We start from the raw sequence: 144,179 nt of genomic DNA on the forward strand, positions 1-144,179 counted from the left end.
CTTCCAGCACAAGCACGGTCTTACCGCGTCAGAACGTACGGGAAGCTGTCCGTACGCCCCGATGCGGAGTTTTTACGCTCAATTCCACACTTTTTTACTGAGTACACACAGCGATCACATGACCCACTTAGGCAATTAGCCAACCTCCTGAAAAAGGGATTGTTATCAATTTCAATCAATTAAATGCTCATCTATACTTGCGCGAGCACGTGCTGTGTATGTGAAAAATTAAAAAGTGGCAATTAGTGGTAATTACTATTAAGCCTTATCAAGCTATAAATGCAAATGTTAGAAGTACAGATAATTGTACAGGCAAACAGCTCCTTAGTGGCCTTTACAAAACACAGCCTGTAACATGGCAGGTATGCTGTGACATTTGGGCCATTGTAAGCATCACAAGCATTAATTCTCCCCAATAACATATTTTATGACCATTACAGGGTGTCAAACAGGAAGTAGCACTCATATATTGTATGCCATGTTTAACTCATGATCAGGCTGGTGACCTTAGTGGATTAAATAATGTCAGGTAAGCAATCATGTCCCGCACAAGCACGGTCTTACCGCGTCAGAACGTACGGGAAGCTGTCCGTACGCCCCGATGCGGAGTATTTACGCTCAATCCCACACTTTTTTACTGAGTACACACAGCGATCACATGACCCACTTAGGCAATTAGCCAACCTCCTGAAAAAGGGATTGTTATCAATTTCAATCAATTAAATGCTCATCTATACTGACCCACATTCCTACTACATTCATGACACACATTAACCCTTACAGCATGTGACCCTAACATACATCTAGATACACTATGTACATTTTGCTTATTTTAAAGTTTTTAAACAAGTTACACATATACTTTAGCATGTTAGAAAAAAACACTGACAACTTTGAACTTTAAATAACGATTTATTACAAAATAACTGTCCATAAACAAATAATTAAAATTCCCCATCAATGATGCGGCCCATTTCCTCCATCATTTGCCTCATCAGCCCTCTCAGTCTAAGGAGGGCCCCACGGCGACCCTCCTCTGCTTGGGCAGGCTCATCTGTGGAGGAAATTCAAATTCAAAAATGACTAATGATATTCATGCATACATTTAACATAGTCAAACCGACTTTTTAAACATGCATTGTGACAGGTGTGTGTGTGTATATATATATATATATATTTATATATATATATATATATATATACACACATATATAACTATATATATGAGACATACACCTATACATACATGCATACATACTACATGGAAAGCCTGATTTTGGCCCTCTACCCTTTACTCTGACGAACACCTCACAGTCATACTGCTCCTTCTCAATCCAAACCCACCCATGACTAAGCTCTGAGAAGCATGTCACGCGCTGCACCAATCACAATTCGGCAAACAAAGTTCAGTGTCTCTTATATGATGGAGCCTGGCAGGGGAGTTACACAACTCTCAGGAATGCTCAGTACATTTGTGCAATCAAGCATGGCTTGCCTGCTGATGGTCTGCTCCAGAAATCATTGTCAAAATGCCAGTTAGGGTAAGCTGCAGCACTAACCCACTCACATGCTCAAAAGCATTACTAAGACCAAATACACACACAATTATGGTGCAAAACATACATGCAGACCGCAGGGGGTGGTTAGCTAGAGGAGGGCCCAGGGGCACTGACCACTTGTTACTCCAGTCTATGCCACGCCTGTCCATACTCCATTTATGCCATACTGAATCTAGTTTACAAAGATCATTCACCAGTAAACTCTACTCACCTATATGAGGCTACAGATTGTATGCAAGCAGCAGGGACATGAAACACTTACATTAGCAAGTCATCCCTTTCTTCCAGGATACACATTAACTACACAGGTTCAGTGGCACTTAAAATCGATATGAAAGACATCCTCACAACCTGTGTCATTAATATGTGTCCTGGCTTAAAGGGATGGGTTGCCCACCCTATCTAACCCCAAAGTGTGTCTGTTGCTATCCCGTTTGTTTTGTCATTTTATAGTATTGTAAAAATCAATTGAATCACCAGTGCTACATAGCAAATAGTACATGCCAAACGGATAAATTCATCCTTATGTATACATACCAATTCCGGCCGCCTGGACGACCTCACCGGCCTCCACCTCCTCCTCAGGGGCCTCCAATGCTCCATCCTCGGCCTCGATGACGTCCTCCTCGGGTGGCAGTGCCCCCACAGCCCACCCCTCGTCATCCTCAATTTCTTGGGCCCCCTCCTCCGGCCTCCCTTCCTGCGGCTGGTCCTCCAGGGCCACCGCTGCCTCCTCCTCCTCCATTTCCTAGGCCCCCTCCTCCGGGCTCCCTTCCTGCGGCAGGTCCTCGAGGGCCACCTCTGCCTCCTCCCAGGCCTGTCTTGCGCGAGCACGTGCTGTGTATGTGAAAAATAAAAAAGTGGCAATTAGTGGTAATTACTATTAAGCCTTATCAAGCTATAAATGCAAAGGTTAGAAGTACAGATAATTGTACAGGCAAACAGCTCCTTAGTGGCCTTTACAAAACACAGCCTGTAACATGGCAGGTATGCTGTGACATTTGGGCCATTGTAAGCATCACAAGCATTAATCCTCCCCAATAACATATTTTATGACCATTACAGGGTGTCAAACAGGAAGTAGCACTCATATATTGTATGCCATGTTTAACTCATGATCAGGCTGGTGACCTTAGTGGATTAAATAATGTCAGGTAAGCAATCATGTCCAAATCCCCATTTACTGTTGAAATACTCACATCTAGCAATGCTGGCCCTTATTTCTTGCAGCCTCTCTGGCTCCCTGCGCCTGAGGTCGGACCACCGCCGCTCCAGCTGAGCGATGGTCCGCCGCACCTGTGTGCGTATATACGGCGGCGGGCCACCGCATAGGCATTGCGTTTCTGCCTGTTGGTTATAAAGGGGCCCGCCCGCCCCAGCCTGGTCTCCATAACGGAGACCAGAGTTCTCAGCTCCGCGGGTGATAATGGGGCTGCTCTCCCATAGGCCGCCATCTTAGCAATGGCACAAATCAAACAATCATGTGCTGTCATTGGTTGATCAGAGTGATATTTGGTATTAACTTTATTGTTCATTTTTACACTAACAGCGTGTATGCGCCAGAACAGACGGCTAACCCATTGCATCGCACACCCATCCTAAACAGACAGTGTAAAATAAGATGGAAACACATTATATATAATCTATACCATCCACCAAACATGGGTAGAAGCACCAGGTGAAATAGTCTGCATCACTAGACACTTACACCTAACTCCACAAGGTTCTAAACAGCTATTTTATAATGAAAGCTATGCAGCAGAAAGATAGCAAATAGTGGCAGACCTTTTACTAAAATTAGGCCATGCTGCCATGTGTACACTTACCTTCTACTGGCCCCTACTACAGAGGTGGAATGAAAAGTAGCTAGCATCCAGCCTGAATTTGGAGTGCTTTCACATGTGATTTGGATGCTAGCACTGATTACTTGTGGCTAAGTGGTGGACTGGATTGACATATGGAATGGGTAGTGTCAGTTGTACTACATACCAAACAAGTGCACAGTACAGATGTACATTCAAATATACAGTTCATGTGTGACCTCTGTTTTATTTTGTAATTGGTGTTGGAATCTGCATTTAGCTACTAAATCTGACTTACTCAGTTTGCCTGTTTTTTAAGAAATATTTTTCCACACCAAGGGGCGTCCCGTATGCGCCGCACGGTTGACGCTGGCGTACGGAACGCGGCCGTATGGAACGCAGGTTGCAGCTGATTAACGCCAATTACAGAAATAGTATTTAAAGTTGTCCTAGAAAGGCAAACAGTTGTTGCAAACATGGCTGGCTCAGAGTCAGAGGAAGAACAGGTGGTGCAGAATCTCTTGTCCCGCATGGAAGCCAACACCACCTATGTCCCCCTCAACCCAGAGCAGCCAGATGGCCCATCAACATCAGGCCAATCAGCAGCTGGCCCATCCTCAGCATCAGCAGAATCATTGGGAACACAGCAGGTGGCTTCCCAACAGAGTAGCCAGCCCAGCACTTCAAGTACACCAACCGGTGGCCGTGCCCGTGGCCGTGCCCGTGGCTGCAGTCGGGCAACAGAGGAACCAACCACAAGAAACATGGCATATGAACCGCAGGAGCTTGACATCCTGGTGACCCGGGCACGTGATTTAATAGAGTGCCCAGCGGTAAAGTTGACACACACAAGGAGATGGAAGATCTGGGAGGAGATAACGGCGGAGATTAATGCAGTGGCTCCACAAGTTCGTGAGGCGGAGCACGTTAAGAAGAGGCAAGTACATGTGTGTTACATTTGAGCAGTACAAGTCCAGTAATGTTTACATTCAATATTAGATGGAGTTGGTCAATGGGTGTTCACGTTGCTTGGAGGCACAGACATGTTGGCCATGACATTGAATTGATAGTTATTGGAGGGTGACTGTTGTTGTATCTTCTAAGGGTTGGTTTTAAAAATGAATATAATGTAAGTTTGGTGTCAGTAGGCACATGTTGTATTATGTTTCAGATTGCAATGGGTGCTACAGCAAACATGAGGAGTTAAATGTATTAATATGTACACTTTGATTGCAGGTGGCACGACTTCAAAGGCAACCTCAAGAAGAAATTGACCGAGCGGTGGCAACACAGCCACACCTCTGGGGCTGGCCCCATGCCTGGCAAGCTGAAGCTCGCCCCCCTGGAAGAGATGGCCCAGTGCTGCATTGCAGTGGAGGAGGTCCGGGGGGTGAGCACCATAGACAGCGAGTCCCCAGCGGAAGTGATGGCTTCTACGCTTGAAGGTAATTATTTGCCAGGCCATAAGTCAATGTTTTGAATTTGGCATGGAATGTGTGGTAATTGGTAATTTCTCGTTCAACAGCATCCCCACCGCTTGGTCCAGATTCTCTTGAGGAGGTTGTGGAGTCTGTGCCACCTGGCCCCAGTAGCAGGCCCGTGCAGCAGCCGCCGGGATTGTCCACGTGGGGCCGTGTGCTAGACAGTATTGTGTAGCAGGGAGACTCGGCATTCGAGCGGGTGCGTAGGGCCGAGGAGGTGCTGCAGGGTTTGACCACCAGCCAGCAGAGTATTGCTGCGAGCCTGCAGGCTATGAGTGCCAGCCAGCAAGCTATGAGTGACAGCCAGCAAGCTATTGCTGCTAGCCTGCAGGTGCTGGCTGATCAAGCCCTGTGGCAAAATGAACTCCTCCTCCGCCATAATGAACTTATGGTGGAGCTAGTTACCACCAATAGGGTCCTAATGTCACCCGCTTCGGGTGCTTTACCAACATCATCACTCCCTGCTGCCAGAGGGGGAAGAAGATCCACCCCCTCCCCAGCATGTGCTCCACGTGACCCACCATCTGACTGTGGCCGTGGGCGAGGCCGAAGAGCTGCTGCACGTGGCAAGGAGCCTGCCAGGGGCAAACGTGCCCGCAAATGAACTTGTGTCCCCATTAATCTCCACCGTTATGTCTTCCCAAATCATCCATTGAGCTGTGTGTGTCAGCATCCTGTGTCAAAATCCGTGCCGAGGGTCACCACATTTGCCCGCGGTTCAAATGTCATGTTTGGTTCCCCTGTTGCCCTGTTCGGGCTAGCATTACTGTGTGCTGTACTTGAAGTGTTGGTGCTGTACTTTTGTTGTGAAGCCACCTGATGTGTTCCTAATGATTCTGCTGTGGCTATTTATTATATATTATTTACTTTTAGTCCTGTTATGGTACCATTTATTTTGTGATGGTTTCGAAATTATTTTCTAAGTTTCTTTAATAAATGTTAAGCTGGGTACACATATGTACAATTTCCTTTTTCTTGCGACCGTTCGATCGACCGAATACACGTTCGGCCGTCCAAAACATACGACCGTTCTGCGCGTACACATATGTACAATTTTACTTGCGACGTCCAATGTACTCCCGTCCAAACAATCGCAAGAAGAAGTATATGAGAGACCCTGTAACCCTTTGCCTGCTGTTTTAACTAATGTGTATATAATGTATATATGTTGAGCAGTGGCTCAACACTTTAGACGCATCCCTTTAAGACATTAATCAATGTTGAAGTTTTAATAGAGTGGGCTGGAAGCTCTTTTCAGGGCACCAGCTTCACACTATTAAAACTTCAACATTGATTAATGTCTTAAAGGGATGCGTCTAAAGTGTTGGGCAGTGAGGCATTATACACACATTAGTTAAAACAGCAGGCAAAGGGTTACAGGGTCTCTCATAATGCAGCATACCACCGTGCTTTGTCAAACTGTCAAGCATATCGATCGAAGGTGCGTACACACTTCACTTTTGTTCCGATATGGAGCCGTCCTGTCGGATGAAATATTAAGCAGCAAAGAACCTTCGACCGACCGACCGTGGACGGCCAAGAGCGTTTTTGGCCGTTTATCGGTCGCACAGCAGCAATTGGGACAGCGTACACACCTATACAATCGAACGACCGTTTGCCCCCAGATTGGAAGAACGGCCCGACGATTGTATATATGTGTACCCAGCTTTATTTTGGCCCCACAAATGTCTGTATTAATTGATACACGCAGAAGTGACATGTGTATTAGTATTATTAATATTAAGTTGTGTTGATTATTTGCTGTGTAAAAGTGTGTGACAAGTGCAGCATGTAATGTTCCCTTTAAGCTGCAATGCTTCCAATTGTAGCAGTGAGAAGCGTGTCATTAACAAGTAATGAGTAAAGTAGGTGATTGTATTGGGTTCAGCTGACATTGGTTGTGTTGCGTCCGTCCTGATTAGGCATTCCGATTGCCTAGCGCATGACCGAGTGGTGTCCGCAAAGCAATACTAGCCTTTTGGATACCGCACATTTCTACCCTTTTTGTTCGCGTGCATTCGGCGTGCTGTCCGAATGCACGCCTACCCAAATATGTGTACTCCCCCGTGTCCGCCCATGTTTCCGCCCAGTTTAGCCCACTTTGAAACTACGCCCCTGTGTCATTCCGCATGACGCCCATAACACACCCATATTGGCCGAATGATTGCGGTGCACATTTCTGTACGGTATTAGTGAGAACAAGTACGGAGACCATACGTGGCACATGCGCATTGCGTTCCCCACGCATGCGCAGACGGCTAAAAAACGCGATCCGAAAGAATTCGGGAAAGTACGCACCGATCAGAATAAGGGCCACGCTGACTAGAACTGCCTACGCTGACTTGCTGAACACACTACGTTACTTCTGACTGACTACGCTGACTAGCTGAACACACTACGTTACTTCTGACTGACTACGCTGACTACTACACTGACAACTACACTGAGTAGCTGGTCGCGCGGAACACACTACGCTACTTCTAACTGACTACGGAACACACTACGCTACTTCTGACTGACTACGTTGATCGCGCTGGTCGCAGGAACACAAGGCCGATTCTAAAAAGGGACGATACGCTAAGTACGTAACTGCCGCCGTGAAACTAAACAAGTACCAAAAAAATATTTCCTATAAAAGGTAAACATTACAAGGAATAAAAATTTTGCTTGGTTATTTTTACATGCATTTCGACACTTTTACTTGGTACTCAAATGGTTAATAGATCCCATTCACAATTGCAGGACTTTCTTCGGGCAGCACCCATTCTATGGAATGCCCTTCCATGCACAAGACTCTCATCTAGCCTCCAAACTTTCAAGCGTTCCCTGAAAACTCTTCAGGCAAGCTTATCATATTTGGAACCCCCACATAACTTCCAGTAGCATTCATATCTAATTGCATCCCATCAGGACTGTCTTGCAATCTGGTGGGACTGCCACGCTATGGAATCCTATCATTACGTGTCCCTCCTATTATCCTTATAGATTGTAAGCTTGTGAACAGGGCCCTCCTACTTCAATGTTGGTTTGGAACTACCCAGTTTGTTTAATCTTTTGCACTATATAAGAAACTAAATAAATAAAATGATTTGTCCTGATAAATTTTCTCTCCATATACGAAGAAGGGGAAGTCAAGTGTGCAGTAGCAATGTATGACTGGTCAGTAGCACTGACTGTGCGGACACCTGCAGCTATCATTGCCCCATTGACAGCCATTGTAGTGCCAGCCTCGGCCACTTTCATACATATACTCCCTGAATGGTTCGTGCTCCTTGACTACAGAAGTGTAAATGTATGAAAGCCTAGTGCTTATTCATGCGAGTCTTCCCTCGCCTGCCGGCTCCAGCGAGGGATCTCCCTGCTTTCAAGAGCTCTGAAGGTACTTATGTATTATCTGGGCTCCCATGTTAAATGCACACCATTTTTTCATACCCCTACTATCCAACTACGCATGGAGTTGATTTTATATAGTGTGGAGAGCGCAGCGAGCCACCGTGCCCGAAGAGTGGCGAGCACAGCGAGCCCCGCGAGGGGACGCGGTCTCATAAGAAAAATGGAAGCCCAGATATTACATAAGTACCGATCTGAAGAAAACAGGAATTTGTGGATGTGCACTAATTGAACCCCTTGCGTGTCAGGTGATCTAACGATTTAGAGCTGCAGTGATGATGTGGGTACCAATCCACATATGACAATGGGACAAGAAAGAAGAAAAAGATCACTGCGCTAAAATAGTAAACAATTTAATGATGCATTTATAAAATAAAATATTAAAAAGACAATTGGGCCAGATTCTCTAAGCTTCAAAAGTGATAAAATAGAGAGTGATAAACAGCCAGCCAATCAGCTCCTACCTGTCATGTCACAGACTGTGTTTGAAAAATGTCAGGCAGGAGCTTATTGGCAAGCTTTTTATCACTCTCTATTTTATCACTTTTGAAGCTTAGAGAATCTGGCCCAAAAACATATTAACATACAATCAACATGAATGACATGATCTTGCAAAAAAAAGGATATTCCAGATGTTTATAGAGAAAATGCCCACAGATGTCAGTAATGGCAACGATATTAGTACTAATATTAGTACACAAGCAGCTATGATCCAGAGATGTAAAGCTAGATTGTACTTATACAAGATGCAGTTCATGCAGAGGCTTTAGATTGTTATTGAGCAAGCAGCAGAGACAAAAATTAGGGCGAGATGTACTAAGCTTGAAAAGTGGTAAAATTGAGAGTGATAAACAGCCAGCCAATCAGCTCCTACCTGTCATGTCACAGACTGTGTTTGAAAACGGTCAGACAGGAGCTGATTGGTTGGTTGTTTATCACTCTCCATTTTCTCACTTTTTGAAGCTTAGTACTTCTCGGCCTGAATCTGTTAAATATAGCCTATTTAGCCTAAATACAGCCGGAGCGTGGGACGGCTGTAGCAGGACAATTTGTAAGACATATTTTTACATATTTATTTATTTATTAACAGTTTCCTATATAGCGCAGCATATTCCCTTGCGCTTTACAAAGGGGACAGTGATACAACAAAACAGGGTATTTACAGACATATGGCCCCTGAAGGATTTTTTTCCCCATACAACCGGCCCTTGGCACAAAAAAAGGTTCCCCACCCCTGCTCTGCATGAACTGCATCTTGTATAAGTACAATCTAGCTTCACCTCTCTGGATCATAGCTGCTTTATTACTTATATTAGTACTAATATCATTGCCATTACTGACATCTGTGGGCATTTTCTCTTTAAACATCTGGAATATCCTTAAATAAGATCTTGTTGTCATTCGTGTTGATTGTATGTTAAAATATGTTATGGTCTTTTTAATATTTTATGTGTATAAATGTATCATTAAATGAAGTTTACTATTTTAGCGCTAAGCCCAGTGATCTTTTTTCTTTTTTCAAGAGATCTCCCTCATACAGGGTTATTTTGTTCACTCTTTTTGACAAATTCCTTCTTAGATGGACAAAACCATGTGCACTGCAGGGGGAATTAGATTTGGGTGAGTTATTTTGTTTCTGTGCAGGAAAAATACTGACTGCTTTTTTTTTACACTGCAATATAGATCTCACTTTGAAGTAAAACCCCACCCAAATCTAACTATCTGCACACGTAACATCTGCCCCACCTGCAGTGCACATGGTTTTGTCCATCTAAGAAGGAATTTGTCAGAAAGAGTGAACCAAAATAACACACAACAGTCTGGAGCCACTATTGCGGCTGTCAATGGGGCAATGACAATCGCAGCTGTCAAAAATCGATAGCTGCAGTTGTCGGAAGAGGGGGAGAATCTGTATCTGCACATAACGCTGATACCACTCCGTCCCAATTGGTAATCACTAATCCCAAGGCTCCAGGTTTTAAAGAAGACCAAGGCACTGCATAAATGGTTAAATCAAATTGAATTTGAAGTCACTTAAAACCTGGACCATTCGGGTACCTTACTTTGTGAATCTCTGCCCTAAAATATTACAAGAGTCAGCATCTTTAAGCTTCTCTTAGAAGACATGCAGATATTTTATATTTAGGATTATTTCTTTTGTGTAGTCAGGAATTAGCCAATTCATAGCCTTAAGTGTTCATTTTATAATATCTGTGAAAGAAGCTTTACCAATAAGAAATATAAATACACACAATAGTGTCTAAATGCCTTTGAACATTTTTTATTTTCATTTAATACAAATTCCAGTTCTAGGATATTTCTGTACAACAGTAAATAGATAATTCTTCTCCATTTACGTACAAAAGGAAAAAAAATGGCAGTAATTAACTGGTTCTGTCATCTTCCCATTTACCAGCAGACATTCAAACCGATTGCATAGAGTTTAGAAAGGCCATTTTAAAACACAAAAAAGAAAGTAAAACATTTTTATGGAATCCCAGCACCAAGCCACCTGTTACAGCACAACTTCAAGCAGTACAAAATATTAACATTTGAAAAAAGTTGCACAATTCTAAAAATAACCAAACACCTAAATTCCAATATCCCCATAATGCTTTGGTTCTGCAGATACAAAGGGCGGGATGTGCCCCACCGCAGCGATGCTAGCGCATATGTACTAACATATGCGACTAGCATCGCAATGCGGTGACAGAGACCCCCTGGGATACCTGTGATGTGATCACCTTAGTACTTCCCGCCCAAAATGAGAAAAAGTAAGAGACATGAAAAAAAAAAGGGAGGGAAAAAAGTTGCTGATCATCGTAACTCACTCAGCCCGCTGAGCTGGCCCCTTCACATCACCACAGCACTTTTATGCACAAAAAAAAAAGTTTAATAGCAGGTTTATAAAGGACACTTATACACTTAGAACATACTAAAGGCTCCAGCAGTGTTATACGCTCTAGAACCTCCACAAAATGAGTCTCATGATCTGCCTTATTGCAAACACCCTCTGTCCCCCATACCTGGGGCTGGGCAGCCTGGTCACTCAGTAGCAGAGATTTGTATTGAGGCGGAAACTAGGATTGTCTTCACCAGAGATAAGGCAGTACTTTTGCACCGCTTCCCTATGAACATATGGGTATCACATGCAGCACCCAGTGCATGCCACCCTACCCCCCCTAGTTGTGGCCATGATTGTATCAGTGGTCCCTAACTGATAACATTGGTTCTTTCCCACACACTGCTATTTAAGGCAACAAAAGGTTACTTTAGCCAGAACAACTTAAACCAATAGACTAGATGCTGATAGTTCATAAGAATAAAAAGAAAAAAGCTATGTTATATGCAGGGCCTGCATTTTATTTTGTGAAAATTAGGATGGGCTGGGCAATTCATAATGACAGTGATAAGCTGGCCATACACTAGAATGATTCAGGCTCAAGTGCACATCGTGAAGTATTTTGGAGCCGCGGAACGAGAGGTCACTCAACTGGTTATACGTGCTACATGTCTGATCAGTCGGGGTGGCCTGCAGTTGTAAGCAGATTGTATGTGTTTTATAGCCCATACTATCATTCGTTCGATTGATCGTACGACCTGCATCGTATGCAGGTCGTTCTAATGAATGGCCAGCTATTGTCATTAAATGTAGTCAATAGACAATTAAAATGCTTACATATATTGCAGGACAAGAGACTTAAAAGACAGCTCAACTTTTACTTAAAGATGGTATTTTGTGATCTAAACCAATATTCAAAAGTCTATGTTAAATTTACTAAAGCCTCTAAAAATTAAGAGGTAACTTTACTCAAAGCAACCAGATTCGGTCTAGCACTTTCTAGAATGTGATAGAGAAATTATAGACAGTATCTGATTGGTTGCTATGGGCAAAACCACCTCCTAATTTTTAGAAGCTTTAGTAAATGTACCACTTTGTCTCAGTGATGTCACCAACTGCTAGTAATTTTGGAAGGCTAACTGCTGGCTTGCCCACATTAAAAGGACAGTTGTCATGAGTCAAACCCACTACTTGTGTGGAGATTCTTCTAAGCAATGTTGGCTACATCGTCAAAATCACTCAGAAGGTTTGCCTGAATCGCCCCATGTGTACACAGAGGGGGATAGCAATGCTCGGCCCTGCAGCTTCGCTATCGCTCGGCCAAATAGACACTGCAAGAATATTTTGACTAGACACTGCAGTGTCTATTCGGCTGTACACACGGGCTGCTGCTGGGGATGGCCACCGGCTCATGTCCAGCAGCGACATAGTGATTTTGACTAAACAAAATCACTTAGGCAAATCGCCCAGCCTCCAGCCCGTGCGTACCCCTGTTGAGACTTGTTAACTGGATTAAAATCAGGATGGAACATGTTCCTTAAGGCAGACATTCTCAGACCCACAATGCACTGACAAGTTCACCAAAGTCAGGCTATGAAGAATATTATCACGCACACACCACACAAAATACAGAACTTCAAAAACTGGATGGAACAAAACAAACATCTGAGTCTTGAATAGATTGCATTGCATGCCGGCTGACTTGTGTAGATTCTATAGCATAAATTATATGAAGGGTTGGTGGAAACCAGTAACGGTTTATTTTTCACTAGAAATAAAATAACTGCACATAAACCCCCATTTCAAGTGCTTGCTAGATTGCGGTTTTATAGATAGAAAGGACAGGTCTGTAAATTGCTGGAACATTTATTCTCTATATAAAAAACCACATGTGGTTTATATAAGGAATATGTTTATTAGTACTAGCAGCCTAAATGAAAGATTAGAGTATGCCACTATGATGAATAAAGTGTAGCATTCAAATTAATAAAACGCCAGCAACAGCAAAATGGGAAAATCAGGATCATCAGATTTTATAGCCACACTGGTTAATCAGCTTCAATAAAGGGAAACTAAGATTATTTTTACTTGCTATGTAGTTACAAAACCAGTTTGTACAGTGCAACATGTTCACATTTACATCAAATACTAAAGCAACATCATTATTCACATACACACAAACAATGTAACCTGTGGTCTGCTCGCCATCCTGAGACTGGCAGTCAGTGATACATAGACATGTGAGTGGGTGTCCCTACCTCAATGGGACTACATTATTATATACACACACAGAAAATATATTTTTATTTAGAGAGAAACTGTTTTTCTTCAGAAAATTCATGTACATTAAAATTTGGGGAAATATACAATATGTTAAAAGATCCAGTGTTTTTAAAGCTTTGCATATTCTACTATTTACAATATCTTACAGGTTGCAGGCATTGTACTTCCAACTTCCACAAGGACCAGACCTCACATATTTACAATTATCATGTACAGCTCATACATTGCAGCCATAATGCAGCCAGACCCCTGTAGAGATGCTGGTATACAAGCTCCTTAACATACACATTAACAATGACTGTTCTATGCTGCTACACACACACCGGCATGGACACCAGGATTTTGTTCACTGGCTATTTTAATACTCTATTATAGATTGTCTGATTGGAGAACCGAAAATTGAGATCATTGTCCTGGTACAAATCAGGGTTTCACTTCAAAATGATGTGATATCCAACACCATTCTCTGCTGTAAAATAAAACATTGAACACTTGTTAGAATTTAGACTCAACAGTACAGTATATGCATTATAAAGGAACTACAACCTAATTCAGCCATATTTACTCTGGGGTTTTTAAGTACCAACCTTTCAGTGTGCTGATCACAAAACAGGATTCATCCTGGAAGTTCTGGACCATCTGTGGAGAAATAACAAATAGGACCAGGGGTCGATTTACTAAAGCTTCTAAAACTGGGGATTTTGTCCATAGCAACCAATAAGATTGTAGCTATCATTTCACGCCTAGAGATCGGCATACAGTATGTACAGCAACTTGTTAGTCCAACAACTCTGTAGTATTTTGTTAGGCTTCTCAGTAACAAAGCTGCAGCTTCATTTTGTACAAACATTTAAATACAGTACTCCTGGGGAATATTCAGTTATTTCATTACAGAGTTGTACCTCGTAAAACTCAATTTGGAAATCAGTGTGTTTAACACAATTTATTGTTTTTCTATTTTTTGCATACTTTACATTTGGAGAAGCCAATATGATGTATGCACTATAAATATGCATCAGTTTCTTGAAATGCGTTAAATTTGGGACCTGGATGAGGACATTTTAATACATTGGCCTTTTGTCAATGTCGTGCAATTGACTGTCTGCCTGGACCAGGGATGGGTAACCTTCGACACTCCAGCTGTTAAACTACACATCCCAGCATGCCATGCGACAGCTTTAGCATTGCCAAATAGCAAAATTGGGCATGCTGGGATGTGTAGTCTGACAGATGGAGGGATGAAGGTTCCCCATTCCTGTCCTAGACACTAATCCATAACGTCAATGCAGCATCAGCTAAAATTGGTTTAATAATCTGTTTACTGCACAACTGATATTTTACATTTATACTTTAAAAATTATTAATTTTCTGAAGCACTACTAACCAGAACTACTTATTGCAACATACAGGGGGAGAATCTCTAAAACAGAAATGCGGTAAAAACTCGTTTTTACTGCATTTTGATATACAGCAAAACCCGCACGGCGGGTTTTCGCTGCGGGTACCCCATAGAAGCCTATGGGCTTCTTAACGTGACCCACGGCGCCTGCACCGACCACCGCCAACCCCCCTTACCTGTGTCCTCCCAGCACAGCGCTGTGCTGCCCAGACCTGTGACCTCCTCCTCCCTGCACTGAAAATCATCTTCCGGGTGCAGGGAGGAGGAGAGCCAGCCCCCCCTGCAGCAGCAGCAAAATTAGCTGGGTAAGGGAGGGAGGGGGGAGCCGCCAGGACCCATAAGGCATCGCCGGCTCCCCGCAAAAGACAGCTCTTAATGCAAGAGCTGTCTTTTGCCATAATTATCGCATATTTTAGAGCATATGCGATAATTATGTTAGCGGTAGCCGGCAATGTGCAATGGTAAGGGGGCGCGGATGTTAGAGCATCCCCCCCATAATCTTTATTTTTGGTGATCACTGTTTTATAATTTAGGACTTCCCCAAATAATGCACACATTAAATAATATACCATATATACTCGAGTGAGGGTCTCACTTGAGTCAATAAGTTTTCCCAGTTTTTTTGTTGTAAAATTAGGTGCCTCGGCTTATATTCGGGTCGACTTATACTTGAGTATATACGGTATATGGTAGGTTACTTGGCTCCTACATGTGGTAGGGAATATTGATTGTAAGCTCCACTGAGGCAATGACGGATGTTAATGTTCAAATATTGGGCAGGATGTATTAACATACATTGCCGTCCCCTCACCATGCCTCCGCCACGTACTAACATATGCGGCTAGCATTGCGGTGCGGTGACGGAGGCCCCCTGCGATACCTGTGGTGTGGTTTGCGGGGGGTCTCCATCACCTCCGCGGTTATGCGGCGTCCCCGGCATCTCCTCCTCCCCCCTGCAGCTGGAAGGACATCCCCGGCTGGCTGTGATATGCTGCTGGGGGAGGAGGAGCAGCACGGAGGACGGGGAGGGAGGGTAGGGAGGCTGCGGACGGCAAAAGCCCATAGGCTTCTATAGGGTATATCCACCTTCGGTGACGCGGCGGCCGGGTTTTAGTACAGATGAAAATGCCATAAAACGGGAGGTTTACCGCATTTTCGGCTTAGTACATCACGCCAATTATCTGTAAAGTGTTGCAGAATATGTGTACGCTATATAAATAACTGGTAAAAACAAATAAGAGATATCCTGGGCAGGATGTCTTAGTACATCCTCAATGCAGCACATCCTTCCACTCAATGAGTACATTCCATCATAAATAACATCAGTGTGTACCAGGAAATTCATCCATCCTGATGAGAGTGAGAACATAGAACCAACACAAAAGAAAAAAAGGGCCCAACTCATGTAGAGTTAAGCTCTTTATGTAGTAAATTGTTTGAAGAAGCACTGGGGATTTAAGCAGTGACTGGGGTACACACCTCTGTGCTAACAACCACATGGATCCCTGTTGGTCCTTGTCTGTAAAGCTGATGGATTTGCTGAGGAGATATTGCATACAAGTTAGCAATCTTCTCAATTAACTCCAATGAGGTGAGTTCCTCCAGGAAGAGTGCATGGTACACTGCAAAAAGAAAGAGAATGCTTACTGATGCCCCCTAAATAAATTATACATTTAAAATGTTACAGCATACAAGACTTTCTGCTACGGCTCCCTCCATTAATACATAATTATGGTCAACACTGCATTTGTTTTATTGGGCAGCATTTTCAACAACCTAAATCAATATTTCTCATCCTATTCGCTTGTAAAAGTGTTTTAGGATATTACATTTAACAAAATGTGCTTTAACATCTCTTGATAAATCCGTGATGTCTCATACCACAGCTTCTATCCTAACTCCACAGCAAATAGCAATGCCATTGATAAACAATGAATTACATATAACAATTTCTGCACAACCAACCTATCAGTGGCCCTGACACCCCAAGATACTAAACATCCTGTCAGCAATCAAAGCTTCTTTGGGTAAAGCACCTCAACATATAAGCGCTGATAAAGGTTGGATCTCAAGTCTTGATAACTGAAGTGGTAAAGCATATGCAGTTTTTCTGGCTCTGTTAAGATTTTATGGCCTCCATAATGTGGAAAACACACTTATAATGGAACGTACAGTCAAATACTCAGAATACTTAACAAACCATTACTTTATTACTCAATTTGTCCTTTGTTGAAGGTCTGCTATAGATGTGCAGAGTGAGAAAAAACCTGTTCAACAGGAAATACAGAAGGTAAGATAAGGTCTGTGGAACTTGGTTGTGAAGTTGGAGGAACCAGTTTCACTACCCCCATAAGAGAGACAGAAAATCCTACTCAGCTTTATAGGTTCCAAGTATACAGGGAAGCAGGACACTGCCTAGCAACAGATTATTTTACCTACATATAAAACTTAAACACTTTTAATAGCCCTGATTAATTGCCGCCCACATGAGGAAAAATTAGAAGCTCATTAGTTGTAGTCAGAATTGTTTGCCTCACTAAACGAAAATGAAGAGACATCTGATTAGTACAAGTGAACACTTATAGCACAGTAAAGAGATGCAAAGTAATAATTAAAAGGTCTTTATACAGTAATTGCAGAAGATGCAGAAATGTAACCTGTATTCGCAAATAGATCCTAGTTCCCATAATCTTCCTCTAATCCAGCCTGCTCCCTCAAATTCCTAGTAAGATATGTTTGGCACTAGACTGTAACACCGTCACCTACCACACACAGCAGTCTCATTGCGCTCTTGTTCATGTCGCAGGACAGATCTGTTTTGTTCTGATTCATGACAGACATATATGGTCAACCTGGGTCTGACGGTTCTGTAACAAATGTAAAATGAAATACAATTTTTTTTTTTATAAGAAATATGAAACGTGCTTCCTACCGCTGAAGGCGATCTGTACCTACCTTCCTTTCACTGCGTTAAAGAGCCGGATTCCATCCGCAGGGCCACAGATTTGGATAAAATCCTCTTTGGACATCTTTAATAAGTCAGCGCCTATAAAAATAATTGTTATTTTTTAACCATTCAGCAATTTAATCCACAGATATTCAAGCTCATGAGAACTTTACATTGTGGTCCATTGTGATTTGAAATGTATTTATATAAATGTGTGGTTTAGTAATCATTTTGTTCCACCCACCACAGTATCGATCATTAAATCCATGATGGCTTCCTGGCCAGATGCCAGGAATGTCCTTCCAAATACACTCCTACCGCTAAGAGATTAATAAACACCACTTATATATATTCCATTACTAGAAAAAATGTTTAGGATAGAAAAACATTGTACCTATGAAGATAATTTTGTATGTAACATTCACCGCTAATCTCCCGTCACAACCTGTTTCTTTAATACCTCTTTTACTTCACGGTTGTCATTCCCAGGACATTGTTTATAATTAATTGCAGAAGCAGTAACCCACTGAACCACAGAACAAGAGTCAATGGTAGTCAACACAAAAGACCACCTGACTGAGCCTCAAGTGTTCCCCATCCAGATTCAAAAAGTAATAAAAAAAATCCCCTTTTCACATTCACCTAGGTGATTGAACATCCCATGGACCAGTTTGAAAAAGGTGTGGGTTGTGAGTGCAGGTGCAAAAATAATTCCAGCCACCCTCCTTCACCCCAACCCTAGTTCATAATATGCAACATTGCACTGGGTGACAGGGAGAGGCAGAGGCTGACAGTGAGAGGCAGAGGGCAGGATGCTCTAACATCCACGCCCCGCCGCACATCGCCGGGTGCCACTAACATAATTATCGCATATGCTCTAACATATGTGATAATTATGGCAAAGGACAGCTCTTGTGTTACGAGCTGTCGTTTTGCGGTGAGCCAGCGCGTCCCGGCGGCTTCCTCCTCCCTCCCTTACCTGGCCAGCTTATACTGACTGTGCTGCTGCGGCGGGCTCTCCCCCTCCCTGCACCCAGAAGAGGGGGGGTCCGTTCCGGGCAGTGCTGGACTGCGTTACGAAGCCCATAGGCCAGCTTTTGCATATCAAAATGCGGTAAGAACCCTGATAATGGGGAATTTACCGCATTTTTCCTTTAGAGAATCTCCCCCAGAGCCCCTTAGTCCCCCAGTGCTCTGCACCTGCTGCACCAATGGTAGTGGGCATGTACACGCTAGAAAGACATATTGGTGTAAATTTACTAAGATGGGAGTTCTATTTCAGATGGAATGTTCTGATGGGCAACCAATCAGAATCTGCTTATTTATTTAACACCCTCTAGAATATAATAGAGAAAATGTCCCCCATTGCCTCCTTGGCTAACACTTTGATTGTAGAACAGATTTAATTTAACTTTTTTCATACCACACTTCTAAATTTATACTTATAACCACTGCAAAGTGTTAGCCTGTATGGATAGATAAATAAATAAATAAATAAATAATCTACACAATAGAGGTTAGTCCAAATTATAACGAGAACATAGCATCACTACTGGAATAAATAGAGAAGTGTTAGGGCCGGAAGTGATCTTGCCCTTTCTCAGATACAGATTTAATAGATTGTGCAAATTTGGTAAATGGTTTTCTAGATCTAAAACACATTACATACCTGAGAAACTAGACAGAAGTCTGCTATACTGGGGAAACCGGTTGCGCTGTAGCCATTGCTGGACATCCTGTATGGTTGCCGAAGGCACAAGATGCTGTTTAAAAGCAAATCCCAAATCAAAAAAGGAGCCAATCAAGTAATAGTAGGCTTTCTAAATATAGGGTATAGGGTTTAGGAAAATAAATGTTTACCTTTCCTTTGCCATCAGGATTCCAAGCCTCGGTATGGAATCCAGAAATAGTCTTCTGAAAAAAAAAAAAATATTATTGCTGCTGTCACATTGCAAAACCTGCTTAGACGCTGTATTTAACCTCTTCAGTGGTGGGGGTTTTTTTTTGGAAGGAGTGCTCCCTTAAAAAAAACAAAAAAACACTGCCTCCCTGGGTCCAGGCAGAACTGCTGAACTGTCAATCAGCCGCTGCCCGGACCTGCGCCTCGGCACCCTGTCCCCGGCAGCCGTCTTGTCATAAGCTGGTGCCGGGGACTTCAATAGAAAAGCCGGAGGGGAGGGGGAGGAGGAGGCGCGGCAGAGGGGAGGGAGCCGGGCAGCAATGAAGCTGCCTGAGTTCGGTGATTGAACTCAGCAGCGCTGCCCGGGCTTGTCAGACTGGGCACTGAGGAAGAGCCCGGAAAATTCTCGGGATTGCCACTGAATGGGTTAATGCACGTTAAACCCCTTTCACATTGCATGTTGTAAACAGTATATTACAGTTTAATTACCATTTTTGCACCTTTTACATTGAACCAGTTTCACCCATAGAAAAGAGAAAACAGGTGTGGTGTTTAATGCACCCCCCGCCACCCCCGCGGGACCCAGCGAAGTGCATATTTAATGAGCGGGTCCGTGCCCCCTTCATATGTAATGAGCGGGTAACAAAAATGCACCAGGTTCTGGGCTAAAATGTTAACTTGGTCACTGAAGATGGAGCTTCATCACTTTACTGCCAGAGAAACTAAAATTGTAGAGAAGTTTTTTGTGCCAAAGTTCATGCATTTCATGCATACTAACCTCGGTTCTAATGGGAGGAGGTTCCACCTGAGGGGTTGGAGAACAGTTGCTAAACAGACAAGAAATGTAACAATTATAAACATGCAAGGAACAAAGCGTAAAACAAAAATGAGACAAAGACTGACATTGCTTCTGTCCACTAGATTAGTGCTGAATCTCAACAGAATTTCTAGAATATTCCAGGTGGCACTATTAATAAGCACTAAGCCTCACATCTACTAAATACTGTGGACAATTATAGTTAGACACCAAGCCTCGTGTCAATTTAATGGTGAATCATATTATTTGTGGAGTAAGTTTTATTGCTGTATTGTATTTTATGTATATGATGTTTTTGTGTGGATTCCTATCTGCTTTTTTTAAATTTCATCAGCTTAGCCTGTCATATAGATTTCTTTTGAGTTTTTATTGGAAGTTTCTACAATTACTTCCTTAATATGAGCAGCATCAACCTAAAAGGACTTTCTGCAAATTTGTCTCCGCTAGGTTAAAATCGGAATAATTGGATTCAGTATGAAATACCGACGGTCAAAATAACGACAGCTATTGACCAACGGTCAAAATCCCGACAAGGTCAAAATACCGACAAATAGAATGTAGACAGGTGAAAAAGTTAACATGACTTTCGGTTGACAGGTCTTTTGGGTCTTTTCACTGTTTTTTGACCCGTATGTCGACACAGTTGGAAGTCAACCGTAGCCCCTCGCATCGCTTGCTTAGCTCGCAATGCTTTGGGCACTGTGCCAAGCTGTGCTCGGCACACTATTTTATTCTCCGATCAAACGCCCTAGTGGATTGTAGGACATGAAATACCGCCTGTCGGCACATGTCGGGTCAAAAAACCCATGTCGACCTCGCGACCTGTCATCCGAAAGTCATGTCGACTTTTTCACCTGTCTACATTCTATATGTCGGTATTTTGACCTTGTCGGGGTTTTAAATGTCGGTATTTTGACCTTGTCTGGGTTTTAAATGTCGGTATTTTGACCTTTGTAGGGGTTTTAAATGTCGGTATTTTGACCTTGTCGGAATTTTAAACGTCTGTATTTTGACCTTGTGTTAATTGTGTTACTTGTCCGTACCCGGATGTTTCCAGGGACTGTAAAGGTAAAATGCAGCGGCCCAGCTTTATCATGGCAGATCCATCTCCAGTTTCTTTGCTGCCACTGAGTTCCTGGCTACTCGGCAACGGCACATCATTCGATGGTTGCCTATATATGAGCAGATTTTCGCAAGGCTGCAATGCTAGTCACAGCCTTGCACATGGGCAGGATTTCACTCTGGTGGGGCGGTGCCTAAATGATTGCAGGGCTCTGCTTTTTAACAGCCTGTGACTGTCTGAATCAGGCCCATGGCTCATCCTATTTACACATGAAGTAATATTTGATAGATTTGACCTGCATAAAAAAATTGCAAGGCCCAAAAGACACTGTTGCATGACCATATGGCCAGCAGTTCTAGAATAATCTTAAGCCTGAGACCGCCTATTGAAGAAGCATAGTCTCAATAACACAGTGCTACCCTAAATTGACACTTACCCATCTCCAATGGTGAAACTGTTTGGGGAGCTGTTGTAACCAGGAGAAGAAGAGTTGTTTGACTGATAAGGCAAATCTGGCCATGGAGAACACTAGGAGTTAAAGAGCTTTACATTAAGATAAAGAATGGCAAAAACTTACAAATATAAAGTAACCAGATAGACATCAAACATACTGTACATAAGGGGGTATCCAATTAGCCCAGATGCATTAAAAATCATGATAGACGGTCAGTATTATTATCCTTTATTAAAATGGCACCACAAGGGATCCACAGCACCCAGTTCCAGAGTACATAAACAAATGAGCAGAAACAGTGACTTACATTTGAATACAATAGAGGACATGTACAAGGCATACAGTATAACCATAGCTGAATCAGCAGAGGACATTGGACACATATCACTGTATTCGATTAGAAGCTGTTTTTACCATCCAAAAATAACCCTACGATGGCACAAAAACAAATGGGATCAGGATAAGTTCCCAAACCTATGTGTTATCGTGGCTCCAGTGGCACTTATCTGGGATTATGCTTTCTGTGCCTGATCCAAGCAAAGGATAATAATACCCGATATGTGGCACTATCAGGGGATAAGGGCACCTCTGGCGAGCCATTAGCAGCGGTACAGTACCATGTCTAATGTGATATCCCTGCAACTTTTAAACGATACAGGCTGGGATTGAAAAATTACAGATAGGAGCTGATTGGCTGATTGTTTATCACTCTCCATTTTATCATTTTTGAAGATTAAAACATCTGGCCCCCTAGGAGTGGATAGCATTTGACATGTCCATTGTGACCTGGTGCGTGTTAATGATGCTGCTGCATTTTTATGAATTTTGGGTTTATATAGCAAAATAATGAGAGAGAGAGAGAGAGAGAGAGAGAGAGAGAGAGAGAGAGAGAGAGAGAGAGAGAGAGAGAACAATAAACTATGTCCTATTCATAAGTATAATTTAGTGCTGCTCACCTCTGTCAGGATAGTGGTATCGTAGGATGCCTGGTATTTTTCTCTCTCCTGAGCAGTTCTCTTCTCAATCTTTTCACGATCAGTCTTCTGTTTTCTGTCAGCTCCTTTCGGCTGCAGATCCACAAGACAAATTAAAATCTTAATGTGTGTGCACAGTATGGTGGCAATAGTAACATGACAACAGGAGAAGAATTTCAGCATGAAATTAGGGATGATGAAGAGGAACGTCTGAAATTGGATGAATTTCCAATTTTTTAGCAACCTAAAGAATCAAGTAATCCAATAATGATATTTTTACAGTCATGAAAACAACAGAGTGGTATTACTGGCTTATAAATGTATTTGTTTTAAACTTCACCTCAAAGAGGGCCAGATGTATCAAGCTTCACAGTGATAAAGTGGAGAGTGATAAACAACCAGCTCTTAACTGACATTTTTCAAAACCAGCCTATAATATGGCAGGTAGGAGCTAATTGGCTGGCTGTTTATCACTCTCCACTTTATCACTTTGTGAAGCTTGATACATCTGGCCCACATATTGCTAACAATTCATGTTATGTAACAAGCACTGTGGATTAGTGCCTGCTGAAGAATGTTTATAATGCTTCACTTTATATAGGAAGATTGAATGCTCTGGCCACTGTGGCACAATGGGAATGGGACAGGAGAAAATGACAAAATTAACTTTGTTATGGACAGGGAGACAGTTCACAAAATATCTTTAAACTCCAGAAGACCAATAGAGGGCACCTCACAATTTGCAAATCAAGGGAAGGAACATTGGGGCAGATGTATTAAGCCTTAACAAGAGATAAATGCAAGGGTGAAAAGGAGAGATAAACGTCCAGCCAATCAGCTCCTTACTGACTTTTTTCAAACACAGCCTGTAACATGGCAGTTAGCAGGTGATTGGCTGGACGTTTATCTCTCTTTGGGCCAGATGTATCATGCTTCAAAAGTGATAAAGTGCAGAGTGATAAACACCCAGCCAATCAGCTCCTACCTGTCATTTTTCAAGCCCAGCCTGTATTATGGCAGTTAGCAGGTGATTGGCTGGCCGTTTATCTCTCCTTATCACTGTTGAATTTATCTCTTGTTAAAGCTTAATAAATCTGCCCCATTGTGTTATTTTGAGAAAACCTTGCTGACATAAATTTAGCACAATGGGCAGTATTCAATGAGAAAAGTTCTCCGTGTTTTGTGGAGAATTTGTGCTTTGTTCGCCTTGGACGGAGCATTTTGCTCTCCAAAAGCGAGCAACCCTATTCAATGTGAAATATTCTCCGTCTTTTTAAGTGATTTTCTCCGTCTCTCTCCGTGTAGCAATTCTCCATCTTTTGATGGAGAGCTGGAATGTGAACTTTTGAACGTAAAGGTTTTTTTTTTAAATTTTGGTGTAAAAAAATCAGTTTTTTTTTCCTGTGAAGGGGCATGTTATTTTTATTCATGTGCTTATAGCACATAAATATATATTTAATTTTTAAAAAAATATTTTTTTACATTTTTTTTTTTTTTTTTTTACACAGTGCAGCCAGCAGGGGGCCCGAGCGCTCGAGCCGCTCATTAGATATTCATATATTCACTGCACCCGAACGTAACTATGCACGAACGGTGCAGTGAATACTGGGTCCCCCGCTGGCTATAGGGGGGTGCAGCCTGGGTCCTGGAGAGCCCCCCTCCCCTCCACAGTCCTCTGGAGCAGCCAGGGAGACTTTAATCTCTCTGGCTGCTTCCGGCTCCCTGAAAGCTCCCTGCTCCCTGCAGGGGTTAAGACTCGCCGCGAGTGGCGGCGAGTCTTAACCACATTGAATAGAGGGAGCAGGAGTGGCAGCGAGCCCTCCGGAACACGGAGAGTGCATGGAGAGCGAAATAAAACGCTCTCCATGCACGGAGAACTTTTTCATTGAATACTGCCCTCTGACAGTAATTAAGATTCATATTAGTCCAATAAAAGGAGAGTTTGAGCATTGAGTTTAATGGGGAATGTCAGCTTGCTTTTTTCTATTTACAAAAGTTTTTCCACTTTGTATCTTGTGCGCTGTAAAATATACAGAAGGAAATTTAATAGGATGAGATCAGAAAGTGAGAGATTTGGTAAGAAATCTCCAGTTTTTTAAAGTGGCAATCATTTACACTGCAAAACCAGTTTGCTTTTGAAGTGTAAATGATTGCCCCTTTAAATAACTGGAGATTTCTTACCAAATCTCTCCTATTACATTTTCACCCAATGTATTTTTCTTTGTTGTAGCTTGCTTTTTATTCTCCCCTAAATAATGATATAATGGAGTTGAGATATTGTTTAAGCAGTGTTTCCTTAAACGGCGGTCACAAGTTTCTGTAAGACAAACAGGTACCTTGAACACCTTGATCTGGCAGCTAGCAGAATGTAAATGGTCGGTGTATTCTCCATTCTCATTTTGCTTAAATGTGTCAATCTGAATCCGAAATGGCACGCCCTTCTCTCCTCCATGCTTTCTTGGAGTGAACTCTGTGCTGATACAATGCACCTTTTGATAAAAGAGACACATCGTTATATGATGCACTGACATACAGGAGCCTTTATTTGGCTACAAAAAATTTAATTTTACCACAAGTGTAACGATCTAATGAGGGGTAATGTGAGCCATTTTACACATATTTGCATATAAAACTATCCAAAGGCTAAGTAAATGTTCAGTAAAGAAATATCATGCAACCATGAGAGAATCAGCTGCTGGACCTCATGCAGCTATTGGCTGGATAATGGTCTACCAACCTAAAGCTCCTGCATCACTCTTGAACCCTATAATGGCTTCACAGCACATAGAGGGGATATCTGGAGAGAATGGAACTACGTGACCTCGCCACACTTTCTAATGGGAAAATGGGGCACTTTTTCTGCCAGGAGGCTTATAGGGATCAATACCTGAATAAATGCAGAAGATCGTTTGGTGGGATCCCACAGAAACTCTACAGTGTTTAGCTGTGTTGGACTAGCTCTGGGATCCAATATACCAACCGACAATGGGATATCTGTTAAAGTAAATATTGGAAGATGTCAATATAGATTTAAACTCAGAAGGTTGAGGAATGTTTCATGTCTAGGAAAGACAGAAGGGTTCAAAGAGGAAATACAGAAAGAAGATCAAAGGCATTCTACTGAAAGTTTATCTCTACAAACTTACAAGAACAGTTAAAGGGTGATAGGGTGATATTAACACATAATATGCAGCTGTTGCACAAAAACACAGACGGCACTCCTCAGCTGGAGATTTCAACTGTGGTGTGTACAAGTGTACCAACCTCAGCCTTACACTAACCTATGTCCAGAATGCGATCCCCAGGCCGGCTCCATCTCCAGCCTTCTAGCTGTTGATGTTCTGTATACTGCAAGCGCCGGTCATGGAAAACAACTCTGATGATACTCTAAAGCAAGGAATGAATGGGAGGTGAAGGGAAATGCATTAAGAATTGTTTCACAGAAAACTTATCCCAAACGTGACCCACCAGTGTTGTTCGGTTGATTATATACCTTAATATATTTAGTATTCAGCTCTTGGTACTCTCCCAGTTTTCGGTTGTCAAGCAGTCGAATTTCATAAGGTTGTCCTGAAATGAATGAAGACCCGGTTCAACCTTGCTTGTAATACAGTTTTATTAACCGATTAACAGTTTTATATCCAATGGATTTACAAGGTTGTATTCCCTGAAATGCATTAAACGCTATTAGTAAACAGAGAACTTAAAATATTTATAAAAAAATTAAATAAGAAAGTTGTGAGATGTACTTTTTTTATATCACCATGCATCTTGGTCAGACACCGAGCACGCACAATCAACATGCATCTTGGTCAGTCACCCACCATGCACAATCACCATGCATCTTGGCCAGACACCCAGTGCGCACAATCAACATGCATCTTGGTCAGTCACCCACCACGCACAATCACCATGCATCTTGGCCAGACACCCAGTGCGCACAATCACCATGCATTTTGGTCAGACACCCAGCACACACAATTACCATGCATCTTGGTCAGACACCCAGTGCGCACAATCACCATGCATCTTGGTCAGACACCCAGCACACACAACTTTCTCACTGCAATGAAACCATGACACACAAGTAAAACAAACATAAGCACAGACAACTCCACAAGAATTGGACCACTTGGAGCTAGTAAAGACATCACTTCCACCTCTGGTCTCATGCACAACACAGCACACCTCTACGTGTTATACATAGATCAAACGACCTACAAGAATCTTTCATCAAAAAATAAATCATCCCATTCCACACGAAAGTGGAAACCTATTGTCATTACATGCTGACTTGTTAAACAATTTACAGCTTTAAATTTACCGTAAAAAGCAATCTGCATTTGCCCCCCAAAAAGTCAAACATGTTCAAGACTTTTCAACATCAGTCCCTGTATAAGTTCAGTAGGGTGGTGAATCTAACAAGGGGGAAGTAAAGCACTAATAAGTGCCATATAAATAAAGATACTGGGTGAAATTTAATAGGATGAGAGATTCAGAAAGTGAGAGATTTGGTAAGAAATCTCCAGGGTTTTTTAAGCGGCAATCATTTACACAGCAAAACCAGTTTGCTTTTTAAGTGCAAATGATTGCAGCTTTAAAAAAACTGGAGATTTCTTACCAAATCTCTGACTTTCTGATTCCCTCATCCTATTACATTTACCCCATAATAGAAACTTCTGCACATTCTTGGGATACATGGGCAACCAAGTGTCCACACTCCCTTCACCCCCCCTCCCCCCAACCTCTCCCCAAATTGGGGCAGTGTGTGTCTCAGTGAGTTTCACACAGTAAGAAACAGCCTGAGGAGCAGAGTGTCCTAGGTAACTGGTTATTCCACCCATGAATGACAAAGCGGTTGGATATGAAATGCTCAATGCCTAGTAATTAAGATGGTACTAAGCAATTACTTTGTTTCTAGATCAGCAGCCAAATACTATGCCAACTTTTGTAATGAAATTATGGGAAAAGCAGATGGTAAAAGGATAATGTTAGTACCTGCATGGTAAAACCTCACCTGTGGACGAGCTTCTACAGGTAAGCATGATGTCACAGAACAAGCTATGTGATAAAAGGTTAACTGGAAAAACCTGACACTTGCATTTTACTCAATCTTGATAAAATAATGCCTAGCGCAGATCATATGTACATTCTTTAAGGGTCTGTATAGCAGTCCATTAGAGAGCTCATTGACATTACCACAAACATCCCTAGACTACAGCCAGAGCAATATTAGATTGATAAATCACTCTCATGCACTCAGTAAACTATTCATCGCTCACGTACATACACAAACATCGTTACATGACTGAATTCTATTCCCTCCTAGGGTACAGCTCTTTATAAATAGGGTCCCACGAAACATGAGCCAGACATGACAAACTGTACCCCAATATATTGCATGGTTAAGGCACTGGCTACTTGGCTAATGGGATTTGTAAAGTTTTCTTTCCACCAAAGCCCCTTAAAAAGAGACCAAGTAAGAGATTTAGAATACTACAAATGTAGGCCATTCTAAATTAAAAACCTATTTAGTAGCAGTCATACTAATACATACTTATTCATAATACGTCAGACAAACCAAAACCACACAGCCAGATGCTTGCGTGATTACTCAATCATGACCACATACAGAAAAACACAAGAAAAAAAAAAAAAAAAATAGTAAATGTATTTTTGGACAGAGGTCAAATTGCTTTGGATCCCTAAACAGTTGGACGAGCAGTTCTACAACCAAGGACATTCCTCCTGCGTACGCCCCAAAGCAAAAGGTAGAGGAGAAATGTGAAATAGATACCTGTGAGAAGGGAGTAATTTTAGCATCACCTCCATATGGTGTAACATCAGGATTTTCTCTACCCACCCACCTACAAAAGGTAGTAGGATGAAGGTTTCTGAGCATCACCCAAGCAGGCCAATTCTTTCAAGTATAAGCCTTTTCTCCACAGGAAAACAGGTGAAAGAAAACAGGTCAGAACTGGGAAAACAAAACACTCCCTCAGATTTGCAAACATAACTACACAAAAATCATAGAGAAGAGTGTGGACGATGGAAATGAGTCCTGCGGAGAGAGGGTGGAATGAGATCATATATTGCACTGGATCCCCAGCGATGACTGAATATAAGCACTCCAGCCCTAGTGGGTGCAAAGACACTCACCTAGAAGAGCGCATACACTGGTTTCTTCAGGATCAAAGACTATTCTGTGCAATGTAGTGATAGTTAACAATTCTTGTGCAAATAAATACTGATGAAAAAGATCAATAAACCACAAAGCTGTCCATAGACCAGTAGGTAAAAAAGTTTCACCCACACGTTATTAAATTTAATACAGTAAATCAAAATAATAACTGAGATCTCTGAAGAAACAGCACTGCTCTATTAAGCTTGTGTACCAGCTTAGTCATCCATTGTACATCCTACTGATCAAAAGTCTTTCTGGCTCTTATGGAACTAAAATCCCAGGATGCTTCAGCTTACTCCACAACTACCAGAGAGCTGCAGAACGGCTTCTTCTGGTATAGACAGTCATTGCTGGGGATAGAGGCACTGCAACGTTGAATATGGATCACAATCAGGTCTATACATTCAGTTATGATGGAACAGGATATGAACAAACGGCAAGGAGAGGGAAACACCCATTACAATCTGTACATTGCATGCCTCTGTACAGAATAATATATATATATATATATATATATATATATATATATATATATATATATATATATATATATATATATATATATATATATATATATATATAGTAAATGGAGGGTCAGGCACTCCAAACAACGTGAGGAGCTTCAGCTGGTGCCAGCATAGAAAATAAGTATAGAGCCGGTAGATGTGGCACTCGTAGCTTATGAAATCAAATGACAGGAGCCAATATGATAACAACGTTTCAAATTTTAGTAATTTTTCATCAGGTTATGATAACCTGATGAAAAATTACTAAAATTTGAAATATATATATAGAGCCACATCTACCGGCTCTATATATATATATATATATATATATATATATATATATATATATATATATATATATATATATATATATATATATATATATATATATATATATATGAAGGAGCTGTTGATGGCACTCGGAGGGTTTTTCAAATGGAACACGGGACACATATAGTGTACACTATATGTGTCCCGTGTTCCATTTGAAAAACCCTCCGAGTGCCATCAACAGCTCCTTCGTACATATCGTGTGCTTGCACATGCAGAGAGGCACCAGAGGTACTACCAACTGATGCAACCAGGAGTGGCAACTCCAATATCCTGATAGATAGATATATATATATATATATATATTTACATATGTATATGCCTCACCAATTAATGCATTCCTGTTCCACCATGCAGGAAACGCTGCAACAATGTAATCAGTTACTCTATAATTTATACCATCAATAAAGCTCAACCTAACAAGATAGCGCACAGAGTGTGGCTCAGCGTCCCTGAAGCATTTATATCTACCAACATTCTAAATAAAAACATTTATTCTGTAGTCCCTAAAAAGCTTTCCAGCAAGTACATAAGAGGCCAATCGCTAATGCATCCATAATGTAAGATGTTATTGTGTTTTACAAAGTGAGCTACAGTATACTGGAAAAAGCACTAAAAATAAGCTGGTTTCACAGGAATGCTCTGTGCTACCCATTAGAAATAAACTGCAAATGTTTACAACCTGTCAACCTTCCCCAAGACAGTGACCAAGTTAGAGAACACAACTCCATTAATATAGAAAACTCCTTGGTTGGTACAGCTCTTATTCTCCACCCACCCAGTTTCTTCTTTCTCCTGACTTTAATATGGATAACGGGGTCTATCTCCCATTATCTGACGTCACAGAGGATCAAAATATAATACTTTTAGGTTACTTTATGCTATTTTGCAGAATGGAAGTTTACGTATTTTTTTGCTTTTAAATAAACATAATGAGAAGAAAAAAATAAAACCTCAGTGTGATCAACCGCTGAATATGATTGACATCCCCTTGCACATAACCATAACATTGTGCACTGTTACCTGCACATAGTTGGCCATATACATTTAGGTACATACAGTAGTACAGACTGTGTGCATTAAAAGCTATCAAACTTGTGAATTTACTACGTTTCAATGAATCAAACTTAATTAGCGGACTATTATGATGACAGCATGAGGTATGTTTTCAACATGTGTTGATATAGTTTATTGGCAGAGGGACGTCTGGGTATAAAATATAAATTCTTTATCCCCCAGATTATGATTGAGGGGCGCAGACTGGGCTGGTTTTGATGGACAAGCGCAGGTTTTTAACTCAATTGCATCAAGGTAAATAAATAAATAAACATACTTTGTAAAGATATTAAGGGGCATATTCAATTATCCCATTTACTGGAATGACTAAATGTAGCTCAACATGTCCAGATGCAGGTTCTTCTCATAACAATTTGTGTGATAATGGTCCATAGGATTTAACCTCATGTTTCTGTCACAGACATCCTTATTTTAAAAGTTAAAAACTTGAGGACTTTGGGCCTAATTGATACAGAATTGCTTGGTTGCGAATTAGCAAGCGGGGTGATTATAGATAGACTGCACATGCGTACATCCCTAAGTACGCAAGCGCAAGGCTATCCTGCAATGAAGTCCTGCTACTTTTTAGATTGCTGCCAATATGCAAAGTGAGTAATTGGCAGTTTTCTGGGAGTGTCAGGCATGCCCCGGCATTTGAGGGAAAGGCGTGTAACATCAGCTCCCTGATCAGCCTGTGTCTATCGTCCTGGCCTACACACAGAGAACACACTGGAATTATGAGCGTCTTCTGAATGAATTTTTAGATCTAATCACCGATCTAGCTAATTTTCGCAAGCCGTGCTAAACAATTTGCAGGCTTGCACAGGGCAGGATATCAATCTGGTGGAGCCGCGTATACCTGATCGCACGCCTTGGCAAGTAAACTGTCTTGCGATCAGTTCTGAATTAGGTCCTTCTGTTCAGAACCCATGGGACACTCCCATATGATTAATTAGGCACTTACAATTTGTACATTTATGTATCACTGTACACTTGTTTCCCGTAGGCAACAACACAAGCACTCTCATGATCCTCCTTTAATTTAATAAACCCAATATTGACCCGGGCATGGGACTTCCTTATAATATTTGAAATTACTTAACTAGAATTTACTAGAATAGCTAATTAATTAGAATAACTGAGGAGTGATTCGATGCGATCCTTAAGCCATGTACACTTGGTGCGATTTGGTCTGGCGATTTTGACTAGTCAAAATCACCTAGAAGGTTAGCCAGAATTGCCCCATGTGTGCACTGCAGGCGATAGCGTTGTGTGGCCCCATGGCATCACTATGGCCCAAACAAATAGATTGTGCAGGCAGGGCAATTTGACTGTAAGCAGCTGGCGATGACAGTCATCTATCTCTACTTAATTACATCTTGATATTGACAAAGCCATATTGCTTTGTGAAAATCGCCCAGCCCAAGCCTGTGTGTGCACTCCTTTAGTTTGATGTGATAACATCTAGATGTTCCTTTTAAGGTATATGGACATTACTTTAAGTGTTTCATTTAATGACTCAAAGGACCATCCACAACTTTGGGAATTAAGTATAGTAACAGATGATATAAGTGCAAACTGTAAGGCATGGAAAATAAAAATTAGATCTTAGGTGGAATATAGGTTCTGCCAGTTCTGAGAAATGTATGACAAGATATTACTTTTCTGGGATGGAAAAAAAAAATAAAAAAAAAAACTTAACATAGACTGTAATTTGGGACAATTATACAATAAACTATTTGTGATTAGCATACAGTTTATATTTCCCCTTGCCAGGCACAAAAGAAAATGCTGTGCAATAAAAAGTCGATGTTAACCCATCAGCAAATTCAAAGAAAACTGGAAATAAAGGCGACTTCATCAAACGCACAATTTTGAAACGCACATTTGAATAGAGTATTCCTAGCATTTGGTAGCATCTTAATTATATTTTATGCTGGGGTAAATCTATACAATGGGAAAATTACCAACATTCATAAAAAAAAAAACCTACAATCTTTATATTAACAGCTGATAACCTATTTGGTTAAATGCAATATGGTCAGAGATGCCGGAGGACCCCGATTTCGTCAGAGGGTGGCCGTATTTTTAGAGTGGCAATCATTTACTAGGCATAACCATGTTGCACTTTGCCTTATACATTTTTGCTTTAAAAATGGCCAATGAAATTCCGGACCCTATTATATTTCCCCAATTATGTGCAGGGGATTTAATGGCAAAGATTGGAGTTCTATTGAAGATGGGATCGCATATTCAATAGAACTCCCATTTTAGTAAATTTACTACTTCAGCCCTCACAAGAAAGCTCAATGTGCAGTGACTAAAGTGGGATGGAGTTACCATGACCTGTTAATGGGAGTTGTTCTAGAAGAAGTGCCACTATGATTAGAAGCACATTACACACCCATCAGCCATAACATTAAAACCACTGACCAGTAAAATGATTAACAATTATCTCATTACAATGGCATCTATCAAAGGGTGGGGTATGTACAGCAAGTGAACACTCAGTTCTAGAAATTGATGTGCTTTAAGCAAGAAAAATTGGCAAACTAAGGATCTGAGCAACTTTGACCCAGTTGTGTAGCTATCAATAGGTGTCCATTATCGGGAGGGGCGGAGCTACGGCAGCGCGGGAGTGAGGGAGCGTGAGATGGGAGCTCCCTGGATAAGATCCTGAGTGCTATTATGTCCCCGCTACCTGGAGTGCGAATGGCGGCATGAGAAAAGGGAAAAAGCCGGTACCATATATGTCCCCCTGTGAGCGGCAGTGAGGCGGAAGTCCTGTCAGTCGGGCGCCGGGAGTTGAGCTGTGCTGCAGAGTGGTGACGTGCAGCTGTGACGTGGTGCGGCTGAGAGCGTGGTTAGCCCGCGGCTGGGAGACACGAGTCGGCGGCGTTCTCTCTCAGCGTGAACGCTGTGGACGCTGAGTGTGAGCAACGGATCGCAAAAGGGGACCTGGCTGCTGGTGGGCTGCAGGGTGCAGCGGTTGGACCGGAGTAATCTGTGGCCGGAGAAGGTTGTAGCTGGCGCTCGAGTGGTGGAGGAGAAAGGAGACTGTGGAGAGGTTACTACGGACTGTGTTACAGAGGGGTGTGAGACGGTGTTTCTCTGCAGCGACAAGGGCCACACTGAAGAAGCAGGTGGCAGGTAAAAAAGAACTAAATAAGCAAGTTCACTACAGCGTCTGGAAAGTAAGACTATTTTTTTTTATCCTTCTATTCAATCTGTCCTTAACAGATGGAAAGGGTTAAAGCAGGGTGGTAAATAGCTGCCCACAGGGACTACTGTGTGAGAGCTAAAGTGAGGGGTGAAAGCTCAAATCTACACAGTGATCCGAGGGTAAGGTGGTGGATCTCCCCCAATACCCTTCTGCTTTTTCCTCTCCCCGGCATAACTGTGTGCGGTACTACCCTCAAGTATAATATCAGCACATATTAAAAAAAAACCCTGTGCCTGAGATCTACGGGACTTGTATTAAATACAGGCTGTCTCTGCTGTGTTCAAATTAAGACAGATTTAAGACGGCCCATACAGACCTCGACGTGCTGTGTCGACAACCCCTCTATACACCCAGCAGAGTGGTCCTTACACTACTAACGAGCCCACTTAAGTAGAATGGGGAAGACTGGTAATGCAACTGCGGCCGCCAGGCTCGAAAAATATGCAAGATCAAATGCTAATTCCACCCCAACACCGTCCACAACACCCGTGTCGACTCCTACTAAACCCTCGGCACCCCAGAGTAATCCAGAAATCACACTACAACAAGTCCTCGAAGCAATAAAAGGAAGCGAGCAGCGCCTAACTGATAAAATCTCAGATATTCAACTTGAGGTCAGCTCCCTCAGATCCGATATCAAAAACCTGAAAGAGCAGGTGCAGGAGACGGAAAATAGGATCTCAAAATTAGAGGATGGTAACCATGCCATTTCCACAAAAGTTGACTCTTTAATTACTCAAATGCGAGAAATGAAGGGTAAACTTTCTGATATGGAGGGCCGGCTCCGGAGGAGCAATGTAAGATTTGTGGGGTTTCCTGAACATTCGGAGGGGACTGACCCAGTGGGGTTTATCGAGAAGTGGATATGTGATAAATTTGGCAGGGAATCGTTTTCTAAAAATCTGGCGGTGGAAAGAGCCCACAGGGTTCCTTCTAGGCCATTGCCACCGGGTGCCCCACCAAGAACTCTTATCATAAAGGTGCTTAATTTCCAGGATAGAGATAAGATACTTCGGCTAGCCCGGGAAAAAGGCCAGTTAGAGCACAACGGAGCCAAAATATCCGTGTTCCCTGATTTCCCTTTGGAAATACAAAAAGAAAGAGCCAAATTTACAGAAGTAAAAAGCAGGCTGCGCCAGAATGGCTTAAAATACTCAATGATATATCCCTTCAAACTGAGAGTCGTCGCAGATGGGGAAACAGTCTTCTTCCAGTCCGCACAAGAAGCGGCTAGATGGATTGATAAATGGAAGCCAGGATCACGCCAATTGGCGGTGGACTAAATTAATAATGAACTGACGTCCAGGGAGCTCACCGTGCTATGGTGGTCTCTAAGTTCAATAGCCCTTGGGGGAAAGGGACGTATGGGTTGGGTTCAGGTATACCACTTGGGGGGTGGTGTATGGGGTGGGGGGTGGGGGGGTTAATGTTGTTTGTATATATGTTAAGTACTATCCGACCAATCATAGATAGGAGCTACCTAATACTGGGCCTAATGGCTAGAATGTATAAGATCAACCAGGAATTCAGAAATGGTGAATAGAAAAGTTATTAATTTTCTAACTTGGAATGTGCGGGGATTAAACGAAAAAGTCAAAAGATCACTAGTGCTAAAACAGTGTCAAAAATATGAGACCGATGTTGTATGTCTACAAGAGACCCACTTGTGTGGGGAGAGGTTGGGGGCGCTGAGACGGCCATGGATTGGGTGGTCCTTTCATGCGCCCTTCACCTCCTCATCACGAGGGGTCTCTATCTTGATTAAAAAAACAGTGTCATTTGAATGCATAGAAGTTAAAACAGATGATAGTGGCAGATATGTGTTTATGGAATGTATGATAAACTCGATCAAGTTTTGTATTATGGCACTATACATCCCCCCACCATTTTCGTTTGAGGTGCTAAGAAAGGCAGTTGATTTCATGGTCTCTAGACCCGATTGTAATATTGTGTGTTTAGGGGATTTTAATAGCGTTATGTATCCAGATAAAGACAGATGGAATAGGACCGGAAATGTAACATCAGCTAGACAACGTCTGGCAGAATTTGTCTCAGAAATGGGTTGGCAAGATGTCTGGCGTGACCGCTACCCTAATAAACGGGAATTTTCTTGTTACTCTGCCACCTATAACTCCTTTTCTAGGATTGACATCATCTTTACTTCCAAAAATTTGCTGAATAATATTGCCTCCATAGAGTATAAACCAAGGGGGATCTCGGACCATTCCCCAGTGTCAATGCAACTGGAATGGGACCAAGTGAAGGGCAGTTCATATTGGAAACTCCAGCCAGCCTGGTTGTCACAAATGGGAGAATTGGATAATATTGCAAAAGAGTGTGAGGTCTTTTTTGACCAAAATCTTCTATCTGCTAAATCTATATCGGTTTGGGATGCCTTTAAATCTTATCTCAGAGGATCCTTTATTAAAAGGATATCTGAGATTAAAAAGGAGGTCCAAACAAGGGCGCTAATATTAGAAGAAAGTATGATTGAGAAAGAAAAGGAGTATTTAAGTAAAAAAATAGATAGTGCCAAGGATGAGTGGATTAGGGCTCAGAAGGAGTGGGTGGAGTATTTGCAAAAAATGACGCAATGTAGCCTCCTGAAAAGGTCACACCATATATACTCTAACTTAGACAAAGCAGGGAAATATATGGCATATCTGGTCAAGGTTGACAGGTCCCCGAACCAAGTGTCCAAAATTAGGAACGAGAATGGAGAGATTGTGACCAAGATTGGTGACATATCAGAAGTGTTTGTTAAGCACTTCAAAGAAGTATACAAATCAAAATTAACTCTCGGGGAAAACGAGATCGAATCCTATATCCAAAAGATAGATATTCCAAAACTAGGTTCCGATGCTACTGACAACTTAGACTTGCCCATTACAGTGGAAGAAGTAATACAAGCTGTTAGATCCATCTCACCGGGAAAGGCTCCAGGAACGGACGGCCTACCCTGTGAGGTGTATAAACAAATGATTGATACTTTGGCACCGCGCCTCCTTTATTTCTTCCAAAGAATGGAGGAAGAGGGAAGTTTCGCCAACTCGATGAAGGAAGCTGTAATTACAGTTATCCCAAAAGAAGGCAAAGACCCGATTGTAGTAGATTCATACCGCCCCATATCGCTGATAAATTCGGATGCCAAGATATTTGCCAAAATTCTAGCAAACAGGCTGGATAAGGTAATTGGGACCATCGTGCACCCGGACCAATCCGGATTTATGCGAGGGAAAGCTACCTCAATTAACCTGAGAAAGGTTTATACCTATCTCCAGACTAAGGAATTTATAGGGGAGGAAGCGGCGATCGTTTCACTAGATGCCAATAAGGCCTTTGATTCGGTCGAATGGCCTTACTTGTATGCAACCTTGAAAGCATTTGGGTTTGGGTCTAGGTTCATTAATTGGGTTGGCCTAATGTATCAGGACCCCACCGCGAGGGTTGGTGTCAGTGGGCACGTCTCAGAGCCATTTGTGTTATCACGGGGCACGAGACAGGGATGTCCCCTCTCGCCGATGCTATTTGCATTGGCGATAGAGCCATTGGCGTGCCTGCTGAGGACAATCCTCGCGGTGGGGGATGGGAGTAAGAACCACGGCAACTATAATATGGTGTCATTGTACGCCGATGATTTATTAGTGGGGGTAACAGATTGGGCTAGGGATCTCCCAAATATAATTAGTACAATTCAGAATTTTGGACAATATTCAGGCCTAACAATTAATTGGAATAAGTCACACTTGATGTTAACTGGGCACGACAGTGGGCGTGAGAATGAGATTAATATTCCAATCCCAGTTACCAATAAATTCAAATATCTTGGCATCTACCTATCAGTAGATTATAAAAACTATATTAGAGATAATCTAGACCCATTAATTAAAGAAATTCAAAGTAGATGCAGGTGTTGGCTTAGACTACCTCTGACTATATTAGGTCGAATAAATCTAATAAAAATGGTAATATTGCCAAAGCTCCTATACATTCTCTTGCAGTCTCCCATCTATATTAAAGATGATATATTTCGGAAGATTAATAGTATTTTGACGTCCTTTATCTGGCGTAATAAACGGCCAAGAATTAAATTAGATAATATGGTTCGGGATAGAGAACACGGGGGACTGGCTATGCCAAACTGTAAGTATTACTATTTGGCGGCCCAGTTATCACATCTATACCTGTGGATTAAAGAGAAGGAAGGGCTACAAGAATTAAATGATCTGGTAGAGGCAGTGGCACCGGGATCTACTCCTATACAAGTATTATTAAATAAGAATGTGGGGAATAAAGTCCCAGGCATTCTAATGCAGGCGTGTAAAATCTGGAAGCTAGTCAATAAGATCACAGGGGCAACGGGTGAGGACCCAGAAACATGCTTATTTTCAATTAAAGCATTGGAAGGCCTGAGGGTTGACCAAGGGAGTAAAATATGGAGACAGTACGGAATCTATAATCTTGGCCATATATACGAGAATTGTGTAATAAAAACCTTTTCACAGTTGCAGAGTGAATTTCAACTGCCTAAGAACATGTTCTATAGGTACCTGCAAATTAAAAGTGCCCTTGGTCAATATTTCAGGTCAGGTCGTATAGAAATTAGTGACTCACCGATTAAAAAGTGTATTAATAAAATGACTGCGGAGAAACGGGTATCAAAATGGTATAAATTCCTGATGGAAAATAGTTATGGGGATGCTCTTCCCGAATTAAGAGCAAAATGGGAAAAGGATTTCCATGAAGCCAATATCGATGATGAGGGATGGGGAAAAGCGTTATCTTCATCAGTGGGGGCTACTAATTCAATAAGAGTCCAACAGACACAAATAAATATCTTCTACCGGACATATATAACCCCGGTAATTTTGAGCAAGTTCTCAGAGGATAACTCTGATAAATGCCCAAAATGCGGGGAAGCAGGCTGTAATTTCCGCCATTTGATATGGCAATGTCCGCAGGTCATGAGTTTTTGGCAAAGAATCTCAGACACTTTGATAGAGATTGGTATACCTCGGTCCTCCATTCAGCCATTAAACTGTATTTTGGGTATTTGGCCAACCAACAAGATGCCATATGAATTTAGGCAACTTGCAGTTAACCTATGTGCTCTGGCGAAAATGACCATAGCGAGATCATGGATGGATAAGAAAGGGCCGGGTTACAAGGAATGGGTGAACTTGGTTGAGGCCACAGTTGAACATGAGAAGTATGTCCATGTGAGTAGAGGAACGGTGGAAAAATTCTATAAGATCTGGAGTGGTTGGTTAAATAGAAGAACTGGTATTGGGTAGCACTACTAAAGAATAAATGGATTCAGATATAAATATAATATTTTTTTTATTATTTAATAGAAATGTAATCTTTTGAAGATAGGGATGTGGATATTAGAGTAATGGAAGCAGGATATGTTGTGGTTATAATACACGGTGGTACAGAATTTCAAGGCCACTTACACAATGATAATTATATTTTCACATATTATTTTTTATTGAGTTTTTCCTTTTTAATCTAATTATTAATTTTATTATATTTATGCACTAAGCACTTTACCATTAATGAGTTTGAATATAAAATAGAATGAAAAGTGAAATAGTAAAAATTTAAGATATAAATCATAGAATATGGGTTCACGGATTAGTAATATTCACTAAAGAGTATAACAATACTGGGCAGTAATAACAAAAAATCACAGAATAAGTAATAGTATTAGATAGGAACACTTAATTGATAAAGAAAATCAAAGTATACTAACCACGTTGAAGTAAGATAATTTCTGGTCCAGTTGGGCAATGAATAAAATTGTATATATAGTACTGTATGGGGTCGCTCTGAGAGTTGGCAGTGGGTAGTGATGTTAGTAATGAGATTGAGTCGGATGGTAGTATAATTGTCTGTATTTTGTGCTTATATGTATGTATGTTTTGCTATTTTTTTTTTTTTTTTTTTTTTTTTTTTTTTTTTTTTTTCTGTTATGTATATGTATGTACCGAAAAAATTTATATAATAAAGAGTATATTTAAAAAAAAAAATAGGTGTCCATTATCAGAGGATCTCAAAACGTCAGCTCTTGTGGAGTGTTCCTGGTAGGCAGTGGTTACTACCTACTAAAAATGGGTCAAGGAAGGACAATCTGTGAACCAGCGAAAGGTCTGTGGGCGTCCAAAGCTCCTAAATGTGCATGGGGAGTAAAGGGTAGGAAGCCTGGTCTGATCCCACAGAAGAGCTACCGCAGTACAAATTGCTGAAAAATTGTTAATACTTGTCATGACAGAAAGTATCACACACACACACACAGAGTGCCCATGCTAACCCCTCTCCCCCGCCAAAAGCGCCTACAATGGACAAGCAAGTGGCAGAAATGAACCATGGAGCAAAGGAACAAGGTGACCTGGTCGGATAAATCATGTTTATTTTACATCCTGTGGCTGGCCAAATGCATGAACATCGTTTACCTAGGTAAAGTGATGTCACCAGGATGTAGAGATGTATCCTCCCTCATCCTGGGTATATAGGCATGCTCCCTCCCACATTCTAACCATTACATCATCTGTGCTCCCCAAATAACACTTACCTAAACATTGTTGCAGACCAAGTACACCCCTTAATAGCAGTATTCCATGAGAGCAGTGGTTTCTTTCAGCACAATAACGCACCAGCCACACTGAAAAATTGTTCAGGTATTGTTTGAGGCTATATAAGAGTTTAATTTCACCAGATGTTAATCTAATCGAGCATCTGTGGGAAGTGCTGAAAAAATAAATCTAAGCCATGGGCGCCCAAACGCACAAGTGATGGTGCATACACACTAGACAATATTTTAAACAATATGATGCATGTGATAAGCTGATCACAGTACGGATGGTGTAATGGTTAGCATTACTGCCTCACAGCGCTGAGGTCTTAGTTTCGATTCCCACCATGGTCCTAACTTGGGATTACTCCAGGTACTCTGGTTTCCTATCACAATCCAAAAATATACTGGTAGGTCCAAAAAAATTAACCCGAGAATGAGTGTGTGTGTGTGTGTGTGTGTGTGTGTGTGTGTGCGCGCGTGTAAGAGAATGTTTAAATGTTCTCTGTAAAGCAGAATATGTGTGCACTATATAAATAACGTAATATACAATATGCAATCCGTAGCAATGCAAATACAGGAGGAGGTGCATACCACCTCCTGCCTCAATCTGCGATCACAGATTAAGAAGCCAAGAAAACTACATCCCACGTCTGGTAATGCCATCCATCCCCTGACCTACACAATATGAAATTTAATGTTAAATGTTGACCGGTGTATATAGTGGCATAGTGGTTAACATCATATTGTATTATGTACAGGGTGGTGTAGCAGTGATAAACATTACATCACATTATATATATATATATTACTATGAATAGTGGGTACAGTGGTTAGCAGTATATTATACAGAATATGGTTGAACACAGGTTAGCAGTATATTATTTTAAGTGGCAAAATGGTTAGCAGTAGCTATGTATCTATATAGATGCAATTGAACAGCTGGCAATGGTGGTCTTCTAAAGAAATACATGATAACTCTTTCCTCAGGATAATTACTGTACCTGAGGAAAGAGTACTAGGTTGGACTGTATAGGGTAGTTATTGTGCATGACCATGAGTACCAAAGTGCCTCTTACTAATTTTCATCTACAGCAATCCAGCAAGGAAAGCATCAGTCCTATTTACTATCACTGTAAGAGGCGTGCCGTATATTTAGAAATATCCCTCTGTCTCTCTCTACAGATGTGTCCTCAAACACCAAGCCTCAATACGCCATGAGGCACGACAGAGTAGTGCAGAGTGGTGCAGAGTGGTGTAGTGTAGCAAAAAAATTGTCAATCTATGGCAAAGATGCAGAGCTGAGACTAACAACACAGGAATTAATTTAATATGTGTACAAAGTAGCAAATGTAGCAGAGCTTCGTATAAAAAAAGCCTTAGGAACTGTATCATAGCACTTCATATACAAATTTAGACTCATACACAGATTGTACAGTACTGTAATTGGTGCATATCAAATTAGTGAGTACAGTCTCGTCAAGCGGATATGCCACATCCCAAGGTTGAATTTTAGTGAAGAAGAAGCACATTTTAGCACAAATGACCCTTGGCGCATACAGTTGCATGGGACATGGCACTCAGAGATGGGCTGTTTGGCATGTGTGTTGAAAGAGTACTTGAGGAGACATCCATATCCACCTATAGACACGGTGGTTAACAGTATATTCTGCATAGAGTGAAAATGTGCCTCCCTATATGTAAAATTTATTGCAAAACCACCATGGTTTGCATTTAGATAGATAGGCACAGAAGCGAATAGTATTCTATATACATAGGGAGGCACAGTGGTTAGCATTATATGTATAAGTTGGCACAGTGGTTAACATTCGATTATAAGTATAAGAAAGACGGTACTCTTTACCTAGAACGGCGCCCGCGATTAGCATCGCGGGCGTCGCGGGTACATAAAAAACGGGTGCGACGCGATGCCCGCGATTTTCCCATAGGGATCAATGTTAAAAGTCAGATTGGACGCGATTTTACTGTTAAATGCCTCAATGCCCGCGATTTTTACATAGGAAACAATGTTAAATGGGCCACAGAGCCCTAATAGTCCCCTGAAGTCTTAAATGGCCCCCACAATTTTTAACGCCACCCCACGATCAACGTGAACCCGAAGCGTGGCGAGCGCAGCGAGCCCGCGAGGGGCGGCGGTACGCGTCCTCCGACCTTTTCATACCCCCACTATCCACGTCGGCGTGGAGTTGAGAATAGAATAGTGTGGCGAGCGCAGCGAGCCACCGAGCCCGAAGCGTGGCGAGCGCAGCGAGCCCCGCGAGGGGACGCGGATACCTTCACAGTTATACGCGTCCCCTCGCGGGCTTCACAGGTGTCCGTGGCGACGCGGACACCTGTGAAGCCCGCGAGGGGACGTGTTTACCTGTGAAGGTATCCGCGTCCGCTCGCCACGCTTCGGGCTCGGTGGCTCGCCACACTATTCTATTCTCAACTCCACGCCGACGTGGATAGTGGGGGTATGAAAAGGTCGGAGGACGCGTATCGCCGCCCCTCACGGGCTCGCTGCGCTCGCCACGCTTCGGGTTGACGTTGATCGTGGGGTGCCGTTAAAAATTGTGGGGGCCATTTCAGACTTCAGGGGGACTATTAGGGCTGTGGCCCATTTAACATTGTTTCCTATGGAAAAATCGCGGGCATTGAGGCATTGAACTAACTAAAATCGCGTCCAATCTGACTTTTAACATTGGTCCCTATGGGAAATCGCGGCCATCGCATCGCACCCGTTTTTTAGTGCATTCGATGGTCGCGATGGTCGCCGGTCTAGGTAAAGAGTACCAGAAAGACACAGTGGTTAACATACTACATACATAGGAAAGCACAGTGGTTAGCATTATGGGCAGGATGTATTCAAATACATTGCCGCACCACCGCAGCGATGCTAGCGCATATGTACTAACATATGCGACTAGCATCGCAATGCAGTGACAGTTGCCCCCCGTGATACTTGTGATGTGGCGTCTACGTCACATCCCTGGGCTTCAGCGGCTGTCCCCGGGGGCCTCCTTCTCTCCGCTGGAGCCGGAAGGACCTCCGGCTGTGACATGTTGCTAGGGGAAGGAGGAGTTTGACTGAAAAGGGGGTTTTACCGCATTTTTCCCTTAGTACATCCCGTCCTATGTATATGTAAAGACGCACAGTGGTTAGCAGTATGTATTATACGTAGAAACGCACAATGGTTAGCATTATGTTTTCTATACAGGGAGGCATAGCCATACACACATACTTACACTATGTGTATGGGTATATGCATATAGGTATATGATCTCCTACACTCCAAAAACTTATTAGTATACTAAATGGCTTCTGACCAAATTAACCCTATTGTGTGTATAGTTGTATTTCAGGGAAAAGTCTAAACTCCTCTGGGACAGGTACTAAATGTGAAGTGTTAAATCCGCTATGTAAAGTAGTGAGTAATGCAGTAGTACCCTTCTTCATTATGAATTAGGTCTCATGTTCTGTCAGGACAAATGTTGAATATCACCTAGACTTTCTCTATGACTGCACTAGCTGGGACCATGCTGGTTTCATACCTTGATTGAGATAAGTCAGAGTCTCCTCATGCAGTTTAACAGCAGGTGAAGTAGCTGTGCATAGCACATACTGGAATGGGGGCAGCTTGGCATCCGTGTCTGGAGAGAGATGTGGTTCTTCTTGCTTAAAGATCGGCAGTGCAAGGACGTCACTATAAAAAAAATAATTAAAGCGGTGAGTAAAAGTGTTATGTTCAGTGCATTAACCTTTAAGTGAAAGAAGACATATAATAAGAAAGTCATGCTCAAATGAAGAACTGAGGCTGCTCCTTAACAAGCAACATACTGGACATCCTCCCAGATAAGACTATGGGGGTTATTCGGACTCACTCGGAAAGGCACAATCACTCTCTAATGGACAAAACCATGCGCACTGCAGGTGGGGCTGATGTAACATGTGCAGAGAGAGTTATATTATTGTTTCTGTGCAGGGTAAATACTGGCTGCTTTATTTTTACACTGCAATATAGATATCAGTCTGAAATACACACCCCACCCAAATCTAACTCTCTCTGCACATGTTATATCAACCCCACCTGCAGTGCACATGGTTTTGTCCATTAGAGAGTGAATTGGAATAACCCCCTATGCCATAATGGTTATGAAATCATAGTTTAATTGCCATACTAGACACTTCACAATAGGAATATGAGGAAACTACTGCATAGGTAAAGGCCTACAAATAATGTAACCTGATTTGTGTTGCAGCCATTGTTACAGATACCAATGAACTTGTTTCGATAAATGACCCCAGTAAATTAACATTACCTGAATCATGAGCAGAAGACATTCTACTTTTAAATCAGATATGTAATTTCCCAGAACATATGTTTCTTGCAACAAGTTCAGAGAGGAATGATTCTTAAAGGCCCCCATCCACTAGGGCAAGGTATCGTATGTATCTCCCCGGCAGCTCTCGGGACAGGATTGCATACAATACTTTGTGGTACTTTTGCATACAATGTATCGTATGAGATCCAAGGAAGGTCTACGGGATGCAACAAATATTCATGGCAGCCCGTAGGATCTGCGATGCACGGCGAATGGGAATGCACCTCAAATGGCAATCGCAGGTAAATGACATGTGTCATGTGCCACAATGTCACTTTTTATGCAATACGTGGCAGCAATGTGTCAGAATCACATAAAAAGTGACCATATCGCACCAGTGGATGGGGTCCTTAAGAAAGAAAAAAAGCTTTATTGCTCTGCATGCAACCATGTATAACATTTATATTCAAGACAGATAAGGATCATGTATCATACAACAGAGAGCAATGAAGTGGAGACATTGTCCATAGCAACCAATCAGCTTCTGTCATTATACAATTAAAGTGCTGAAAAATCTGTCAGTAGATTACATTTTTTTTAAGTGAAACTGCAGTGAGGAAACAGGTCTAAAAACCATCCGACCGTGGGCGGGATTCTCTAATCTAAATATGCAGTAAAAACCCTGTTATCGGGGGTTTTACCGCATTTTCTTATGCAGCAAAACCTGCACAGCGGGTTTTCGCTGCGGGGAGTATCGCCAGCAAAAGCTGGCGATACCCCATAGAAGCCTATGGGCTTCTTAACACACCCACGCAGCCCCGAATGGACTCCCGACGCCCCCCTCCTCACCTGTGTCCAGGCAGCACAGCACTGTGCTGCCTGGACCTGTGACCTCCTCCCTGCACTGAAATTCCTCTTCCGGGTGCAGGGAGGAGGAGGAGAGCCCACCACAGCAGGAGCACAGTCAGTTCAAGTCGGGTAAGGGAGGGAAGGGGGAGCCGTCGGGACCCACTGGCTCACCGCAAAGGACAGCTCTTAACGCAAGAGCTGTCCTTTGCCATAATTATAGCATATGTTAGAGCTGGGGTAGCCAACTCCAATCCTCGAGAGCTACCAACAGTTATTGTTTCCCAGATCTCCTCACAGAATCACAAGTGAAGTAATTAACACCACCTGTGGATCTTTTAAAATGTGTTAGTGAGTAATGAGTGCACCTGTGCAGCAGCTAGGTTGTCTGGAAAATGTGCACTGTTGGTAGCTCTCGAGGACTGGAGTTGGCTATCCCTGTGTTAGAGCATATGCGATAATATCAGCGGTACCCGGTGATGTGCGGCGGATGTGGGGCACGGATGTTAGAGCATCCCGTCCCGTGTCCGCAATTGAATAGGAAAGTCCGGTTTTTTTTTCCGGCTGGAAAATGGACTGACTTGAATGCCCCCTAAGCTAGTTAAATTATATATAGGGGGAAATTTACTAAAATGGAAGTTCTTTCACATGGGATGTTGCTATGGGCAACCAATCCATATATACTTTTCATTTATTTAGCACCTTCTAGAAGATAATAGATATTATCTAATCGGTTTCCCATAGCAACATCCCATGTGAAATAAATCTCCCATCTTAGTAAATGTTCCCCATAGAAGCTTATTGTTTGATATAGACAACTTACCAAATTTGCTTTATAGGGTTTCATTGATGCACTTGAACTACTGCCTGCCAGAAAAGCCCTGATCCCCCATGTTTTAATCTTCTGTAAGACTATAAAGTATTTACAATGTATACATGTTGCCAACAATCCGAAAAATCTTTGGGAACGCTGAGCGGTGATGTGATATCATTCAGTAGCTGCAGTGGGAGCTGGACTTTTACTCAGCAGGACATCTCACAGAAAAAGGATTAATCTACTTTAATATGCAAGTCCTGTATTACAAAGCACATTCAGAAAATAAATCTCCTTGCTGGATCCCAATTTTCTCTCCTTTTTAATTCCCTACTTTAAAAAAACCTATGTTAACTCTTGAAGAACTGCCCAAGTAGCAGAAATCCGCATAATGCGTGCGAGTCCAGAAAATTGGGAAGATGGATGTTGCCTGGCCATGTGTAAATTAAACATGTTTAATAGAACGTGACTACCTCTGTCAGGAAAGATCTGGTTCAAACAAGAGCTGCAAAGGGAATATATTACCCAGCATGCAGCAGAGAATGCACTCCCTGACTTCGTGACAATACCTAATATATGATTTCATACATGCACTTGAATTTTTGTAAAGAAACTAAAAGCAATTCATTGGTGTCAGTTTATTATTACAGAGAAGCCCAGAGATTGAGCAACTTCAAATAATGAATAAAGTATTATATGCATCACTTAGCTACTTTATATACTGTTTATGGAGAAAACAATATATACATATACTAAAATAATGCAGTTTAGACAGTCTCAGCCCCAGATTCCCTTTTATAGTATCTCTGCTTTCCAAAGCAAAATATCCATTTCGTACTGAAATTCAAGGCAATAGAAAGAAGAAGCACCCACTACACATCAGTAATATGATGATATATAGCTGGTCATATTTCGAGCAACATTTACAAAACAAAATGTAAAGATTGCACAGGGTCTGTCTAATAGATATTAAAGTTTAAAAGTGTTCAAATACAGACACTGCATAGTACCTTTATTAGACATTATCACACTTCCCTCTAAGTTAGAAAACAGACATCATTTACCCTCAAAAATGGCAAGTGCAATAAATGAAAGGTCTATTACAGGATATGAGGGAAGCTACAGATGGAGCCGGCCTTGTCTTTGCAGGGGATGGCGGCAGAATCGCCAGCCGCCATCCCCCGCCAGCTGCCATCTGCTCTGCATCTCGTGCCCTTCCGACGGCGCTTCCCCCGGGTCCCTGCCGGCGGTCACCCGGGGTCCCCACCGCCTCCCCACTACCCACCACCCCCCCCGCAGCCTCCCCTAACCCTGTACGTCTCCCTGAAGCGGAGACGGACAGGGTTACCGTCGCCCCGCCCCCCCGGAAACTAAGACGCGCGTGCGTGTGAGACGCACGCGCGTCTCAGTCAGATGGAGCGCCTCGCTGCTGGCGGATCGCCAGCAGAGACAGTCTGGCGATTCACCAGCAAGAGGGAGCCCGGCTCCATCTGTACATGCAGAAGGCTAGATACAGGCAGAAATAAATCATCTACGGACACAGCGGGTGTTCAGGAACCACTTTCATCTATATAAAGAAAACGCATTACAAGCTAAGTAATGACCACTATCCCAGTGTAATTAGATTGTTCTGGGAGTTCCCATCACTTTTTGCACTTGTCACACTCAAATGCACTTGGTTTAGAAAAAAGCTGACGTTTCATGGATTTCGGCACACCATTTTAGGAGCTGGGTATCAGAAATAAAAGAGGCGAGTGCCATGCATTGCTGCTCACCACTTTAGGAAGTGGTGAGCAGAAATAAGGAGTGACTGTGGCACTCACACAAAAAATAAATTAATGTTAACAGCTCCCATCGGAGCAATTGAGTTTTTAAGGACACTCTGGTCTTTGTACTACTAAATCAAATTCATTCAAACAGGGTACAGAAATAATGACAATTCATTCCTTAGAACATTAGGCTACTAGAGTTCTTGGAAATGGTATTCTACTAAAAGGACACAGATACTCTTCTATACTCAATTGGAGGTAGCATATAATAGTGGGTTTATTTCTCTATGTTGCAGCGTTTTAAGGTTTCATGCCAACGTTATTCAAAGAAGAAAAACAATGTATAGCTTGTATCAATCACGTGTTCTTGTATTCTGAAATAAAAGTTATAAATAAACACCCCTGAAGATGAACAATTCTTGTATAGAGTTAGGATATCTTAAGCTCTCACTAGTTTACAGGAATCACACATCAGATGTCTCTAGGAATTAACTGGTCCATTAATATACTATACATAGTCTATGTACCCATCACGTGTTCTTATACACTGAAATTAAGATATAAATAAAACACTGAAGACGTAGAACATTTGTATACGATGACCACGCCTTAGTTATGAATCTCATTAGGATTGTACGTGCATACTGTAGATGCCTCTAGGACTATTATTGACATTCAACAGCCTATACACATTATTTTAACTTTATATACATGCTTATTCATTTATTTTTTTTCCCCAGTCTCAAATAACCCCGAGGTGCATGGAGGGATTCCATTGCTGTCTAGGCCAGTGGTACAGGTTAAGAATCCCATATCCGAATAGCCGTTATCCGAATTATTCCGAAAACCATACATTCCAGATAGTGAAAAAAAATGTTTTTATAAAAACTTACTGGGGACATCTGTAACAGCACTACTGAGGACATGATATGCAACTGCACTACTGAGGACATGATATGCAACTGCACTACTGAGGACATGATATGTAACTGCCACTTTATATGTACAAGACAATGATTGCTTGGCATTCAAATTCAATATCTGAGATAGTACACAAACTTTGTTTCATGGTTTGAAACCTTGTTTTTTGAACAAATAAAATATATTTGTGTGTATTTTATGCGCTTGATGTGTTTATACAGCATAACTGCAAGATTCTTTAAAATACATAATTGAAATATTAAAATATTCAGAAATACGGAATACTCCGTTATCCAAAATTCTCCTGGACCTGAGCATTTTGGATAAGGGATACTCAACCTGTATTTCTCTTACAGCCTGAAACAATGCTCCGCATATGGAGGCCGATTCAGACCCATTCGTTATGGGCAGAATTCGTCCACGTTCCTGATGTTCGAGGTTTCGGTATGAGTAAACCCAGGGCACAAAAAGCTTTGGTGAGTTTCACACTCACCAAGCTGTTTGCTCCAGGAGGGGTGGAATGGGGGCAAGCAGAGGAACGCCCAGTGTTTTATGGACATCCCCATAAAAATGCTGGACGTTCCCCTGCTGATGCAAGCGTGTCGATGCCTACTTGGGGTGGGCGATCCGCCCCAAATTTGGAGATCTGTGTCTAAATTAATAGTCAGTATAGGCTGACTTTACATTCTGAACGCCAGGAAAATCATTAGATGGTGAGGGACCATTGAATGATTTTTCAGCCGTGTGTCCGCATGCCAGGGGATGTGTTAGCGTACACATCCCCTTACATGCTATTTATTATTATTATTATCCTTTATTTATATGGCGCCACAATGGTTCCGCAGCGCCCAGTTACAGACTACACATAATCAAACAGGAAAAATAAAAAATAAAAACAGTAACTTACAGTTGAAGATAATACAGGGTAAAGGATTATAGGAACATCAGCGTATTGCTGCAACATAAGTATCCAGGTGGCAGCAAACAGCGTGCTTTGGTGCAGTTGAATACTGCTGAAGTAAGAAAGGATAAGCACATGAGGTAAGAGGTCCCTGCTCCTGTGAGCTTATATTCTAAAGAGGAGGGGCAGACAGACAGGGGTGACACCGGAGGGGTAGACAGTGCTAGCGGAGAGAGTTGCATGGAGGGGGCGGGCGGTGTTTACCGGTGCACTAGGCTGGGATTACACACAGCCTTGCAAACAGGTCTGAATCAGGCTCATGGTATGCACAAGTTTCAGCTATCCAACCAAATAACAAGTTTTTATCACTTGTACAAATCAGTTAGAGTTACAATGCTTCAATTTTTGGGATTCACAATCCCAGTGCTATTCACCAAGGTACTGGCACCGGATAAAACAAAAAACAAAAAAAAATAACTGCTTTTGTTGTTTATTTCTTTATGAGCAATATGAACTTTTTTGACATTGTAACATTTTATGCCATTATTCATCTGGATACCATCCGAAATATGAATCAAGGCTAAATCTGCAATTATGAGAACAAGCCATGAAATACAGATTTGGGGGCTGGGTCATAAACAGAATTCATTATGCATTTCCTTGGGTGTGGGTTGTTAGGTCTACAACAACTAGGTCGACACCTCTAGGTCGACAGGCAGCAAGGTCAACAGGACATTAGGTAGACACAAGCCTTAAGTCGACAGTCAAAAGGTCGACATGGGGTTTTTAACTGTTTTTTACCCGAATGTCGACATGGACACAGTTTGAAGTGCACTGCATCCCCTCGCAATGCTTCGGGCACAGTGCCTCGCTACGCTCGGCACACTATTCTATTCTCCCACCACGCCCTAGTGAATGGTAGGGCATAAAATACCAACTGTCGGCACGTCAGCTAAAAAAAAAACTGTGAAAAACCCCATGTCGACCTTTTGACGGTCGACCTCGCCCATGTCGACCTAATGATTGTGTCGACCCAATGACCTGTCAACCTACACGCACATCGACTTTGTTGCCTGTCGACCTAGTGGTGTCGACCCAATGCTTGTCGACCTAGTTGCGGTAGACCTAATGACCATATCCCATTTCCTCTACTCAAACACTGGATATACCTAGAACGTTTGTGACCTTAATGCATTTTACCAATTACTTCAAGAGCTCGCTCACATACACACTTATACCTATGCTATAGTCCTTTTACAGGTGCTACATAAATGCACTGCAAACACAGGATATTCGCTTGAAAAAGAGTGTACGGCATAACAACATTTTCTCTATTACATTTACATTATAATATGCCCTACTTGGGACTGCAATATTCTGTTGTACTGATTCGGAGCTCATGCATGGTTTTATTTTTTAACAGTTCGTTAAAAAAAAAAAAAGGAACAGGAGCAAAACTGATACTCTTCTTTTATTCAACAGTATGTGGTAGATTATGTAGTAGATAGGTATTTTGAACGGGATATGGTTGCTAGGTCAACATACATTTAGTTGACCATTAAAGGTCGACAGGGCTAAGGTTGACACAAACATTAGGGCAACATTGAAAGGTCGACAAAGCATGAAAGCTGATACTGTGTCCATGTCGACTTACGTCGACATAGACCTTCTGACTGTTGACCTTCCCATTATTGACCTAAAGCTTGTGTCAGCCTTTCGGTCCCTGTCGACCCATTGCAGGTGTCAACTTAAGCCCTGTTGACCTTTAGTGGTCGACCTTCATATTGCTGACCCTATTCCCTATGCCCATTTTGAACATGGCACAATCTGTGTATAATGTTCAGTTGGTGCTGTATATGAATATAAGCCATGGAATCCCTTGTAGTTAGTCTCGTGAATGAGGTTCTATAACCTTTGACATGAAAATGATGTAGTTTTCCAGCATCTACCATGAAAATAAACCCGGAACCCCCGTTTTATATTTTTACCTGTGTTTCAATTGGAAAGACTTTTTAAGTGCATCATTATTGAATAGAAGACATTGGGGGAGATTTACTAAGATGGTAGTTCTATTTCACATGTGATGTTGCTATTGGCAACCAATCAGAGTTTACGTCTTTTCTATTTAGCACATTGCTAAATAGAAGATAATAGAAGATATAGAAAATCTAATAGAAGATAATAGTACAGAAATTGAATGCAACAAACATACCCAACTGCATGTACAGATGGAGCGCCTCTCAGTCAGCGCTGGGAATCGCCAGATTCCTTGCGCTGACGAGAGCTGGCGGAGAGGCACTCCCATCTGACGGGGACATGCAAGCGTCTCACACGTACGTGCGTCCTCATCAACACGGTGGCGAGGATCACTTTCCCTGCCGGTCTCCGCTTCAGGGAGGTTTATGGTGGTTGGTGCGGGGAGATACAGGGGAGCGTCGGAGAACCGACTGGAGATGGTGGAGAGTTCAGACGGAATGGGGCGCACAACTGGCAGGGTCCTGGCAGTTGGCGATAGAATCGCCAGGACCCACAAGAATGTACAAATTTCACTCATTTTGTTTTTAAAAAAAATCGTTTTTAACACAAATGCATAATAAACTGAAAATGTTTGTAAACAAATGTAAGCTGCATTTAAACACCAGAAAAAAATAAAGTGCTAAGAATTGCAGTTGACATTCATTTTTTACTAAAAAGCTACTATGGCCTTATAATATATCTGACAGCATCAGTTCATAAAATAGAACTTTATTTTAATATAACTGCATTGTGCTCTTCAGCATACATTAACACTGGCATTTCATGCAAGTCCACATGTAGGGAGGTTATTAGACTGATCTTCTGTTATAGCAAGCACTAAATCTCAGGGACAGAAGAGGTAAGAGGAGGTCACCCAGCATTTTGGGTCATGCCAGATGAGGACACAGACATGGGTAGTACACAAAAACTTGGCATGTCTCATTAGTCACTCAGTTAGAAACTGGGTGGAGAACAGAAATAGATCTGGCAACGGGCACGGAAAAGTCAGGCTTGAGCTGCATCAGCCAATTTTTGTGCCAAAATTAAGGAAAAATCAGTAATACTGTGAGAAATCTGCCAGTAACACTATGAGGGGTATTTAATACTCTGACGGCGAGCTATGATGGCAAGAAGTGCTGATAGCTTGGCGTCAGAGTATTCAACTCTCTCCCCTTCACTGGTTCCTTTCAGCGAGGTGGAAACAGCGAGTGTGGACATTAAAACGTTAGAGCTCACCACAGAATGCAGTGGACTCACTGCATTTTCTCCCAAATGCAGAAAAACAGACAAAAACAATTGCTTTGAAAAAAATTGTTATACCAGATTCATTTAAAAAGTTTGTCTGACTGACCATTGTCTGATTTCCAGTGTTTCAAATTTTTGAATGTCATTTGCTCCCATCAGACAGATTGGACAGATAAATCTGTAGGTGCGTAACCAGACACAGGAGAAAATATCACCAGGTGTCCCAGCTATTAAGAACCCTAATCTATTGTAACATTGAGAAAGTAGAGACCACAGCCCTTATTCAGATCTGATTGCAGTACAAATTTGTTCTCAAATTGGGCAAAACCATGTGCACTGCAGTTGGGGCAGATGTAACATGTGCAGAGAGAGTTACATTTGGGTGGGGTGTGTTGAAACTGAAATCTAAATTGCAGTGTAAAACTAATGCAGTCAGTATTTACCCTGCACAGAAACAAAATAACTCACAAATCTAATGCTGCTTTCACATTGCCTAAACTTTTGAATACCGGGTCTCAAGCAGGTTTGCAGTGTGAAAGCAGGACAGACAGTAGCTATAAGACAGAGTAGTGCATATGTAATGAACAGCTCATTACATATGCACATATGTAATGAGAGGCTCATTACATATGCACTGCGCTCTCATAGCTACTGCCCGAGTCCTATATACTGGTTCAAAACCATACACACTGCATAAAAAACGTTTGCAAATACCGGTTATTTATCTGCTTTCACACTGCAGCTCTAACCGTTTAAAAAAGGCTAAAAAATTGGCAATATACCGATTAAGTGCTGCAGTGTGCAAGGGGTATTACTCTCTCTATACATCTGCCCCACCTGCAGTGCACATGGTTTTGACCATTTTGAGAACAAATTTGTACTGCGATGAGATCTGAATAAGTGTCCGTATTCACTCCTAATATACTAGGTCTGATTCTAGTGCCAGGAGTATTCCACAGATGGGGCCGGGCTCATCTTTGCAGGGGATGGCGATGGCGACGCCATCGCCATTCCCTGCTCCCGCGCCATCTGTGTGTCGGAAGGGGACGCGCCCGCACGAGGTGCGCGCGCGTCCCCTTCCGACGGTGCTGCCGTCCCCTTCCGACGGTCGCCCGGTGCCCACACCGGGCGCCCGCACCCCCCCACAGCCTCCTCGGGTCCCCCCAGCCCCCCTCGAGCGGGAGGCGGACAGTATTGCGTCCGCCTCGCCGGCCGGCCGCCCGGATACTGAGACGCGCGTGCGTGGGGGACGCACGCGCGTCTCAGTCAGATGGCGCGCCGTGTTGCTGGCGCATCGCCAGCAGCATGCTGCTGGCGATTCGCCAGCAAGCATAAGGCCGGCGCCGTCTGTATAAACTTATTGTTGCAAGACCAACTTGACAATGCCCAGGGCTCTAAATATGCAACATCTGCTCACATTAGATACATACTGAAGCAAATACATTAACATAGTCTTATTTATTATCACTGATGGAGTCAACAAATACAAGTTAAATAAGCAACCACATTGTTTTACTATCAAGAAACAAAGCTACATAACAATGCTGCATTCAGTATGCTGTATAGAGCATTATAAAGCAAGAAACTTGCTGCAAGATGTTCAGTGCCAGAATCATTCATATGTTACACATATACACAGCACACAAAATATTAACCATTCTCATTGTACAAAGCATGTCAATTCGAGTATATTACAGATTGGTTTTATTTTTGGCACTTCATATTAGATTATTATTAGATTCATATTAGACATTTTTTTTTATTTATGACCACCAAGTGACGGGTGATGGTTATATAGATATAGTTTGCTTATCTAGCACCAGCACATTCTGTTGTGCTTAACAATTGGGAAGATTATGGGGGAGATTCTCTAAACTAAAAATGCAGTAAAAACCCCGTTATCAGGGTTTTCACTGCATTTTGGGATGCTCTAAGCATCCCCCGCCGGGTTATCGCGACGGGGGCATCACCAGAAAAATCTGGCGATGCCCCATAGAAGCCTATGGGCTTCTAACGCGACCCACCGCCGCCCCGCACCGACCCCCCCCCGCACCGACCCCCCCCCTCACCGACCCCCCCCCTCACCTGTGTCCGGGCAGCACAGTGCTGTGCTGCCTGGACCTGTGACCTCCTCCTCCCTGCACTATGATCCTCTTCCGGGTGCAGGGAGGAGGAGAGCCCGGCACAGCAGCAGCGCCAGGTAAGGGAGGGAGGGGGGAGCCGCCGGGACCTGCTGACTATCACGGCAAAGGACAGCTCTTAACGCAAGAGCTGTCCTTTGCCATAATATCGCATGTTAGTCCATATGCGATAATTATGAATGCGATGGGCGGTGAAGGGGGGGCGGAGCTGCGGTGCGGATGTTAGAACATCCCCCCCTATATATTTTATACACACAGACACACACACCCTCCAAGGATAATTGCTAGTGCTCATTGCCCTGTCTAGAAACATATTTAGCAGTGGCACCAAAAATAACAGCCGAATATTATTTCAAGCATTTACAGTATGTACATTAAAATGTACAAAAAAGCCACAAACTAAATGTTGCGTCTGTTAAGCTGGTCATTCATCTACAGATTAATTGTCTGATCTGGCTGGTTGGAACAAATACCTGGCAACATCTGTATGACAGTTTGTCAGTTTTCCAGCATTTCCAAGCAAATGGTCAACAGTCTTTTGCTCTGATCCATTACCAGGTTTTTGTTCTAACCATCCAGACCTGACAATAAATCTGTAGATGTATGGCCAACTTTATACTTTCGTATAGGCTACATGATGGGAATTTATCAAAGGATGGCCAGGGGCAACATTGAGAGATATAACGCACTAACAAATTAGCATCTAACTGTACAGACCAGGTTTAAAAAAGGTCAGATGAGAGCTGATTGAGGAGTGCTTTATTTCTCTCTATCCATGCTTTATTAAACACCCCCTAAACCTTAAATACCTAAATCTCCAACCATTTTGGATGTTTCAAACATACAGGGTCCACTGCCTAAGGCAGGCATTCCCAACCACATTCTTAAAGGCACACCAACAGTGCAGGTTTTAGTGATATCCAGGTTTGAGCACAGGTGACTTAACCTGTGCTCAAACCTGGATATCACTAAAACCTGCACTGTTGGTGTGCCTTGAAGACCGTGGTTTGGAATGCCTGGTCTAAAGCCACCTGAAGTCATCTTACCATCAAATCTTCAGGTTTGAGACACAGAATTAGGACTGACACTGACAGCAAACTCACCTTACTCATTAACCCAAAGACAGTGGGAGCTGTATGACATACATGTGCTATTATCATTATAATAAGGTATACATCACAATTATTACAGATTGGATGCAATCACATTTGCAGTTAAATTTGCAAATTAGATCCTGAAGAATCTATAACAGAAATGCAAACTCACCTAAAAAACAGAAAACAAATCGGTAGAATTTGACTTTAAAAATAAAAGTAAAGTAACCTAAATAAGAGGTTTTCCATTTTTATATAAGCATTCTATTCATTGACCAATATTGAAGTAAGCTCACTTCTGAGGGCCAGGATGTCAACATAAAGTACGTTAACAACCTTTTAAAATGTACTCCGATCAGTACATATTTACTCCATAATTTTTATACTTTGTACCCATAAAGGCCCCGAAGGGGCAGGTCAGACATGATTTCCCTTGAACTCCAGGTCAGCTCCTTGTAGGGCTTCCATACGATTTGGCCCTTGATGGGCTATTTCTTACATCGCACACATGTGAAAGGACTCCCAAGGGAGTTCAAGGGAAATTAGATGCAATACATCGCAGCAGCTAAAAATCACGCGCAGTGTGCCCAATTATGATTTATCCTATGTTCTACACATATGTCCTCCGACTTCGATCCGATGTGTATCGGATCTGATCTGATGTCAAACACCTTCGATTTTGGCCACTTTTCATCTGATTTCTCTGGCCGTTTCCTCGGATAGGGATGTAAATTTAATTTGGCTACAGACTACTTATAAATGTAAACATTTCAAAAAATATAATTTGGATTAATTTTGTATCTGTTTTATGTTTATTAAAACATTTTATGTGATACCCCTTTCTCACTGCAGCTCTTAAACCGTAATTTGCCGTTTTTTTAGCCCTTTTAAACGGGTAGAGCTGCAGTGGGAAAGCGCCAGCGTTGCTTTACCCGTTTAACAAATACCGGTATTTGTTAAACGGGTAAAAAGCAGTGTTTTACCCGTTTAAGAGCCATTTTTTTGCCAGTGGGAAAGGGTCTTAAATGGTATTTAGTAATAATAATAAAGGTTAAGAATATAATTGGCTGATGACTGTACACACCACATCCTGTGGGGCAAGAAATAGGACAGCCCATGTTTACTATTGGTTTAAACGTGTACAATGTGAATGTGACAAAATCGGTATTTAAAAGACAATTTACCGTTTAAGAGCTGCAGAGGGAAAGGGTCTTTATGGCTCTTACTCGTTTAAAGACCCGTTTACAAATACCGGGTCATTACCCATTTAGGCAGTGGGAAAGCAGCATTATTTTGGATTAAAAAAGGTACAACTCTGCATACATTTATCATATTATATGTTTAGAATCTGATCAATTACATAAACCTTTCCACAAGAATAAGACTGGGGTTTTTTTTTTCATTGTTCCACCTAATTTGCACTGAAGTATTTGTAATGTCAAATCTGAATATAATAGTTTCACATTTAGGAAATGTGTCTGTCCCAGATCACCTACTAAAAAAAAAAAAAAACCTTAACAGCAAAGTCCCAGCTGCACTATCATGTTGCAGTTTGTTCCATAGAGTTGCCCTACTGATCTCACAGGAGAGTGCAGGCTCTGATTGTGGTGATAATCTGGTGTTGAACATATTTATTTAGCTAAGAATGAAGACCCTGACCTAAAATACCAGCCAGGACATCATTCACTTATCACTGACTAAGGTAAATAGCATGTAATGTTCTGTAAAACTGTTACATGTGCATGCAGGTGGCCAGGATGGTTGCAAAACATAAATTGCACAAATCCAGAGTATAAAAAGGAAAAAAATCTAAATAGCGTAAATAGGGACAAATAACGAAACAGGTCAACTGCAGGGATGGGCAACCTAATTTTCTTCCGGGTCACCATATGACCCCCTAAATTTCAAATGGGATCCACAGGCAGCTCTCTATGGGGCAGATGTATGACCGGGCGTTATGGGGGAGAAGCGGTATCAGCACACGTTATGTGCACTGATACCACTTCTCCCCATGTATGAAGGAGCCAGCATGCGATAAATGACAGGGGCGGTATGCGCCCCTGTCCATATCGGCACTGCTACCATTCCGCCCGATGCTGGTTTTGGCTTTGCCAGCAGCAGGCTGGCAAAGCCCTATCTAAACAGCAGGGACAGCGCTGTCCCTGCTGTTAGCTCTGGTCTGAGCTGGGAATCTTGCGTGAGCAGCGAGATCCCGCGCATGCCCAGTCGAGCCGGCCGGGGGACAGGAGACAGCGCATCAGTGTAAACTGATGCGCTATCTCCCGGAGGGGACATCGCCGGAGGGGGGAGTTAGCGCTCCCCCGCTTCGGCAGACAAGATGTTAATACATTATGTTGATGTCCCTTCCTGCTTCGCCTCGCTAATGAGGTGAAGCAGGAAGTATTATAGCGCACGATAAGCGCCGCTATAATACATCTGCCCCACTGTTTCAAATGGATACACAGGCAACCCTGTGACCTTCAAAGAGAATGCACAGATGGCTCTCTGACCTTCAATTGTTATGCACAGGCGGCACTCTGACCTTCAAATGGGATGCACAGGTGGACCCTCTGACCCTCAAATGGCATGCACAGACAGCCCTCTGACCTTCAAATGAGATGCACAGGCGGCTGTGTGACCTTAAAATGGGATGCACAGGCGGCCCTCTGACCCTCAAATGAGATGGACAGGTGGACCCTCTGACCCTCAAATGGCATGCAAAGACAGCCCTCTGACCTTCAAATGGGATGCACAGGCGGCTGTATGACCTTCAAATGGGATGCACAGGCAACCCTGTGACCCTCAAATGGGATGCACAGGCAACCCTGTGACCCTCAAATGGGATGCACAATAATCTCAACAGTAATTTAAAGAATACATTTGCATCACTGAAAGGAGACCCCTATCTACAATATCAGCAAGCCTCTTGAACAAGCAGCATTACCAGCTATAACAAACACGTCCCCTTTACATTGATGATTGGTAGACAATACCTAACCACAGCAGGCAGTAAGAGCATGTGATATTTATGTTGACAGAGCCTGGAATACACATGGACGTCTGCCACTAGACAAGTGTCAGTCTAGCAGAGAACAGAACATGCCCAATGTACTCACACACGTCTGCTTAACACACTGAAAAACGGAGCAAGCCGCTATACACGTGGGGAAGTGTTACTCGGAGTCTCGGACCAATACACAAAGCTGTCACCGAACTGCTTACGTAGTGCAGATGAGGATCTCACGTTACACAGCACCAATACAAGCCATGGATGGGGATCATTATTAACCCAGACGTGCTGCACCCTATTACAGTAATGAGGACTCCAGTAACACGCACAGTAAGTAAGTAAGTAAGTTTTATTTATATAGCGCACTTTCTCCAACAGGACTCAAGGCGCTTTACAGACAATAAAAATAACAATGCACATACTGCAATACAAAGGGTTATCAGTACAAGGAACAGGCAACAATGGCAGTACAAATGTACATCACACATACAGATATGCACAAGACGCATTCTAATAAGGGACACGGACATGGGGAACATATTTACCGAGCTGTGCAGTACCCAGGCAGCCATTCAGCGGCGCCACATGGTGATTGCACAGCCAGTAACAGTACTGATATATATAAACTAGATGTACTCTAATGAGGAGCACAGACATGGGGACCATATAATTACTGAGCTGTGCAGCACCCAGTCAGCCAATCAGCGGCGCCACATGGTGATTGCACAGCCAGCTAGGTAGCCAGTAACAGTACTGATATATATACTAGATGTACTCTAATGAGGGTCACAGACATGGGGAACATATCATTACTGAGCTGTGCAGCACCCAGGCAGCCAATCAGCGGCGCCACATGGTGATTGCACCAGCCAGTACTGTACATATAAAACACAAAAGAACAGTACAGGGTACACAAAACTAGTCATAACACAATTAAAGCACAATTCTTAGTACACAATACAGCTGAGATATAAGGAAGTGAATGAGAATAGATGCAGGTATAGATTGTAGATGAGTAAGAGAGCTGTAGTTGAAATACAAGAAGAGTGCAGTGAGAACAGGAGGGAGGAGGGCAGTGACCAGCAGATCACGGGTGACAATGTGGTCGGCCGACGATCGCACACCGATTGCGGCCAATGCGCTATGAATCTCCGCGATGACCAGAAGCCACGCGTGGCTGTGTACATGACGGGCACTCACCGCAGGTAGCCTCCGCTCGGGTGCTGGTTGTAGTGTTCAGGCTGGGTGTGCCAGAAGAGCATTTTCAGTGGGCACTGAATGGGCAACAGATCCGGGCACAGCAACAAACTCCAGAAAGCCCCCCTCCCCCCAGCACACGCTCCCCTCTGCTTAGCGATCTCTCTCCTGCTCGGCGCAATCAGCACAGTACATACCCCCAGCCGTCCCTCCTACAGCGCCCCTCTCATACCCACACCCGCTGCCTGGGACCCCCTGCAGTATGGAGCCTCCGGGTGTCCGATAGTCATACCCCTGATCTCAACTGCTTGTGCAGCCCACAGTGACCCACCCACTACACCCTAAACACCCACGGACACAGTGCGACGACTGCCTTATCTCCTGCTCCGGACCATGCCTTTATACATGCCCTCCCCCCGCCCGGTCGGTCCCTCGCCCACGTCAGCTGCACGGCACCCATCCCCCTGTCTCCTGCCCGCCCGCTTCAGGGTGTAGTCTACAAATTACCTGCCTTCACCCTCCCGTGGAGCGGCTGCCTTCCTTCTTTCTGGAGCTGGTTGAACTTGTGTATATAGACTGTAGCTGCAGTATCCCCTCCGGATAGCGAGCGTGCCTGCCGTACCCCTCCAGAGAGATAATGTTTTGGGGACTTTGACAGTGATACCGCTCCATAGAGCAGGTGTGCCGGGAGGGTTGGGATCGTTTTGTCTACAGTATGTTGGTTGACAAGCATTAGGTCGACACTGTTAGGTCGACATAGGATTAAGTCGACAGGTCAATAGGTCGACACAAGCATTAGGTCGATAATGTCTAGGTCGACAGTCAATGTCGACATGGACACAGTATTCCAGTGCACCACATCCCCTCGCATCACTCGCTTTGCTCGCAATGCGCTCGGCACACTATTTTATTCTCCCACCACACCCTAGTGCAGGGATGTCAAACTCAAATTCATCGGGGGCCGCATCAGCAGTTTGGTCACTCTCAAAGGGCCGGTTGTATCTGTAGGACTATGTGTCCACTCTTTATTATCATAAATTATTGTCACTGCATTTAATTATTGTATACTCAGCAGTAGCATTTCCCTCCTGCTATTGCTGTGAACTGCAGTGCATTAGGGCACACGCTGCCTGCACAGGGGGGCAGCACTCAGTCTTAGGGCATATGTCCTGCTTATTATCATGGGACACAGCAATTAATGATGGGCTGCAATGTGCCAGTGCGCACACACACACATAGGCAGAGAGTTTGACACTTACCCGCTCTGATGCGTCCACTCCAGTCTGAGCTGCTCCACCACCAAGGACACAGCTGCGCTCTCTCACAGGCGCATTTCCCCCTCCCTCCTGTGAGTAGCGCTCCTCGCACTATCTATCCAGGAGTGGGGGGCAGCGTGCTCCCGGTCACTGTGCAGTGCACACTCAGCAGTAAGTGACCTGGAGCGCACAGCAGCAGCAGCACCATTCACCACGACGGACCTGCTCTTTCCTCTCTCTGGCTCCTACACAGCAGGTGGGAGCGGAGGAGGGGTTGACGACCGGCGGCACTGCGCTAGAGGGCAGACGTTCTCTGGCTTGTAGGCTGCCGCGCATGCGCTGAAGAGGCGGCTTTCTTGTTTAAAAAAAAATCGAGAATAAAAGGTGAAGGCCGGCGGCGCGGGCCACATGAAGAGGTCTGGCGGGCCGGATTTGGCCCGCGGGACTTGTGTTTGACACCCCTGCCCTAGTGGATGGTAGGGCATGAAATACCGCCTGTCGGCACATGTCGGCTCAAAAAAACAGTGAAAAAAACCATGTCGACCTTTTGAGTGTCGACCTAATGCTTGTGTTGACCAAAACCCATGTGGGCCTAATGGTGTCGACCTAATGACCTGTCGACCTAAACCCATGCCGACCTAACGGCGTCGACCCACTGCATGTGTAGATGGCGTCGACCCACATACTGTAGACCCAATGACCGTATACTGTGCTGGGACTGTACTTATTTGCGGTACCCCACAAAGAGGGCCTCACCATCCTTCTGAATTTTATGTTTTTAAGCAGGAGTAATTAGAAGTCTTAAGGGCCCCACACCGAGAGCGATATTAAGCCTATTTTCTGAGCGATTTTACATCATTTCTATAAATTGCTCAGAGAATTGCTGTGTGTGTGTGGCACACACAGCAATTCAAAAACGCGTCCCCACCGCCCCGAATCTCACCTGCCTTTCCGTCCGCCTGCCTCCCACCCGCTGTCAGGTGAGAATGTGGGAATCTCACCTACCTTTCCGTCCGCCTCCCACTGTCCGCCCACCTGCCGCTGTCCGCCCGCCTGCCGCTGTCCTCCTTTTGCTGTCCGCTTGCCTGCCGCTGTCCTCCTCCTGCTGTCTGCCAGCCTGCCGCTGTCCTCCTCCCAGTGTCCGCCCGCCTGCTGCTGTCTTCCTCCCGCTGTCCGCCCGCCTGCCGCTGTCCGCCTGCTGTGTATTACTGTACATCTCCAATCTAAATTTATTTTCATTCACCTTCCTGACCTCTCTTCTCCTTTTCTGTCTGCTTTATCACCTCAACTCTGGTCGTATGATAACCATGAATTGACTACACTGAATGTCCAAAAGCATGTCCAAAGTCAGGCCCGGGGGCCAATTGCGGCCCGTGCTGTCATTTCAAGTAGCCTCCAGCTGGAAGCGGGCAGAGCATCAGATGTGGGAAGCACAGCACAGGACACTAAAGGTGGGGCCCTGGCGAGCGTGCCTTGACCTTGCTGTCTGCTGCAGTGAGGAAGTGCCTTTGGTGTCCTACCCCTGCTGCTGCAATCGTATATCACCCTACTCCACATTCACAGTGACAGCAGTGTTTGGGGACGGGGTGCAGCAAGGGGGGAAGCTTGCTCCCGTAACATGCAGAGCGGAGGAGGGCAGCAGCGGGAGCCCAAGCATCTCCTGTCCTTGCAGTGCCTGCTTTGCCTCTTTCCTCTGGCTCACACAAGGGGCTGGGAAACATACAGTGAAGGGAGGGGGCAGAGTGGGGGACATACAGTGAAGGAGGGTCAGGCTGGGGGACATACAGTGAATGGAGGCAGTGATGGCTATTCAGAAAAGGGGGAGCAGGGGCAAGCTGGGGCAGGGCCGTCTTTTCATATGGGCTTAATGGGCACTTGCCGAGGGTCCCCAGGTGTATAAGGGCTCTATGCTGATAGCTGAGGATTCCCTTTTTCCAGGGATACCAGAATTTTGAAAATCGGCCCTGGGGAACTGGAGATATCCAACTTCAAAGCAGCAGTCCACATCGGACCTGTTAATTGCAATTCCCAGTCATATTTCTCAGGTTCTCTCTAACGTAGAATTTTTCTGAGAGTATGGGGGAAATTTACCAATATGAAAAACCTAGTTTTTCGTATTGGTTGTTTACCTACGACTGCATACGACTGTTTAAGTCGTATGCAAAGTCGTGTTCCGGAGGGGGATTTACAAAGCAGTCAGATACGACTGCTTTGTAACCCTCCGATGGTGTAATGATTCGTATTAGCGGCCGTATATACGGCTGCTAATACGAATTATTTCTAGCAGTCTGCACGGATCAAGTCAGATCCGTGCAGGCTACAGTGTAAAAAAAATAGAAAAATAAATAAATAAAAAAAAAAAACGGCGTGGGGTCCCCCCCACAGCCGAAACCAGCACCAGGCTGAAGGAGCCGGGGCCGGTAATTAAAAATCAGGGAACCCGACAAATAGGGGTTCCCCGATTTTTAACAACCAGCCCCAGGCTCCAGGTCCGGGGCTGGTTCCCAAAATACGGGGGACAAAATGAGTAGGGGTCCCCCGTATTTTAAGAACCAGCCCCAGGCACAACCAGCCGGCAGGGTAATGTCACAGCCGGGGGACACTTATAATATAAGGTCCCGCGGCCAAAACATTCTCCCTACCGACCAGTCAGCCTGGCCAGGGGCCCTGGGGGAGTGGGGACCCCCCCAATAATGGGGTCCCCCCCCTCCAGGACTTACCTGACCAGGCTGAAGCCTGGTGCTGTCCCCGATGCCCCTGGGCGGTGGGCATCGGGCTGATTATGTTGTAAAAAATAGATAAACCATTGTTTTTTACTGTGGCACTACAAGTGCCAGCAAGCCTCCCCAGCAAGCTGGGACTTGGAGAACCACAAGTCCCAGCCTGCTGGGCATTAAAGGGCCCGCTGGCACTTGTAGTTCTACAGTTAAAAAAATAGTGCACAAAACACACTGATACACTTTTAAAATAAAACTTTATTACACACAAAGCCCACACATACTAATACTTACCTATCTTCTTCCCATAGGTCGCCCTGGTCCTGTGTCGGCGTCTTCTGGTCCTGTGTCGTCTTCTTCCTCCATGTCGACGTCGCTGTCGGCGATGGTGTCCCCGTCCGGATCCGACGAAATCCATTTGGGAAGCTGTGGAAGGAAACCATACTCACCTGTCCCAGCGCGACGTAGTCCAGGTAAGGGTCTTTGCAAAAAAATAAACCGAACACCCCGAAACCAAACCGGACTGACGGAGCCGCACGGTGTTTACATCGTGCGGCTCCGCCTCCCGAATGCCGCTATTGGCCGCCTTGCGGCCTAGCGGCCAATCAGGAGCCGCTAGGCCGCAAGGCGGCCAATAGCGGCATTCGGGAGGCGGAGCCGCACGATGTAAACAAACACACGTGCGTCTCCGTCAGTCCGGTTTGGTTTCGGGGTGTTCGGTTTATTTTTTTGCAAAGACCCTTACCTGGACTACGTCGCGCTGGGACAGGTGAGTATGGTTTCCTTCCACAGCTTCCCAAATGGATTTCGTCGGATCCGGACGGGGACACCATCGCCGACAGCGACGTCGACATGAAAGAAGAAGACGACACAGGACCAGAAGACGCCGACACAGGACCAGGGCGACCTATGGGAAGAAGATAGGTAAGTATTAGTATGTGTGGGCTTTGTGTGTAATAAAGTTTTATTTTAAAAGTGTATCAGTGTGTTTTGTGCACTATTTTTTTAACTGTAGAACTACAAGTGCCAGCGGGCCCTTTAATGCCCAGCAGGCTGGGACTTGTGGTTCTCCAAGTCCCAGCTTGCTGGGGAGGCTTGCTGGCACTTGTAGTGCCACAGTAAAAAACAATGGTTTATCTATTTTTTACAACATAATCAGCCCGATGCCCACCGCCCAGGGGCATCGGGGACAGCACCAGGCTTCAGCCTGGTCAGGTAAGTCCTGGAGGGGGGGGACCCCTTTATTGGGGGGGTCCCCACTCCCCCAGGGCCCCTGGCCAGGCTGACTGGTCGGTAGGGAGAATGTTTTGGCCGCGGGACCTTATATTATAAGTGTCCCCCGGCTGTGACATTACCCTGCCGGCTGGTTGTGCCTGGGGCTGGTTCTTAAAATACGGGGGACCCCTACTCATTTTGTCCCCCGTATTTTGGGAACCAGCCCCAGACCTGGAGCCTGGGGCTGGTTGTTAAAAATCGGGGAACCCCTATTTGTCGGGTTCCCTGATTTTTAATTACCGGCCCCGGCTCCTTCAGCCTGGTGCTGGTTTCGGCTGTGGGGGGGACCCCACGCCGTTTTTTTTTTTTATTTATTTATTTTTCTATTTTTTTACACTGTAGCCTGCACGGATCTGACTGATCCGTGCAGGCTAAAACGCAAATAGAACAGGAAAATGGTGTTCTATTTTCCTGTCGTATTTGCGTGGGTGTTTCACACCACTAAGCAGCCGTATTGTCAGTACGGCTGCTTAGTAAATCAGAAACCACCATTCTTTTGAATGGTGATTTCTGTCGTATCCTATCGATGGTGTAGGGCATTCGTATTTGTAACTACAAATACGAATGTTCCATCTTTAGGACTACGAATTGTTGTATTTTTGGGATTGTAAATCCCGAAAATACAAATTCGTAAAAAAAAGGTGTATTTCTCCCTACGAATACACCTTTTTTCTACGAATCCATTTTGGTAAATGTCCCCCTATATACCAAAAGGTGGGACTCTCCCCTTTCTGTCGATTCTAGCGGCTTGTCTCTATCATCCTCAGAACCAGAGATACAGAGATATCAGTCTTCCAGCAGCCAGTCCCTTCTCCAGCTCCAAACGTCTGGTGTACAGTTTTATATTATTGTCAATGGATTGCTCTGGTTCCTGATCTCTGATCCCCAAGTTCCCAGCACCTCCTGAAAGTTGGGACTCTAGATTTTTATACTATTGAAGGCTAAGAAATCTATTTCCAGATAATGGCGATATCTGCAGTCAAACAAGATGCCCTTCCACTGGAAAATGACGAATATTAAGCCCACTCCATTATCCAACCCTCCCCTGCGTATAAAACACCCCTTACCTCCCTGGAAGTAATTTGCAAGGGACCCTTCATTCAGCTCAGTGCCCCCTTCCACACGTTAGTGTTCTCCCTCCCACCACCTGTGCAGTAAAGGAGAATTTTGCAGAAGTTACTGCTCCAGGTCCTACATGTTGAATGGAAGATGGAGCAACCCCTGCCACCCTGGGACATCAAAGCTGCTGCTGATAGCACCCCCACCCCTAGGAGGGGAGAATGGGTAAGGGCCCCAGTGCATTGCTTTGCCCAGGGGCCCACACTGCTGTTAAGATGGCCCTGAGCTGTGGGACAGAGTGAATGGGTGCAGAGTGGGGAACATACAGTGAATGGGGAACATACAGTTAATGGGGGCAGGCTGGGGGAAATACAGTGAAGGGGCAGGCTGGGGGACAAAGAATGAATGGGGGCAGAGTGGGGGACCATTCTGATGTGATTAATGATTCAAAGAATGTCAGGCTGAATGGTCAGCCCCCACACATTTACACTTCACCAAATGTGGCCCTCGTTGCAAAAAGTTTGGACACCCCTGGACTAAAGAGTTATAAGGAGGGACTAATAGGCTTTTATCAGAATGGTAAAAGAGCGGGAAACGGTCATATGTCTGACCACACTTAGGTCGACAGTCATTAGGTCGACCCCGGAAGGTCGACTGGCCCCACGGTCGACAGGGTTAAAGGTCGACATGTGTCAAGGTCGACATGACTTAAGGTCGACATGGGCCAAGGTCGACATGGGTTTAAGTCGACAGTCATTAGGTCGACATGAGTTTTTCACTATTTTTTGAGCCGACATGTGCCGACAGGCGGTATTTCATGCCCTACCATCCACTAGGGTGTGGTGGGAGAATAAAATAGTGTGCCGAGCGCAGCGAGGCACCGTGCCCGAAGCATCGCGAGTGAAGCGAGCGATGCGAGGGGCTGCGGTTTAACTCCAACTGTGTCCATGTCGACTGTGTCGACATTCGGGTAAAAAAACAGTGAAAAACTCATGTCGACCTAATGACTGTCGACCTAAACCCATGTCGACCTTGGCCCATGTCGACCTTAAGTCATGTCGACCTTGACCCATGTCAACCTTTAACCCTTTCGACCTTGGGGCCAGTCGACCTTTCGCGGTCGACCTAATGACTGTAGACCTAAGTCTGGTCTGACAGATGTAACGATTCCAAAAGAGCATGGGGAACCTCACTCAAACAAAATATTTAAAACATGCTGCTCCTCTGCTCTGATCTGTTCATATCACACTCTCTTTTACCTTTCTCATAAAAGCCTATTAGTCCCTCCTTATAACTCTTTAGTCAACTCATGGTTAACTTTTCTTGTTCTATCTTCCTAGCGCAATCTACAGTAACAATGTCACCTCTATTCCCTACTGCTGAGAAATGACAGCGGTGAATGGAATGGTTGCTGTTGGCAAAATGTATTTGTACCCAGCATAAGGAGGAGCAGGGACGTAATGCATTTCCCCACTTTCTGGACATGCACTTCAGTATGCACAGAATGTCCATTTTATGGGCCCCATTTATCATTGATCGCATTTACAATGCAATCTGGGCAATATATTACCGCCCAGGTGTGATCATTTCACCCCAATGTGTCACCTGCTATGCGCAGGGACAGGGCTCTGAAAGAGCCTGTCCCTGCAATGCCCGAAGCCGGAAGCCAGGGGGTCTGCGCATCTGCCCAAGATTCAAAACGGAACCGCCAGACATTTCAGAGCAGTCGCTCAGAAAGCTCCTGCTCATTTCCCACATGTGTGCCTGTGGGTAGATGAGCAGGGCTTTTCTGAGCTGAAGAAGCCACCATCAAGCCTGCCGCCGCCGCCGCCCAGGAGCCCCGCCGATGCCTACCTGAAATGAGTACCCACTGACGCTGCCTCCTGTCCGCCACGCCTGCCCTCTTCAGTCAGCTGCAGGAGTGAGAGGACGCGACGCTGGACTCCGGACCACTAGCCACCAATGGTTAAACCTTTTTTTTGGGGAGGGGGGGATGCCACTAGCCACCAATGTTTATTTGGTTGGGGGAGAGGGGATACACTGTGCCACCTATGTTTATTTGTTTGAGGTGAGGGGGGGGGGGGGAAGCTATGCACCAACGTGTATTTATTAAGGACATTTATTTATATTTAAATAGGTTTATTTAGGAAATTGCTGTCTATACCATATAACATTATTTTGTGATGAAGTGCAGATTTTTACGCCACTTTCTGTGACGGTTGTGACAGATTTGAAATCTCCCATGCTGAATCTCCCATTATGAATCTGACACAAATCTCTCTGTATGTGGCTCATTATCTATAAGAGAGTGAAATCTCCCGTGCTGAATCTCCTGTTATGAATCTGACACAAATCTCTCTGTATGTGGCTCATTATCTGAGAGAGTGAAATCTCCCATGCTGAATCTCCTGTTATGAATCTCTGGCACAAATCTCTGCGTATGTAGGGCCCATTACAGTATTTCAGGCTGTATCTGTGCTATCCCTTCAGCCAGATTTCCTCTGTGGGATTGTACTATTACATTTGTGGGGTTGTACGGTAATATTTCTCTGGACACCAGAAGTCTGTGGGGTTGTACTGAAGGGCCCTACATACGCAGAGATGTGTGCCAGAGATACATAACGGGAGATTCAGCACAAGAGATTTCACTCTTGTGGCTCATTTCAGACAATGAGCCACATACAGAGAGATTTGTGTCAGAGATTCAAATTGGGAGATTCAGCACGGGAGATTTCAAATCTGTCACAGAAAGTGAAGTACAACACTGCACTTCATCACAAAAATGTTATTATTACTGAACATTACTTATTACTCTTTAATAAGTATTCTTTCACCTCCCCCTAATATTGCCCCCCCCCCAAAAAAAGTTAATCATTGGTGGCTAGTGGTTCCCCCTGCACCGACCGACCCCCCCATATGCAAACTTTTAAACATTGGTGGTACAGTGGGAACGGACATAAAAAAAAATACTTACCAAGTCCGGGGTCCAGCGTCTCGTCCTGTCATACAGACAATCATTTTGTAAAATAAAAAAATGGCATGGGGTCCCCCCCGAAGGCATGACCAGCCCCGGGCTTTTTGAGTGGTCCTGGTTTCCAAAATCCAGAGGACAAAGTGCGTGGGGTCCCCTGGATTTTGGGGACCAGCACCAGGCTCTTGAGCTGGCCCTGGTTTCCAAAATACGGGGGGACAAAATGAATAGGGGTCCCCCGTATTTTGGAGACCAGCACCAGGCTCCACTAGCAGGGGGTGTAATGCCATAGCCAGGGGACACGCTTGATGGTGTCCCGTGGCCAAAGCATTACCCACCCTAACTAGTCAGCCCAGGCCGGGAGTTTTTGGGGAGGTGGGGACCCCCCAAAAGAGGGGGTCGACCCTCTCCAGGGCACCCCAGGCCTGGGCTGCAGCCCGGGGCTATCCCCTGCACCCCTGGGCGGTGGGTGCAGGGTTGATAGCTTGTTTAACAGTAATATTGTCTTTTACAGTAGGACTACAGGTCCCAGCAAGCCTGCCCCACATGCTGGTACTTGGGAGAACCACAGGTACCAGCATGTGGGGCATTAAAGGCCCGCCGGTACCTATAGCCCCCCTGTAAAGGAAATATTAAAATAAAACACACAAACACTGGTTTTAAAATATTTTATCAATCTGATTCTTCTTTTTTCACCCAGGGGAGCTCAGCCCCCCAGGGCTTCTGCGGCATCTTCACCTGGGGGCGGCAGCCGCCTAAGCTCTTTTGCATGGCTGCCGCCTCCCAGGGCTTCTGCCTCTTCATCTGTGTTCTTCACCTGGGGGCGGCGGCCTTTTAAGCTCTTTTGCATTGGCCGCGCCTCCCAGGACTTCAGGAGCTCTTCTCTCCTTCTCCGCCGTCGGACTGAATGCCCCTACCCCGTCTCGAGCTGGCTAATATAGCCAGCTCTAGGGGGCGGGGCAATGACGCGGCGAGCCGTGATTGGCTGGCCGCGGCCATTTTGAAATTTACATTTTTTTTTTTTTTTTACATGTCCGCCGCGCTGCCGCCCCACTGCCGCCGAGAGCCGAGAGGAGAGGTGAGGTGGGGGTGGCGATGGGTGCTACAGCTGGTGGGGGAGGGGGGTCAGGGGTGGCGGCGGCGGGTTCTGCGGCGCGGGGTGCGGCGGGTCTGCAGTCGCTCGGCCCTGCTCATCTGCCCGCAGCCACACATGCGGGAGATGAGCAGGAGCTTTCTGAGCGACTGCTCTGAATTGTACAGCCCGTCCGTTCTGAATCTTGGACAGATTCAGAACGGCGGGTGCGCGCATGTAAATCGCTGTGTGGGCTATATACACAGCGATTTACATGCATCTTCAGGTATTTTCTGAGCGATTTGTTAGAATCGCTCAGAAAATGCCTGAATATCGTGCTGTATGTGGGGGCCTTTACTTTAATGGGTATCTGGTTAATAAATTGACATTGCATATGTCAACACCATGTGATCAAAAGGTTAACAATGCTTAAGATTGACAGGTACAGAAGATTGACAGGTTCAAAAGCTTGAGGTGTTTTCAATGGTTGAATTTTTATTTTCCAATTTATGCTTTATTTACTATCCATGTGGGTATCTATTGGGAATAGTATTCTGTGGCCAAGGGAGTCAACCTCTTTGACCGAAGCAAGTTTCTACTGATACGTAGATCATTTATGTGTTTACCTTTTGTACCTGTCAAACTTAAGCACTGTCCACCTATCACATGTCATCCTTTTGTACAAGTCAACCTTATGCATTGTCAATCTTTTCTTTCACACCCGCTGTAATATCTTCCATGTAGGTGTATATGGTATTGGACTTCCTGTAGTGTACATCTATAGTACTGTTGATGGTGTGGTGTATTAGTTTGAAAAGGTGTAGATAGATACCAAGGATGACATGCACAATGTCAACACAAGCAAAACATTTACATGGGAAAGGTTGACCTTATTTTTCAACTTTTTTGTGTCAATGTCCACATCTGAGCACGTGGATCCCCAATCAGTGTACCTCTTCGCTCCTCTGCACTCGGCACACTTAACTGGCAATGGAATATGCTGCGCTATATAAGAAACTGTAAATAAATAACATAAATAAATCAAGCAAATGGTAATGTTTGAAAAATGTAATAAAAAACCCCCATGTTTACCTTTTTATGTGTCAACAATAGCCATGTTGACCTTTTGCTTGGGTCAACCATTTGACCATGTCAACTAGTGCTGAATTAAGGCTTTGGAGGGCCCGAAGAAAAATAATTGAAATCATGGTGTTATCAACCACTAGAAAGAAAATTACAAATAGGTGATGAACGTACAAGGTTCTTTCAGACCAATTCCAACAGATGAACAGCTTTCCCAGCGATGATGCAGGAGCACACAGCAGTGCTCACCATTCATTGCCGGGGCATACACACTGGGTGGCTTTAAGCTGAAAACTGCTCAAACGTTCTGTTTTGAGAGGCTTTTGGCTCAAAGTCGCCCAGTGTGTATGGGCCTTTAGCAGGGGCTGGCTGGCAAATTTTAGCCTGGGGGGCAAGTCCAGAGCACTGGCCCATAAGTAGCGCATTATTATTATACAGAGGGAGCAGCCTGTGGTGTCATGGCATTACTTTTATATTATACAGGGGGAGCAGCCTGTGGTGTCATGGCATTATTAATTATACAGAGGGAGCAGCCTATGGTGTCATGGCATAATGCCATGACACCACAGGCTGCTCCCCCGTACAATAATAATTATGACACCACAGGCTGCTCCCCCTGTATAATATAAAAGTAATGCCATGACACCACAGGCTGCTCCCTCTGTATAATAATAATGCAATGACACCACAGGCTGCTCCCGCTGTATAATATAATAATTGTAATGCCATGACACAAATTATTATACAGGGGAAGCAGCCTGTGGTGTCATTGCATTATTATTATACAGAGGGAGCAGCCTGTGGTGTCATACTATTATTATATTATACTGCGGGAGCAGCCTGTGTTGTCATGGCATTATTATTATATAGAGGGAGCAGCCTGTGGTGTCATGGCATTACTATTATTATATTATACAGGGTGAGCAGCCTGTGGCATCATTGCATTATTATTATTATACAGCAGGGTTGCCGACTTTAAGATTCTCCTCTCCGGGAGAAGCCCGGAGAGGAGAGTTTCAGCAGCCGCTCAGGGGGTGGGGCTTACGAGTGACATCACTAAGCCCCGCCCCATGCTGGTAAAGCAGGGAATTCACGATCTCCGTGGAGGGGGCGGGGCTAAAATGACACGATTGTGCCGTTTTAGCTCCGCCCCCTCTTCTGAGACCCGAGGATTGCGGCATTTTAATGCCGCGATCCGGGGGACAGCGGGGGTCCCCCCTGAATCCGGGAGGGTTGCCCAGCCTTCCGGGGGGCCGGGAGGGGGACCCGATTTTCGGGAGACTCCCGGAAATTCCGGGAGGGTCAGCAACCCTGTTATACAGAGGGAGCAGCCTGTTTTGTCATGGCATTACTTTTATATTATACAGGGGGAGCAGCCTGTGGTGTCATGGCATTATTATTATACAGAGGGAGCAGCCTGTGGTGTCATGGCATAATGCCATGACACCACAGGCTGCTCCCCTGTATAATAATAATAATAATGCCATGACACCACAGGCTGCTCCCCCTGTATAATAATAATTATGACACCACAGGTTGCTCCCCCTGTATAATATAAATGTAATGCATGACACCACTGGCTGCTCCCTCTGTATAATAATAATGCAATGACACCACAGGCTGCTCCCGCTGTATAATAATAATGCAATGACACCACAGGCTGCTCCCGCTGTATAATAATAATGCAATGACACCACAGGCTGCTCCCGCTGTATAATATAACAATAGTAATGCCATGACACAAACTATTATACAGGGGGAGCAGCCTGTGGCGTCATTGCATTATTATTATACAGAGGGAGCAGCCTGTGGTGTCATGGCATTACTTTTATATTATACAGGGGGAGCAGCCTGTGGTGTCATGGCATTATTATTATACAGAGGGAGCAGCCTGTGGTGTCATGGCATAATGCCATGACACCACAGGCTGCTCCCCCTGTACAATAATAATGACACCACAGGCTGCTCCCCCTGTATAATATAAAAGTAATGCCATGACACCACCACCAGATATATCGTTTTTTTATGTGTTTAATGCTAACTTACTGTATTTTATCCCTCAGGCTCCTTTACTGCTGCTGCTGCGGCTCCAGTAATTTCAATTCCACTCTCTGCGCCGCGGCCTGTCCTGCTACGGCTGCGGCCCCCCGACTCGTCCTGCGGCCTGCCTTCCTTCCTCTCTGCAGACGCGTGGGTGGGAGGCGTCATCGTCATGACATCCCCACCCAGCGTTTGCCACTGCCTCGATAAAAGGGAACAGGCTGCCGGGCCCTCCTCCACGTAGCCGTGGAGGCCGGCGGCCATGTTCCTGTGGCCGCAGACATCCTTTAAAAGACCACAGGAACATGGCCGCCGGCAGTGCAAAAAACAACAACCGGTAAGGCAGCCTCGGACACGGCCCGCAGCACACCTCCCAGAGCGGCCTGGGGGGCAGATGGCACCCTGCCCCCCGGCCCAGCCCGCCCCTGGCCTTTAGAATTACTATAGTGCCCTTTGGAAAAGGAAGCCTGGTCATTCAAAAGGGGGCATGTCCTTCAGATGACAGTGGTGGTGAGGCAGACTGGGGTGTTGACGCTGACACAGACAGCTGCTGACACATGGACATACAGACAGATGCTGAGACACAAAAGCTGACAGACAGACACTGACACATAGATTCTGACACACTGATACAAGGAGGTTGTCACAGACAGATGCTGACACACTGGCAGACTCTGACACACAGGCACTGGCACAGACAGATGTTGACACACTGCTGCTGACACACTAACATTATGGCACAATTGGACATTGAGCATACACACTAGAAGTTTTTTTTTAAATGCAAATACATCAAAATGGACCTACTGAGTGACGGGGGGGGGGGGACGACCTTTTGAGCAATATATTTTAAAAACTTGTTTAGTGTGTAAGGTGCTTTACAATGTCTCATTGCCACAAAAATCAAAACCTACACATTTCCATACTTGCACATCGGACTTCTTCATTACTTAATTTTAAAAACCAAATAAAACTACTGAGAGCTGCTTCTCCTTATTGTTACCTTGATTAGGAAGAGTAAATTAGTATCTTGCCTAGGGCCCCATGAGCTCTAAATCTACCTCTGGGTTACAATACTCAACAATAACTGCAGCAGGTGAATGTGAGGAGTATGGTGGACATTAGGGTGCGTCTAGGCACACTAGGCACCCCCCTGCGCATGCCATTTTGGCCAATCTGCAATTCAGCTGGTTACAAACTGGATTGTGTGTGTTTTTGATCTGAGAATACAGCTTATTTACAAAGCGGCCGAGTTCTAAGGATTCATATATTCTGATGGTAAAGTGATTCGGATTTTGTGGCTGACCATGTAGCATTACACATCCGTAAAATCCGTGTGATGCTTCTGTGTGTAAAAGTAAAGAAAAGGTTAAAAAAAAACTGTATTGGGGCCCCGCCCTCAAGTATAAGTAGCCCCAGGCCCTTTAAGCTGGTGCTAGTTCCAAAAATACAAGGAAACAATTGAGTAGGGGTTTTCCCTGTATTTAAACATAGAAACATAGAAACATAGAATTTGACGGCAGATAAGAACCACTTGGCCCATCTAGTCTGCCCCTTTTTTTAAACATGTTACCTCAAACCATATTTGATCCTTATTTTTATGTAAGGATATCAATATGCTTATCCCAAGCATGTTTAAATTGTACTACTGTATTTGCGTCTACCACCTCTGTTGGGAGGCTATTCCACTTATCTACTACTCTTTCTGTGAAAAAAATCTTCCTCACATTTCCCCTGAATCTTCCTCCCTCTAGTTTCAGTGCATGTCCTCGTGTTCTGTTGCTCCTCTTCCTGTGAAGAATGTCTCCCACCTGTACCTTGTTAAAGCCCTTGATATATTTGAAAGTTTCTATCATGTCCCCCCTTTCCCTTCTCTGCTCTAAAGTATACATATTAAGATCTTTTAGTCTTTCCTGGTACGTTTTGTGATGTAGGCCATGCACCATTTTAGTTGCTCTTCTTTGTACAGTCTCTAATGTATTTATATCCTTCTGGAGATATGGCCTCCAGAACTGAACACAATACTCTAGGTGAGGTCGTACCAATGACCTATACAGTGGCATTATTACTTCTTTCTTTCTACTGCTGATACCTCTCCCTATGCAACCAAGCATCTGACTTGCCTTCTTCATTGCTTTGTTACATTGCCTACCTGATTTTAAGTCCCCTGAAATAGTGACACCTAGATCCCTCTCTTCCTCTGTAGTTTCCATTATAGTGCCATTTATACTATATTGAGTCTTTGGATTTCTGAGACCCAAGTGCATGATTTTGCATTTTTTGGCATTAAACTGTAGTTGCCATTCTCTTGACCATTTCTCTAATCTGCCTAGATCCTCAATCATTTGTTTTACCCCTCCTGGTGTGTCTACCCTGTTGCATACCTTTGTGTCATACTGTGTTAAAGAACCAGTCCCAGGCTCTTGGACTGGTTCCAAAAGATGTAGACGTCCCCATATTTTGTAAAACCAGCACTGGGCTCCATCAGTCAGTAAGATAATGCCACAACCGGGGGATACTTTTATATAAGTGCCATGGCGGTGCATTATCCCCCTGACTGGTCAGCCCTGGCCGGGGTCCCTGAAAGGTTCCTGGCACCCAAGGGCCAAGAGCCATACCTGATACCCCGAGGCGGTGGCTGTCGGTTGATAGTCCATTGTGTAAAAAATAGAATTAACATTGGGTTTGGCTGTGGAACTAAAAGTCCCAGGAAGCCAACCCCACATGCAGGTACTTGGAGAACCACAAGTACCAGCATGCGAACACTAAAGGGGTAACTGGCACTTCTAGTTCTACAGCTGAACCAATACTAAACTAAAAACACAGACACTGTAAATGTAGAACATGGGCTCCCTTCCGAAGAATGAGAGGTCACATGTCTTCTGTCACTTGAAGGACTCAGAAGCCAATCAGGAAGTGCCACATTAGCAGCACTTCCCTGATTGGCTGAGCTATGTTAACCTGTCAGTTAAGTGGAGCTCATTTAGGGGTAGATTTTTGAAGCTCGGTGTAGTGATAAAGTGTCTGTTTTTTATCACTGGCCAATCAGCTCCTACCTTTTATTTTTCAAACCAAGCCTGTAACTTCACAGTTAGGAGCTGATTGGCTGGTGATAAAAATCCAGAAACTTTATCACTTCACCGAGCTTAATAAATCTACCCCTGAATATTTAGAAAGTGGAGGAAATCTCCATTCTAAATAGGCATGGAAACTTTGTGGTTTGCTAAACCCCTCCCTTTTGGCACTTGAGTGACATCACAATCTGATTGAGCCAACAAATGTGTTGTGTGGTTTGCTAAACCACAAAGGTAAATTAGGTCAGACCAGACACTTGACCTAGGAGACTGAAGGGGAGTTGAAACAAGGGGGTGGGGTTACATGGCACACAATGTTAGGAGGGGAAGGAGGAGCTTCTACATACAGAGAGTGTACCATGTAAGTGAGAGAGAGGAAGAGATACTATATTGTCAGTCTCTGTGTGTGTCTGTATTTATGCATGTGTATGGTTATAAAAGGCTGCAATATTTGCAGATGGACACACCCATGCTGGGAATTTCCCTACAGATTCTTGTGTTGCCTACATCATCTCTCTACTCTCTTGACAAGCGTTAAAATGGGTTTGACCCCTGAGGGAGTGGAAGAACCCACTTCTTTCTAAATACACTGCTTACAGCAGGGCTGGGCAATTGCGGCCCTCCAGATGTTGAGGAACTACACATCCCAGGATGCTTTGCATTAGTTTTGCTATGTGGCCATGCTGAAACTGATGCAAGGCATGCTGGGAAGTGTAGTTCCTCAACATCTGGAAGGCCGCAATTGCCCAGCCCTGGCTTACAGTATATCACCCGGTTCAGGAGGAATTTTAACAAGCCTTGTCGATCAACATATGCATTTTTGGAGATTCTACGACTCCGTCAGAGGAACAAAACAGTGGCCCAGTACGTGACCCAGTTGCAGACCTTGAGGTTCAGTGGCATGAAGAAACTCAAGCTTCTGCCTTATGGAGTGGGCTGTCAGAAAGCATAAAGGATGATACTAGCTACTAGCTACTGGAGTAGAACATGGGCTCCCTTCCTTCACTACAGTCATAGGCGTGCGCAGCACATTTTATTAGGGGGTGCACCACCTATTGTGCATGTCTAACAACACCCATTGGGTGCGTCTAACACCCAGGGGCGTAACTATAGCACCGCAGCCCCCGTGGTCGCGGGGAGGCGCTGTGCATGTGGGGGCGCCCCCCATCCCCCGCAGGCTTACCTGTCTGCGTGTCCCCGCTCCCCTCCTGGCTTTAATCAATTCTATGGAGACGAACCACGATAAAATGGCCGCCCCATAAAGCAGACAGTTCTCTGAAACTGTCTGCGGTATGAGGCCGGCCATTTTATTGTGGTCCGTCTGCATAGAATTATTAATTGAAGCCAGGACGCGCAGACAGGTAAGCCTGCGGCGATGGGGGGGGCACCTGGGGGGGGAGGCCGGCGGGGAGGGGGGGAGGCTGCGGGGGGTGTGTCCCAAACCAAGCTACGCGACTGCTAACACCACCAATCACCATCATCTATTGGCACTCACTACAATATAACAGTCTCTCAGCCACAACATAATCTCCGGCCTATTTCAGTCAGTTTTTAATCTTCTTATTACTCTCTGTAACAGTTCATGCAAATAAAGTCAAAAACATATATGGATGACACAGATATGTAGTCAGTGGCGTAACTATAGTCCCGCAGCCCTTGCGGTGGCGGGGAGGCGCTAGGCAGGTGTGGGCGCCTGGGGGGTCTGCGGGACTATAGTTACCACCTGGTACCGGCTTCCGACTCCTGCCCTCCCCCTCCTTACCCCATTGCCGCCGGCGCCGCTGCCTCTAACCCGACACGCAGATCTGTGTCGGGTGACGGGCGGTCCCCGGCTCCGGCTGCAGTGCTAATATAATAAGAGACACTCGGAAAATGGCTGCCCCCATAATGCTGTATGGGGGCAGCCATTTTCCGACTGTCTGTTATTATATTAGCACTGCAGCCGGAGCCGGGGACCGCCCGTCACCCGACACAGATCTGCGTGTCGGGTTAGAGGCAGAAGCGCCGGCGGCAATTGAGACGGGTAGGGAGGGGGTTAATATTTCGGGGGGCGGGGGCGAAATGTCCGGCGGGGGGGCGCAACAAAAGTAGTTACGTCTCTGTATGTAGTGATATGACAATGGTCGACTACATTAACAATGCAAAACACACATACAGTAATTGCATGATGGGCGCTTCTTTTAACAGAATACAGTTCTTAAAAGCAAAAGTCTTTGGTAAAAGGTGTTGCTGGTTGCTAGCGGCTGGGAGGTGTTTAAAAGGGCACAGCATTAGGGGGTGCCTGTGCACCCCTAACTCTCTATGTGCGCACGCCTATGACTACAGTCACTACAGTCACTAACTACTGGAGTAATCCCAGAGGACTGAAAAACAGCTAATGTAGTCCCACTGCACAAAAGTGGAAGCAAGGAAGAGGTAAGCAACTATCGACCAGTGAGCCTTACATCAGTAGTAGGGAAATTGATGGAAACACTCTTAAAACTCAAAACCAGCAATTTACAGGATCCAAAACAGCATGGGTTTACTGGGGGAAGATCATGTCAAACAAATCTTATTGACTTTTTTGACTGGGTGACTAAAGTAATAGATCAAGGTGGGGCTGTAGATGTAGCTTATCTAGACTTTAGTAAAGCTTTTGACAATGTCCCACATCGCAGACTGTTAAATAAACTTGAAAGCTTGGGATTGGATTCTAAGATAGTTGAATGGATAAGAGCGTGGTTGCAGGACAGAAAACAGAGAGTTGTAGTAAACGGAGTACAGTCAAAGGAGGGAAAGGTTACAAGTGGAGTACCCCAGGGATCTGTACTTGGACCGGTGCTTTTTAATATCTTTATTGGTGATATTGCAAATGGAATTGAGGGTAAAATGTGCCTTTTTGCAGATGACACAAAGGTATGCAACAGGGTAGACACACCAGGAGGGATAAAACAAATGATTGAGGATCTAGGTAGATTAGAGAAATGGTCAAGAGAATGGCAACTACAGTTCAATGCCAAAAAATGCAAAATCATGCACTTGGGTCTCAGAAATCCAAAGACTCAATATAGTATAAATGGCACTATAATGGAAACTACTGAGGAAGAGAGGGATCTAGGTGTCACTATTTCAGGGGACTTAAAAGCAGGTAGGCAATGTAACAAAGTAATGAAGAAGGCAAGTCAGATGCTTGGTTGCATAGGGAGAGGTATCAGCAGTAGAAAAAAAGAAGTAATAATGCCACTGTATAGGTCATTGATACGACCTCACCTAGAGTATTGTGTTCAGTTCTGGAGGCCATATCTCCAGAAGGATATAAATACATTAGAGACTGTACAAAGAAGAGCAACTAAAATGGTGCATGGCCTACATCACAAAACGTACCAGGAAAGACTAAAAGATCTTAATATGTATACTTTAGAGCAGAGAAGGGGGGGGGGACATGATAGAAACTTTCAAATATATCAAGGGTTTTACCAAGGTACAGGTGGGAGACATTCTTCACAGGAAGAGGAGCAACAGAACACGAGGACATGCACTGAAACTAGAGGGAGGAAGATTCAGGGGAAATGTGAGGAAGAATTTTTTCACAGAAAGAGTAGTAGATAAGTGGAATAGCCTACCATCAGAGGTGGTAGACGCAAATACAGTAGTACAATTTAAACATGCTTGGGGTAAGGATATTGATATCCTTACAAAAAAATAAGGATCAAATATGGTTTGAGGTAACATGTTTAAAAAAAAGAGGCAGACTAGATGAGCCAAGTGGTTCTTATCTGCCGTCAAATTCTATGTTTCTATGATCTGGCTACTCGATATCTGCCAACTAAGTCGAAATTGTCAATCTTTCTGTGCAACATGGTCGACCTACAACCATAGGCGAATCTAGGTGGTGGTCCGGGGGTGCACAGGACCACCCATTCTCCCATTTTGTAGCTGAGGGAAGGGGCTTTCCAACGAGCCCAGCCCTGTGTCTCTAGCCCCCTGGGAACCGGAGATACGGCCAGGCAAAGCTGGAACGTTTTCCCTATAGAATAACATGGGACCCACTAATTCCGACCCCCACCCAGTTCAATGGCTGCCAGTTCCCCCTTCGGCATCACTGAAGCTCGAGGTTGATCTCAGTCTAACCCAAATCTCTAGGCCTTCAATCTGATACCAGGCTGGATCCATATGGGTTAATTGGTTCCAGGGATATTGAGGTTAAACCGTTTTTTTTTTTTTTTTCATTTCTTAAATGTAATTTCATGACTATTTATGTTTTTTGAGGGCAGATTTCTCTGGAACCAAACAGCCCAGTTTCACGGGTCCAAAATCATTCAAAGCCAACTCAAAAGTTCTTCAATATGATACTGGTCTCATGTAAATGGGTCAGTTGGTTCCGAAGATATAGCTGGTTGGTTAAAGGGGGGTAGGAAGAGGGGAGTGGTTGTCTCTCCCCCTCATACCAGAAAATGCAGGGACTAGGCTGGTGTATAAGGGGTCAGCCTGGGAATGTCCCTGCATGATCCTGGGACCATATTCCCAGGAAAATCCCTGCATTTTCTATTGTGAAAGGGGTATTATTTCCAACAGCCGTGACCTGCAGTGCTCTGAATACAGCCGGGCAGCCCCCTGCTCTCTGCCCAGCTGTCAATGACTGTCACCCCTGCAGTTTCCGCTCCAATTCTTCTCCACGCTTTCACCTCAGCCCGCCCCCCTTTAATCGTGTGCGGCATCATGTGTAATGGGTACTATGGTGTGCGGCATCATGTGTAATGGGTACTATGGTGTGCGGCATCATGTGTAATGGGTACTATGGTGTGCGGCATCATGTGTAATGGGTACTATGGTGTGCGGCATCATGTGTAATGGGTACTATGGTGTGCGGCATCATGTGTAATGGGTACTATGGTGTGCGGCATCATGTGTAATGGGTACTATGGTGTGCGGCATCATGTGTAATGGGTACTATGGTGCCATCAAGCAAGAACTCCCTAGCAATGAGCACATAGGTACGCAGCACTTACGTGGCAAATATGTAATGTGCATTACATTTTTATATGTATGTAATGGGCATCATGATGTGTGGCACAATGTGTAATGGGCATTATGGTGTGTGGCCTTATGTGTAATTGGCATTACGGCGTGTGGCTTTATGTGTAATGGGTATTACGGAGTTTGCTAAAATTTGTAATGGGCATTACTGTGTATGGTGAAAAGTGTAATACCACACCCCTTTTTGTGATGCCACGCCTCCTTCCCATGAGGCCACGCCCCTTTTGCGGGGCGGCTACGCCGCGCAAAGGTTCTCCTACTATTATGTCTGCATCTGGGACCACCCATTACCATAATTCTAGAGTCGCCTATGCCTACAACATACTGAGAGACAAGCCAATAAAACTAAAAGTAATCATCATAGGGCTTTTCTTCACCCACGTCTGCAAGCTCTGTCACCGAATCAATGCAGATCAATTGGGCTCACTTACCCTCTCAAGTGCGACAACATAGACAGCAAGAAAATCTCTGCATTTATTGGATCACCTAGGCCCTTATTCTGATCGGTGCGGCCGGATTTGAATATGCGGCCAGGACCGTGCGTGCGAAACCCCGCCTTCCATACGGATCGCCAACTCTGTCCGTACGCGGTAAGAAGCTGTCCGAACGGACCGCACAGGTATTTTTCATGGAATACGCCTCCTCCATCTCAGGAAACCTCCGCCATCATTCGATGGTCGCAGAACATCGAATGCAGGACCGAGTGGTCCACCAGCTCCCGCAACCTCAGACCACACGGGCATTTTTCCGTGCAAAAGCAGGGATCTGGGCGGGCAGCTGACATCTGGCGATGTCATATGTCCGCCCCCTACACGTGCGTCACGGCCGCATTACCATATGTACGCCCAGCGTTTGCATGGGAACGCCCATGAAACGCGGGGCGTACGCATATGGTAATGAGCCCGAATAGCCCTTCACGCCCCTCTCCACCCCCTGTTCGGAGTGTTAACATTTCATGCGGGATTTGGCCGTACGCCCCGCTCGCACATGCGCAGAGACGCCTCTGCACATGCGCAGACACAAAACATCGGCGGCACGAACGCACGCGGATATTACCGCACCAACCAGAATAAGGGCCCTAGTCACAGCTTGTCCCATCATCCAGAAACAATCACTCCTAATCAGTGCTGGAGGAGCCAGATTAGGACATGTCAACTATTCTCCAGACTTCATCAATAATTCTGGTCCAATTGGAATTTTTTAGTAAATCTTTACTTTGGAAAAGGAATTGAAGAAGTATTGGGTGCGCACAGATAAATAAGGTGCAGCTAAAGAGCAGATACAAAAAAGTGACATCCAATACACTTTAAACAATGGACATAGTAAATCTTTACTTACCAAAGCCCTTCTGGATTCTGGAGCTGCGGGACAATTTATTTCTGCCTATTTCGTTGCTAAGCTTCATGTTCCCATCAAACCTCTCTAACATCACGCATGTCTATCAGCATTAGATGGAAGATATATTTCCAATGGTCGTAGCTCTTCAAGTACTAAGTCTCAGGAGAAAATAGAATTATTGGTTATTCCCAAGGCTTCTTTCCCCTTAGATTTAGGGTTTCCTATGCTGCAAAAACATGGTCCACAGATCGGAGACCACAGATCAATCTGCCATTCCACATAGGTTACCACCTGTAGTCCAACCTGCTTTCAATCATGTTTATCAAAGTTAAGGTGCCAATACACGTACCAATTACCCAGTACTTTTTGTGCTAAAATAGCATCGTTGTGCATGCGTTGTGCATGGGATGCGATGCTATTTTAGCATGAAAAGTACCAGGTAATTGGTACGTGTATGGGCACCTTTAGTTCCCCTTCGCGACTCTGGCTCTGAGAGCGGGGATAAGATCCCAGGGCACTATCTTCCATTTACCAATGTTTTCAGCAAACAGGAAGCAGATCTACTACCATATCATCTACAATGGGACTTATTATTGATTTGGTTTCTGGCAAGCCTTCATATCCACTCCTGTCCTCCATCAGTCAGACAGAACTTCCGGCCATAAAACTGGCTCTGGAGAATTTACAGTCCCTCTTGGAAGGATCTCAATTTCCTATAGTCATCTACACAGACCATAAGAAACTACTTTTATTACAAAATGTCCAGTGCCTGAATCACAGATTAGCCCATTGGGCTATGCTCTTCACTCGTTTTAATTGAAAGCTTTTTAACCTGGTGCCTGCAATGGTAAGGTGGAAGCTCTTTCTTTTTTTAATATATATATATTTTATTAAATATTCTGTGCAGTTCATACATTTATGTGTATTTTCTTTTTTCAATAAGAATATACATAAAGCAAATAAAAAGAAGAACATCAAATACATAGTACAAGTAAAATCATTTTCCATTATATATATTTTGTGCAAAACATGTAATTTTGTGAATAAATACCTCCTTATATGAAACCCACTCTTCTCCCGCTATATTTGTTGTGAATCATGTTTGTATGCCTTAATCTGTGATTTTTCTATCTTTCATATCCTAAAAGTGAGAACGTGTTAAAAAAGGTGTTCTCCTAACCGTAGTGTCTCTGTGTTATACCAGGCCGTTTGTATTATGGTTTGTATTAAATATTCTTTTATTGTGGGTGTTAGTGATTTAAAATATGGTAGCCAAATAGAGAAAAATGTCTTTGCCTTTTAATGACATTTCCAACCAATCCATTTGAAACAGGTGTGCAATACGAGGTTCTAATAATGTTATCTTCAGGGTGTTATGTGAAACCCATTGAGATAAAATAGTTTTACGTGCTGCAGCAAATACCTTTGCTAAAAATATTTTCTGTCCAGTAGATATGCCTATTGCATTTGTTTAAGGAGATATGTCCCAGAGAGCCCATTTTGATGTAAGAATAATATTTATATTGTAGCCCCTCAGTAAAGCTCTATTGATTTCCTGCCAAAAGGCATTAACTTCTGGGCATTGCCACATACAATGCAGTATACACACTAGTAGACTTTCATTTCAAAAGACTTTGCCAAAATCTTTGATAGATAAATCTTTCACCAAAGTAGTGTGTACACACTGGACTATTTTCCTCAAAGAGCAAGAGATTTTCAGGAGGCGACAGACTTTGCTGAAAATCTTTCATATACAAGGCTATTTACATAATGGGCTGGGTTTGAATTCCAAGGGTGGGAGCAGGGGCCATTTTAATCAGTGCATTCCTGTTCATGGTGCCTGATTCAGAACTGATTGCTGGGCTGCGTATATTCGAAGCCCAGCAATCAGTAAAACTCCACCCCGCACCACTGTGACTGGGAAAAATCCCGCCCGTGTGCAGGGCAAACATTTCATTTGTTAGTGGGTGACAGCAGCGTGAGGGTGATGGGCAGTGGGTGATAGTGATGGAATGTGGGTGACGGCAGCGTGAGGGTGGCCCGGTGATGGCGACGGATAGTGTACTGGCTCGGGGGGGCACATGCCATCCTGCCACCCGAATCAGTCCGCCACTGGAACTTGGGCCCCTAGGATTATGGGGCCCTAGGGCAACTGGCCATCAAGCCCTTGCATTAAGATGGCCCTGAATATACAGCTGTAGCCGCCACATCTTTGCAGGGGATGGCGATTCTATCGGCAGTGGCGCGCGCGCACGAGACGCTCGCGCGCCCTGTGCCAACGGAGCAATGTATATATTACTAGCTAATATGTAATCATTGGTGCCCAGTGGTACCAATAATATATACATTGCTGGTCTGTGCCAGCAATGTATATATTACTGGCTTATTAATAACATTGGTGCCCAGTTGTGCCAGTAATATATACATTGCTGGCATGTGCCAGCAATGTATTGATTACTGCATTATAAACATTATTGGTGGCCAGTGGTGCCATCAATATATACATTGCTGGCATGTGCCAGCAATGTATATATTAATGGCTTGTTAATAACATTGGTGCCCAGTGGTGCCAGTAATATATAAATTGCTGGCCTGTGCCAGCAATGTATATATTACTGCATTAAAAATTTAATGGGTGGCCAGTGGTGCCAGTAATATATACATTCCTGGCTTGTGCCAGCAATGTATATATTACTCCCTTTAAACATTGGTGGTCAGCGGCTGTCTGTGCATACAGACTGTGGAGCACGGGAGGATGCGGCCAGTGAGCCGGGGGCGGGGCGTTCGGCTGGGGGCAGGGCGCTTCGGCGTGCTGTGTAGCCGGGAGGGGGAGAGGAGGCTGTGCTGCGTGCAGGTCTGCAGCGTGTGACCCGGACAGCGTGGGAGCGAGGAGGGGTGAGTATGAGCAGGGGGAGGGAGCAGACGGTCAGCTGGGCTGAAAGTCTGTGATCTTTCAGCCTGGCTGCCGTACACATTAAGCGATGATGGCTAAAAACCAGCCATCATCGCTAGATGTTCCGGTAAAACCAGCAGACTTTCCACCTCGCTAGCGGTGATGCGGGAGCACGCATCATCGCTAGTCGGGGATCTCTGGCCCATACACACTAGGCAATTTTCCGCTGAAAATCGTCAAATGTGTATGGGCCTTAAAGATAATGGTATATTACTGAGGTTTTATTTGGTCTGTTGCTTGTGCATCTTATCATGGTGTCTAAGCTTCCCATATTTTCTGACATTGGTATTTTGGCAAGGACACTTGAAGCATAGCTTCTTAATTGAAAATACACAAACATAGGTATCAGGGTATCAGCATATTTTTTGCATAATGACTAATAGGGCAGTACATCCTGCATCCATATTATGATACACAAGACATAATCCTGCCTTATTATAGTCTCTGGCCAGCCTGGCGTCCTGAAGTATCTGTGTGTCTGTTGACATGTTATAGAATATTGATTGAAACAATGTGTTATGATTGGACATTCCCAACCTGGAACAAGCAAGTCGCCAGGCTGTACAGGTCGACACCAGTAGCAAATTGGCGGCCACACCTGGCGGATATTTTGATGGTCTCATGTAACAGACTTGGTAAAGGTATATCAGGACAAAAGCTATATTTATGTAATTCTCAGTCGAGTGTATCCAATCAATTGCATATCTAAAGTTCGCTGCCAGCGTGTAGCTCTTAATAGATGAGAAGTTTATACCACCTAATGAAGTTTGTTGAGTTAGTTTAAACATTGAGATTCTGGTTTTTTTCCCTTCCCATATAAATTTGCTGATACTGTAGCTTTATTTAATATTTGTATATCAGAGTCTTTAATCAGCAAAGGTAACGTTTGTATAACGTATAGCAGATGAGGGAAAGAGATCATTTTTACCAAATGACTCCTTCCAATATAGGATAGTGGTAAAGAGCGCCATGATCGGAAATCAGCTAATATTTTTGTTATTATAGGAGGATAATTTGGGGCAGATGTATTAAGCCTTAACAAGAGATAAATGCAAGGGTGATAAGAAGAGATAAACGTCCAGCTATCACCTGCTGGCTGGACGTTTATCTCTCCTTATCACCCTCGCAATTATCTCTTGTTAAGGCTTAATACATCTGTCCCTCTGCATTGTAAAGATCCGCTGGGTTCACCGTTATGGTTAAAGCAAGGTATATGCCCACAGAAATGGAAAATCATTAGGCCATCCTACTTTTGCACCTTTATGTAGCGCTAATGCTTTGGTTTTTAATTTATTAACCAAGAATCCCGAAATACTCTCAAATTCAATAAATAAATAAGCTAGGAAAGGCTCTTTGAGGAGACCCTGCCAGTCTGATTTTAAATAAAATATTCTGATGAGTGGATCGATGGCCAAGTTAAATAATAAGGGGGATAACGGGCATCCCTGCTGGTTGCCCCGTGCCAGGCTAAAATGAGAGGTATTTAGGCCATTTATTGTTTTTGGTTTTTGGTTTAGATGCAGCCAAAAATACTTTTGTATTTTCTAAGTGCTGAGTGTTATCCTCCACATAGTTTAAAAAATGTTGCTGCAGCGCTGACTGAAAATCAGGTGCTTCCGACAGATATGTAGGAAATCTCCAATTATAGGATTGGGTGATTGGGATGAGAGCATGGTCAGAGATTGTTATTGGCTCTATTTTAGAGCGATTTACTCTTGCTAATAATATTGTGGGTATGAGGCAATAATCAATTTGTGTTGATGTATGATGAGGGTGGGAATACAATGTATATTCTCTGTCTGTTAGATGCTGATGTCTCCATGGATCTGATAGCTCCAGGGAGCTCATCAGCATCTGTAAAGCTGGCGGTGGTGTGTCCCTGTTATTATTGTTAGACTTATCCAGGGATTGCTGTTGCATGGTATTAAAATCTCCTCCTAATATAACTTGGCACTCTGCCCATTCCTGTAATTGCAGGAATAGGTTAGTAAAGAATACTGTATTGGGCCCTCCAGTTTTATTTTAAGAAATAGATATCGGCCTTCAAGATCATGTAATTTGTCTATTACTTGATAGCATAGTGATTTATTTATGATTATCATTACCCCTCTTTTCTTAGTAATAAAGGAAGTAGTAAAATATTCTGTAAACCAATTATCTCTAAAAGTGTTAGGATCACCTTCCTTCCAGTGAATTTCCTGCAGGACCGCTATGTCGGGTTTAAGATGTTTTAAATGTTGTGAAATGTTTCTCCTCTTCAAAGGGGAATTCAATCCTTCTACATTCCACGTTAAATTTTTTATACATGTACGAGTGATAGGTGAATTATTAGAAATTGTGGTCATTTTAACCCATACCAGTTTTTAGAAACATTATAATTAACTTCAATAATATAACAATGACATGCCCCATTCCAGTGAGTGGGGTCATAGTCTTAGATAATTGTGACTATTTAATTAATCGTCTGCGTGATTCGTGATAGAAAAAATCTGAATTTTTTGAACCGAATAGGCAGGCCCGCAGAACCGCCTATTTTGCTCAAAAACAGTGTCAAATATAGATGAGAAATAACTTTTTGTTCAAATATATTCCTGTAACTTTAAGTGCACTAACAGAAAAAACAGAAAAAAAACAATAATGTGCATACTATTTCCTTTTTAAAACATGCTATCATGGTAATTGAGTCCAAGGACCATATACTTGCGGTAACACATCTTTATCTGTTCCCATTCTTGGATGTGGATACTGCACTGTTAAGGATCGAGTCCACCAACACTTAAGCTGAGGAAACCGTTTCAAATAGATACATCTTGTCGTTGTGAGTTATCCTGAGTTTTGCCGGGTAGCGAGGCACAAATTTTATGCCAGCTTCAAAAAGGGTTTTACAGATTGGAGAGAATTCTTTCCGCTTTACTGCTACCTGAGATGAGAAATCTTAAAATAGGAGCAGTTTTTACCCTTGGTACTGCAAATCTCCCTTTTTTCTGGAAGAATCTAAGACTTGGGCTTTGTCCCAATAATTCAAAAATTTAAAGATCAAAGGACTCACTACGCGTTCAGTTTGGTTGTCTGGGCCTATACGATGAGCCCTTTCAATCAACATATTACCGGACTCTGGTAGACAGTGTAATTCTTGTGGGAGCCATTTTGAAACAAATCCATCAGTTCTTTTTGCTTTACCGATTCCGGAAGCAAATTATTTCTTCGTTTCCCATTTTCTAGATCTTCCAGTTTATCCTGTATAGGTAGTATGTTCGCTTCCTGAGATACTATGGTGGCCTTAGCCGTGGTCAGCTCATCTTCTATATTGGATATTCTTTGTTCAGCCTCAATTATTCTGGATCTATATTCCTTCAGCTGTGTAACTGCAGACTCAATTGCTTCTTTGAGGCCGGCTAATTTTTCATCCAGAAAAGGTATGGCTGAAATTTCTTTAGCTGTAATAGCCGCAGTTGCATTATAGATGGGGGAATCTGCATCTTTAAGCGCAGCAAGGTTAACCGGTCAGGCAGGTAGACTAGCCATATAAGATGATTGATGGGCAGTGGGTGATAGTGACGGATTGTGGGTGACGGCAGCGTGAGGGTGGCCCGGTGATGGCGACGGATAGTGTACTGGCTCGGGGGGGCATATGCCATCCTGCCACCCGACACAGTCCGCCACTGGAACTTGGGCCCCTAGGATTATGTGGCCCTAGGGCAACTGGCCATCAAGCCCTTGCATTAAGATGGCCCTGAATATACAGATGTAGCCGGCCACATCTTTGCAGGGGATGGCGATTCTATCGCCAGGTGCGCGCGCGCACGAGACGCTCGCGCGCCCTGTGCCAACGGAGCAATGTATATATTACTAGCTAATACGTAATCATTGGTGCCCAGTGGTACCAATAATATATACATTGCTGGTCTGTGCCAGCAATGTATATATTACTGGCTAATTAATAACATCGGTGCCCAGTTGTGCCAGTAATATATACATTGCTGGCATGTGCCAGCAATGTATATATTACTGCATTATAAACATTATTGGTGGCCAGTGGTGCCATCAATATATACATTGCTGGCATGTGCCAGCAATGTATATATTAATGGCTTGTTAATAACATTGGTGCCCAGTGGTGCCAGTAATATATAAATTGCTGGCCTGTGCCAGCAATGTATATATTACTGCATTATAAATATAATGGGTGGCCAGTAGTGCCAGTAATATATACATTGCTGGCTTGTGCCAGCAATGTATGTATTACTCCCTTTAAACATTGGTGGTCAGCGGCTGTGTGTGCATACAGACTGTGGAGCAGGGGAGGATGCGGCCAGTGAGCCGGGGGCGGGGCGTTCGGCTGGGGGCAGGTCGCTTCGGCGTGCTGTGTAGCCGGGAGGGGGAGAGGAGGCTGTGCTGCATGCAGGTCTGCAGCGTGTGACCCGGACAGCGTGGGAGCGAGGAGGGGTGAGTATGAGCAGGGGGAGGGAGCAGGCGGTCAGCTAGGCTGAAAGTCTGTGCTAAAAACCAGCCATCATCGCTAGATGTTCTGGTAAAACCAGCAGACTTCCCACCTCGCTAGCGGTGATGCGGGAGCACGCATCATCACTAGTCGGGGATCTCTTGCCCATACACACTAGGTGATTTTCAGCTGAAATTCAAATGTGTATGGGCCTTAAAGATAATGGTATATTACTGAGGTTTTATTTTGTCTGTTGCTTGTGCATCTTATCATGGTGTCTAGGCTTCCCATATTTTCTGACATTGGTATTTTGGCAAGCATAGCTTCTTAATTGAAAATACACAAACATAGGTATCAGGGTATCAGCATATTTTTTGCATAATGACTAATAGGGCAGTATTGTTGTACATCCTGCATCCATAATATGATACACAAGACATAATCCTGCCTTATTATAGTCTCTGGCCAGCCTGGCGTCCTGAAGTATCTGTGTGTCTGTTGACATGTTATAGAATATTGATTGAAACAATGTGTTATGATTGGACATTCCCAACCTGGAACAAGCAAGTCGCCAGGCTGTACAGGTAGACACTAGTAGCAAATTGGCGGCTATACCTGGCGGATATTTTGATGGTCTCATGTAACAGACTTGGTTAAGGTATATCAGGACAAAAGCTATATTTATGTAATTCTCAGTCGAGTGTATTCAATCAATTGCATATCTAAAGTTCGCTGCCAGCGTGTAGCTCTTAATAGATGAGAAGTTTATACCACCTAATGAAGTTTGTTGAGTTAGTTTAAACATTGAGATTCTGTTTTTTTTCCCTTCCCATATAAATTTGCTGATAGCTTTATTTAATATTTGTATATCAGAGTCTTTAATCAGCAAAGGTAACGTTTGTATAACATATAGCAGATGAGGGAAAGAGATCATTTTTACCAAATGACTCCATCCAATATAGGATAGTGGTAAAGAGCGCCATGATCGGAAATCAGCTAATATTTTTGTTATTATAGGAGGATAATTTGGGGCAGATGTATTAAGCCTTAACAAGAGATAAATGCAAGGGTGATAAGAAGAGATAAACATCCAGCAATCACCTGCTGGCTGGACGTTTATCTCTCTTTATCACCCTCGCAATTATCTCTTGTTAAGGCTTAATACATCTGCCCCTCTGCATTGTAAAGATCAGCTGGGTTCACCGTTATGGTTAAAGCAAGGTATATGCCCACAGAAATGGAAAATCATTAGGCCATCCTACTTTTGCACCTTTATGTGGCGCTAATGCTTTGGTTTTTAATTTATTAACCAAGAATCCCGAAATACTCTCAAATTCAATAGCCTTAATAAGCTAGGAAAGGCTCTTTGAGGATTGGCAAATCATCAGCATATGCTGATACTTTTAATTCCATGGATCCCACTTGTATACCCTGCCAGTCTGATTGTAAATAAAATATTCTGATGAGTGGATCGATGGCCAAGTTAAATAATAAGGGGGATAACGGGCATCCCTGCTGGTTGCCCCGTGCCAGGCTAAAATGAGAGGTATTTAGGCCATTTATTGTTTTGGTTTTTGGTTTAGATGCAGCCAAAAATACTTTTGGATTTTCTAAGTGCTGAGTGTTATCCTCCACATAGTTTAAAAAATGTTGCTGCAGCGCTGACTGAAAATCAGGTGCTTCCGACAGATATGAAGGAAATCTCTAATTATAGGATTGGGTGATTGGGGATGAGAGCAGTAGTTCAAACCATGTGGGAGCATGGTCAGAGATTGTTATTGGCTCTATTTTAGATCGATTTACTCTTGGTAATAATATTGTGGGTATGAGCCAATAATCAATTTGTGTTGATGTATGATGAGGGTGGGAATACAATGTATATTCTCTGTATGTTAGATGCTGATGTCTCCATGGATCTGATAGCTCCAGGGAGATCATCAGCATCTGTAAAGCTGGCGGTGGTGTGTCCCTGTTGTTATTATTGTTAGACTTATCCAGGGATTGCTGTTGCATGGTATTAAAATCTCCTCCTAATATAACTTGGCACTCTGCCCATTCCTGTAATTGCAGGAATAGTTTAGTAAAGAATACTGTATTGGGCCCTCCAGTTTTATTTTAAGAAATAGATATCGGCCTTCAAGATCATGTAATTTGTCTATTACTTGATAGCATAGTGATTTATTTATGATTATCATTACCCCTCTTTTCTTAGTAATAAAGGAAGTAGTAAAATATTCTGTAAACCAATTATCTCTAAAAGTGTTAGGATCACCTTCCTTCCAGTGAATTTCCTGCAGGACCGCTATGTCGGGTTTAGGATGTTTTAAATGTTGTAAAATGTTTCTCCTCTTCAAAGGGGAATTCAATCCTTCTACATTCCACGTTCAATTTTTTATACATGTGCGAGTGATAGGTGAATTATTAGAAATTGTGGTCATTTTAACCTATACCAGTTTTTAAAAACATTATAATTAACTTCAATAATATAACAATGACATGCCCCATTTCAGTGAGTGGGGTCATAGTCTTAGATAATTGTGACTATTTAATTATTCGTCTACGTGATTCGTGATAGAAAAAATCTGAATTTTTTGAGCCGAATAGGCAGGCCCACAGAACCGCCGATTTTGCTCAAAAACAGTGTCAAATATATATGAGAAATAACTTTTTGTTCAAATATATTCCTGTAACTTTAAGTGCACTAACATAAAAAAACAGAAAAAAAAAAACAATAATGTGCATACTATTTCCTTTTTAAAACATGCTATCATGGTAATTGAGTCCAAGGACCATATACTTGCGGTAACACATCTTTATCTGTTCCCATTCTTGGATGTGGATACTGCACTATTAAGGATCGAGTCCACCAACACTTAAGCTGAGGAAACCATTTCAAATAGATACGTATTGTCGTTGTGAGTTATCTTGAGTTTTGCCGGGTAGCGAAGTACAAATTTTATGCCAGCTTCAAAAAGGGTTTACAGATTGGAGAGAATTCTTTCCACTTTACTGCTACCTGAGACGAGAAATCTTAAAATAGGAGCAGTTTTTCCCCTTGGTACTGCAAATCTCCCTTTTTCCTGGAAGAATCTAAGACTTGGGCTTTGTCCCAATAATTCAAAAATTTAAAGATCAAAGGACTCACTACGGCGTTCAGTTTGGTTGTCTGGGCCTATACGATGAGCCCTTTCAATCAACATATTACCGGACTCTGGTAGACAGTGTAATTCTTGTGGGAGCCATTTTGAAACAAATCCATCAGTTCTTTTTGCTTTACCGATCCGGAAGCACATTATTTCTTCGGTTCCCATTTTCTAGATCTTCCAGTTTATCCTGTATAGGTAGTATGTTCGCTTCCTGAGATACTATGGTGGCCTTAGCTGTGGTCAGCTCATCTTCTATATTGGATATTCTTTGTTCAGCCTCAATTATTCTGGATCTATATTCCTTCAGCTGTGTAACTGCAGACTCAATTGCTTCTTTGAGGCCGGCTAATTTTTCATCCAGAAAAGGTATGGCTGAAATTTCTTTAGCTGTAATAGCCGCAGTTGCATTATAGATGGGGGAATCTGCATCTTTAAGCGCAGCAGGGTTAACCGGTCAGGCAGGTAGACTAGCCATATAAGATGATTGATGTTTTGCAGCTTTCCCTTTAGTGGATGTACCCGTTTTACCGCTCCTGGATGTCTTTCCTACGAATTTCTACATTGCTATTCGCTTTTATGTTTAGCAGTCTCCTGGTGGAGATTTGTTAGGTATCTACCAGCAATTTAAGGCTATGCTCAGACACTACCCGGCATTAGACTGCGCATGCGCAGTCTAATCCCGAAATCCCGGGATTGAAATCCTGGTGTTTTGGGGGCCAAGTCCCAGGATCCCGCCGATCCCAGAATTGGCCACCCTAGTGTTAAATTTATTAAATGGCAGTATGAAGTCCTGGTATTCAGGGCTTAGTACATGCCGGCCTTCCGGTGGCTAAAAGTCACTTTACCCCCCAACAAAAAAGAAAAAGGGAAATATAGGGAGGTGAAAAGTCCTTCACTTTTTAACTCTGAGCGTCCCCAACATGTGAGGGACAGTCCCCTTAGCACACTCTTTCTCTGGGTAATGTCTCTCTCACAGACACTCCAGCACTTTAAATTCTTCTCATAGGGATTTTTCCCTTTGGCCATGGCTCCAGCAATATTCCTGAATAACAGGGGAGATCAACAGGGGCCGCAGTGCCTCCCAGCGCTGTCTCTCTCACAGACGCTTTCAGGGAGCACCAAAAAGGACAGGGGAGCCGGAGAGATCACCTTCCTGCCCAGCGCCGTCACCGACACCAGGGCTTCAGGCAGGGACTCCAGCAAAGGGACGGGCTGCAGCCACACACTTCGCAGCTGCAAAGATGGGAGACACCAGGGAGCAGGGGAGCCAACGGGGATCACTATTCTGCCCAGCACCGTCACTCACAGGCGCAGGGGGCGTCAGCAGGCAGAGACTCCAGCAAGAGGATGAGCTGCAGCAGCGAGGACAGGGAACGCTAAGGGTGGGAGAGCCGGCGGGGATCACTGTTCTACCCGGTGCCACCGTTCACCTTTGCAACAGGCTCTGGCAGATACAGGCACTTGCAGGGGGTCAAACTTCCTCCACACCACCCAGCACAGGCTCTGTCCTGTCTCGGTGGCTTCTCTGCTCTTACCGCGTCTCCTAAGTGTGTCCTGATTCTGGGTAAGTCAGGGTGTCTGTGGGGAGCTGGAGACTCTCTCTCTTCTTACCCACACATATCTCATGGGTTCTCCCGATAACTAGGGATCCGTGTCTCTGTTTTTTTGGCTGCTTTTTGCTGGTTAGCAGCCTCCGGAGCTGAGAGCTCTCTGAGATGTGGCCATTGCCTAGGTCCGCCCACTGGAAGTAACCTGGAAGCTCTTTTTTGATGATTGAAGAAGAAGTGACCATAAAATGTTTTATATCCCACCAAATTTACTATCTACTTCTCTCCAAGAAAAAAACAGCTTCACTGGGCCCATTTGTCTTCTTTCCTTAGTCATCTTGGGGCCTAAAATAATTTATTTGCAGGATTTATTGGTGCCCCATCATGAAAACAGATATATTTAAATTCATTTCATCCTGTTCCAAATGTATTCAACATATATAACATATAGCCAGCTTTATGTAGGAGAACTTTAACCATTATATATATTCCTTCACATCCTTGCATCCAGTTATCTATGGATTTCATAACCGATCTTCTTTAATCTAATGGAAACAATACCAGCTGGATCGTATGAGATCAATTTTTGAAAATGTCACATTTCATTCCCCTGAAGGTTCTACCCAGCGCGGCAAGGCATACTCAACTTTTTACTTCTCAAATTTTTAATCTTCATGAAATCATCTCAGACCAAGGGATTCAGTTTGTAGCCAGATTCTGGAGAGCTATTTGCTCCATCTTTTAAGTTAAGATGAAATTTTCAACCACTGACTAAGACTAATGGTCAAACTGAAAGTGTAGACCAAGACCATTGATCTTCATGGGATAATTGGTTTGAATTTCTACAGCAGCATGGACAGACTGCTCACAAAAACTCATACCATTCTTCTAGTCAGACTTCTCCTTTCTGTGTAGTTTTGCAGGAGCCATCTACATGTACCAGAGTTCCTTAAATTGCCGGTCACCAATACCAATACTTTTCAAACATTTAGGGAGAATGTTTAAACTGCACTCCAGAAAGCTTCCACCCATTCCGTGAGATTTGCAGATTGGAAAATGAGAGCTATTCCTGCATTAAGGTGGAAGATCGAGTCTCGCTTTCCACTCGGATTCTTCATCTTTGTGTTTCTACTATGAAGATGGCCCCTGATTTTATTGATCCATTTCTCATCATAGAAGTAACCCAGTAGTTTATAAACTTAAGTTACCTCCATTACTACAGGTTCCTAATACCTTTTACATTGCTTTACTTAAACATTAAATCGATTCCAGGATGTAACTCCAAAACTTCCTGAAGTTCAAACCTAAAGTGGAGTTGAATTTTAGAATAAAAGGATCCTAGATGCATTTCACTATCCGAGTAAATGCCAGTATCTCATTGACTGGAAAGGATATATTCCTGAAGAAAGAACTTGGATCAAACCAGCACATGTTCATGTTCCCATTCTCTTTGGAAATTTCATCAGCAAAACTCTTCTAAGTGTCCGGAGTCCACTCCTAAAAGGGGGAGGTGCTATTACGATGAGGTAAAGGCTGCAGTAGAAGCGGCATTACTTACCTGTCTGGGCACTCAAGTCCTCACGCTTGGATGGCATCTGGCTAGAGGTGCCCACCAGGTCGGGATTGTGAGAGTGCTATCGTTTTCTGGTGGGTCTGGCAGGGTCCTCTCTGCAGGCTCCTGGAGATGGGTGCCATCATCTTGCTTCTGTCACCTGACAGACCTGGAACCAATGGGCACCTAGTCCAGATCAGCTAACAAGCTAGATCTCTGGTAGTAAAATAGTAATTAAGACTGAAAAAAGACATTAGTCCATTGAGTACAACCTATCTAACGTATAACTACTGACTTGAGGAAGTCATATCTATAGGATTCCATTAGTGGCCAAAAATGCATCAAGTTTTGATTTAAATTAATTAACAGTAGTTGCTGAAATCACCCCCACCGGCAATGAGTTTTAGAATTTTACTGCTCTAATGGTGAAGAATCCTCTTCTTAATTCAGTACAGAATTTATTTTCCTCAAGCCTCAGTACATGCCCGCGTTTCCTAAGTATTTGCCTGTTAGTGAACAAATCATATCCCATTTCCATATGATTCCCAATCCTGTCTTTGAACATACCAATCATATCACCTCTCAACCTCCATTTCTCCAGTGAAAACATATTCTGCCTGGTTAACCTATCTTTGTATTCTAGTGATCCGAGACCTTTTACTAGCTTAGTTGCCATTCTCAGTACCTGTTCCAATTCATTTATGTCCTTTTTAAGGTGCAGTGCCCAGAACTGAACACACTATTCCAAGTGTGGTCTCAATGCCTTGTAAAGAGGCACTATCACATTGGCATCCCTTAAATCCATTCCATTTTTACTGCATGCCAGTGTTTACTTTTGCTGCTGCAGTTGAGCAGTTTGCACTATTACCCAATTTGTCATCTACAATGACCCCCAAGTCCTTCTCTACAGTAGAATTCCCTATAATAACTCCATTTAGCCTATAAGTAACTTATTAATTTTTGTTCCCATAATTAATTACTTTACATTTATCAACGTTAAACTGCATTTTTCACCTTTCCGCCCTCCTTTCCAGTTTATTTAAGTCACTTTGTAGTGTTTCCACATCCTCTCAATTTCATATCGGCCGCAAATATTGCAATTTTACTCACTATGTCACTTCCAATATCATTAATGAATATATTTAACAAGGTGGGTCCCAATATTGAACCTTGTGAGACTCCACTTTGGACCTTACCCCAGCTGGAGTGTATGCCATTTACCACCACTCTCTGTCCCCGATTGTGCAACCAGTTTTTAATTTAAGAAGTTTTATCTCCTAACCCTAAATTACCTATTTTCATTAATAACCCTTTATGAGGCACCATGTCAAAAGCTTTAGCGAAATCAAGCAGTATTACATCAACAGATTTACCTAATTCCAGCCCCTTACTGACTTCCTCATAGAAGCTATTTAAATTAGTGCTGCTTCCCTGAAGTTCTGCATTGACTGTAGGAGTTTGCAGACCCAGCCTTCAGTATACTTTCTGGAATCTTATTGGAAGAGCTGCCTATTGTGTAAATAGTCATTAATCTTCATGTATACTATGTTAATATGCACTGCTATACATGTGGTCGGTACCGAATTAAGCCAGAGCTGCTGTCCAGGGAAGAGACTGCGCATCTCCAAACTAAACAGCAAGCAGCATCACTCCAAGCAGCAGAGGTAGCTGCTGGAAGAGTGTCTGCTGGAAACTGTGTGAGTGTGGAGAGAAGTAGACCCTTATGCCTGTTCCTGTCAGCCTGCAGAAGCCGAGCAGTCGTCAACAGCAGCAGCATGCTCCCCTCTCAGTACAACCTGGCCCGCCACACAACTGAACTCAGGGCTGATAGCAGGGAGATGTGGCACTCTATGAAGACCCGCCTCTGTGGCAACCACTGATGGCAATGGCAATGATGGCCATCCCTAGACAAAGGTGGCAGGAGATCAGCCATTGGCTGTCCCTGTAATCCACCTGAACCTGTCAGCCCCGCCTCCTGCCCCTCAGCTCGCACAGCCAGAGGTAGAGCCCCAGCAACATTCAGCGCCCTAAAAAGTAAGCTAAAAAGTGTCAGGATATTAAAATATATAAGGGATGTGTGTGGGAGGGAGTGATCAGCATATAGCTATGTATGGGATGTAGGTGGTGATAGGCAGACATTATATGGGGGGGGGGGTGATCAGCATAGGGACTTTAGAGCAGCTTACACATACAGTAGTGTCAAGTCAGCAATTGTCTTTGTGAAATCTCCTTATAAAGCTTTTTTATAGATTTAAGTGAAGATAAATAATAAAACATCCATTTTCACATAATTTAAACATTTCTTACAAATATGCCCCTGAAATGGGAAACAAAAGTATAGTGTATCAGCTCAGATATATTCATTTATTTCTATTAATACATACAAATAAGTACCACAATTAATTGCACATTGCAATTTTTAGACAGATAGAGCAAAAATAAACCTGTAGAGGGATTTTGAAAACTGATTTGCCATTTTTCATTGTTTTTTTTCCATGGGTTTCAAAGGGATGATTTTATTAAGCAAACCGGCCATTTGTCCATTAAATGAAAACAGCAATCTTTTTACCAAGTCATTGTTCATTACATTTCTTCCAAGGTGTGTTTTCTTTTAAAACTAATTATGTGCAGGAGCTTGTGGTAGTTTTCGTGGAACTGCAAGACTTGTATGTTTTGTATAAATACAGTTTCTATGAAGTCCAATACATCATACTGTCATATAAACACACCTGTAAAGAATGTTCACCTTCACATTACACAAAGGGTTTTAGTACAGTGTGGACACATTTGTTGGTACCATGAAAAAAGAACACATACTGTATGCTTTTCCTTCACTTACTTAAACCAACTGCCACTGACATTGAAGTCCAGGAACCAGAGGCGTACCTAGATATTTGTGGGCCCCATAGCAAAAGTTTGTAAGGGCCCCCTTTTTGGCAACTGATGGTGATAAATGTATATAAAACATATTACTTAGACAGCAAAGATGGGCCCCCTTCAGCTCTGGGCCCCATAGCAGCTGCACCCCTTGCACCTATGATAGTTACGCCCTTGCCAGGAACAGAGCATCTTGTCCCTCCTGGAATGGGACATGTTGGGAGGGGATGCGGTCATTTGGTCGAATGCATTATGGTCGAATGTCATTACATCGAATCCATTAGGTCGAATTGCTAAAAGGTCGACATGATTCTAGGTCGACATGGGAAAAGGTCGAAATGATTCTAGGTCGAAAGGTCATTAGTTCGACAGGTCATTAGGTCGACAAGGTCATTAGTTCGACATTGTCTAGGTCGACATTCACAAAGTCGACATGGGGTTTTTCACTGTTTTTTGAGCCGACATGTGCTGACAGGCGGTATTTCATGCCCTACCATCCACTAGGGCGTGGTGGGAGAATAAAATAGTGTGCCGAACGTAGCGAGGCACCGTGCCCGACGCATAGCGAGCGCAGCGAGCGATGCGAGGGGATGCAGTGCACTTTAAACTGTGTCCATGTCGACTGTGTTGACATTCAGGTAAAAAAACAGTGAAAAACCCCATGTCGACTTTGTGAATGTCGACCTAGACAATGTCGAACTAATGACCTTGTCAACCTAATGACCTGTCGAACTAATGACCTTTCGACCTAGAATCATTTCGACCTTTTCCCATGTCGACCTAGAGTCATGTCGACCTTTTAGCAATTCGACCTAATGGATTCGATGTAATGACATTCGACCATAATGCATTCGACCAAACGATCCCAACCCGTTGGGAGGTATGATGCGTCTGACCCCTTTCCTAAGTGTACAAAATAGGGGTAAGGATATATTCAAGCGCTGTCTGTGTGTGTTCTCTTCACTTCTCCCGTTCTCATGGGTCGATATGTGGAAATAAAGAAAAAGAACACAATGTGTGGAATTGTATTTTTCATTTCAAAACATACAGAGGTAATAGAAGTGGGACGTACCACACTCACAGAAAGAGTGTGTATTTCAAATTCATAAAGGTATCTTTTTTTGGTGATAGTATAGCCTTAACCAAATCCACCCTGGTGTCCAATAGAATTAGGTTAGGCGTACATTTTCACTCACACAATCAAGGTGTTGCAATACATGTAATGGTTTATTTTAAAAGCAAGCGTACCGATAACTCACAATTGGCAGGAATTTTCAAAACTATACCTTCCCTAAGTGTGTCTGCCTCCTACCTTCCTTTCAAATTTCTCTCCCCTCTTTTTGTAGCAGATTAAGCTCGGTGAAGTGATAAAGTGTCTGTTTTTTATCACCGGCCAATCAGCTCCTACCTGTGAAGTTACAGGCTTGGCTTGAAAAATGACAGGTAGGAGCTGATTGGCCAGTGATAAAAAACCAGACAATTTATCACTTCACCGAGCTTAAGAAATCTATCCCTTTGTTTTGTTCCCGCACATACCTCTGCCCCCTGTGGCCCCTCACTACTGCCTTACCAGATCTGCCTCTGACCCTCCTTCCAATGCCTCCTACCTCCCCATGGTTCCCCCCCCCCCCCCCCCCAACCACCCCCATGTTTACCCTATTACATTGTTTTCTGTGTGTATTCTTCATAACTGAAGATAGGGGCATGACCTCAGGTAAAGGGTCATGGCTTTACAGAAATGCCCATGATTGTGAGGCCACAACCCCGTTTCATTGTTGGGGGGGACATTGTCAGTGCTGTGTGACCTGCTGGCCATGCCCCCTGTCTCCTGTCTATGTACCACTATTCTGAAAAGCAGATCAACAAGTGTCAGGGAAAACTCCCAACTGCCCCCACCACCAGGGGACACTGCTGGTCACAGGTGGTAAGCGGGACAGTCACAAAAAATTGTGACCTGCGAAAATCAGGACAGTTTATTTATTTACTATTTATTAAAAGTTTCTTATATTGTGTAGCATATTCAGTTGCGCTTTACAATAGGAGACGCTTAGCCCAGGACTTACTACTAGGTGGCTGCATTAGAAACAGGCTGATCACGGCCATAGTTGATGTCATACCCTCCTCAAAACGCCTCTGCTTTCCCTGACACTCCCAGAAATGGCCGGTTAATGCCCCCAAAAGTTGGTTTCCTGTCAATCTCCTTGTGCACAGCCAGTGATCAAAAAAAAAGTTACCAGGATTTTAGGCTTTGCGTATACGTGCTACGAACTGTACGCATGTGTAGTCTATCGATAATCACCCGGCCTGCTTTTTCTCAGCTGTGCGATTGGGTGTGTGTAACCCCCTTAGTACCTTACTCAGTAACATAGAAAAAAGTAGCTCTTTATTGGGGAAACTCAGGATCACTATATCCATCCTGCCAGATAGCTGTTTGTAATGAAGAGATGGTTTTTACCAGTTTGGGGGCCTTGAATTCCATAATTTAGCATTGAGCACTTGCAAGAATGGCCAAGGTCAAAGCCATCTGTGCTGTACAACAATTCCAGTGACACAGGCGAGTCATAGGGACAAGACATCCACAACTGTCACTTATTTCTTGGGACTATGGGGTAGATGTATTAAACCTTAGAGAGAGATAAAGTACCAATCAGCTTCTGTCATATTACAGGCTGTGTTTAACCAGAGCTACCGTATTTATCGGCGTATAACACGCACTTTTTTCCCCCTGAAAACAGGGGGAAAAGATGGGTGCGTGTTATACGCCGATATGCGTGCTATACGGCGGTAATTTCATATAATAGGTGCGCGCCAGTGGTGTCCAGGTGTGCACCACTGGCGCAGCACCTCTACCCCACACCTCCGATCAGCTCCAGCCCCCCCCCCTGTCCCTGTGCTCCGGCGATCGGAGCTTCCCCGATCCCCCCGGCCCGCCTGTCACTTTACAGTGACGTCGGCGGCAGGCTCGGGTAATGTCGGCCAGGCTCGGGGGGACTCGGAAGCGCTCAGGCACCCGAGTCCTCCCGAGCCGCGAACATCCCCCAGCCTGCCGCCGACGTCACTGCTAAATGTGACAGGCGGCTAGGAAGGGGGAGAGAGGCAGCAGGGAAGCTCCGGCGTACTAACGCCGGAGCGGAGGCGAGGGGGGGGCGGGCTGCTTTTAACCTTCTGTGGTGGGTTTTGCTGGGGCAGGATAAACCTGCCCTGGTAGGTTTGTCCTGCCCCAGCACAACCCACCACCCAAGGGGTTAAAGCTCCTCCCTGCACAGTGACTCCTTCCTCCCTGGCTACAGCAGCGTCTGTAAAAAAAAATAAGTTTTTATTTAGAAATTTAACTTTTTTTCCTGAGATTTCCCTTTTAAAATGAAGGTGCGTGTTATACGCCTGTGCGTGTTATACGCCGATAAATACGGTAATTGTTTTGTAGTTTCTTTCTCCCCACTTCATATATTTTTCAATGGTTTGATACATCTTGCCCTCTATCAATTTCACCCTAACAGAACCATCACAGTCTTATTTAGAAATTTATTTGTATAATGTTTGTGTGTTTTTTTAGAAATCCAGTAAAAACACTAGTTACAACATTGCTACAACTGGGTATTCAAACTTCTCAATGTGTTGTACTGTAATTAATATTATATATATATATATATATATATATATATATATATATATATATATATATATATATATATAAAGATGCATAAGAGAGCCAGCAACATCCAAAAAATATTCATTTATTTAATATTAGGCATAATAGTGCAAATCGGAGCAAAAAAGGGTTAAAAATGCAGGAGGAAACGTCTACTTAGCATGTTTAGTAGAAAGCCATAATCACTGCGTTCATCCTCCAACAACCAGTCCTCACACCCGACAGGCTGTTTCGGTGCTTCTCAGCACCTTAGTCATGCCCATGACTAAGGTGCTGAGAAGCACCGAAACAGCCTGTCGGGTGTGATGACTGGTTGTTGGAGGATGAACGCAGTGATTATGGCTTTCTACTAAACATGCTAAGTAGACGTTTCCTCCTGCATTTTTAACCCTTTTTTGCTCCGATTTGCACTATTATGCCTATTATTAAATAAATGAATATTTTTTGGATGTTGCTGGCTCTCTAATGCATCTTTGTATTATGACCAATTTGTGAGCTCCAGCACTCTCTGGATTGCCCTGTGTGTGCAGCCTTGACTCATGGTCTTGCTATATATATATATATATATATATATATATATATATATATATATATATATATAGAGTATTTGGAGCTCCAACCGCGCACAGTCACCAAAGAGTAAAATGTGCTTTTCCTTTTTCAATTGTATGTTTGCAGCCTTTGCTCTCAGGGAGCCAGACCACGGCTCTCAGGTGTCCCAATCGGATATGTAGAGAAGGAGAGAATGGCGCAATCAAGTCAGTAATAAAAAGATTTTACTTGACAAAATAAAAAGCTCACATACATAGTAAAAAGCAGCAAACAGCTTGCCCAACAAGAAAGATCCTTCAGAGGCAACCAGGAGTCGGCAGAAACCGGGACTCAGTTCCCCACCGTCGGCGTCTCTTTGTTCGGACCAGGAAAGACCAAGAAGATCTATGCACGATGCCGTGAAGGTAGCCACGCCTCTACGCGTTTCGTCATGTGTGGGACTTCGCCACCTCCTGACGAAGTCCCACACATGACGAAACGCGTAGAGGCGTGGCTACCTTCACGGCATCGTGCATAGATCTTCTTGGTCTTTCCTGGTCCGAACAAAGAGACGCCGACGGTGGGGAACTGAGTCCCGGTTTCTGCCGACTCCTGGTTGCCTCTGAAGGATCTTTCTTGTTAGGCAAGCTGTTTGCTGCTTTTTACTATGTATGTAAGCTATTTATTTTGTCAAGTAAAATCTTTTTATTACTGACTTGATTGCGCCATTCTCTCCTTCTCTACATATATATATATATATATATATATATATATATACATACATATATATATATATATATATATACATATATATATATATATATATATATCTGTTAGAAAAAAGCAGAGGTGCACTCCATAGTGTAAAACTGTTTTTTTAATAAAACACAAAACTGTGTCACAGTACATAAAATCAATCAAGACTCGTACCGAATAGGTAACCGCTGTGGGCTGGTTACCACAAGATTCAATTTTTTTTTTTTTTATTCAATAGTTTTTATTGAATTTTTTTTGCAAAAAACATATAAAGTAACACTCCAAACAAACATAAGTATAGCCACAGCAGTGACCCATGGAGCTGGCAATTTAGGAACATATGGAGCATAAATACGTGGTGCTTGAACATACATAGGCAGGGCTTACATAACACGTTGTCAAAGGATATCGCTATAGGGTGGATATGTTTATTTCAGTACCCGAAGGCGCCATTCGGGACCGAACCTGCAGCAACAGTGCAAAAAATGTAACCAAATAGTAAGCATGTGTTGTATTATACAATACCCTCCTACACAGTAGAGAATGGACATATAATGTTCCTTAGTCACTGCAATAACCAGATAGAACTAGAATAATGTATGTATATACCCATCTATCAAACAAAAATAAAATAAACTCTAATGAACCCAAAACAAACCATCCCCCAAAAAAACCCACCCTGTATGACCTACCCCCCAACTTAGGTATACCTGGAGCCCTTAACCATTACCCCCTATCCCACTAACTAATCTACCTAGTACTAAATCCTACCTACAGTATACCCACCCATTAATGACTAACCCTCCCCCCCCCCTCTCAAATAAGACCACCGGATGTCAGCATCAGGATCTGTCAAGGGCTATGCATATATGACCCTACACCCAGCCAAAGCGCAATAACCATTCCACTAAGTATATAGGTTTGTGGGAGAATAATATTCGTCAAAGTGATATGTGATATATAGAGAACACCTTATTACATTATTGACAGGATAAAAATACAAAAGTGATTTGTGGTTCAATAAGGAGAGCAACATAATATCAACATGATATAGGAAAAGATCGTTTGAATACTGATATCATAACCCCCCCCCCCAAATAGAAGAACAAACGGGTAATAGCTGGGGCAGGATTGTCAGGATAAGTGAGCTATTTAAAACCCGGCCTACCCCAAACAATTGTAGATAAAGCAGTCATTTCTGCCTAGCTTATGTCAATAAAAAGAGAACTGCCAACATAATACTAAAGCCTGGTGGAGTGTAGAAGTCAGAGATATTATAACATTATGAGCAAACGTTGCAGTGCGAAAAAGCAGTATAGCGAATATAACATGGATTGACAATTTGGCGTAAATAGGCTGCTAATCTGGCCATTTCTCAGTCTCGTAATATAGCAAAATGGGAGTACTGTAGAAAGGATTTGTCTCACGTGTACAGCTAGGGTGACATCCGAAGCACATGTAGTACCATGAATTAGAAAACAGCCATAGTCTGCAGGATCTTAACAAAAAACTGGAGGCAAACTGTAGCTTCATTGGTGCAAACAGGAGCAGTAACCCAATCAATCACAGGCATGCACAGGTCTACATAGAAGTGTGAGTCCATTGCAGTAGCCATGCCCGTGGCAGGATACGACAAAGGAATTATAGACCTGCATGCCTCCCTTGCAATTTTTGTCTTGCATCTTCCGTAGTGAAATAAAGGGCATAGATCCCCCTTCCGACCTACACACAGGATTTCAGAATCCAGGATTGCAGCAGAAGGGGCCAGAGGTTCCATGCGTATTGAGATATCACCCATATCGACCACATCACGATTACCAACGGGATACTGGGGAGATGAGACACCACTGATTAGGACATCCAGCTGCCGGCATAATCTAGTAGAGAATTCCTGTATCTCTCGCAGGATCTGTAGTAAAGGGAGATACATGTTTATCCAGGCTGGTAGTTGTTTGAAGTGTGTTACAAAAGGCAGTGGTAGATAGAGACTGATGATGCAGTCACAGGAGGCAAAGCTTTATCGCCAGATCCACAGCCAGGCTTCCTAACAGAAAAAATGGCATCTGCGCGCCAAATATGTGGTCGCCGTCACCACTCACCACAGTAGCAGTTCTTGCAGTATGAAAGCTGTATGGCAATGGAGGGATGCGGAGTCACTCTTGCAGTGTCTGGCAAAAGCAGACTTTTTGCTAATTTTCGCGCAGCCCCGCCGCCTGATGGCTCCGTGAGTCAGGCAAGATGGCGCCGGCTCTCCCCGTGCGGACCACAGCAGCAAGTCACTTCAGAGACCGCTAGCCGCTTCCCCCGCCAAGCATCTCCGGAGAGGACGCCAGCCCCCCAGTCCACTACGCCACCTGCGGTCAGAGCGTCACGCTCCGTGCAGGACAGTTGGCCACGAGTGACAGAGCCGGAGGAGCAGTAGGCCGCAGCCGATGAAGTTCCCGGAACGGCAGATAAAGACAGCGGCAGCGATTTAGCTTAGCAGGGGGCACCAGGTGATCAGGTAAGTATTCTCTCAGCAGCACCAGCTCCAGAGTCGTCTATCAGGTTTAAATAGGATAATATTCAGGATGGGATGCAGGAGCTCCAGGAGACTGCTGCCTGTTCCTAGCTTATCCAAGCCACGCCCCACAAGATTCAATATTGATGCACCCTGGCACAACTCCTGTCACCTTCCAGGCACCGCAGGATCACAAGCACACACCGGCTACACTCCAAGGCGAACGGTATGTAGAGGACTCCAAGCGAGAGTGGATGCGGCAGGGTGGACCAGGCACAGGTAGAGCTGACGTCACCAACCCCGCTCTAACGCGTTTCACGAAGTTTGATACAAAACATGTTTAAAGTGAAATCAATTCAAACACTGCAAATATGAGATTTACTGTATGTTGCAGTTTGTGGAGAGTATTTCATTGCAGACTAAAGGGGGTATTCCGTGCCGGATCCTTTTCTCGACAGGAGGAAATATTGGCCGCTGCTGTTTCCGACAGCATTGAAGGCAGATTCTGGCAAAACAGATCTGATTTTAAAACAAGTTGGATCTGTCTTGTCAGAAACCTCAGCGGATTGTCGAATTCATGGCCACTTATTGACAATCCGCAGCAGTTTTCGATGGCACGTCTACTTTCCGACACTCGACAGTCAGAACATTGAATTCTGTCGAGATTCAGTAGCACTGGGTGAAAATGGACCAGGATTCCAACTGTTGAATAACATCCTAAACATCCAGGGCAGTATTCCTAAATTAAAGCTTTACATGAAGTAGCCCAGTCTGGGGTAATAATCCCACCCAGCCTATTTGCCACTGCTAATTATTTATACATTTATGGGTAATGTTGACTTCTAATTGCTGAGGTTTACAGTGGGGATATTGACACTGGTTATGTTGGAGCCCCATTTCTGCCATGAATTAAAATGCTACTTTAAGTGGGGTATACAATGTGCCGCCGCTATTTTCGACGTGGAAAATAGCGTCAGCTCCCTATTGAATGATGTCATTAACGACAGCATTGATGCGGGATCACGGCAGAATGGGCCCGACTTCAGAAGCTGTTGGGCCCATTCTGCCGATAACGGCCGTGGATTGACGTTTTCCGGGCCGCAGATTGACAAACCACGTCCGTTTTTTGCGGCCACGCCCCCTTTGCGCCCATCAGCAGGCAGGACATTGAATCCGTCTGTCGTAATGTGGTCGATCTCACCACAAACAGGCCCGAATCACGGCTGTCAGCGTGGATCGACAGCCGTGATCCCAGATTGCATACCCCCCTAAGTGGGCAATTGAATTGTTGGTACTTATTTAGCTTCACAGCGGCAGCGACCATGCGTCTGAGTCCCCTTGCGGGCTTGGTGGCTTGCTGCGCTCGCCACGCTATCTAAAATCAACTCTATGCCAACGTGGATAGTAGGGGTATGAACTATCTACGTTGGCATAGGGTTAATTTTGTTTATTTTAGATAGTTTGGTGAGTGCCGGACCCGGAAGTTCATGTCGGCCAAGCTGCCAGCGTGAAACTAAACAAGTACCGAATTGTTCATTGAAGCCACATCTACTGTCTAAAGTGAGCAGGAGCTATTAAGTTGTTTTTGGACACCTATTACATCGCAGATTTCTGTTTGCAGCCTCCTGAGGCACCATAACTGCATTGTGCCAGGCTTTTGGGCACATTATATACACTTTAGTCACTTTAATGTGATTAGTCCTCTGTATTTTGGCCATGACATCCACAAAGGTGTTGAGCTCCTGAAAACTATTAAATAGTAGTTATCACTTTAGACTAGAGCTGTGACAGTTGAATTCCTCCCAAAGTATTTTAACTGTGTTGCTGGTACAACTTCAAAAAATGACTATAGCCATTTACTGTATAGAATATTCTGCAGTAGATTCTGTCAGTTGCCCTCAAAAGTCTAAACCTGTGGAATTCCAAGTGACAGGAACACATGACTCTGAACCTTTACTTTTGTTGTTTGTTTGTGTTGTAGATCGCTATGGAATGGGACAGTCTGGCAGGATACCGTCCTCCATGAATGCAATGAGAGTTCTTAGCTCCAGTACAGATCTGGAAGCTGCCGTGGCAGATGCTTTGGTAAGATGAATGACAACAATGCTCCCACAGTGTTTACTACCAGGAGCTGTGCGGAGAAGATCCATCTCCAGTTTCTCACTTCAAACTAAAACCTCATACATATGGATAAACAATACAATGAGTATTTATTTATTCACCAAAATACAGCTTTATATTAAATTTAGTTTTAACTGTACAAGAGTCTGGTCATTGTTCTGTTCATTGTTTTATTTTCACATGACACAATCTATGTAACATCTCCATTTCCACCATCTGTAAATATAATTCTAACAACACTCTTAATCTCTTGTTTAGCTGCTGGGAGACCCCCGGAACAAGGTACAGTCATTTATGTTACATTAAACAAAGTCCACCTGTTTTGGAATAATTTACAAATGGCAATAAAAAAAAATTGAAACCAGGCTCATACCCTCCCGCCATTGCTTCAAAGGAGGTCTAACTGTCTGCACATAAGCATTTTATATTCTCCTGACAACACGCAGGTACAGTGTAAACTGTGTTTTCGCTGTCATCAGACCTTTTTTTCCCCCCCATGAAAACGGGGTTGCTTTTAGTTATTTGCTTTGCCTGTCTGAGGCAGGTAGAGCATACTCCCTGATAAGCAATGGTAGCTAATATATTCTTCGGCCTGGGCGAAGCAATTACTTGGGATCTTCAGTATAGTAGCTATGGGAATATCTCTTGCTTAGTATTTTAAGGAGGAAATGTAATCAATGTTTTTACATTTTCTAAAATATTCAAAACAGTTGTTCAAAGTAGAGTGAGAAACTTTTAGAAGTGTTACTTAATTTATTATTTATTTCTTATTATTTATTAACAGTTTCTTATATAGCGTATAGATATTCCGCAGCGCTTTACAGAGTATAGTTGAACATTCTCATCAGTCCCTGCTCCAGTGGAGCTTACAATCTATATTCCCTACCACATGTACACGCACACACAGACATTCTAGAGTTAATTTTATTAGGAGCCAATTAGCCTACCGGTATATTTTTGGATTGTGGGAGGAAACCGGAGTACCCGGCGTAAACCCACGCAAACACAGGGAGAATATACAAACTCTGCACAGTTAGGGCCATGGTGGGTATCGAACCCATGACCTCAGCGCTGTGAGGCAGTAATACCTGTAATATGCTGACTGCTTTTGATTTCTTTCCATACTACACAGTCTTGGTCCTTAACCCACTTTTCTACCTCCCCATTTGAATGCTGTCTTGCTTTCTGATGTTTTTTTCTCTTTCAGTTTTGTGATACCCCAGTGTGTATAACATTTTATCAGTTGTTCTTCCCGTGCAATGTAATCTATGTAGTGCACACAAGATGCTTCCTCTTCTGGAACTCTCACGGGTAGGATGAACAATGATCTGATGATCCAGTAAGGCTTGTGTGTGTCTTGCTTTACTTTTCCATTTCTGTTTCTCCCCAATTAGGTGTCATCTAGTGACATTATCTATTGTGCCCAGTATAAACAATGTTGTGCACCTAAGATGGCCACAATGATGATTTTGAGTTGAAGTGGTTTTTAGTTCAGTGTTCAGTTTTTACCTATTTATTTGTATGCATTTTAACACATTTTTACATATTTATTTTTTTCATGTACCCACGGACACCAATACAAGAAGGGATGAATTTGAGGCATTGCTTTCCCTGTAAATAGGGATGGACCTTACCAGAATACTAAGTGCAGTATAGTCTGTCACGTTTCGTGAAGCACCAGCTGCAGTGTAATGGAGGCTGGGTGCTTTGATATAAGGCTGTTGCATTAACGACAGAGGGAGTGAAGCGATTGCATAAAGTAAACCTTATTTAATGAAGATACTGCGGTACAGGATATGAATGATGACACATTAATAAAACTGTAGTTTCTGATAAATGATAAAGTCAATAATATACAATACGTTATGGAAGAACTTTGCAGATGATTGGTAATTGAATAATTGAATAACTGCAAGATTGGATGATTGAGCGATTGGAAGAAAGATTGGATGATTGGTCGAAGAATTGGATGATTGGATGAGGATTGAATGATTGGTTGAAGAATTGGATGATTGGATGATTGGATGGGAATTGGATGATTGGAAGAAGAATTGGATGATTGGATGAGGATTGGATGATTGGTTGAAGAATTGGATGATTGGATGAGGATTGGATGATTGGTTGAAGAATTGGATGATTGGATGAGGATTGGATTGGATGATGAAGTCCGAAGGAATCTGTGCTGAGTAGGATCGTGGCTGCAGAACCAGGGATGACCACAGAGAATAACCATCAGGAATGCAGAAGAAGATATTACCCCTTTGGAGGGTTAACCTTGTCCTATTCGTATAGGCGGCAGAGGGTTCCGTGATGATATGGTACAAGCAGTGAAATGATCAGCAGGACTTGAAAGAGACTTCACCAAAGGCGCAAGAACTGTAGCAGCAACTGCAGACAGCTAGGGAGGATCAATGATGCATGTGGGTAGACATCATTGTACTGACTGCCGGTCTAGCCCGGCAAGTCAGTATTTGAAGGGTGAGCTGCGCGGTGATTGGTTTGACCTTACTGGAAGGAGCCGTGCAGCATAGGCTGAAGGATCCCAAAAGATGGCCGCAGCCAGCGATGGCGACGGAAACCAGCCGGCGGTAATTGTGCGCGGATGCGCTGCAGCCGGCGTGTCCAGCCAGAGGCCTGACCTGACACAGATCCATCATGGTGGTTCATGTCTCACGCTACCCAGAGCCCACCTGGCACAGGGACACACACCACCGCTGTCACCCGGAGATGACAGTGCGACAGCATGCACTCCACCAGCATTGGAACCAGCAGCGGAGGTGAGAGCCAGGGCAGGACCAGGAGGTGAGAGCCTGTCAGAGGTCTTGGGGCTAGGGATCCCAAAAGATGGCCGCAGCCAGCGATGGCGACGGAAACCAGCCGGCGGTAATTGTGCGCGGATGCGCTGCAGCCGGCGTGTCCAGCCAGAGGCCTGACCTGACACAGATCCATCATGGTGGTTCATGTCTCACGCTACCCAGAGCCCACCTGGCACAGGGACACACACCACCGCTGTCACCCGGAGATGACAGTGCGACAGCATGCACTCCACCAGCATTGGAACCAGCAGCGGAGGTGAGAGCCAGGGCAGGACCAGGAGGTGAGAGCCTGTCAGAGGTCTTGGGGCTAGGGACAGCACAGAGGAAACGGGTAGCAGACATGTTGGTCGTGACATAGTCGATATTTAGAGGAGAGTTATGCACATCCGTATCCTTGAAATATCATCATTTAGGATGCTTGCGCTTCGTCTTGCCCCAAACAAAGATGGCGGTGGGGATTCCTGTTTTTGAATTAAAGAAGAAAAAATGATCTACCTATACAAAAAACAAGGGAATCATGGTAGACAAGATGTGGACGACCGTGCTCCTGTAAACAAGGTACTAACCAGTCCCAATATAGAAAGAGAAAGCTGTGCAATGGATCACCGCTATAAAGCAAATAGAGAAAGCAAAGTGAGATAGCAGAGGTTGGAATGCAACCGAAAGTGCTACGTGGAACGCACGACACTTGCGGGTGCGCAAAAATTCTGACCGCTCTGATTGGCACAGAAATGAATTTAGACCCAGGAAGGAGGTATAAATATGGCCTACCTTACAAAAGTTAGAATGAATCGTTTATAGTAAATACTGTATATAAACAATGACAATGCTCCCTGGGGCAACTGCCACCTGATAATATATTAAAATAAATTTACCATAAATATATCAACAATGTATGTGATTGTGAATGTCAGTCCTTGTGAAAATCATGTAATGTAAAAATGTCACTGTGTCCACTGTCACCTCAAGGATACTACTGGTCAAAAAAAGTGTATGATTCTCTATAACGAAAAATAACCACAACCTTTATTTATTTTTTTTAAACTTTGCTTTTGGCCCTTTTACAATAATCATTACATATTAAAGTTTTTGAATGACCATATAAGGAGAAGCATGTTTTAGTAAGTAAGGGAGGGGACGAAAGGAGGGGGGAATGCAAGGTGAAGGTTTTCATCAAGATGTGATAGACTTTGAAGGTCGTAATCAGTGCAAAAACATGAGAGTATGATGAGGGATTATATTTGGGGAATAATACGAGATTGTCCATAAAATCACAGACGAAATAGGAAAAATATTATTTTCTAAACTGTTTTTATATATATTCTGTTAAAGTAGTTTGTTTTAAAACATTTTTGTAAATAAAAATAATTAAAATTCTTAACAAAAGTTTGTTTTATTTTTATATACAATAAAGTTATGAAAATAGGGATAGCGCATGCGCACAGCATCTATTCCCATAGCCAGGGGGCTGGGGGCATGGCTAGAGGCTCACAGAGCCTCTGGGTCATGCCCCCATAGCGTAAAAATGGGGGCGTGGCATCGCGGGGGGGGCGAGTATAGGCCACGGCCCCAAAATGAGGCCACGCCCCTGAAAATTTCGGCGTGCATCGTCCATCAAAGTTGGGAGGTATGCTGCAGGGACTCTACTCCCGGGCCCAGACAGAAAGGAGGCCCATGACTGGAGTTTTTAAAGTATCTAAAGTATAATTTGTCATAAACAAAGTTCACATTTTTCTTGAAGCAGTGCTACATGGGTCTCAGCAGGCATTCCAGGTGTTCAAGACAGAGAAAGGGGGTCCTGCGTATTTGGTCAGTCCAGGGCCTCAGAACCCCTCCTCCCCTCCCCCCCCCCCCCCTTATGCTTAGATGGGAGGACCCCACATTCTTTTTATATAACTCTTTCTTTCACAGAAGCACTGCGCGGATCTGACTGATCAGTGCATGCTTCTATGAACTCGGCAGCCAAAAGCATTTGAGAAGTGCATTTTAAGATGAATTTATGGCAGAGTTTGCTGATATGAATGATAGTATTTTCCAGTGTTGTCCTGGTGCCTATGTAAAGTCCTACCGAGTTTAGCTGATGTCTATTGATTTGTACAAGTCTGTTCTGCTGAGATTTTCATTCATATTTGAGTAAACGCTGCCGAGTTTTGTGTTTAATACATTTCAGAGATGCAGTCTTAGAAAAAACTGCAATCTGGAATGTACATGAATGTTCGTAAGTTTACCCTCAAAGGAGTCAAACTAGAAAGGTCAGTGATCTTAAGAAAAAAAAAATGCCTTGAATTTTTTTTGTCCGTCCTGGACAAAAGATTTCAGTCCAAAGCACATTTTCACCAAGGACTTATCTTACAATCCAATGTTCCATTTGATATTTTACTTAATCTGCTGATCTTTCATGCAGCATGTAAAATTAGATTTAGCTAAAGATCCGCAATCGAGATTGGCCGATTTTCTGTAAAAAATCTGGTCGGCCCATTGTTCGGAAATTGGCAGATCAGCAAAAAAATCGTTCTAGTGTGTAGACCTTAAGGGCCACATTTTTCAATGAACTGCGATGTCCTCACGATAACATCGATGAACATCGCATTAACATCGCATTGCGATGTTCTGCGACTTCACCTGAATGTATCAAGGGAAGTGGGCAGTGGGAGCGTGTGCGTAAAAAGTCTGTCCCGGCGATCAGCAGCTTCCTGCAAAGCCGAAGCGTTACACTCCTCTGGACACTCCCCCTTTTCATCAGGCCAATGAATGTGCGTGCAGCAAGGCATGTGCACGGAGGGAGCAGAGAGGTATGTGCTGCTGGCTTCTGCTGTGTAGATAGCTGCTCCTGTCGGGGTCCTATATGGTCGGAGGTCAGCGCTGCTGAAGTGGGGGACAGGGACCAGCCTGCCAGGACCCGCTCTGTGGGTGGTCAGCCTGATCAGCGCTTCTGTACGGGGACACACTGTAATACAGTGGGGCAGATGTATGATCCGTCGTTATGGGGGAGAAGGGGTATTAGCGCACGTTATGTGCACTGATACCGCTTCTCCCCCATTTATGAAGCAGCCAGCGTGCGGTAATGGACAGGGGCGCTATGCGCCCCTGTCCATATCGGCGCTGCTATCAAAATGATAGCAGGCCGAATGTATGAACGGTCAGCATCGCTGACCGTTCCGCACGAAGCCGGGTTTGGCTTCGCCAGCATCAGGCTGGCGAAGCCCTATCTAAACAGCAGGGACAGCGCTGTCCCTGCTGTTAGGTCTGGGCTGCGCTGGGGATCTCGCGTGAACAGCGAGATCCCGCGCATGCCCAGTGCGGCCGGCCGGGGGACAGGAGATAGCGCATCAGTATTAACTGATGCGCTATCTCCAGAAAGGGACATCGCCGGAGGGGGGAGTTAACGCTCCCCCGCTTCGGCAGACAATATGTTAATACATCTTGTCGATGTCCCTTCCTGCTTCGCCTCGCTATTGAGGCGAAGCAGGAAGTATCATAGCGGCGCGATAAGCGCTGCTATGATACATCTGCCCCATTGTAAGAGACAGCAGTTCCTATTATAAAGATAGGAACTGCGAAGAGAGTAAAAATGCGATATCTGTTCCCCTTATCTTCCGATAATAAAGGCGATAGCACTTTGATACATTTGTGAGATACTTAAATTTCACGTTAAAGGCCGGTTTTCTCTTTTTTTTTTGTCATTACCCCCTTGATAAATGCGGCCCTAAGAGAGTAGTGACAGAGCACGAACTGCTTTTGGGGAGGAAGCACCTTCCTGAACACTGTGCTTGAGGGGTTTGCAGAACTCAGTGTGGTCCCTGAAAGATGAAGAGCGCTGCTGCCAACCTGTGTCCGTCATCACCAAGGACAATGTTGCTGCCATGCAAGCCATGGTGACCATGGCCCAGTTTAAGAACGAAATGACATCATGACAATGTACCTACTCATAAGTCCAGGAAAGCAGTGTGTTTTTGGCACATAAATACATCTGAAAGCTTGGTCATATGCCGTACAGTCCAGGTTTGCAGCTTCTTTGTGTTCCCACAAATCAAGCACAAGATGTGTGGGATTCAGTTTGAATAATTGGAAGCTGCAGTTTTAAAGCATACAGAATGGTTTGAGCACATGCAACTTTGCATACACTCATCTGGTGAATACTTTGAAAAAATGTAATGTTTGCTTTAGTGTACACAATTTGTAATGGAGTTTATTAGCACTGTATTCTTAAAAACTCTCAAAGGACTCTCAAAAACCTCTCTTCTGGCATGCAGCATAGGGAGTGCTGTGAGGTATCCAATTGTATCTTTCTCAGGGGAAACAAAGACCCACTGGTTTCTATAGGGTAACGTAATCTAAAGATGCTGTTATCCGCTGCATTCAGAATGTATTGTTTTCCAGAATGTATTGTTTTCCAGAATGTATTGTTTTCCAGAACTTGGTGCATATGTGTTAAGTGGTCAAACCACCACAAATGGCATTTTGGAGGTTTGACTGCATCCAGCTGAGCCCCCTGTCTTTTAGTAACAACATACAGTTACATGAACAATGGAGAATGTTGTTTTATAATGGATATTAACTACAAGAAGCTGGGGTTAACAAAAAGCATTGGGAATTATAGTTATACAACAGACGGTAGCCATGGGTCCTGAAGTCTTGTTTAAATAGAAGCCTGGTTAAAAAAAAAACAGAATGTTACAGAAAAGAAGCAGAGCGAGTTACTGATTAAACCTGTGGCAGTGAAGGCAGAACATCAAGACATTAACTGTATTACTGCATTTAAACATTCCCCTGGCTTATGGTATAATATGGCTTACGGTCGTATTGTCGACCACACTTAGGTCAACAGTCATTAGGTCGACACCGTTGGGTCGACAGGTGGGAAGGTCGACAGGTATCTAGGTCGACATAGGTGAAGGTCGACAGGTGTCTAGGTCGACATAGGACAAGGTCGACATGTGTTTAGGTCGACATAGCGTTAGGTCGAAATGGGTTAGGTCGACAGGTCGGAATAAGGTTTTTTTTTACTGTTTTTTGAGCCATGTGCCGACAGGCGGTATTTCATGCCCTACCATCCACTAGGGCGTAGTGGGAGAATACAATAGTGTGCCGAGCACAGCGAGGCACCGTGCTCAAAGCATCGCGAGCGAAGCAAGGGGCTGCGGTAGACTTACAACTGTGTCTATGTCGACTGTATCAACATCCGGGTAAAAAAAAACAGTAAAAAAAAACCATGTCAACCTTCTGACCTGTCGACCTAACACTATGTCGACCTAAACACATGTCGACCTTGTCCTATGTCGACATAGACACCTGTCGACCTTCACCAATGTTGACCTAGATACCTGTCAACCCAACGGTGTCTACCTAATGACTGTCGACCTTAGTGTGGTCGATAAAACGATCCACACCCGTATAATATATATTTAAAAAAATCCATTGTCATGTCAGCTTATAAAACACAAAAGTATAAAATGTAATAACATCCTTTAGCGGCTACGTTCAAACAAGCCACCTAAACATACAAAGGGGGAAATTTACTAAGAATACGAATACGATTCTTCGTATTCGTATTCTTAATACGAATGAATACGACTACATACGGCTGTTTTAGCTGTATGCAAATTCGTATTCCGGAGGGGAATTTACAAAGCAGTCAAATACGACTGCTTTGTAATACCCAATGTCGTATCCATTCGTATTAGCGGCCGCTAATACGAATTTGTATAGGCAGTCTGCACGGATCAGTCAGATCCGTGCAGGCTGCAGTGTGTAAAATAAAAAAAGATTAAATAAATAAACAAAACAGTGTGGGGTCCCCACCCCCCTACGGGCATAACCAGCACCAGGCTGAAAGAGCTGGGGCTGGTTTTAAAAAATCAGAAAACAGGCCAAATAGGGGTTCCCTGTATTTTTTAAAACCAGCCCCAGGCCCCCGGGGCCAGGCCTGTTTCCCAAAATACGGGGGACAAATTGAATAGGGGTCCTGCATATTTTAAGAACCAGCCCCAGGCCCAACCAGGACTAAAATAGGCGGGATTTGAATCCCAGGATTGAAGCTCTTAATCCCGGGATTCCAGGATTTCTGCGGCTATGCAAAATTCACTTATTTTTTAAAAGCCAGGCAGCGCTGAGCACCTTACATGGCTGCTATTACTGACCCCCTGGTGGTACGGCTGTGCACAGCACAGTGTGGCGTGAGGTCAAGGGTCACGCTGTGCAGCCCATTTCTGTGTCTGCTGTATTCGGTTGCCATGCCCCTCGTTGCTGTGCCGTTACCAAGCACCCTACTCAGCCTGCTGTGAAGACCAGAGATGGTCCTGCTGCTCAGGGCCCCCCCCCCCCCCCCCAAAAGTTAACATGACATAGAAGAAATTGCACGCGCTGAAATAGGGGCGTGGTTTATTTTTAGAAGGGATGTGGCTTAATACAAGGGCGTGGTCTAGCAGGAAAACAATTACCTTACATCTCACCTTTGCAACCTGCATGTCCAGACATTGGTTACCGAAGAAACTGTCATTGTACTCCCGCACTTTAGTTGGCGGGCTGAAGGCCACACAGTGACATAAAAATATAAAGGCCCACACAGTGACCTAGTACGCCTCACAGATCAAGGCCAAACAATGACAGGCTACTTGAATCATTATACACTATGGGGGAAATTTACTAAAGGAAATTTGTAAAAAATAAGTGTATTTGTATCCAGAAATACACTTATTTTTGACATTGTGGGGGACATTTACCAAAATGGATTCGTAGAAAAAAGGTGTATTCGTAGGGAGAAATACACCTTTTTTTTACGAATTTGTATTTTCGGGATTTACAATCCCAAAAATACAACAATTCGTATTTATAAAGATGGGACATTCGTATTTGTAGTTACAAATACGAATGTCCTACACCATCGATAGGATACGACAGAAATCACCATTCAAAAGAATGGTGGTTTTTGATTTACTAAGCAGCCGTACTGATAATACGGCTGCTTAGTGGTGTAAAACACCCACGCAAATACGACAGGAAAATAGAACACCATTTTCCTGTTCTATTTGCGTTTTAGCCTGCACGGATCAGTCAGATCCGTGCAGGCTTCAGTGTAAAAAAATAGAAAAATTAAATAAATAAATAAAAAAACGGCGTGGGGTCCCCCCCACAGCCGAAACCAGCACCAGGCTGACAGAGCCTGGAGCCGGTAATTAAAAATCAGGGAACCCGACAAATAGGGGTTCCCTGATTTTTAACAACCAGCCCCAGGCTCCTGCTCTGGGGCTGGTTCCCAAAATACGGGGGACAAAATGACCTAAGAGGTCAGCTTCAACTTTCTTTTTCTAATCTTCACTTTTGGTGCTCGGGAGACACCAGGGAGTGTGACCACAGCAGCGAGGGGGTGCGCAGAGGGACACAAGACCACCTATCTACAAACAGTTGAGGGTACTCTTTACATAGAACGGCGCCCACGATTTTGATCGTGGGCATCGTTAGTAAAAAATCGCGGGCATCGCATGCACTAAAAAATCGGGTGCGATGCGACCGACGCAATGCCCGCGATTTCCCATAGGGAACAATGTTAAATGTCTCAATTGACCCGATTTTCCTGTTCAATGCCTCAATTGACCCGATTTTTCCATAGGAAACAATGTTAAATGGGCCACAGAGGCCAAATAGGCACCCTGAAGTGTGACATGGCCCCCACAATTGTAAACGCCACCCCACGATCAACGTGAACCCGAAGCGTGGCGAGCGCAGCGAGCCCGCGAGGGGCGGCGGTACGCGTCCTACGACCTTTTCATACCCCCACTATCCACGTCAGCGTGGAGTTGAGAATAGAAAGTGTGGCGAGCGCAGCGAGCCCGAAGCATGGCGAGCGGACGCGGACAGCTGTAAAGCCCGCGAGGGGACGCGTATACCTGTGAAGGTATCCGCGTTCGCTCGCCACGCTTCGGGCTCGGTGGCTCGCTGCGCTCGCCACACTTTCTATTCTCAACTCCACGCCGACGTGGATAGTGGGGGTATGAAAAGGTCGTATGACGCGTCTCGCCGCCGCTCGCCACGCTTCGGGTTCACGTTGATCGTGGGGTGGCGTTAACAACTGTGGTGGCCATTTCACACTGCAGGGTGCCTATTTGGCCTCTGTGGCCCATTTAACATTGTTTCCTATGGAAAAATCGGGTCAATTAAGGCATTGAACAGGAAAATCGGGTCAATTGAGACATTTAACATTGTTCCCTATGGGAAATCGCGGGCATCGCGTCGGTCGCATCGCACCCGATTTTTTAGTGCATGCGGTGCCCGCGATGGTCGCCCTTCTAGGTAAAGAGTACCCAGTTGAGATTCTGATGTTGGAGTACTGACTGTCTGAATCCCGACTGTTGGGCAGTCATCCGGCATCCGTTTATCACTGTCCACTTCATCACTTATGGATACTTGATATTAATATCGTATAAGAAAAAAAAAAAAAACAAGGAGCGCTGTCTGATAACCAACCAGGTATTCAAATCAACAAAAACTTTTTACAAAATATTGAACACATTCTGCCCAACATTGGCAACAATTGTAACAATATGAAGTCTATTTTCCAAAAAAGACAAATAAAACCGACACATTATATAATATGTAATCATCCGCTGTTAGCCAAACAGTTTTTTTTTAATTGCTTTCAGAACGTGTTCTGATAACATTATAGCTGTGTTATCAATCAGCTAATAGCTGATTACATATTATAAAATGTGTCAGTTTTATGTGTCTTTTTAGGAAAACAGATTTCATATTGTTACAATTGATGCCTATGTGAATGTGTTGAATGGTTTGTAATAAATATTGTTGATTTAAAATACCTTGTTGGTTGTTATCAGATAGCGCTCCTTATTTTTTTTTTTCCATTTATAATAACCACAGTACACAATTAGCTCATCATCACATGGCAGCACATGTACAGCCATGTAATTCTGATTTTTAAATTGAATCATTAAATAGCTTAAATCTGCAACATCCAAAAAATATTTCAAGATTGTGAACAATATCGATCAGAAAGGGGCAACTAATGATAATTATTATTATTATTATTATAATTTTATTTATAAGGCGCCACAAGTGTTTTGCAGCGCCGTACAAAGGAACAATACAGGGAGACAAAGCTTGGCATAACATTGAATGAATAACAAAAATACAGTACAAATAAAGAGCGCCACAGATCAATACACATTACAGCTTAAATGTAAGTAGTGAGGACTCAATCAACATACGACTAGAGGCTTGATGCCAATGATGGAGATGAGTATGCGGACAAAGATGGTCACTGAGTGTTGGAGTACAGGAGAGCTGTGAGTGACATGTGAAGAGAAGTGGGCTTTGACAACAGGAGGGAAGAGGGCCCTGCTCGGAGGAGCTTACAATCTAGTAGGAAGGGGAGACAGACAGATTACAAGAGGTGCAAGCAAGTGGGTGGTGGTTAGATAGCAGGATGTAAACAGGCAAGGGGTCAGAGAACCAGCTGGTTTATGCAGTGGAAGGGTATGCTTTGATGAATAGGTGAGTTTTCAGTGCCCGTTTGAAGCTTTGCAAGGTCGGGGAGAGTCTAATGGAGCGAGGGAGTGCGTTCCACTGAAGGGGTGCAGCACGGGCAAAGTCCTGTACTCTAGCATGGGAAGCAGTGATCAGGGTGGAGGAGAGACGACAGTCGTCAGCCGACGGTAGAGGGCGGGAGGGTGTATGAATGGAGATGAGGTTAGAGATATATGGAGCAATGGAATTAGAGATGGCCCTGTATGTGAGTGTGAGGTGTTTGAAGAGGATTCTGTAGGGGAATGGAAGCCAGTGCAGATTTTGTTGAAGGGGAGTGGCAGAATTAGAGCGGCAGGAGAGGAAGATAAGCCTGGCTGCAGCATTGAGGACAGATTGGAGAGGAGCCAGTTGGGATTGAGCGAGGCCGGTGAGGAGAACATTGCAGTAGTCAAGCCGTGAGATGACCAATGAGTGGATGATCAGCTTAGTTGCACTCTGTGAGAGAAAGGGCCTGATGCGAGCAATGTTGCATAACTGGAACCGGCAAGAATGGGCCAGGGCTTGGATGTGGGGTGCAAAGGAGAGGGAGGAGTCAAGAGTGACACCCAGGCAGCGGAGTTGGGGAACAGGGGAGATGATGGTGTTGTTAACAGTGATAGAGATATTAGAGATATTAATTATAATTGATGTCTACTGAACATGCAGGTCAATTTGGCTATATAGCCAAAGGACCTGTGTATTTAACGGGTGCCGTTGATGTCACTGAATGATATCTGAGGCTGATATTGTTCAGTGCGTATGCACAATATTGGCTACGGCCAGGTTGGCTAGTGTGTATGGGACATTAGAAATCTATTTCATATACTTGCCTGAGGCTGAGGAATAGATTTTTTTCAATTCATCACCCTGTTACTTTCAAACATCATCTCTGCTGGCCAATTATGTACCTTGTACAGTAGCAAAAAAAACGAGGGTACAAACAGTCGCTGCACAGATTATTTAAGGATTTATGTGATCTCGAATTGGGGCTGTGACATGTGACGATAAATGCAAAGCTGAATTTAGACCTCATGGGGCCCTAGACAAGATACCGGTTTGGGGCCCACCTCTATCAAACAATACTGTACATAGAACTATGGCAACAACACTGTTACATCATTCTCATGTCATACTGCAAGCAAGGGCGTAACTACCATAGGTGCAAGGGGTGCAGCTGCTATGGGGCACAAAACTGAAGGGGGCCCATCTTTACTGTCTAAGTAATGTGTTTTACATACATGTATCACTATCACTTGCTAACTAGGGGGCCCTTAAAAACTTTTGCTATGGGGCCTAGGAATATATAGTTACGCCCCTGACTGCAAGAACTACTGTATGTATAGTTACAATGAACTGAAGCCCCACTGCACAATGCGAGGGGGACACTATGTGGTTATATTAATACATGCTGCATGAGGAATGCGACAGACAAAAGTAAAAGTAAATTTGAAACATAGAAACGGATTTGGAGAGTGAGCTGTTTGTACTGAGCCCTATCCCTGTATCCTCAGACATTGCACATCTAATGGTGTGTACACGCAGGTACAATCTGCATTAAATTTCGAGTATATAGTCAAAATCTCATTAGGATTGCATGCAGATCGCATTGGGTTTTTTTCCCTTACGATCCCGATGCGCATTCACATATCGCATCGCATGGTACTTGCAATTACATCGGGATCACATTGCACGGTACTCACACCGAGTGTACAGAGCACTTCACACAGGGTTGGATGCATGACATCGTATTTGCATGTAATGTATTTCTCCGGGTGCCGTACAGTTTCCCGACAGTCGGGATACCGACAGTCATTACCCCAACGTCGGGATCTCAACAGTCAAAACCCGACACTCGGGGTCTTGATAGCCACCGGGTATTCTCCCTCGTGGGGGTCCATGTCCCCCATAGAGGGAGAATAGAATAGGTGATGAGCGTAGCAAGCCACCGTGCCCACAGCATGGCGAGCGCAGCAAGCCCACAAGGGGCTTTGTTGGGCTTGCCATGCTGTCTGAGTACGGCCACTCAGGATCCCAAATTCGGGCTAATGACCATTTCACCAGTTATTGCAGGATTAATGGCATTTATCAATGCTGTATACTTGAAGAAAATCACAAATAATACAGTGCCATTGGCCCCCACAGGACAATAATGCAGCACATAGACTACACCCCCCATTCCCCAAACAGGATAATAATACAGCATATCGGCCCACAGGATAATTATACTGAGGAGACAAGCCAGGAAAGAGGAAGTAACGTTTAGACTACAGGAAGGAAGCATTGGTAACTCCGTGAAAGCTGATGTGAGGGGAGGAGAGGAGGGAGCAAATCCAAGAAGACATGAAAGGGAAGGGTATGGCATCTCTCTAACATCCAGCCAGACTGCATCTCTTTTACGCTACATCCCACAGCGCAGCAGTGATGGCACAATATAATAGTGCTGGAGGCTGCGGGCCCTCTCCTTGCAGCATGCACTAGTGCAAGGCACCAGTTGCACCATCGCTAGTTGCAGAAGGTCAGGGCCGGATTGCGGGTGCCTAGTTTGCCTAGTGTAAATCCAGCCCTGAATAAATGTCTTACAATGCTCTTACAATTGGGACCAGGAGGATGCATTTTATGTGCTGCACAGCTAATCTCCAAATCCACATAGAAAAGCAACTTATCTCATTGCTGCTGCCACCATCTCACAGGGGGTCACACCTGGTTACATATTGGGAGGGGGGGCCGCATCAGCAGTTTGGTCACCCTCAAAGGGCCGGTTGTATCTGTAGGACTATGTGTCCACTCTTTATTATCATAAATTATTGTCACTGCATTCAATTATTGTATACTCAGCAGTAGCATTTCCCTCCTGCTATTGCTGTGAACTGCAGTGCATTAGGGCACACGCTGCCTGCACAGGGGGGCAGCACTCAGTCTTAGGGCATATGTCCTGCTTATTATCATGGGACACAGCAATTAATGATGGGCTGCAATGTGCCAGTGCGCACACACACACATAGGCAGAGAGTTTGACACTTACCCGCTCTGATGCGTCCACTCCAGTCTGAGCTGCTCCACCACCAAGGACACAGCTGCGCTCTCACACAGGCGCATTTCCCCCTCCCTCCTGTGAGTAGCGCTCCTCGCACTATCTATCCAGGAGTGGGGGGCAGCGTGCTCCCGGTCACTGTGCAGTGCACACTCAGCAGTAAGTGACCTGGAGCACACAGCAGCAGCAGCACCATTCACCACGACGGACCTGCTCTTTCCTCTCTCTGGCTCCTATACAGCAGGTGGGAGTGGAGGAGGGGTTGACGACCGGCGGCACTGCACTAGAGGGCAGACGTTCTCTGGCTTGTAGGCTGCCGCGCATGCGCTGAAGAGGCAGCTTTCTTGTTTAAAAAAAAATCGAGAATAAAAGGTGAAGGCTGGCGGCGGCTGCGCGGGCCACATGAAGAGGTCTGGCGGGCCCGATTTGGTCCACGGGCCTTGTGTTTGACACCCCTGTATTAGGCTTTAGTGATTGTATTTAGGCAATTTATTTGTTGCCATACACAAGACAGGGAGTGGTTACTGCTGTTTATGAAAGGGGTTTTGAAGTGTCATTGGACCGGATTTAGTTGTATGCATATGCAATTGAGATTTTTTTTTCAGCTACGGAACTGCTAATGTGAGCTGCTGCAGGGGAATAAAGAAATTCCCATTGGAGCCAAGGTAACTGATTGCAATTGTACACATTTGTAGCCTATACACAATAATGTGAAACATCCTTAAGTAGGTCTATGACTATGCAGACTGGATGCAACAGTAGCGGTACATGCACCATGTTTCTCTGTGTATATTATTGCAGCTGACGTGAGATACATGCCCCAAAAATAAGCCAAGACACGTGTACGTTTTTACCGACACTTCCCATTACCTCTGTGAGCGCGATTGTAAAAGCACCTTTAAAAGTGCACAGTGTGATTGTGGCATATATGTAGTATGACAATAATTGCTCAATTGCAGAAATATTGGTATAATGTACAACTCTTAAAACTCTTTACAAAACTCGGCTCTTGATTGGCTGATGGGAGGCCAATCGCACAATTCGGGTGGAGGAGCGGCAAATGTAAACATTCCCCACTACGCCCGGGCCGATTGGTATGCATAATGTTGTTTATTTTATTTTAACTGTCCAGGATCTTCGTCGGAGTAAACAGTATAATTTCCTTCCACAGATCCACCCACTTGGATTCTACTGGACAAGGGGACAGACCAGTGGTGGACCAATAGGTAATGGAGAAATGTATTTCAGAAATTCAACTTAAAATGTGAAACTAATATATTATATAGACTCATTACATGCAAAGTGAGATTTCAAGCCATTTTTTTTTATCATGTTGATGATTTACAGCTTACAGTTTATGAAAACCCCAAATTCAAAACCTCAGAAAATTAGAATATTGTGAAGAGGTTCAATACTGTAGGCTCAAAGGGTCACACTCTAATTAGCTAATTAATCCTAAACACCTACAAAGGGTCCCTAAGCCTTTATAAGGTCTCTCAGTCTGGTTCAGTAGAATTCGCAATCATGGGGAAGAATGCTGACCTGACTGTTGTGCAGAAAACCATCAATAACATCCTCCACAAGGAGGGAAAGTCTCACATAAGGAGTGGAAAATAAAAGGTGCCCAAACAGCAGGGATGACCGCAGCCTGGAGAGGATTGTCAGGAAAAGGTCATTCAAAAGTGTGGAGGAGCTTCACAAGGAGTGGACTGAGGCTGGGTGCATCAACAGCCACCACACACAGATGGATCCTGGACATGGGCTTCAAATGTCGTATTCCTCTTGTCAAGCCGCTCCTGAAAAACACACAATGTCAGAATCATCTTACCTGAGCTGAAGAAGAAAATAACTGGTTTGTTGCTCAGTGGTCCAAAGTCCTCTTTTCTGATGAGAGCAAATGTTGCATTCTCATTTGGAAACCAAAGTCCCAGAGTCTGAAGGAAGAATGGAGAGGCACACAATCCAAGATGCTTGAAGTCCAGTTTGGTTTCCACAGTCTGTTTTGATTTTGGAAACCGTGTCATCTGCTGGTGTTGGTCAACTGTGCTTTATTAAGTCCATAGTAAACACAACCATTTACCAGGATATTTACAGCACTTCATGCTTCCTTCAGCAGACAAGCTATATGTAGATGCTGACATCATTTTCTAGCAGGACTTGGCACCTCCTCACACTGCCAAAAAAACCAAAACCATGGGATTACTGTGCTGGATTGGCCAGCAAAGAGAATCTATGGGACACTGCCAAGAGAAAGATGAGAGACTGAACAATGCAGAAGAGCTGAAGACCGCAATGGAAGCATCCTGGTCTTCCATAACACCTCAGCAGTACCACAAGCTAATAGTATCCATGCCATGCCACATTGAGGCAGTAATTCATGCAAAAGGCCCAAACCAAGTACTGGAGTACTGGAGTACGTATGCATGATTATACTTTTCAGAGGGCCGACATTTCTGTATTTAAATTACTATTTATTGATTTCATGTATTATTCAAATTTTCTTTGAGATTTTGGATTTGGGGTTCTCATAACCTGTAAGCAGTAATCATCAAAATTATGACAAATGAAGGCTTGAAATATCTTACTTTGCATGTAATGAGTCTATATAATATATTTGTTTCACCTTTGTGAATTACTGAAATAAATAAACTTTTGCATGATATTCTAATTCTTCAAATTTCACCTGTATAGTATGCTTCATTGTAGTGTGAATAAAAGTGATACTTTAATAAGTACCTGCAAGCCCTTTATTGCCCTGCATGCTGGGACTTGTGGTTCACCAAGTCCCTGAATGCTTTCTTGAACAAGTAGTTCCATAACAGTGCACAACATTTTTCATCTATTTTTTACACTTTAGCCATCAGCCCGATGCCCACAGCCCCGGGGCATGGGGGACAGCCCCGAGCTTCAGCCCTGGCAGGGTTAATTCTGGATGGGGGTTCCCACTCCCCCGGGGTCCCTGCCTGGCCTAAACAGTCAGGGGGAGTAATAGAAGAACTTAGGTTAAAACTCAACCAATCGGGCGCAACTACTCTAATTCACCCTTGGGGAAAGAAATTAAACTGGAAAAGTGGATGGCTGCTCCCAATTAACAAATTGGACGGTTTGTTGGGATAGAGCAATAGACAAATGAATACATGTGAATACACACACGTATCCAGAGAGCGCCACACAATTGGATTTAATTCAAATCGTTTATAAATGTATTTGTTATAAACATAAGTATAAAAAGGTTATACCATAAATACTAATTTATAATAACAAAGATATATATTAAAAATAAAGATAAAAGGAGCAACGCATACTGGTAAATTGAAAGTAGCAGCAGATAATAGTCCCAATAATTGGTAGTGAGATGAACTCTCCTTGGGTGTAAATTGTAATTAGCTTAATCGCTAACTATGGGGAGCTTGAAGATGGTATTTTCCAAGGGGACTAGAAGGATAGTTAGTAGCCGTTTTTCCTTAATAGGTTATGTAAATGTAATCCATCCTGTCCGTGGACCGCTCAAGCTACACTGTCGGCTGTTGCCGCCTGTTGACGAACAGCCGATGTTCCTGATACAGTGAGCGAGCCGTCCACCTTCGGCGCAAAGCCAGATGGGAACCGCTGAACTGCCGGGGACTAGGAGGAGTAATGTTTAGGTGCAGGTAGGGATGCCAATCCCGGGGCATTTTTTCAATCCCGGGAATCGGGATTGAAAAATGCTCAATCCCGGGATTCCCGGGATCCCGGGATTGGCATCTCTAAGTCAGTTTAGGCCAAAAAACAATAAAATAAGAAGCCCAGTCCCCCCAGTCCCCCCCTCCCCCCGCTCCAGCCGCCCCGCACATTCATTTACTTACACCAGCAGACAGGAGCGGGAGGCGTCGGCGGCGGTAGCAGCAGCAGCAGAGCCGACAGCTGATGCTGCCAGGTCCGGTCCAGCGGGCGGCCGACGCTGCCAGGTCCGGTCCAGCGGGCGGGTAGCAGAGCGGGCGGCCGACGCTCTCCAGGTCAGAGATGATTCTGGAGCAGGTATGGGCAATCCGACCTGCGCAGCGTGATGGTCAGAGGTCACGCTGCGCAGGTCGGACTGCCCATACCAGCTCCAGACTGCAGTCTGGGGATCAGGAACTCCTGGGTAGCGTCTGAGCACTCGCTCAGACGCTGCCCGGCATTAGATATGCGCATGCGCATATAATCCCGAAATCCAGGGATTGGAAGATCCAATCCCGGGATTCAAATCCCGGCGTTTTTTAGGCCAAATCCCGGGATCCCGCCGATCCCGGGATTGGCCACCCTAGGTGCAGGTAGACTCACCCAGGCCGCTCTGGTTTTATCTCTTCTGCGAGAGAACGCCTTGCGTTGTGAATGTCAGGGTACTGGGGGTCTCCTGTTAATCACTGGCGTGGATAAGCCGGCTCAAGTTGGAAATAAAACGGTCCTTTATAGATGACACGATATGCTGCTGGTATGGGGTTCAAAAGAAAAGTATGCATTGACTCTGCCCCTTGACGCGTTTCCCCGCTGTATTGGCGTATAGCGGTTTCTTCAGAAGGAAATAGGGTCCTCAGACCATGGTTTATAAAGCGCTGATGTCCAATCGTGTTCAGTCACTAATTATTGTTTCCAGGTGGTATCACGGTAATGTGCTGATTTCAGCCTGATTAATCCAAGGGTGTGGAAGCATTATGTCCATAGGTCTCTTTTATTAACACATAGTATTTACATTCTATAAACATTTATACAAAAGAATAAAACAAAGAAGATAAATAAATACGTATATAAAGTAAACAATAAAAACGAAAAAAGCTACATGAGGAATGGCATCCCCTAACACATGTACATATAGAAATATTCAATGTAGAAGATAAATACTAATAACACCTGAGTTCTGAAAGAAAAGCCCGGTGTCTCACTGCACAGAGCTCCGGTCTAGCGATGGGGAACACTCTAGTGATCCGCAGGTTCTAATCATCACAACAGAAAATATTTTTTTTGGAGGAGATATAATCATGAATGATTATTTAGTTTTTATCTCTTAAACGGAAGACTATTCTTTCTAATAGGTTATGTACTAATTCTAGTCAAATCCATTTGTCTTTGCTGGAAAGCTATTAAACTATCTATTGCTACATAGATCATATAATCCATATAGAACAACATTTATTCCAAAAAATTAAATATTAAATATATTCCCAAATAAATATATTCCATATGTTAATGGATAACATAAAAAACTCTTAAGCGCAAAAAATAATAACAGACAATAAAAATAAAAATAAATTCAGATTCATAAATAAATATATGGATGCATAGAACAATTTGAGACTATCTTTATAGACCACAGTGGTTATCTCAAAATGAGATTGACAAGTTTGTAAATAACCTTATAGAGCACAGAAGGTTTATTATTCTTTTCAGCTATAGATGTCTTATTTCGGAGGTACTCAACAGGTCAGTCAGATGTTATTCAACTCTATACATTCATTAAGACCTGCTGGATGTAGACTATTCAATGCAAAAATCCAGTAAGCCTCTTTCCTGCACAACTGATTAAACCTGTCGCCTCCCCTGAAGGTGGTACCAATGGTTTCAATACCTTGAATGGTTAGACCATCAAGGACCCCTTGATGTTTATACTTAATGTGGCGAGAAAGGCTATGTGAAATTACCCCTTTAAGAATATTCCTTCTGTGCTCTAGGAATCGCACATTCAGTGAGCAAGTAGTGCGGCCCACATATTGGGCACCGCACACACATGTAATTAAATAAACTACATAGGTTGAAGCACAATTGATAGAATTCTCAATGGCATGAATTGTGCCAATAGCAGGTGAGGAAAAATGTGTGCTAATATTAATATATTTACAGGTTATGCATTTAGAATGTTGACATTTAAAACAACCTTTAGGGTGATTAAATGTTCTGTTTACACTCTCAGAGCCTGGTAAAAAATGGCTCGGAGCGAGTGAGTTTTTAAGGGTGGAATTCCTCCTAAAGACTACTCTTGGAGAGTCTTCTAAAGAGTCTGACAAAAACTTGTCGCTTTTGAGGATTTTAAAGTTTCTTTGAATGATTTGTTTTAATTGTTTCGAGTGGGTGTTGAACTTAGATACAAATACTGGTGTCGGATTCTCTGAAAACTTAGAATTTTTGTGTTCAGTATTATTAGTTAGTAGGGAGTCACGGTTCACCTCAGATATATCCTCCCTGGTTTTTAATAGATGGTCTTCTGGATAACCTGATTCTTTAAAAGCAACAATGAGCTGGTTTATTTGCCTTTCAAAATCTAAATTATCTGAACAGTTACGTTGAATTCTTAGATACTGGCTCTTGGGAATGTTTTCAACCCATGGCCGATGGTGGCTACTCCTAAAGTTCAAATAATTATGACAGTCCACTTCTTTGTGGTAGGTTGAGGTATGGATGACCCCTTCCCTCACCGAGAGAGCGATATCCAGAAAATTAATTTCGGAACAGGGGGCCTTATTCTGATCGGTGCGGATATTCCCGCATGCGGACGGACCGCCGATGTTGATCGTCTGCGCATGTGCAGAGGTCACTCTGCGCATGTGCAGGCGATTTCGCCGCACGGATTCTTTATACGCCGCACAGGGGGCGTAGAGGGGCGTGAGGGGCTACTTAGCCTCATTACCCTATGCATACGCCCCGCGTTTCATGGGCGTTCCCATGCAAACGCGGGGCGTATGCATGGTAATGAGGCCGTGACGCGTGGGTACGGGGCGGGCATCTGACATCGCCGGATGTCAGCTGCCCGCCCCCATACATGATTTCACACGGACAAGTGTCCGTGTGGTCTTGTGTTGCGGGACCTGGTGGAGCGTGCGGCCCTGCATTCGATGTTCGGCGACCATCGAATGCAGGGGCTGCTCCCAAGACGGAGGAGGCGTATCCCCGTCCAATTTCATGCGGATCGCCACATATCCGCGTACGGACGGCAGGTGGCGATCCGTATGGAAGGCGGGGATTCGCCTGCACGGTTGCGGCCGCATATTCTGATCGGGCCGCACCGATCAGAATAAGGCCCAGTGAGAAGTGCTAGTGAATTTCAAACCATAAGTGTTAGAATTAAGAAATGTGACAAAATTAAGTGCTGATGCAGGGGAACTTGTATAAAAAGTATCCCCAGCTGTGGCATTACCCTGCTAGATGTTTGGGCCCGCTGCTGATTCTCAAAATACAGGGGACCCCTACTCATTTTGTTCCTGTTTTCGGGAACCAGGACCGGCCCTTGAGCCATTTGCTAGTTTTAGAAATTACGGGAATCCCCTATGTTTTTGGCTCCAGGTTTTAGCCAGGGGGGGGGGGGGGGGGGTGGGTGTTAGCCCACGCCGGTTTTAAAAATTATTAATTTTTTTCCTATTTTTTACACTGGGCAGCCTGCACGGATCTGACTGATTGGTGCAGTCTGCTGATTCGAATTTGTATATACGGCCACCAAATATGAATACAAAAAAATATGGTAGCCTACACCATCAGGAAATACGAATTCCGTAAATAGGGCAGCTTAGTAAATCTGCACTATTTATGAGTCGTATTTTACCAAAAATACGGCCAACGCCTGTCGTATGCATTTGTATCCGGCATCAGCCATATTCATATTTGTTAGTAAATTTCTTATATTGTTTAGGACAGTGTTTTTCATCCACTGTGGTGGCACACTGGTGTGCCTTGAGCTGTTCACAAGTGTGCAACCAGAGATAAAGATGTCCACACCAGTTTACAGCCACCACCATTGGTCTATTGTTTTCATGTGAGGACTAATGTACTTTGTTAACTGTGGGGACTAGTGTGCTTGTTTTTTTTCATATGGGGGCATGATGGTGTGCCTTGGCAATTTTAAAACCTTGTTTGGTGTGACACACATTGAAAAAGGTCACTGGTCTACAACATGGACACAGTAAGATGTGAGTTTATGATTATATGCTAATATGGGCAAGGGCTAACCTGTGCAAAAGTTTTCATCATTTGTGTATGATGCAGAAATGTTGCTAAAACCTTTGCACCACGGACCACCACGCAGAGCTTGAGTGACTGCTTCTGTAGAGGGGCAGGCTGAGCTGATCTCCCGGGACACACAGGCCTCTCCAGTAGCAAGTGTGATCGCTGCAACTAATGTATGTACGCCAAGTAAATGGCGTCTGAATGGCCATGACATGTCTGCAGTCACCTGACCACTCCCATTATCACTTTGCGACTAAAATCTTGCTGTGATCACAGTTGTAAATCACTTGCAGTACGTGCACATTGTAGATATACATGCAATAGCTGCTTCGCATCAGCACTTGAATGATTCCCAATGTTTACAACTATGCAACTCTCATGTGAAGAGTAAACAAAAGTTACTATTTTGCAATGAACTCTGCATCAGCTGTCTATTCATAATTTAGCACCTTGTTTATTAGGACTCTGCATCATGGCCAGTTACAGCAGCAGATAACAAACTATCAGATCAAGGACCTAATTCAGAGTTAATCGCTGATGTGCAATTACCGCATGACTGCGCATGTGCAAATCAAAATAGTGACAGAAATAGGGAATGAGTAGAGCGGACAGGTCACCAGCTGCACAGCAGCGCAGGATGCAAACAGTACCAGTGTCTCTAACAGTGTGAATCAGCAGCAATCACAGGGTCTCTGTGGAGATAATTGAAAGACATCCATCTCCCACTGTGATACTCTTACACAGAGCTACCATCACAAATTTTGGTATCCGGGACTGACTGACAATATCCCTCCTTCCCTCCCTGTCGCCCCAACTCCCTGATGTGGTACAATATAATTATTTTATTTACTTGTTCCAGGCAGACTGGGGCGGTAAAATGCTGATCCCAGGCACTGGCAGGCTGCACCACTCCGCTCTCCTAGGCGGTGCGCGGCATGACATCAACACGTCATGTCGCACTTGTGGGGGCTCCTGGCTGTCCAGGCAGGCAGCGGAGTCGCAGTCAGGCCACTCTGATGCTGTGCGGCGGGCTGCAGACAAAGCGAAGCCTGCCACTGTGAGGAAGGATGGCGGCCGCCGACTAGAGGTTAGGGCCCGGTGGCGGCAGGTGGATACGTAATTAAGAGGCAGGAGGTGCTGCAGGAGTGAAGTGGCCTGGGCCGGGCCCTACCCCTCTGGCAGAGGGGCCAGGCCTGGGACAGTTGTCCCCATAGCACCCCCCTGTTGGCGGCCCTGCTCACAAGATGATGCTGCACATGCTTAGAACTACAGACTTCTTCCATCTTGGAAAGGGATTGACCTCCCTGGAGGAATTAACATGGAGTATGCACAGCAGCGCTTTCCAGCTTCAACTGTAACAACCTTGTTTCCATCTTGCAGTATGAAAGACAGAAGAGACACATCTGTAATAAAAGGTACAGTGTTTCAAGCATAATGTATGATTTGTTTTATTTTCATACAATACGTAAATTCCTAGGCTGAAATTTGTAAAATCTATAAAATTCTAAAACATGGAAAATCTAGGGCTCAGACATCACAACTATATAAAGAGACTTTCTAATTACAGACAGTATAGGGATTACGTATTCTCTCTGGGACCTACATTTTTCCATATGTAACATATGCACAACATGCTCCAGTGAACTCTGAAACTAGATGTTGCTGTGAAACATGCACATTCATTGTTTATTTAAAACAAACCCCTTCTAAATAGATATTTATCTTCCAATTCGCTCTGAATGTTAACCAGGGATGGACACTTCCTCAGCACACTCTGCTTTGTTTAAACAGTGGTTAATCTCAGAGAGACTTTACGATATTGGGATATAGTAGAGGCCCAGAGCCCAGAATTGTAATTCTGTAATAACAGGGCAGATACTGATACAATAGCTGTGAGTCTGTGAACTGTTTCTTTTTACTGTTTGCAAACATCTCAAGGTAGTCTTCCCCAGACAACGAGGCACCTTGACCCTTATTATAAAGCATGGACATTCAAAGAAGTCACATGATAGCTTTGCTGCTTCGTGAGGGTATAATGTCATTAGATGAAATGGTAGTCAGCAAAAGTGAAACTTCTAATCCCGTACACACAACCGCGCTGAACAATAGGCTTTAGCAAGATCGCTCTGCACACATCGCAGTACACCCGCGATACTGAGTGCTGAGCTATCGTGCTGAGTGGGGCTTTTGATACTGTTTATAGGCAAAGCCCCGTGATCTAGCAGGAAAGCCAGCACAAGCCTAGCCAGTAACTTGACAGTTAGGAGTTGATTGGCTGGTGAGTTATCACTTCACCAGGCTTAATAAATTTGCCCCTCAGAGAGAGGATTGAGATAGAGGGGAGTTAGGTGTCGGGGAGACGGGATGAAGAGTTGATCGAGTGTTAGAGAGAGAGAGAAGAGCGCAAGAGTGTGAGGGAGAAAGTGTCATGGAAGTAGGAAGATAGACAGTGCAAGAAAGAGAAACTGTGTCAAAGACAATTCTACTAATCACAGATGTACTAACGTATGTGATTACTATCGCAAAGGGCAGCTCGATAAGAGTTGCCCATTTCAAAGCAGCCAGCGTGGGGGGTGGGGGAAGAGGTGCAGGGAGGAGGAGGTCATTAATCCAGGAAGCACAGCAGGAGGCTGCCTGGACACAGGTGTGGGGGGCTGCGCAGGGTGGCGGGGACACGAAAATAAGCTCATAGGCTTCTATGGGGGGGATAACTCACCAGCCAATAAACTCCTAACTGTCAAGTTACTGGCTGGGTTTGAAAAATAGCAGGAACTCATTGTCTGCTGCATTATCACCTTCCACTTTATCACATCGCCAGTTTTAATAAACTGCCCCTTATAGAGGGTACACACTGTGAAATTTTCAATATTTTTCTATTGGATTCTGCTTATTGATTGATAGATTGATAGAAAATTGAATGGTTTTTCTACATTCGATGCAGATTCGATCCCAATGCGCGCTCCCATGTAGTGTAAATCGAATAGAAAAATAGTATTGGCAGGCAAGACTATATAGTACAGATCTGTACTACAGTATATAGTCCAAATCGAATGTGAACACTGGAACCAACCCTGATCCAGACACAGACCCAGTCCCATATCAAATAGGGGTTGAATAGAAAGAATCTCACCATGTGAACGCACCTTTACTTTCATTCCCTCTTTTTCCATGAAACCCTATCTCTCTCCCTGTCCCCCTCTATATACCTCTCCCCAACATCCTATTTGTCTCTCACTCTGGTAGGTGGTGGGGTGGGGGTCTTTCAACATTTTGCCATGGGGTCTACATAGTTCAGGTGATACCCCTGCAGTTTATGCAATATATTTGGAAGTGCTGTAGCAAAGTCTTGTACTGGTGACCCTGGGAGAATGTGGGAGAACGTGTTTTCATTGTATGTCTTGTGATGCAGACATTGAAACTCACCATCTTGAGGTATATTAAAAGGGAATATCTTGAAAACTGTGGGCCTGATTCAGGCCCAATCGGCCAGGGCAGAATCCGGCCCCGTTTTTGATTGTGTCGGTCTGCGCATGCGTGAATATGTGCATAGTGCATAGTCAGACCCCCTGTGCGAATGCCTTCGCTGAGGCAGTTGCATGGGAAGGGGAGGTAAAGGGGCGGGCAGGGGAACACCAAGCATTTCACGGGCGTCCCCATGAAAACACTGGTTGTCCCCTGGGAACGCAAGCGGGTCAATGTCTGCTCGGGCGGGTGACTGATGTCACATGATATCAGGACACTCCTCTTTTCGGCCATATGCGTCAGAAATAGTCTAGACTCACTTTTATTTGATAACAGGGAAAAAAAATAATTTGATGGTCAGTGGCCATCAAATGATTTGTCACTCGTGTGGCAGCACGCGAGGGGTGTGTAAGCGTACACATCTTCTCACATGCAAATGCGGGGATTCAGGCGGCGCTTACCTGTTAGTTAGGCTGCGAACATACACAGCCTAGCAACCATGCATGAATCAGGCCCTGCTGTTTGTCGATTCTATCATTAGGAACCATTTGCCTCCTACCCTAGCGCTATTTTATTTAAATATATAGATTGGTTGTTCTAATTGATTTGGTCACATGACCCATGTTACAGGGAATAAAAGCCAGACCCCTCTCAGAGCCAGATATCCTTTGACAAAGCTGCCTGGAGCAGCGAAACCGGTTAGGATTAGGATTTCTCACCAACCTTCCCAAGCTAATTTAAGCTTACCAACAGGAGACCCTGGAATACCAACCCGTTTACCCTCCATCCAGATCCCCGTCCAATTTGGATACAAATACCCTGCTAGAAAGGAGAGGTTGAGCACACCAGCCCGCTGTACTCCATCAGAAGCGGAGGGAGCCGGTTATTTGAGCCATCGTGGGCCGCTCCTGGACACTCCATCTGGTCCTCCCTCCCCCCAGCCACATTGGGGACACCATCACAGCTTCATCCAAACCTGCGAGACCACCCAGGTTACTACACCTTCTCAGCTGCTTTGGAGACCCTGAAGATCGTTAATACCACCTCCCCCATTATCCATATTTTGGCTTTCTATCAACATCCAACAAAAAAAAGGTAGAGGTTACCAGCCCGCTATTCCATCTAGCGGAGGGAGCCGGTTATTCGAGCCAAATTGGGCCGCTCCTAAACATCACATCTGGTCCTCCCTCCCTTTAACCCAATTTGGGGATACTATCTCAGCTCCCTGTGGACTTGCGGGACTATCCAGGCTACCCCACTGCCTTGGTGGGTTGGTGAGACACAAACTTTTTATTCATGTTTTTATAACTATTCATGCATACTGGCTACATGTTATTCTCATTTTAGATTAATAAATTTATTTTGTACTAGATCTAACCAATCTTCATTCATTTTTTAAATACCAATCCTATAGCGCTGCTCAAACACCCAATATTTTTCTTGTCTATCAGCACAGGACTAACTATCCTGTCACAGAGCAGCAGCTGGTAAACACAGCTCATAACAGGCGCACCTGACCTATAGTCACCTGGTGTGGCTTAGGTCACCCCCTCTACCCTCAATTCTTACCATAGAATACCTGAAATTCCAAACACTCACTGGCTAATACAGAATATTAATCAATTTGCAGCTATTTTCAGTGACGGCTCATTATTTGAGCTCTGCACCTGAATGTAGCTTTCATATTTCCAGCAGTAAAAATAAAAGAAATGGCTTATTGTAGAAAGAGATAAGGATCTGTGTAACTCATGTCACTGCTACACGCATGGGGAGGGAGATGGAATGAGGGGAATGAGCTCAATGCTGACTGTCTGCTTTGCAGGGGACAAAAGTAGGGAGCTTGTTCTAGATTACAAATCTGATTGAAGGTCATCACACTTGGTTTTGCCATAAGGGACAGGTCCTCAGTGTGCATTTCCAGCATCACTATGGGCAGTACTAGACCTAGATTTTTGGGACCACAAAGCGTGAATGAATGATTATGGGAGCCCCTTTTCAACCAGCAACAATAGGGCAACATCCACCAAGATCCACATGTCTACCTCTTACAGCACTGTATACGGTCACTAATTCGACACACCTAGGGTTCACATGCATTGGGTCGACCACTGATGGTTGACATGGGCTTAGGTCGACGCCTCAGAAGGTCGACATGGGGCTAGGTCGACAGGGTCATTAGGTCAACATGAGCAATGTCGAGAGTCAAAAGGTCTACATGGGTTTTCACGGGTTATTTTTGCACCGACATGTGCCGATAGGCCAGTGCTGGGCAATTGCGGCCCTCCAGATGTTGATGAACTACACATCCCAGGATGCTTTGCATTAGTTTTGCTATGTGGCCATGCTGAAACTGATGCAAGGCATGCTGGGATGTGTAGTTCATCGACATCTGGAGGGCCCAAATTGCCCAGCCCTGCGATAGGCGGTATTTCATGCCCTACCATCCACTAGGGTGTGGAGGGAGAATAAAATAGTGGCGAAGCTTGGCGAGTACAGCGAGCCATGCAAAGTGACTCTGAGCACCCATATGGTGTCAATGTCAACTGTGTCGACACTTGGGACAAATATCTGAAAACCCATGTCGACCTTTTGACTGTTGACATTGCCCATGTGGACCTAATGCTTGTATCGGCCTATGGATCCTGTCGACCTCACTCCATGTCTACCTTCTGAGGTGTTGATCTAAGCCCATAATAAGTGGTCGACCCAATGCATGTCAACCTTAGTTGTCTCGACCCTATGATCCATGCCCTACAGTACTCCCCCTTTCAATTTTCATCTAACAGCATCCCCTGTAACTAATCACCTCACAGATACTCATTCAATAATTATGTCACAAAACCCCAGGTTTCAAGGTTGCTTTGGCCTTGGAAATGATTGCTGCTTTAAAAATGCACCCATTCTCTGCCAACATCCCACACCTCCGGTGAATGTGGAACCTGTGACATATACCCCTTTCCCATTTTTGCCCTCTGTGCACAGTGTCTATTCATTCAGGCTGGGGGGACTCCCAACCGGTCCCCCCCCCCGCCATGGGACACTGCCGGCGTGGGGGACTGGGGGGGCACTGCCGGCAGGGGTCCCGTGAAAAACGGGACTGTTGGGAGGTATGCCCTTTGTGTTGACATGCACACGCAAGATGAGTAATGCATTTATCACTAAAAAACCTTCTTTCAATAACCCACACTTAAACTCCATCCATCTTGTTTCACTCATTAACAAAAAAAAAGTACAGTAACTTCAGGGCCCAATTGGAGGAAAAGGCCCTGAAGCTTATTCAGCTTCATTAGTTTTATAGTAGATCAGCCCTTGTTTATGGGTTATTCACAAAATATAATTTTAAACAATAATGTATAATAATAAGAGATACAAAGGGGTAAATTTACTAAGATGCCGTATTTCATTCAAATTCATTTGTTTTTGTTTACGATTAAGATCAAATAAAATCGTTCATACTTTCTGTGTTTTGGAGGAAGCCGCCGACACACCAGAGGCAGAGAAACGCGTATGTGAGCCTCTAATCTATCACCAAGAACCGCTGATAACTATAAACCCACTGTTATTGGGCTACCAGAGACTGTGACCGGTATATGGATCTGAGTAACATCTGAGCCTGGGAGTGTGGAGTCCAGTTGGACCCCACAAAGAGAAGACTGCCAAAAGCACACCAGGAAAGAACATTCCCAAAAACCACAATATATGGTCACAGATGAGATTGATTCTCTGAAATGCGGGACTGGTAACTATATCCATTGCCTCATATAAATCTGAAAAGCCTAAATTACCAAAGCCTCATTAGACTTAATTACAGCCTCATAATGATTTTAGTTATATGTTATATGTAGTTTGTCCTGTTTGTCTATTATACTAAGAAGTGCACTTCGATTAATTGTGTTTTTTATGCTATATGGAAAATAAATTTATATTTTGATTATATATTAATTGTGTTTATTGCTCTGGGTATAGCTGCGCCTCCTATAAATAGAAGTTGGTGTCATTCACCAATCTTCTACCCCCAAAAAGCTGTGTTTTGTTACATTGAAATCACATTATTTACAAAGGTGCAGAGTTACCGTAATTCATATTTAGTGATGCCGTATCTATTCGTAATCATTTGTAATTTTTTATACACATTTTTATGCGTTTCGTCTACAGTGACTTCACCAGGGGTAAAATGTAAAAATCTATAAATACAAATATTTTATTTTAATATACAATAATTATATATAGAAAAAAGCTTCACTACAGATCTATTATAATATGGACTAATGAGATCACCAAAAAGAAGACAGAAGAAGAAATAGAAAAAGATGGTGGTAGAGGTGTTCTGAAGAAAAAACATTTGGAAAAAACAAGGATTATTAGAGTCCAGAAATATCTTGTTGCCGAGTTTTGGCTTCACATTTGCACAGTTGCAGTTAAATACTTAACTTAAAGTTTTAAAAAGGGCTCGTCCACTGAAGTGCTCCAGAATGACTTGCTGCCTTAACTGCCTCCCTAAATCTGTACTAATACTTCTGTTACCAGTTGGTTCTTCCTCTGCTTGCTCGCTGTCTTCTCCATACACATCATGGGGCAAATGTTGTTCCACACAGATGATGTGGAGAAAACAGCAGCAGAACACAATTTTAGCCACCTTGGGGGGGCTATACAGCAAAAAGCCAGCCGACCTATCAAGACAGTGAAATCTATATTTTAATACGCCATGTTTTGGCATATTAAAATATAGATTTTACTGTCTTGATAGGTCGGCTGGCTTTTTGCTGTATAGCCCCCAAGGTGGCTAAAATTGTGTTCTCAATCACACATCCAGTGGCCTTTTGTGCATGCTGGTAATTGTGTTCAGCAGGGGATTCAAGCAGGGACGGTGGAGTCAGAAGCCAAGACAAAAAAAGAATACCCAGCATCACATAAAAAAACATTGGTATTGCAGCAGCATAGTGTTTGTGAGTTGACATACTGTATTAGTGACAAAGGTGGAGAAACGTATCCAGCAGCCACCCTTCTGGCATTAAACAGGCATCACATTTTTCATAAAGGTGTAACTAGCTGAGGATGTACAGTAGGAATCACGACATCACAGACCACCTGCACGTTAATACTAGATCAGTGGTTCTCAAACTGTGGGTCCTGACCCCAAAGAGGGTCCCTAATTTCTCAGCATGGGGTCACGACTCCATGTTGCTGACCATCAGGCTGATGACTTTTCTAATCTGTCAGTGATTCAAGGAATCTAAAATCGGTTGAATTGTATAACACAGCCAGGAGTTTGTGCAAGCCTGAGACATTGAGTGAGCATCCCGTGTCAGGTTCTAGCTACAGTCTAGATCTTACAGACGGATAATTTTTTCACGATTTAGCTGGAACATCTGTATAAACTCATCATCCGACATTGTGTTAAAGTCACAACGCACTTTAAATAAACAAGGCCTACAACACCCCGGCGGTACATGCACAACCTGCAGATCATGTTCAGTTTCCTGGCATCTTCTTCAGTGCTGCTGACAGACCATCAGGTATCCCGCAGTCCCAAAAGACAGTAGCTCATCAAGCAGAAAAGCAGCCACGCTTTCAAACTGCAGAGAAGTGTGATTGTTGTTAATGGGCTTTTATAAGGAACACACTTGGTGTTGAGTGATACAGTATGTTTAAATAGTTTCACATGTGAAATTCACCTCAAAAACATGGCGTATTTGAAAATTGTATTTTCATCCGAATTTGTATGCTTTACGTTTTTTTTGGTCAAAATATGTACGCATTTAGGAATACGAATACATAGTCAATTTGCCGAAACCATTAAAGTGTATGCAAAACTAAGGCCGAGTTCTAGCGATGGTGTATTCCTACGTACACCCATGCATTACTATGCATTTTACAGCCACCTTTTCCCAAATGAAATGCAAGCATACTGCTTATGAAATACCGCCAGGTAGGTATCTATTAATACTTATACTGTTCTGTGTATAATATCAACCCTCCAATGACACAACCAACAAGACAGATTATTCCCACCCACTAGGTCTTATTTCTATCAGAAAAAAAGAACTCTTAAAAATGTTTTTTGTCATTGTTATAATTTGCAGCCCTTTGTGATTCCTCAAGAAAACCGGTTTCTGCTTTTCCATGGAACATACCTAAGATTACAGACACTCCACTGGCTAATGCAGAATATGAATCATTTTGTGGCTATTTTTGGCGACTGCTCATAATTTGAACTCTGTACATGAATAATAGCTTTCATATCTCCAGCAGTTAACATGAAAGAAAAGGCGATAAGGATCAGTGTAACCCATGTCTCTGGCCAATGGCCATTTCAGATAAACGGGCATATTTATTAATATTATTTCAGTTTCACTGAACGGTATTAAAGGGTTTTTTTTTCATTAAAAACTACTCCAAACCAATTACAATTTTTTAGTAGTCAGATCCATCGGCAGCTCTTACCCTCTTGTAGAAAGGAGCTGCTGCAGAGAGGAGAGCCAACCAGCTGGGTCCTGGCACCTATGCAATGGATCTGACATGCAAAAGCCACTGGCTTTACATCGGTTTTACAGCACATGTACAGTCTGTGAATGCTTTCTAGGACCCATGCATAGTTCTCAGATATCCGTAGGATATAACAATATAAGCATTGGGTTCACGTGCTTCTGAGAGAATAGTGACAGTGCAGATATTCTGTCATTCATTGGGTAAATGTAACATGGTCCGAGTGGCCAGAGGCGCAGGACTTCAAGCGAGAATGTCTGTTTTTTTAATGCAGCAATGCGATACCTCAGCAACTCCCCAGAGGCTAGGATCGCATATGATACATTGCATGTGGTCCTTTTGCATATGATGTATTGTATGCAATGCCGTTCACTGCTCCAGGATAGAAAGTATCCTTGTGGCAGTCATGGAGATCTCAGATTCTGAACCGATGCACATAGCACCTCGCATCAGATCAGAATTGAAAGTTAATTTCTTAAGCTATCACACTTTACACGATTTATGGGAACGGTGTGTCAAGAAAAACCAACCGGGTTTGCTTTGTAAATGATTTCTGGTTTAAACATATGGGCATTATTGCCTGAAATCCTACACCTCCGGCAACTCAGACCCAATTACATTTAATCCATCTTCTCTTTGGAATTAGTATTTATAATCTATCTCAGCTCAGGTGCCAGGTAGGTTACATCCCACCGAGAGTGTAAGTTCTAAATAAAAAAAATGGTGATTTTATTGGTTTGCCCAGGGTTGGCAGCAGGCGATACCCTCTCAACATAGCCTACGAAGCAGGCCCTGATCGGCTCTCCTCTGTCACTGGTGTTGCAGGAGGATGGCCCGATGTGGCGTCCCATTTGCAGAGCTTTGGCAAGAGCCTAGGT

General features: G+C 43.9%; 1 protein-coding gene across 1 annotated transcript; it reads right to left on the reverse strand.

The window, feature by feature from the left end:
• Positions 1-10,497: 10,497 nt before the first annotated feature.
• Positions 10,498-61,456, reverse strand: TFCP2L1 (transcription factor CP2 like 1). Its single transcript, XM_083153635.1, has 16 exons — positions 61,067-61,456; positions 44,339-44,490; positions 26,405-26,481; positions 26,193-26,298; positions 25,799-25,905; positions 25,248-25,400; positions 22,894-23,004; positions 21,920-22,011; positions 20,382-20,430; positions 19,564-19,617; positions 19,373-19,466; positions 17,712-17,802; positions 17,523-17,623; positions 16,236-16,378; positions 13,945-13,996; positions 10,498-13,826 (listed from the first exon to the last, which is right to left on the reverse strand). The coding sequence occupies exons 1-16, from the start codon at positions 61,126-61,128 to the stop codon at positions 13,789-13,791; spliced, it is 1,482 nt and encodes a 493-aa protein (XP_083009761.1). The 5' UTR covers positions 61,129-61,456; the 3' UTR covers positions 10,498-13,788.
• Between the last annotated feature and the right edge of the window lie 82,723 nt (positions 61,457-144,179).

Source organism: Crinia signifera, chromosome 7 (genome assembly GCF_055691185.1).
Source record: "Crinia signifera chromosome 7, ASM5569118v1, whole genome shotgun sequence".
NCBI classification, from domain to species: Eukaryota; Metazoa; Chordata; class Amphibia; order Anura; family Myobatrachidae; genus Crinia; species Crinia signifera.

What these genes read in the sequence shown, in the direction of transcription:
- TFCP2L1 (XM_083153635.1), bottom strand. Translation starts at nt 61,128, where the DNA reads ATGCTCTTCTGGCACACCCAGCCTGAACACTACAACCAGCACCCGAGC. An exon ending in CCGAGCGGAGGCTACCTGCG is followed by an intron (nt 44,491 to 61,066) that starts GTGAGTGCCCGT and finishes TTTTTTTTATAG; the next exon opens with TGACGTCCTTGCACTGCCGA. An exon ending in GATCTTCTGCATTTATTCAG is followed by an intron (nt 25,401 to 25,798) that starts GTATTGATCCCT and finishes TTTTATCAAAAG; the next exon opens with GTGCATTGTATCAGCACAGA.